The sequence below is a fragment of the Spodoptera frugiperda genome, chromosome 20 (genome assembly GCF_023101765.2).
Source record: "Spodoptera frugiperda isolate SF20-4 chromosome 20, AGI-APGP_CSIRO_Sfru_2.0, whole genome shotgun sequence".
Lineage (NCBI taxonomy): Eukaryota > Metazoa > Arthropoda > Insecta > Lepidoptera > Noctuidae > Spodoptera > Spodoptera frugiperda.
Genome location: NC_064231.1, coordinates 7,667,155 through 7,810,855, shown reverse-complemented (window position 1 = coordinate 7,810,855; position 143,701 = coordinate 7,667,155). Strand labels below are relative to the sequence as shown.

Below are 143,701 nucleotides of genomic sequence, written 5' to 3'. Positions count from 1 at the left end.
TGTAGTTAGTACTTTTACTCTTTGGGGCTTTTCTTCTTTTTGTTCCTCTTGACTAGCAACAGCTGGTTTCTGGGTTGATTCGGAAGAACCTGAAAAAATAAGAAAAGAGAAGATGAAATATCGGAAACTCATAGAAATTTAAAAACATGGTAAATATCCCGATCATCTAAAACTCTAAAAATATTATCTAAAACATAGAATTGTAATATCACGTTGAATACTCTTCGTTTGGATCAGAAAAGTAGTTCATTCATATCCACATTCCTAGGTCGTTTTAATTATGGAGCATTTAGAAACTTATTGGGAAACCTTATAACAATGTTGCATGGCTGTATTAAATACTCACTACTATATTCACCAACAATTTTCTAGTACCTAGCTAACCTAACATCCAACTTAAAAACAACCTTAACCTAAACACACCAAGGTTCAAACTGAAACAAACCTTCATCAGCAGCGCCCTGCACTTCGATGTCAACAAGTGGTTGGCCCACCAGCGCCGTCTGGTCTACATCGTGGTAGAGTTTGGTGACCACGCCGTCGTATCGACTGGTGATCGTTACTGCTGCCTTGTCACTCTGCACCTCGCAGATATTGTCGAACTGCTGCACCTTGTCACCGACCTTCACGAACCTGGAAATATGAGGAAAGGGATCTTCAGTTTAATATATACTTTATAGGTTAGTTAATTTAGGTGTTGTTGTTGCAAACACGATTGACAGATTAACAGTTATTCCATTTTCGAAATTATAAGTACGAAGATGCATATAGCGAAAAGTGAGTGAGTGCAGCAGGAGTAGTAACGAGGTGGTTTTTCGTTAGTAAGAATCTGACACTAGCTCTCATCTCACCCAAGGCGAGTAAAGGAATTAAATGATTTTCCTCCCTTAAAAAAGAGGTAAAAGTCGTCAAACACGAACTGAAAGCATATTTACGCTTGTAAAAATCTGACATAACAGACATGTAATAAATAATTATGTTATCTATTATTAACGAAAGATTACGTTGACAGTAACTAATGAACTTTAGCAGTTTCTAAAACAAGTAAATAAATACTGTTTGTACCTAAATGTATAAGTATGATAAATACAGAATTATTACATCATACGCGAGTTGAGCATAATTCCAAAGATAACGTTTATAATAAGGCATTCAATAGAGAGTTAATACGTTAGTATTTCATTATTTATCTAAACCTTGAATCGGCATTTTAAAGACAGGACAAATAGTTGTTTTAATCACCTACTCAAATTATTATAACTTCAATTCCATGCAGAAAAAGGAGCTTGTGATGCGGTTGATTTATGTTTTTGGTGGTCTTCTTTATAATTCTAAATTATTTTTTTCCGCATTACACCAAAGTTTATGTAGGCCTTAAACTTTTGAAGATTTTCTTACCATTCTTTTATAACAACTTCTCGTATTCCCTCACCGATGTCTGACAGTTTGAATGCGACGACTTTGTTGAAAATTTGACTCGTATGAAACTTCCTGTGTCGAAGATGGACTTCGGATAACAGTATACTGCGTTTCAAAATATTCGCTGAACATCTTGATAGTTGCCTCTCCTGAAATTAGAGATAGGATAAAATAAGGCGTATGTGCATGTGCTGAAACAACTATGAATTAATCGGATTTAGTTTGAAAAAATTGTAGATAAATGATAATTATTTATTTTTGCAAATAGGTTACAATGTAACTCTTATACACGTCAATCTTATAAATAATTAGATGAGGCCGACATTTCCTATCGGACTACTCTGAGAAGAAATGCCGAAACAAACTCATAGGTCTTAGTCTGTTTTAAAGTCCAGACAAAATCAATTAAAGAAAAAGTAGCAGAATGAACGTAGTTAGTTAGGTCCGAAGACTTTATTGCTTTATTGCATATCTTACGTTTTTTTAGGATAGCTGCAATATTTTATATAGTATACAGCAATGGACAGTCTTACCACATTAGGTTATTTGTTCCAGACAACTTCACTTTTATGTACTAAATACCAGTAGGTAGTACTAAGTCCGTCAGTAGCATAAATTAGGTTACTGTATATATTTCGCCGGTGAATATGACTTTATGGAGATTAGCATAGGTTATAAATACATGGTATCAGTATCTACGGAAACATGCTTAAATATGTATTCTTCGTTGAAAAGAAGGTAATGAGGCGCAACGGAAATGTATGGCAGTTCCGTTTTGCCTCATTAACATCTGTTCTCACAAATGTACAAGTAGGAACATTGGACTGAGGAACATAGTTTGGTATTCAGGGGATTATTTTCAATTTCTTTTACACATAAAATATAATAAATATTTGAATTGTTTAATGCAATGCAACTGCCTGAATTTCTTTCATTGTTTTGTTTTATTGTTATTATTCTATTACTAACATAGGCTAAGAACATTGTAACTAACAAATTTTAGAAACAATTCTTAAAATAAATTTGATTTGATTTTGATTAATGTTTTTTTAAGATGAGTTGAAGTACTTTGTATTGAGTTAAAGTATATTATTTTTGTACAAAAAAAAATAATTAATAATAAATTTATTTGAACACTGCAATCCTTAAAACTGTTTGAAGTGACGGTAAATCATTTAAACTCATTGCATTTATCTATGTTTACTTTCGCGAAACTAATGTTACCTTGAGGCTTATCTCTTGAAGCACCTCCCCCTGTTATTTGGCAATTAGTTGATAAGCGTAGCGTCTTTTTATAATGTTGTTATCTTATTGCTATGAAGAAACTACTCTGATTTTTGTATGCCACTGATAAAAATATGTAATGTAGGTAATTAGAATGATTACGTTAGTGATTGGGCAGAAGTGACCATGTTTTGTAATATTATTTTTTACTTTAACATTGACCTTCGCAGCGCATTGTATAACGATGCAAATCCCTTGTTAATTTACTAGCATATTGTAAAATAATGACGGATTGACTCGACTTCGTGACTATTTCTAATTTACGATTATCAATCACGCCGGTAACGACACGTTACGACTAACAATTTTGCTAAATTAATTCACTTGTCTATCATTAAACGGACGATTGTACCTAAAACCGGTTTCTTTGCCTCTTTCGGAACAAAATAAACAACGAAATGAATTATGTCTGGTTAAAATACTCACAGTTTGCAACAAAACACACACAGTTCTACACCTGTTGACATTCTTCAAGTTCACAATACACTGTCTCATGAGGAACGACATTATGACTATATTCGTATAAAATTATAAGTAATAAAACAATTTTTCTAGTTATAAATAACAAAGTTTCATGTCGCGGGCCGGCTCTGTTCCACGCCTTCGCAAACACTACTGAATGTTATCAACTCATTATCAGTGGGCTGGGGCATTGATTACCATTTTAAATAATATTATACACGTTAAGTTGAATATGTTGTCAGTATGACGTAATAGGTAGGGGTCATCGCTCGTCTTAGTGTCAAATTGTTAACAACACTGTTATTGAAACTTGTATCACTCATAACGCGGTTTAAAGGGAACTGGTTGTGCACATTACCTTACTTCGTATCTGTATTGCAGTCGCACTCGCATTATAGTGATTGCAGTATGTTGTCCCACTCTTCCTAACCGGTTGTTGTGTGGTTAAACACATGTCATGTTATGCAAGTTAAGTTGGTCAGTTTAATATGTAGTAGATATTGTGATTTTTAGTTTGTAAGTTAGGTATAAAAACATTGAAATAGCTGTTTAAAAATCAATTTAACTAACGATAAAAATGTTATGCATATTTCAGTTGCAAACCGACACGTTTATCGTGAACGTAATCTTTAAATACGACTTAACTGGAACTGGAAGTCTAATAACAATATATTAGACTGGAAAATAATAATCAGTCCCAACAATGCAAGTATGCAACTACGATGGTAACATTCGTCACTAAAATAAAACGATGTAATAAGCAATTGTTTTATTAAAGACATAATAAACATGTTAATAAAGTGAATAAATACAATAATATAATCAATAACTGTAATGTCATGTATGACGAGACGCAGGAGGCAACCCATATGAGAATAACATCAGATTGCGAGTACATGAATACGAACCGACGACTCCTAGTCTAAATAGCTAACGTGTATCACAGAGGCGCTCTGCAAAGTGTCGCTACCGATCATTGTTTTAGTCCGCAGCAGATACAATACAATACAATACATTATACAATATACATACTATGTAACAACACACAGATAAAATAGCATTTAAGTTGTCATTATCACTATCAACTATTGCTTTTAATCACTGCACGTAATTGAATTAAAACATTTTCTAAAACAATGACTGTGCATACTTCGACTCGCGCCATTCACAAGTTTATGAATATGTCGGTAATTATCACATCGTAACTGCCTACATGTACATATCTAATTATACTGAAGAATATACAACATTATATTATTTAGATGTAGTTATTTAAAATGAATGTGTGTATAAAACTTTAGTTGTGATACTGGAAGAAATTGGGACTCGCGTGTCTTAGTTTGTGTAGACACGGAGAACCACTGGAAGAGCTAGGTATTGCATTGTAACTTTGTACACGAGTGCTTGATCACATTTAGACATACATTACTTCATTCACTTATGATACAGAGCGCATAAAACATATAAATATTGACATCTTTCCTTTGTACATTATGTAGTAGACAGATTATTACAATCCTTTAGTAGCCACAGACTACGTCAGTTAAAAACAATAGTATAAAGTATAAAGCGTTAAATAATGTTGCATTTGCTCCCGATTTTGTACAATTAAATATACATAGCTTTGACAGTAAATTACTTTATCAAATGCTAAGTGACGCTAACAAATGAATACAGTCAAGCGATTACATTATCATTAATTTATGTTTTACTGGGCGCGTTATATTGTAAGCCGCTAAATACACCGTACTAAACTTAGAAATAAATTGAGATTTGATTTATTTAAATTCCTGACTTTAGTAGTAGTAGGTACTGTAGGAAGTAGGACAGAATGCATGAGAAGATTTTTAACAATGCCATTTTAATAATTAGGAAATCAAACATGGCTGTCGCCGCTCCAATTCCTGTGATAACATCGAGTCTCTTGTTCCGAAGTCGTCTTAAGCATGAGGTACACAAACGTTATCAGTCAACTAATGACACACAATTTCAAAAAGCATTTGAACATGAAACACGCTGTGAGTTTATTTATGTTAGTGAATACATAATTAACGTCGTAATGATTTACCTTATCAATTTATAATTTCAAGTCTAGTTGGTATTTAGTTATCAAAATTTCACTAGCCTTTTATAATGTTATTTTATTACACCATAAGAGCAAGGCCAACATTTTTGTAATTTGCATCAAGACGAAGGGAAAGATGCGACATTGTTACCAAAGTTACGTAGGTAAGTGACGCCTGTAAGCGAGTGAATAGTTTTCCTCATTTGATACCAAGTAACAACATCGCAATTTTCCCTGACCGCCTCCTGCCACTAGTTAAATCGTTAACAAAGCGTTTTACTGCTATGATGACAGTGAAAATGTGGTGAATACCTATTTAATGTATAGTCTGTTCGTATAAACTACTGCATTAAAAAATTAGCCCACCGAGAACATTACTACACCATTAGAGAAAGAACTAACAAGACGAGACAAGACGAAGAACGATATGTATTCGTGACAGACACCGTACAATCAGGATGTAACGCCGAGATCATTCATTCATCACAAGACTGCTGTTTGGAAACATCGATACTTTCCTAGACAAGGGGTTCCTGCATCTAGAAATTCAGACCAACAATAGAATACACTGAAATTGGAAGACTCAAAGGGAAGCATTCCCAATAACGCTTTGGGATAACAAATCATTCACTCATCTCAGTAAATATGGAAGATTACAGAACTTTCGAAGGGTTTATAAACAGAATTAATTATAGAAAATAATACTTTATGGGGATGCAATTTAAAATACTCCGGTTAGTATTAAAAATAGATACATTGAAAATAGTAACTTGTCTATCAATTTCTTAATGCGACACTGTTGCCTATTTGTCAATTTTAAATACGTTACAAAACGTAAAAAATACTCTGCAATATTTATATCAGAAAATTTAAGGTTGTATATCTATTTTGTTATATCTTATCATTTAGAAGTTCTCTCTGGTTGCCGTAGACTATCATAATTAGAGTACGTAGCACGTATCACTCATTGTATTAAGATTACCTATCTAATAGTGAAGAGTGATGACTTGATCCTCGTTGTACGGTCTCTTATATTACGTATTAATCGTCGACAGTACAATTCCGACGAATTTTAGAACAGTAAGTAGGTACCGAACTACATGCCCATCTAGTCTGACACCGTACACGTATAGTGAAGCAACAACATCAACTAAACATCGAAGTGAGTAATTATGTACTATGATTGTGATCCAAACATCACAAATATGAAGTCAGAATTCCTTTTCATCAGTGGCGTACTTTTACTGCCAATTATTCCTTCGATTTGTGATATTTGAATCTCTCTATATTCAGATGTGTCATGACACTTATTTAAGTAGAGATTGCGAGTCTCTTGACGCTTACACAATATGAGTAAATACATTTACTAAAAGCTCAGCTCTTAGCATTTAGATGAATTTGAATATTTTTTCTTTGAGTGAGATATTCCAAATGTGCAATTTGAACATTAGAACAGTTCTTAAAGTTATATCTATCTATAAATTCCGTTTTTTGGTGTACTTAAACGAGTCGTTTATAATATCAATTTTCATGTCAAATTAAATATTGCAATGAAAATCTGGGATTAGTTTAAGGACAAAGATTAATTTAAGTAAAAGGGTAGGTTCATATTGACCACACGAATTTCAAAGACTTGCCATGACTTCAACCTTGGCTACCGGAGTTTGATCGATGTAGACAATAAGTAGATAGATAGATAGTGATAAGCAATGCTGTTTTATTTCATTGTGGTCAATGGATTGGTAATAAAAGATTCGTTTATACATATGTACCGAGAAGGTATTATGACTGATAAATCAGCTTTCTAAATTGGACTGAGATAGATAATTACGGGGAGGTTTGGAAGTATTCCCTTATTTTCTGTTTTGGATACAATAAGCACGGACATCGACTACACTAACAGACTAACACAAACCATTGCTTTCGTTGTAATTTTCACAAGTTTTGTAACTATCACGAGTGATTTATAAATTGACCCTTTTTGGTGAAATGAAATTTTAATCGGAACAGAAGCGTTTTTGAAATTGTAAACTAGGATTTAAAAGTTGCAGTGTAAATCATCGAATTAAGTCTTTGTTTTTATTTTAGAATATATTGTAGAAATACAGATACCTTCGGGGTATATGTAAGATTCTAAGAAATATTGAGGCATTGCCACCTTTGTAACACCAGGACTTTTTGTTTATATTTGAAAACGAAGGCAGGCATACATCAGCTAACAATTCCTTTTGCGACAGAAGAAAGAAAAATAGTTTTAAGGTTCATACGCACTTATGTTAAATGTAGAACACGGATTTCGAAAATATGTATGCAGTAAACCTTTGATGAATATTACATAATATAAACTCGCGCAGTAACTTTAATATTTTATCACGAATTTAACACATCTTACCACTAATAAACAATTAATTACTTTAACATTAAAATACTTTTAGAATTCCACATTTGAATTATTGATCTCTAAAAAATTAGGTATAATTACAATTCCTTTATTCTATCAGTATATGGAACTATTCATCGCTCTGTTCGCATTATTTGCAATTATAAAACTTGTCACTTTAGCATAGTGTTCATTTTGGTTAGTACTTGAGCGTTAAGTAATCCTGTACACTGCAATGCATACAGTCAATAGGTACGTCGGCACTAGACTACTTTCTCACACAATAATTACAATATTACACCGGCACTCATTAAAATTATAATATTCAATATACACTAAGCGTCCACTTGCTGCATCAGTGCCACTGTAGGACTTTACATAGTTCCACCGCATAAGTCTTTGTTCGAGCAAACGAGAAAACGTCACAGTACACGCCGAGTTGTTTAACGGGTAATTTTTGTGAACGAACTCAAACCACTAACGTAAACATGTTTCCGTATTTCACTTGTACTTAAACGTTTATTTTCCAATATAAAATACAGCACTGTGTTATAAGGGCACCAAGTATTTGTAGACAACGAAGGCTCGCTAGAAGTCTGTGGTACGAGGCGAGTCCGTTCGCTCGGTTAACGGTCAGGGTGTCTTGAGAGATGGCGACATGTGAGTGGGGGAGAAGGTTTGTGGAGAGACGAGCGGCACCAGCTCGGGCTGGAGCCGCGGCCCGCGTCACACAGCCGGCTCCGTAGCTATCGTCATCTCCGCAAACTTGACCTCCCTGCCGCGGCGGAACGACGTCGTCCGTCGCGGTGGACTCCGTCGCCGAGGTGGCGCTGCTGGCTGTAGGCTCGCTGACGATGCCTGCGCGAGCAACCGCGGTGGTTGGGCCACTCGCCCAAATGGCGATTGTCGCAGGAACTGACGGGCCACCATTGGCTGCCAGTAAGATGTCCCTGCGGAAATGACACGAGTTATCAGTAACTATACTCAGAACTAAATACCCGAGGAAAAAAAAATGACTTAGTACAGAGTAGTTTTCTGCGAATCAGCGACAGAAACAGAGACAGACACATGATAGAGAAATTAGTTAGATATAAATAATTTAACAAATTTTAGAGTTATTTATTATTTTCAAGCAGCATTTACCTTTTGTGACAGTGGTGCGCGCGCGCCACGCATTACTGCGCAGGCGTCCCCGCGTGCCCTCGTGCACAGCATCCACGCTGGCGGAGCGCGTCAGGTGGGAGGGCGGCCCGTCATTGTCGGCTCCTACGCCGGCGCCCAAACCCTCGCTCACTGAGTACAGCTTGTGCGTTATATCCTTGCCTGGAAACATATCAACGAAATGTTACTAAACCATTTTAGATATGTTTAAATGCATTTTTTTTTGCTTAAGTTATCAGTTTTGTTAAGCAAAGATCACAACGTAACTTAACGTAAGTAAGTAAAAACTCACCACGATAAATAAGTAGTCAACTGTGTCAAAGCGTCTTATGCAAATTCTTGTCAGATTGAAAAATTGTCTTGAATAATAATATTTACGTTCTGACAAAGTAACCAATTGAATGGATACTCTGTTTGGTAAAAACAAAAAACCATATCGATACAGTTAATAGAAAGTTGGATTGGATGAATAATTTATTTTGTCGAGTCACTGCATGCTTCATATTGGGGGGAAGTTTGTCGAGGGAGCCCAAATTGGAAATATTTGTGAAGTGAATTGCGCGCATTCACTCCTTAATTCAGTTTAGATAAACAATGGGTCCTGGCACCGACAACAATTTTTTATTTAAGCGATATTAGAAATACAAAGGATATTAACAGACAGAATTGAACTAACACACTAAACAAATAGCCCACAATGAGATGCAGACGGATCTAAACTATTTCCGACGTCTCATTGTAAACTCTCAAACTTTTTACGAAAAACAAAAATCGCTGCTCACACGAATTTTCATACAAAAATTCGGTTCAGTACGTAAGAGTCGTAATGTACTCTTATCTCAAATGCTCCACTTTCGTCGTGAAGGCCCTTACAATCAAGCACACGTTTTAAGGAAAGCGATTTTTTTTTAAGTTGCAACGATAATTCTGAAGGAGGACTGACCTATAAGGCAGTCGAGCACGACCTTGAGTGCCGGGCGGTGACGCAACACACGCTCCAGGCGCATGCGCGGCCAGCACACGCACGTGGACACCTCCTCCGCAATCACGCTCACCTGAGAAACATTGTGTCTGTCACTTCACCTCCATACATTAAAAAAGTTCTATGAAACTTACCTTGGAACAATTATTCAATCAAAGTTACAGAAACTAACAGACAGTAAGACGCTTCTTAACTAAAATCCTGCTCATCTTTCCCAGACAATTGCAACAGAATTGCCGCCATAACAGGTAGTGTATTTTGTTATCATCCAACCAACTTCAAAAGAACATATATTATCGTAAAATTGTAGAAGAAACTCGTAGGTATATAAGTTACATTCCCACCGACCAATGCTCTTAAGCTTTAAAGCAATGTATACTTGTCAGTCGGTAGACTTTAACATGTTGAGACTCCTCCGCGGCTCGGAGAGCACGTAAAACTGTCGGTCCCGGCTGTCATATAAATATCCATCACGGTCTGGGATCTAACCTAGAATGTTCTATCACCCCTTGTGAGTTCTTTAGGGCAGATAGCGTCGGTTCGTACACAGTTAACGATAGTAGGTAAAACATATTTAAGAAACAAGTTCACATTTGAAATTGTGTATGTATTTATGTATGTGAAAAGCATAATAGAAAGTGATGCTATAGTCTTTTAGGCTTGCAATTATAGAAGAAACTCCATTTTCAAAGTGAGAAACAGATAATCTCAACAGAAGCAGATACGTTTCAAAGAAAATAGGGTTACATCACGTATATAGTTCAGTTTGGCGCGAGCACGTGCACTGTATCCGGAGATAAGATCTTTTGCCCAACAAGTATTCGTATAGCTTTGAATAGAGTTGCCTCGAGTTTTCCAATAAACCCACTCACTTTTCCGGTTGATCCGTTGTAGTTTCGATTACTTGTATGCAGCTCTCGGGAACGAGGATACAAATATATGTTATCATAACATCTGTACGGAATGAAATAAAATTCAAATATTCTTTGAATAAAAATACGTCCATTATTTTCATAGTTCACGAGTTTCAGAAAACTCGACTGTTAGCGCTTTACGGAAATATGAAAAATACATTTTCATTTCATTTTTGTGTCGTTACATCGAGAGCTTGATTTACAAAAGGGATATGTCAAACACAGTCGTCACTGCCACGGGTACCTTTGTAGTCAAAGTTCACCCTAAACAAACTAACAACTATAATAGCCAAGAAATGGAATCCACACAAGTCAAATCTGCACGAACAACTAGACTATTGTGTGTAATTAAATTATTGTTTATGAAATGGCTACAATGCTTGCTTTAATCGTAGTGACCTACGATGTGTATTGTGGGTAAAATTATAATTTCTGAATTAGACATTTACTTGACATAGCGAGAGTAATTAAAAAAAATATCCCCTATTCAGATATAACTAATCTAATCTTGAAATTATCTTGATGATGATTTACTAAAGACGTAATTATCTTTGGACCCACCTCTAACGCATAAAGGAATAAGTAGATGAGTCTTTGATTATCGAGCATCTGATCGTATCACGGTGCTCCGTCAAGCGAGATCAAGTAGGACGCCGACGCCCTTACTTTCTAACTCACTTGTTCGTATCATAATTAATCTCAATACCTCGCACAAAACTAAAAATATTTCCACACAATCGCCAAGCAATTTGTGTTAAAAATAAAATAAGTTCGAGCTTGAGCGAGATTCCAATCTTTATGATCATTGTGTAGCAATCGTAAAATACAAAAATATATTGGAAAAACGACAATTTGTGTTAGTTCTCTCATGTCTATATACGCAGTTTAATAAATCCTCAGTCATTAAGATAATGCGTTATTCCGAAGCGCTCCTGAATTATTTAACGTAAGTGTGCGTGGAATTACAATGAGTGTAGTGTCTCGTCCGAACTCGAGTGATACGAGCAAAGATTAACGAATCCAGTCTCATGTTTCATGAATGAAGTTTCTGAGCATCTGTGAATTTTTATGGAGAAATCGACTAAAACATAGGATGACTTCTAAATAGAAATACTTGGTCATGAAGGTATACGTGTGTTGAAAGTTTCGTGGTCGAAACAATTTTTATACTATTTAGAGTTAAAGATAAAGCTATTCATTTTATTACCTGGAAGACGTCGTCTGATTGTTCGCGATTGGCTTCCCATTCTGGAGAATCGACGAACTGGTAGGGCTGTATGTAGTGCAGATGTGTCTCGTCACAGCTAACTCGCATTCTGTTCAAATATAAACGACTTTAGCTATCTACTAACGAAATCTTTCACTCATATTAATTACAGTTCATAAATCGTTGATATGTTGTAGATTAGATTCCATATTGTGGCCCTAATAACTTAGATTGCTGGATAATAGAGCCTATTAGTTCCCCAAGAGTTTCCCACCGGAGTTATCAATGGAAGCGAGGTATAATCGTAGCGATAAATACGCCGATCTGAAGTGACCTACTACGCCATTTAACCGTACAATCATGCAGCGTTTGGTATATAATTAAAATTGATAATTATTATAATTACATAGCACCGAACTTTAGCCATAAATTTGCATATGCCTGGGTAATTGCTGTGCTTGCAACAGTATGTAGTGATAATTTAATTAGTACTATTTGAAAGTGTAGTTAATTTACTGATAAAATATACCATGCACTAATAAGACTCATTTACAAGATGAGCTAGACTAGGTACTTAATTTCGTTATAGCGGCTATAAAATGGCTTACGGGGGAATTGAAACCATTAGCTTATGGGCTACCGTGCATTACCCCGCGTAGCCCAACCCAAACAAAATGTTTTAACAAACACATTCTATTATACATATAGAGTGTGTTTACGAACCACTGATTAGGTCAGTTTCGTTTACGTTAATATGTATGTACAACATTGTCAACACATCCAGTCTTGTTTTTATCCAATATTTACTTTCATAAAAAATATCTTATAAATAAAAGATTCTGCACGACATCGCCGAACCAGTCAATTAGTCACAGAATATAGAATGATGTTTTTGTTGTCTCTTCTTTCAGAGTTCATGGCATACAATACAAGTTCATACAGTGGTAAAACAAAGAAAAATAATTCTACGAGTGAAACAAAAGGAACATGTGTATAGGTATCTTATTTTACATCGCGAGGGTCGTCACTCGTCTTTGAATTGTTTATTTTGTAGCTCTGTACCCTCGATATTTTATCTTCATAAGATTTTTGGGGACACTTATTTGGTATTCAATTTATTCAGTAACAGATGTCGCTCGCTCATCGGTAGAGAAGTTTAATTAATAAGGTGGAGGCTGTTCTTGATTATTTTGATGTTGGAGTGCTATTGAGAACAGTGCTTACTTTCCCTTTAGAAGTATAGACAATCTCTCGTCTGCCGGCGTCACTTCTTCAACCGCGTACGCCTCGCCGGGCTCGAGCCGCACTATCCTAGCTTCTCGTGTCAGTTCCGTGAAGTGCTTCTTGTTCACTTTTAGAGGCTTGAACAGCTTCAAGTATAAATCTGTTAGCTCGAGAGATAGTGCTGGAGGAAGAAACCTGCGACAGACAACTTAAATAAGTAAGTAAATAAAAGCCATTACCAAAGCGAAAAGAATTTGAAACTCATACTACACGTGAAAAGTCAAAAATATCCTGAAACATTTACAGATAGAAATAACGGCGGAGTAAACTTGATTTATAAAGTTACCACTATCGTCAGTTTGCGTGCACGACCCGAACTAAAAGTTTGTCCATCAAGATTTAGTAATGTTAACGTGCTTTAATTTAAGTGGCCAAAGTCCACAAATCAGCCTTTACCGAGTTCGTCCAGTACTTTTTGGTGGAGACTTGTAAACGTGACTTTCAGTTTGTGGAAAATGATTGTGTTTTGTGAAGACTTTATGGTCTCTAGTATTATTAGGTTTCTTTTATTCTATGACTTTTTTATGCATGGTTACAGTTCAAAAACTTTCTTTGTGGTTTACCTTATAATAAGAAATACAGTATGTATAGAGTTGACGAGCACGAGCGCGAGGCTCCAGGCGAGCACGTCTGGCGCGCACACCTCGGCGCCCGCCCACAGCCCCATGAGCACGGCGCCCGCCGCCGCCAGCGCGCGCAGTACTAGGATACTCTGCTTAAAGCTCTTTGGTGCTAGGAATGCGATCGCGAAGCACAAGTTGGCAGCCTAGGAATAATGTCAGAACCTTTAATTTTGAGAACATGAAAAGTAAACAGCTCGTGGTAACAAAAGCGAAAGTATGTACCTGAAAGAGATCTTGCTGTGCGTTGGTCCATTTCGCGCAAAACCAATGATGGTGTTCGTCGGTGGAATTGGAACTGAGCAATTCGTAGTCGGTGTCAAAAGTGGCGTTGAGCCGGGTGGCGTTGTAGACGAGCGTGGCGTTGAGCCAGGGCGCGGTGGACGCCGGCGCGGGCGCGGCCGGCGCCATGCTGGCGTTGCGCTCGCGCCCCGCGCCCCCCGCGCCGCCGCGCCACCGCCCTCCGCACGGGGCGAGCGCTCGCCGCCCCCCGCGCGCCTCTCACCCGACGACACTAGACGATTCAGTTGGGCTCTCGCTCTCAGTATTACCACCTCCATCACCACACCCTGCTGCCCACTTCGCGTTACAGCACACCCTATCTGGGGAAAAATCCAATATTAGATATTAGAAAAGATATCACCCTTTGCAATCCTATGTCATCCAACAGGACCAATAATTTGGACTTCGTTTGAGTAATAATTCAAAATAGAATAGGTCGATAGCACTTTGCTCAGCTCGATAATTTCACCTCTAAATAAAATATATATTTATATATATTTGCGTATTATTAGTATATTATACGAATGAATGTATTCGTATAATTAAAAAGGCCTGTATAATTTTATCTGGCCTTTTACATTGCAAAAATCTATCTAGTGTTCGGACTGCATTCATTCATAAGGATAAGTAATAAAATTGAACATTTTAATTTAAACTTATATTGTTACATGTGTATCTTTGCGTAGGCTCTGTCTACAAAGTTAAGTGCTACGGCGTAGCCATCCGTAGACGCGCCCCTGTCGCGTAGCTAGTTGCTACGCACTGCACGCTTCTCTCGATATTAGTTTTTGTTCATCTTTACAGTTTTCCCGGCTCATATGAGAATATTTCGTTAATCATTGCCTCGACCAGTTTGGTGATATAATGTTTTTGAAACTAATATTAAAAATCTTTTATATTTCGCGGCAAATTTATTATTGCAAGTGACAGTTTATGATTACGAGAAAAGCTTATCATTCATTTATCTGTAAAATTTAAGAACTATGCTTATTATTTTTGCCAAAAAGCTATTAATTATTTTTAAATGCATAACCTATGCTTCTGCATTAAGTAAGTTTTACCATTAACATAAATGTCATGAAATACTTGTGGGAAATTCAAACAAACCAAGTTAAATGCTATTTGAATGTTGGCTGTTCCAGTGAGATGGTTGGTTGGTTTTAGTGATCGTAAGTTAAAGCTAAATATGTGAGCGTACTGCATAACGGAACAGCTACAAACAAAACAATAGAAGTAGTTTATTTCGTGACGGAACTTGAGCTAGTATGCAGCGGTCGGCGCGCGGCGGGCGGCAGGCGTGTAATCCGCGACATTTCCGCACACATTAAGTCATCGGGCAAGTTGCAAAGCGGTATTAAATCGGTTCGATCCGACTTCGGGTCGGCGGCGGTACGACTGCGGCGCGGCCGCGGCTTTACAGCAGCGAGCAATCCGCTAGACGGCCGCCTTATGCACTCGTGGGGCTTGTTATCGCCACATCAACACATTCGCATTAAATTGCATTAGTTACGAGTACCGCCCGACTGATGCATTACGAGGATACGAATGACGAACACTCGCTTGGAAAGTTATACGTACATTCCATTTGAATAAAACTCTACCTGCAAAAGTGCATCACAAGAGATGATTTCCATTTATCATTTTTAGACCATTAACACTATTGTAAATGCAGTGTTAGTTTCTAGACTTGGATCCATGTTTTATAACTTTAACATACATGAGACTGAAACTATTTGCATTTTGGAAGACTTTCAAGACAACGTTTCTGAAATATTTCCCCAACGAATAGCACTGACAACTTCGCTCGCTAAGAAGTCCATACTTTGCGCACACTTCAAGTATATGTAGGATCGTAAACTCTGTAAACGTCCATTTCAAATGTGACATAAAATAATCTAATAAAATATTTAAAGATGTTACAGGCTCATTCATTGTGTCCTTGTGGGACGAAGGCGGAATACTAATCTGCTCCAATGTATTCTAACGTTCGATGGAGAGGTTACTTGCACTGCTTCGTATTCGGGACACAAGAAATTTAATTCAGGCGATCTTGGAGACATGCATACAATTACTACATCGATAACATATGAGTATTAGCATAGATTTTTATGATTATTTTCAGTTCACATCTTAAAATTAAATATTAATTATTTTAAGCTCGTTGTAATTACTTGGTATCTTAATCTGTCTGCTTATTTTATGTATGTGCTCAAAATATAATAGTTTCGAATATGAACAGGTTCAATAACCTATCCCAGTAGAAGTCAAAAACATACAGCTTGAGTCATGAGGAAGGAAATGGGTTGCCTTTTATCTCGAAAATCGAAGTAATTCCTCAGGGATATTGATAACTCGTTATAACCAAAGCCCATGCCGGCGAAAGCCTCAGGCATCAATGAGTTTTCTACCATATATGTTCCAGAAACTGCCATTTTGTTTTTCAGAACTTTGTTTCTTATACATAGTATACTACAGTATGACATATAACCTATATAAACATACCAACAGCAAGAGTACAGGGTATCTTAGAGAACGTCTACTAGAGAAAATGCATAGTCAGCATTGACTTATACACCATTTTTCCGATTGATATAGAACATTAGATATTGTAGTTTACTCAAGAAAAGCTATAGTTAAAGTTGTCTAAGAAAATACAAAAATAAAACAAGAAAAACTATGTTATCTCGTACGGACCTTCGCAAAATACTGAGTTTATTACTGGGACAGCTTGCAGAATGAATATGCGTGTTATCATACGGAAGCAAAATATATTTATTTTACTATGGGTCAATTGTTCATGAATTAAAATGCAGCTGTATCAAAATATATTCACGTTATTGTTCAGTAATTGCCATATTTCCATATCGACCATACGTTAGGTTTTCAGTGTTGGTTTAAAATGTAGGTACGCTGTTTTTACTGAAAAATATTATTTTTAGTACGGTTTTCGAGTAATACTCTGAAGTTAGTTTGGGTAAGTAGGTGACGTAGAAAACTTTTTCGAGTTATCACTACATTCAATATCTACAGCCAGTCACTGTTGGACTTTGGTTTTCCATTACTTAAAAGGCTTTGCCATAATCTGTTTGCCAAAAGCTGTTTATTTTTTAATTAAAATAATTTGATTTCCACCGACTCGAGTCCGCCCTTGTCATACAGTTAGATATAGTTTTACAGTCAATAATACTTATTACAAAGATTTTAAAAATTTGTTACTACTGCCAAAAGCTGTTAAAACCTTCTGCTTAAAACCTCAGGTTCATCATATAGTGCAGCTCCCTGGTCTTTGTCTATGTACATGTTAGACATAACATGTAGACTCAATCAGCTCGTACAACCCACGGAAAGAGTAGGCATGGTGACTTATTAAACTCTATGCCGTCATCGACACAGCCTGTAATGACGTCAATGTCCTTACAAAATACCCATTACATATTCCTACATCACACACTACTACAAAGTGTGCATACATAACTGGTTTCGCTGTAATCTCCAAAGGATTATCTTCAGCTGTATTAGCCTACCTAGAGCACCTATATACGCTGTAAAGGTCGTCAGTGCCGGTAAACCGCACCTCAATATGACACGAGATGAGAATGATAAATGTCATCCGAGTACCGGTTTACGTACGTTACGTGCTTTTCCACTACAGATGTGCTATGCTACGTTACTGTGGATGCGTTTGACTTCCACCAATCATATTCATTAGTGCACTGGTGGGAACGGATTAAGCTAAGCTTTGTTTTTTCTATATGTGCTATGGATGACTTCCCTACTATCGATACATCGCATACTCGAGCAGCGCATATTCTTCACACAGCTACATAGCTTAGTATCAGTGGAAACGGTCACATAGTTTCACAGCTTAGCTATTACATCTTCAAAGCATAGTTACGTAGCACCCTAACAATGGTGATCACCCCTCATTTCAGTGTCATTTCTATTCAGAAATGCCATTTTGAAACGGACTTTAAGGTTTAAGTGGTAAAGTATGTTTTAAATTGTGAGAGAGTGTGTTTTAACTGTTTCTATAATTTGTCTTCATTAATAATTTAGAAAATTTGGGGTTAGTTTAGAATATTGATTTATTATTTCAAGCTGGTTAAGAATGAGATTTATTCTATCCTTCTCATTTAAAATTGATGTAAACTATAATACAGAAACTTTATTTTGAATATCTAAAACGGGTTTACAAAAGGTTATGATGAATGTAATAAACATACACGACTCACTGTAAAACTCAGACATTCAAACTAAACTTCAATAGATGTAATAATAACTTTTGTAACAATGAAAATATGGTCTCTCGGATGAAAGCAAAACATTCTACCTCGGTCGACATTTACGGAAAGGGCATGTCCGTACGGTATGTCGTCTCTTTATTATCTGAGCGCCTATTATAACTATGCTCAGCACGAGAGTTAATTAAAAGCTGGCCAGCTTCACAGTACGTTATTGAAATAGTTGTCCCGTTCACTCCAACAATACTAAAATTTTCCATTGAACAGAAGTTGTACTAGCAAAGTAACGTATACAGAAGGAAATTTACACCCCAGTATGTAGCCATTATGTCGGCCTGCGAACTAACTCACGAGGAAACAAAGTGGTCGTGGCATGCGCTCATAAACCTGAAGATATTATTATTTACTAGCTGCTACTGTACTAGCTACTGTTTCATTTGCTGGTTCAGAGTCAACTTAGAAGACTCTTTCTCTTAGAAGTTTGTGTTGATACGTTGTTTCCTAATACAACATAGTTATCAACAACGTGATATCTCACGTATATATTATCATATCGAACAGTTTCCGCGCGTTACATTAAATAAACATTAGCGGCAAAACAGATACAATATCTGTAACCTTGATAATGATACATATTTAATGTATAATTTGGGTTTTGTATTTTGACTGTAAAAATGTCATGGCAAAAATTTCATCTTATCGCGTCTGGTCCGTAGTTCGTAGCGTGTCGTCTGTAGCGCGATGCAAACTATGTAATTAGTAGTTTTTGAGATTACCGTGATCTTGTGTTACCTACAAAGTCTTAACCCACTCATACTTATTTTCTGTATTAAAAATACACGTGATGTTGGTTGGGGGTGGGGGGGGTTAAAATCTCACCACATATCACCAACGGGGAGGGGGGTCAGAAAATCGTTGAAAATACATCACGTGATTAATGGACCACTAGTCTGACCAGCAAACTATGTAATTGGTAGTTACTCAAATCATTAAATTCTTCATCAAACAATTAAATTCTTTCGTTTTACAATATTAATTTCATCATCATCCCCAGGTATAAAAGTGACCACTGCTAACGAAAGGCCTTACACGGAGATTAATCACCACGCTTGCTCAATGCGGGTTGGCGATTTCAAACTTATAATCAGTAATTTTAATCCTAGGTTTCCATACGATGTTTTTCTTCACCGTTTGTCAGTGGTATCCAACAATATTATAAATTACATATTATAACTCAGAAAACCTCATATTGGCAGATACTTGCCGTTGGCAGGTTTCAAACCCGTACCCTCATGTATGAGAAGCGGGGGTCTTAAACCTTCGGGCCACCACGACGCGATACAAATCAAGTATTAGTATAAGTAGATTAAACGTATCTGTATTAGCGGTACAAATAATTGTGAACGATGATACATAGTAAAGACAACCCTTTTTCATAAACGCACCAAGTAATAAGAAAAAAACATTAAACCGCGCCTTTGATCCGCTAAGTGTACAGAGATTAGGAAGGTTCTCCCTGCAGTGGGAATAAACAGGCTTATAATAATAATGTTTGGCCAGCCAACTGATCCATCAATGTCAAGTTCGTGATTCGAACTGGTATTCATTGAGAATCGATTTCTATCGTTAGTTTCAAATATTTTGAAGAAATATCTAAGAAGAAAATTTTAGGATATTTACAATGCAACTCAAATCGTTTGTACTTGAATGATCCTTACATTGTCACTTGGGACATCACGTTCCTTAAATAAGATTAGAGTGAGACTTAACTCTAATCATTTAACAAGTTTTTGGACACGTGGCTGGAATGAAAAGCTCACGAAATCGTGTAGAAATGCTGAACGAACGTTGTTGTAAAATCTCACGGGTAACGCGATCCGTGATACGGTCACCTTGCTTCGAGCAGTAACATGTTTTATTGGTGTTATTCGCCGTGCATGTAGGTTACGAATACGATACCGACCAAATAAGGCCTTTTATGTCTGAGTAACATGCGGTGTCGTAAAACATAATGCAGTTAAATTACACAGTAGCGACACGTTGCCACAAATATTATGGAATTACCGCCGTTACTGATACGGACACATTTTCTGCGCGCTTGAAATTTCTAGATCGGTTTACGAGAAATATTGTTCCGGTATAGGTAAGATTACTATCAGTGCTGGCAACACCGCCATAGTATGTCATTTTGAGAACCAATACACATTTGAAACGGAATTGGATTTGAAATGTATAGACATTATTTCTATTCTATAAAACGAATTATTTGTAGGTAGCTCAGCTCAAATTGGTCTCCTTTATAGGCGTCTTCTAAATGGCATTTTCTAATCGGCCTCTCCGTTGAGCACACTAAACTAAATAAACAATTGGTACATATGTGAGAGAGTCAGTGTCTAGTTATATTTATAGGCGATGTATTTGTATACATGTTGTATGTGTGAGTGCAGCCTGGCACTGGCATCAGCCATGGCGACGGCTTGTCGCGACCGTCTCGCCGTCTACATTCACAATATCTCCTTACACACAGCATAACAGCCGACCTATACAGAAACAAGATATGCAATTTTATTGCATTTTTGTAAATTAATTGCCTATTAGATTCCTGCTGTGACATTTTTTAAAGATTTAGTACTGACGATCGTTTCCCTGATTTTCTGATATACAGTGGTAGTGTGTAACAGTTTTCAAGAAACTTGGAGACCATGGAAAACTACGTAAATCGATTTAGTAGTTTCCTAGCTCGAAACATGTTCACGGGTAGACACGTCAGTCTTTTCGCAAATCATAAACAATGTTCTTAACTAGTATCTGTAAACATTTGGTGACGAAATACAAAATACTTATGATTACGATAAAAGGATGGAATCAGCAGCAGTAACATTTCTCTGGGTTTCCTTAACACAGATTTAAGATAAGTATTTGAATACGAGCGTATTTCCTTCCAGCTTTAGTTGGCCCTGAATTGGTAGATTCTGTTACGTTGACTGAATAAAACGGCGAAGAAGAAACATAGTTAATGTATTCAATCACCATTACATCGTGTGTACGAGCTGTCGTTTTCGGAGGCTAGAGATTGATGGCGGTCGCTCGAAGCCTTTCCGCCTCCAAGATATGCTGTACCCCCGATATTGCGTGACGACTTACAAGTCACGATTCATCGCCCTCCAACAAATATGGCCCAGGAATTTATTGACTTACAAGCCTCCATGGCATTTAGTAACGTGAGCAATACCCGAACAAAATGAATAAAATCTTGCTTTCAAACGAATGTGCTTTGAACCTTGCTATTTAAACGAAACCGTCAGGAATTAGCTGCCACGCATATCTGAAGACGTCGCTATGAAGTTGTTTATTTACATTTTATTGAACATTCAATGACATCGATAAGTATACGATAGTAGTTGCGTTGCCAAGTTTGGACAAATTACGCGTGTGTCGATGTGTGTACAATTGATTCTTTCGGGTGAATTGAGATGCTATTGTGTCTACCCCAGTTTATTGTTGTGTTTGACAGATTGCGACTCTGTCTCTGTGCTAAAACAATAATGTATGTTGTAAGATACAGAATCCGTTTAATATTACTGCTTTGCTTACTAAAATTTACATTTACAAACACATAGAGAATCAGATTTCCAAGGCGTGTAACTTATCTAAGTTAAAATAAACACATGTAAGATATGATGATTCATGAAAATATATACCGCAAATAAGGCAGGGTTTAAGAATAACCACTATGTAAATTACCATATGGCGCTACGGCTACGTTTCGTCGTGTGTAGCACTGGCTACGCATTTCGTAGCAAAGCAGCTACGTTAAACTTACGATGTACCTTTCATTCGAGTTTAGCTAGCAAAGTGCCTTATCGACCCCGAGATCGCAGCGTCTTTAGCCAGCGTGCAACGGCGTGAGATGCGAAGGGCCGCTCACCTGAGCAGCCTAGGACGCGTCCCGTCTCTCCGCCCACTTGTGGCGGTGGCGAGTTGAGCAGCACGTCTGTCACGGAACGTCCGCATATCTGGCACTCTCATGCCGTACCATCATAAAGCACCACAACACGAGTGAGCGCGACACGCGAGTCGCATAGTAGCGCGCGGGGCGCGTGATGTAGCGCTCTCGGCGCTCGGCGGCGATGGAGCGCGGCGCCGCGCGGCACGACTGACTGGCCGCTCGCTCTCCGACCGCTCCGTGCTCCGCGAGACGGGCGCGGCGCCGCCGCACGCACGCGCCATGCGCCCCGCCGCCCGACACCCGCTTCAACCCTTACTCCCATCTCGCTACTACCTACTTAGATATTATCAATAAAATTATTGTACGACATCAACTCGTCCGATAGCCGCAGCCTGTCAATTGTTTCGTCTATTGACTGTGAAATTGAGTCATTTATAGCCAGGCTTAATAATTATTATTTACGCGAAATATTAGTGCCATTAAATTAAATAAGGTGATCTGAGAGAATCTAATTATTTAGTTTCATTATTTGGTGATGGAATTACAAAAAGCTATGAAGTAGCTCTTGCCACAAATATTCTGGGAAAGATTTATTATTATCACATGTCCACGAAATTGTGTAACTATTTATACGAAGTATTGACACGAGTGGTGAGTTTCGGCATTGGTCCAGACTTTCAGCAAGAAGTAAGATTGTAAATCATAGCTCAGTTAAAAACGTCACGCTCGGAGCGTAAGGAAGAAATTTTGGAAGTTCGTTCAACCCTTAGATGAATGATGTTGTTTCTGCCTACCTACCAATACTTTTATCTGGTTCTGAAAAACAAACGCACAAAAAATAAGTGTCTAGATATTAAACCGTGTAACGTATTTACCTAGAAGGTTTAGTTTTTCTTTAGTCAAATAAAGTTAATTCATTAATTTATGGCTTTCATAAATATTTCAATTATCTAGCGTTATTTATTAAATTATTTTAATGAAACGAATGGAATAGTCGACCCCAGAGATTGAATATATAACCGCGCGACGATTAGTGGCTGGCAGCTCTCCAACGTGGACAAGATGCGGGATCTTGCAGCCACGACGCAGTCTCTCACATCCCCTACATACAATGCCAGTACACCATGGCGACACATTTCATATTTCAACCCAGACATACACGCTGTATGTATGGGTAATAATATAACTGCTTTCATTGAAGCACGTTCCGAGGTTCAGGGTTAAACCATATTCAGCATTTTTTAATACCCTAACTCACTGGCATTGTCGTAAAGTTGTGTTCGTACCTATTATCTGTTTTGGTGCTCGGTACAAGGCCATCGGTAAAAATAAAGTACTCCTAAAAGCCTGCCTCCTGAAATAAAACCTGGCCGAAGTGGAATGAATATCGAATGTTTTGGTATATTGAGATATTTCATATATTATGTACTTACGAGACTTTCGCAGACAGACAGAGAAATATGGAGAAAAAAGGAATTCGATTGCTCGATCCGCCTTCTGAAATACGTATAGCTGTATAGTGTATCCAAAATCTTTAAGTATATGCATTTGCTAAGAATGCGTATATTCCATTAGCGTGAAACATACGCTAGAACCTTTTCTATATTGGATCAGACGGTCAAGCATATCGATCTTACTTCAACCTTATTCAGAGGTCTTTTGTTAGCAACGCCATAGGCCATCAGATAACGTTTGAAATGGTGGGTAATCGCATGTAATGCTCAAGAATAGTGCGGCGTAGCGGTGGTGGATAAGAAAGCATCGCGAGTGCCAGGCCAGGCCAGCCTTGACCACGCCACCGGCCTGCACCTGATCAGATCGTATCTTTCACTATCGCTTTGTTGAGTCACCTTTGTGCTGTAAGGTCGCCTGCTCATTTACTTAGATAAAGGAAGATGGACGAGTCACTACAACACCATTGTCGGTGAACGTTCTGATTAGATTACGTTTATACGAAAACAAACCCATAAATATTGATTAAAACTTCTTCGTTACCAAGTCGTGTGAATTTCCATTCAATTCATTCGCAACGAAATTATTCTTCAGTGTGTTTACTTACCATTCACCAACTCTGGTAGTCCAACTTTCAGAAAAATATGTATTTTCTTTCAAATAAACCATATCTGAATGTACCTATATTTAATGTGAACAAAAAATTGATAACACTATTTTTACTTACCTTTCTTACAGATTTTATATAAAGCTTTTAAAAGTATTTTGATGCGTATATAAACAACTAAACTAGAAAACGTTTTAATATAACTTAACAATGTTTAAAACCGCTCTATAGTTCTTAAAATATCTAGACTGGTATAAATTCCGACAGCTAAAATTAACTGTGCAACTGGCCTTTGGAAATAAGTTATTCTTTTACAAACGAACATTCATACCTACTTATCATATTTCACCACATTCGGAATATATGAAAAAGTTAAATAATAATTTTGTTGTCGACGTTAATTCGTATTACCCACCGTTTAATTTGAAACACTTCTCATTTAATTTAAGTTGTTTGTGTCATGATATGATACTAATAGACACGCGATGTCACATTCGCTATAAACATCAAATTATTCGGGAACATTGTTGAAATAATTAGCTGCTATGTTAGTTATGCTAATAAACCACATAAGTAATGGTGTAGAAACGGTGATGTAAGCATTAATTTAACGGTTCCTTCGCATTTACGACCGCTCCCCAAAGAATGTCCCGAAACGAAAATTACATTTCAGTGTAATTAAAAATTAATCATAGCGTTACTTAGTTCGAAACCAACACGGGCTGTGCGTTTGCCAAGATCTTCACATCTATGAAAGCAACGCCGTAAGGCCTTTAGCAACACACCCAACCGTTCGCACATTCATCAATCATGAAAAGGCCGCCCAAGAACTACACTGGTTGGCATTTTATTTACTTCTGAAAATGTATTACTCATAATGAATAACCACTTATCCAAATCTCTCATTTGGAACGAACTCGAGTTAACAACCATAGGTGGTAAGCGGTAAGTATCGTAATTGGTAAACTTTGATCTAGGCCGTTTATGTGCGAGGTACCTAAAGTTAAATCGATCGTTTTCGAGGGTAAGCCCACGTTTGCACAGCTTTAACAAGTTTACTTTACCTACTTTTCATAAGAATGAACGGCGAATATCGAAATATCGCAATCTTTAGACGTTTGTAGTCCTTGCCAAAGTTTCCGTCAAATTACGGTCGCTGCAAAGCGGTATCAAAGTCGACAACTTGATATAGCTTTAATAGACATGTCAGCTTACACACTCGCAGAGAGCTCAGAACTTTTCCGCAGACATTGCATTTATTGTGGCTGTATTAGATTATGTTAACGTGATATTTTTGTAGAGTTATTGTTCTTGGGGTCGATTTACAAGGATATTTGACCAGATCTGGATCTGGAATCCTAGCTTAATGAAGTAAAACGTAAAATACGTACCAAATAAATACCACAAGATCATTGATAAGATACTTACCTACTCACTAGAAAGATGTACCTAACTTTTGAAACACTATTCTCTTAGCTTGTGTAGGACACCAACAAAACAGAAAAGCTAGGTAGCTGTATGTTTACAAACTGAAAATCATTCCATTTGGTTTTGTAAACATTTACAAATACGATAAAACATAGTTGAATATGTTTTCATGTCACCATTAGTTTAGTCGCTGCAGGTAACTACTCAACACAGTCTGTTGGCTAATTCATCAATCACGTCCTTCAGTCTGTAATTATGCCATAACTTAGCCGTGTAACCGTGCTCCCGATTGTTTAGTAATTAATTTTAATCGCTCCGTAGGTAGGCACGGGTTCTGTAAATGTAAGCTCAACAGTATGTTCAACAAATAGGTACATATGACATCGTTACTGGTCAAGCGGCGGGACGCGTGACTAGCTCTAATATGTTGTATGAACTTGTATGCCAGAATTTATGTCCGCACTACCCTGAAAAATAAAAGAACGCTATTTTTATGTTATCTGCTACTACGAGTACTAACACTTAATACATGAAAATTGTGGTGGTTGAATAATGGGTAAGTATTTATGTTAAATGTAATCTGATGTGGAACGTAATATATACTTGCTTATAATTTACATTTAGTACAAAAAATCTGTAATAACTTTCGATAGCTTTTGGGGCTACATCATCAATATTGTGGAGTGTGTCTCTTTGCGGTTCCGTGGATAAAAATAATAGGCGAGCGCATTCATTTATTTTATGCATCGGCTCATAGCATAACCACAATTTTAATAAAATTAAAAGCATTAATTTAACAGCTCATGCAGGTATCCAAACCGCCGTAAAGGTATGTACAGCACACTATTAAATTAAAAATAATGGGGAAACATAAATTTAACTAGAATCTCTGAAAATCTAAGTAAAGAGTTTTGATATAATCGGAGCGTACAAAGATAATACCTATATTTGTCGTATTCTGGTTTACCTGAATGCGACGCAAATGAAATAACGACTAATCGGACATTCGAGTCATAGACGTTGGAGACAAAGCAAAGTTAATTAGCGTTTGATATGTGTATCGTTCGCCCACGCTAGATGATGCCGCCAAAAAGCAACGCCAACTCGCTTCCAGCACAGTTAGATGAGGTTCATTTGGCTACAAGACCAGCATCTGCGGCTGAGAGTGTTTGGCAGACCGGGACGGATATCTGCTGCTTTGCTGGCATCATGGCACAGGTTGAGAGCCAAACGACTCCAGCATACGTGTTTAATTCCACAGATGGCAAAGGATTAGAAAGCGGTGTACGGCTTTTCCATTTCATATTTTTCTCCTAACGGCCATTGTCATAGTTATTTGTCGAAATAAATTTGAAATAGCGAAGTTTAAAGTGGACTTGGACAATGGAGTCGAAACAACAATTTTATATATCCATCTGTTGCGTGAACTTATACTTCGGAGATAGTTAAAGACCTATTTAGCTCGTTGAGCGAACTTCCCGCTGGTGGACAACACAAGTACACTTTACAAAACTAGTTAGCCGTCTGTGGAGCGCAAAGCTTGCAATATTGATTTCGATATCCTACTAGTTTTATACTGATGCCATCTATTTTGAACATTCAGCCAATTTGTTCTGCCTTGTTGGGTAGTTTGTTACGTATGAACTTAGTTTTGTTTATAGACGTATGTAGTTTAAAACTTTAAAAGTTACTTACCATGTTATGTCATGCCAGAAATGTAATGTGTATTGGTAAAAAGATAAATATTATGGTTTTGTACCGCACCTTCGCCTTTGTTGTCGGGATAAAAAATGGTTATTGTGTTATTAATTTTCGTCCAAATCGTGAGTCCAAATGAGTAGCAAACTTCCATTCAAACTTAACTAATAATATTTATACAAGAAGACCATATGAACGTAAGTTTCCAGTTGTAAAACATATAATGAATTTACTTACATGATTTATTTATTGGTTGGACACGGAATTTACGCTCCACTTCTTCCCCGTAGCGTTGCCGCTGAGAAGTTTATGTGGAAAGGAGTTCCAATTAGTGATTTGGCACAGTGCAGCAGTGTTCGGTTCGAATCATAACTCAAACTTCCTGTCAGTGACCAAGATGTTGTTTTCGCAAAGGCTTTCAATATGATTTCACCAATAATTAAATTATGTACACAATGGATGCGTTGCACTTATTGGACGCAGCCATAAACGTCCTGTTCTCGATATCCGGGTCTGGGAATTGATTTATGTGAGTTCAGCGTCTTTAAACGGATAGGTCAATATCAAATAAAAATTTGGTGCTCATATCAATAGTGCATGGGAGTCATAACATAACTGGTGAAAAGGTGTTGTTACCTTTCAGAAGTGTACCTTTGGTACCTCTTTTTTGAGACGCGAGAGGGAAACTCTTACTAACTAAAAACCACCCCGTTTCTACTCCTGCTCTTCAAACCGGAGCCCTGGTAACTCGCTGGGTAGTCCACAGCTCCATGTACTTTTGGTACCCCTTAGGAGATTAAAAAGCATAGTTTTGTACTATATAATTTACCTTTATCTAAGTTCTTACCTATCTACGTTTAATATATGTAGTAAAGTACTACAATAAGCAAGTTATAGTATTAAAGTCTACGTTTGGTAAGTTAATATAGCGGTGACAAAAGTCGTATAATTCTGTTAACATTCCAATGTCAACGGTCGCTTTAATATCCGTAGAGTTGTGTGCATTGTCGCGATAACTGGATTGGTTCCGTTGATTGATTGTACAAGGGATGGAGCGAGGAAGCGTCGATGTCCACTTATAATGAAGCCATTACTATACCGCTATTCTTATAGCCTTTCCAGGTGTTATTGTTGCGAAATTGTATACTTACAGTTTCGTAGATTGTTAGCCATTTGAAATCTACAGGACGCATGTTAGTTGAGTGTGTGAAAATTAGATTCGTATACTATGCATAAGGGGATATACTATGCATCTAAAATCTATCGTATACTATGCATAATAATTTAAGGGATTGTATCAAACAGTAGGTCATTTCTGGTAGACCCTACGCTTTATAATTTACTACTTAATCAGAATTTAGAATAGATTACATACAAGCTCACTATTTTTAACCTGATGATCGAAACCAGGTCGCCATATTCAACAATCGTACTTAAAACGACATCTGCAGTGGTATTTGTTAACGGACAAATCGAGATTGTTTAAGGCCGCGTTTCCATTGAAGCGGAGCGGGGCGGAGAAGAGCTTAGCGGTGCACGAATTGACCAATCACTATGCTCGAAATCTCCGCTCCGCTTCAATGGAATCAGCATGAGCGGGGCAGAGCAGAGCTGAGCGGATATTCATAAAAATATATAGCGAGACGATGCGGTGCGGAGGGCAGCGGGGCGGTGCTATGCGGAGGACAGCGGGGCGGTGCGGAGCAGTGCGGTGCGGTACTGTACTGTACTTAAGACAAGGATAGTGACACTAACACGACGCCAATGCTAACGTGTGACAGAGACATATAATCGAGTACCGAGTATTGTCGAATAAGCACGAAGATTCACGAAGTAACCAAAAAGGGATGTCCAAGTAGCGTGTGTGAGGGTGTTGTTTATCGATTTTCTTAAAATCGATTTCTACGAAACAAATTACTTATCAAACAAAAATATATTTATTTTCAATGTTATATTGATGTTTTAAATTTTCTTAAACAGTCGTTACTCAAATAGTCGTTAATGATAATTGATATTCAAGTAAATCATAACTTTCAATTGAGAAAATACTTTCTTTTAGTTTTATTTTCATGTCGAAATATCGTTTATAAAATTAACTATATTTGTAAATCTTATTTAGTTTAATATATCATATAAAAAAAAACAATCTCTAAATGAAAATATCGATTGCGATATTTGATCGATAAAGGGTCTATTGTATTTAGACATGGTCAATCTCTCAATATGATTCCAAAAGTATGCTCCGCTCCGCCTCACTCCACTCCGCTGACCATTTTTCACCGCTCTTCTCCGCCCCTCTCCGCCCAGCTCCGCGTCAGTGGAAACACTGACAACTTTTCACCGCTCTTCACCGCTCTTCTCCGCCCCGCTCCGCGTCAATGGAAACGCGGCCTAAGACGGGCAGAACGTTTTTCTTCCCGTCATTTGTTTTTCATAAAAAAACATTACGGAGGAAAAATAACAGTGTCTTGTTTTTCCGGCACCAATTTCCCGGTACTAGTGTTGTATTTGTGGGACGAGAGAAATACACAAAATAAGGAAAACGATTTTTTATTCAACAATGTTTATTTTCTGTTTTAGACAAACATTTAACATGCATTTATGTACGAATATCACGATACATCAAAGACTAACACAATGGAATATTTCCTAATTTACAAATAGTGATGACAAATAAATTAATCTTAACCGATATTTTTATAATATAGGCGATATAAATATTGTAATATTAATAAGTTTATCACATTATCTTCTCTAAAATAAAATTGAGTATTTAACACGAAATACGAATATAAAATAGACCACCGTTTACATACGTTTGACTTCACCATCAGTCTTGGTCTTACGCACCATACACGATACCTTGATGGAGTAAATATATTTTAAACTACCATCAACCTTAATCCATAAACTTTATAGTTGCATTTTGAACAAAACAATTCAAAGATACACGATCAATTGTATGACAGATGATAATTAATTTACAGCACTGCATTTTAGGGTTTTTACTTAACACGCAGGAAACGATAACTGACATTTAAACACACGTTTAAACAAGACCCTGACATTACTTGACGATCTGTTCTTCACATTCCAGAATTTTGATCTTCAAAAACTGTCTATTTGATTTTTGACTTCAAGTATGACTTTGATTACCAATTTGCATTAATGTCGGAGTTCATCGTCAGTTTCGACTGCCTCACAGCTATGGTACTTGGAAGACGTGTCAGGACAACTGTCAGCTACTGACAAATCATCTGATGATGCAGCCGGAGCCTCGTGAGCTGCTAAAGGCATCAACTCCTCATCACCTCCGTTGTACGTAGAGTTGCAATTGCGTTTCACAGCCGTAGTTAAAGGCTCCGTTTCACGCGTCCAACAATCTGTGAAGGAATTTTTCATTATCTTGTTGTCTGTTTTTGTTAAACTTGGTGTAGTGCAGCGGGGACGTACTTCTATCTTATTCTATGTACCTTTCCCGTATTCTTTAATAAAATTGATTTAATTTACGGGTACTAGATATACCACTAACATTCATAATCCTTAATTATGCAAGTATCTAGTCACATTATGGAACTTTAAAATGTCCATTTAGTGCGAACAACCTTATTTCCTTTTCAATAAATAACAAGAAACATAAACCGTAGAGATTCTAAGCGGCTTTTAGCCCGCAGTCCACTTAGCATACATTAAAAACAAATGTATGAAAACTCTTCGAGTGGAAACTGCATTTGCAATCTTGTATCCTGTGATCAGGCGCCGCAATAAAGTATAGACTTAATGCTTTAGAAGCAAGGTGTCATTTAAAATGTATGCAGCCGTAGAGGCTCCTAGCATCGCTCTAGTTTCTTACGAGGGGAACTCATGCAATGTCTAAAACGTTTTACAAAGTTTATTATGAATAATAAATGCCTTTGTAAGACGTGGCTCCACGTGCCTTGAATGACAATATAAAAAGAATACAGCTTTATAGGAACTTTACATTATTCAGTTTTACATACCGCATGCCATTCTTTCGTGGTTTAAGAATGGTATTTCTAAGTTTTGTAACTTGCAACAGTGAATTAGAGGGATTTTATAGAAAAAAATTACATACAAAATTAGGTCATACTCACTGGGTCGTTTTTCAGGAGGTACTGGTTGAACAGTTGTCGGCGGCGGTAGCTTGCTCGCTCCACGGAGTTTCCGTGGACTCCTTGCGAGTGCGTGCGATATACTCGGCAGCCTGATATCGAGGTGCGACCCTCTCTCAGTGACGATCTTATTGTTCATAGCGTACAACTTGGTGGTGATGTCGCGTGCTATCAACGTAGTCACTACGCACGCGAGGTACGGCTCCTTAACGAACAAATATTCCAAAGAACTCCGCTGCCAGTACACGTAGCGGCATGATGACGCAGCTACTATCGACACCTGGGTAAAAATGCCTTTGTTTCAGAATAAAAGAAAGTTATTAAGTAATGCTTTTACATCTTGATATAACAAATAGAGGTAATTATTCGTCGTTGCAAGTAAATAAATTTAACCGATAAACTAAATAATGATGATTGAATAATGCATTCCCCACTTAACGAGAAAATTTACATTTAATTGAGCGAGGTTTATTTTGAAAACTCTCAACTTAGATTAGTGCTACGCCGTAGCACCGTAGCCGGCGTAGTATATTGCAAACGCTACGCTCGTTCAAGCTTTCCTAAATTACAGCGAAGTTATTTTCTACACTTTTCCGATGAAATAGACCGTTTCGATAAATAGACTTTGCAATTATAAAATTTTACACACCCTCAAAACGGTTGAAAAACCTTACTTATACAAAGTGAATATTTAGAAGGAATCTATTAAAATAGACACATAAATCTAATTGAGTTATACCTACTGTTCTTATCACATAAAGCCTAAGAAATAAATAAAATAGATAAATATAATTGAAACGATGTCACATCACGGCATGTCATTTTACTATACGTCTACATAATAATGTCGCCTGTTATCGCGGTTGTGTAAAGAAAGAAAGCTATTACTGGACTTGATGAGTGCCGGTCGCCGCGTTTGGGCGGAGAGCCATTTTAATAAACTAGCCAACTAAACACGTGCTACATTATTATGATGATACGACATTCAGTAAAATGGGAAGCACGCACGCTTCTTCAATATGAATAAATCAACTCATGACATTAATAATTCAATGAAATTCGATTCGACTAATTTCATAATGGTGTAAAATTTTGTTTACCGTCGACGAAGTTCCAATTTTCAATACTGTACGCTGTATTTCAACAACACACTTATGTGAAGCATGCATATATGCATGAAAACAAAACGCGTTCCACAACTGCTGTCCGTAACATGACTCAATATCCAGTTTTCTCGGCAACATGCACGTGGAAAGCCTTTGAGCCTCCATTATTGACATACTTCCAAACTGAAGGCCTCTGCGCTGACATTCAATACGTGTAACAAAATACTAATTATATTGTTAGGAATTTTCCTATAAACCAACGAGATTTCTGTGCAAGTAAAACAGCTACATTAAAAGTGAATGTGATTGATAGCTGAAGAAGCAATTTAGGTAAGTTCCGTACGTCTTTACGAGACTGTTTAGACTTCATCGATATTTAACCCAGTTTCTTGCATTTATAGCCACTTCAGTTGTTATATAGCCATATCGGGCAACAATTAGGTCAACGGAATGGGGTAGGTAATGCCAAAGCACGATCAACGATTGTGTATCACAATCGTGAAAACAATATCAGCCGGTGTTGATAATAATCATTAGGTGAATGGAAATGGAATCATTTAAAAGTTATGTGGAACGTGGATAGTTTGTGGCGGGAAACGAAAAGTAATCACGGGAATTACTGATACATATTTCATTTTAATATATGTAGTTTGTTTATATAATAGTTTCTCATTAAAGTATCAAAATACTAAGCTTCTTATTTTACTGTGACTTCAAAAGTTTTAGGGTGAAACAGATTTTCTTTTCTTTTCTTATAGGTACATAATGGCTTTTGTGCCTGTCCTATATCATTCAACTTTTGAATTCGAGAGAAAACGCCCAACCCTTGTATGTGTGGTTAAAACGATTAGAAATTTGCATTTCCTATTTCCATTGAAGCCCTGACTGCCTACGTTGACCCAGTAAACGGTGCATGAACCGCTCATATCTCCACAGCCGTAATGCCAATGAAGGAAGCTTTTTACTTAATGGCACTGTGGGTTGAGTTAGTAACCGATCCCATCACTTCTTTGTTGTACCTATGACTCAGCTTCGCGGCCCCTAACGCGTAAATGTATCACTTAGCGATACGTGACACAAGCTGCACGGGCACAGACGAACTTTTCAACAATCTTGGTTTATTGATTCAGTCGTAAACATTAAAAGTATCATTTAAAAGCGTTTCTTATACATTTTCTTTCATTCAATTATTTTGTAAATAACTAAGCCATAATAAAAACCGTTCAATGTATGACATCATGTGAACTAAAAGGAGCTAATAAAATAGGTTAATTGCAACACAGATACCCAGTATAGATACGTCATGAGTGACGTCACCTCGAAACTAATTCGCGGAGGTATTATCACAGCAAACATTTTGAGCAGAGTTATTGGCGTGCATCGGTCGGCCAACGAGGTGTTTCGAGTCCGACACACGCGAGAAATTTATGCGATTTAGCTTGCAGTTTGTTTATGACCCGTCCCGGGAAACGAAACTGTCTACTTTATGTAGCAACGACCGTCCGCGTCGGCTTAGTTTTTATTGCTCCAAGGCGAGCGATAAAAGATATAAAACCCAATATCAATCAATCAAAATGGTACCCTCGCCTCAAAAATGGTGTCGATCATAAAATAAAATTATATCCTTTCGTAGATTACATAATTAACAAGTATGACTAAGGAAGAAATTACTAATCATATTTACCTACGTGCCACGTTTAATGAAGCCCACATAAATACAAATAGCTAGATAACAACCCCAAAAAATCTTAAATAATGAAAAGAGCAGCATGATATTAAGGCGACCTTTACCCACACTAAAACCTTTTGTAACATTTATTAAAATAGGTTAGTAGGTTCGGAGCATTGAGTACGGAATACACTATACATTGTCAGGAACTCCACTCCCCTTGAGTAATGAACTCATCAGACCGCCACCCAACCGTGTTAGTTAGCTCCATAGCTTTGGTTAACAAGGTGACGCTCTACCCCAAATCATTATTGCGTGAAATAAGACGCCTTCACATTTACGTTTACATAATTGTACAAATTACGAAAGATGTATATAATTTCTCCTGCTTGAATGAGATACACGAAATTTCTTAATATACTTACTAGAAGAAAATCTTAACAAAATGTTAGAAAGTAAAGTTATTTAGGTACTCACCTTAAACTTTTCATCGATCGTAGCCCGACTTGATTCAAACTCGGGAGAGTCTAAAAACTCGCATGGAAGAATAGGATGTAGGAACTGATGACCGCTCATTACATTTACCTGGACAAAAAATCATTTTTTTGAAAGTGAACTTAATGTTAAGACTATTAAGATATCATTTTGTATAGACGAAAATGTTAAATGACAATCCAAATTAGATCACAATAAACATACGATATTTGTTGAAAATGTTCCCTATCCCACGTGTACAGTTGGGTTGATTAAAGAAACGTCTGTTGGGTTTAACAACGGCTTTCGCAACCAACAACACATTTGTAAGAGGAGATTTGGGTGTATTATCCGGGCCCGGGGTGCGAACCTACAAATAGGCACTCTGCTAACTTCAAAGGAAAAGTACGTGAAAACTAAACTAGCTACTGTTTTGCTTTACGCATTCATTCTAGTATTGGATAAACGTGTGGTGGGATTGTATTTTTACTATGGTATTGCTGAATGTACCAAATTAGGATCGATATATTTTAAATACGTACCTGTTAAGCGTAAGTAAGTTTTAAATTAAACTTAGTATTATGAAAAAACGTAAGTATAATGTCGTGAGTGCAATTGAGGCAATAACAAATCATGTAAAGATTTTATGCCACCAATTTCAGCTTTTGATATGCTAAATCTTATACTAATTTGTAGCCTTCCTAAGTTACTTACAATCGTTGAAGTACTGTACATAAAGAACTTAATCCATATTAATTTATCTAATGACAAAACGTGCTCATTTTACAAACAACTCCCTAACGAGACACATCTAATACAATATTCAGTTCCAAAGCTCAAAACGTACGAGATCACATTTCATTCAATCGCAGAAAGAATTTCACGATCATTTTAACATGGCAGCTTGAGAAATTGGTGTATGGAGAGTGAATATCGATGTAGTTACTCCAATATTATCTAAAGCAGTGCTTCCCAACCGGTGGTTCAGTAAACAGAATATGATCCGCGAAACAAAAAAATTAAGATACACAAGGCAACACTTCTGTGCAATAAATATCACGGTTGAAGCTCTAATTAAACTTAAAGGATATATGTTAAAGGAGACAACTGAGAGGAGCAACTGTTATCAATAATCCAAAAGTCACTATTCCTTTGAGAATGAAACCACATGAAAATATGAATAGTAATAGTGGTTTCTAACGTAACAAAAACCATATATTATAAAAGTGGTCCTAAACCAATAAAAGGTTGGGAACCCCTGATCTCAAGGCATCGTGTAGGCACGTGTCTGTCGTTAGGGCATCGAAAATTCATTCCAAAAACTGCACGTACATAGCTACTGACTAAAAATTGTTTAAACTTTCAAAGGTAGGTACAGGTAGCGTAGCATGCTTTCATTTAAACAGTGTACGTGGACTTCGAAGGTGAAAGCAGTTAAGTATAATTACGTTTTTAAGCGCCTTCTAGAACTTGAAGTGGGAAGGCAGAATTTAATTAAAGTAATAAGTTTAGTTTTATGATATGTATCTATGTTTGCATAGCGTGTAATGCAATAGCTACACGAAGAAAATCGGATATTAGGTATCTAAATAATTTGATTTAAAAAGATACCAGTACTACATCTTTAAACTAAGTGCTTCTTAATTAGTGTTAGAAACTCTTTTCCGTTAATCTCAATATGTGTGAGAAAAATAAAACGGTTTCTCACTTAAATGAATGAATCTAGTTTAAACGTGAATTCTGTTCTCAAATAAGATCTAATCGTGTTAATACCTAATTTTCGGATGTTCTTAAAACTGTTAAACTGCGAGCTAAAAGGAAACGTCTGTAGTTTTCTAATACCTAGGTAATAATGCGATTGAAATGTTAGTCTTAAAGGTACTATTTTGTGCTATGCTTACAAACTATTTAGTACATTGTATGATTTTTTTACTAAAGCAGGTCCTAGTTTTTGAAAACTATTCGAAAGTAATCACCTCTGATAATAATCAAAAGATACAAAAGTCTAACAAATCTAACCAAAACTGTCACGTAACACCAGTACCGGTCTACGTAAAAATTCCAAACCGACCCCCGAAGCTAATGGAAACAGGAAAATGAGTTTTCATTCGGAAAATTCTTAATTCGGTTTTCTTTAACATTTTGGGGGACCCCGAGTGCCTTATAACGATTATAAAGGTATAATGTCGAGTTTAAAAATACAGGCCTTTTTGGTTGAAAGATGACCCAATAAAACCCCGGATACCGCGTACATTCACCCTCGGTACCACAAGAGCTTAAAAAAAGGTTGGAAAGTTAGTTAAGTACTCCTTTCCTTGTTGTTACGTAACACTCATGGAGTGATCCACAAAGTGAGTTTCGAATTTCAATACAAGTACATAAGTATACGAAAGTGCTGAGATAACGACAATGTTTCCTTTGCTAATGAAATTGGAAGAAGTTTAGGTTTTTCTTTTAAATTTTAATAGATTAAACTGTTATGTCATTTGACGTGTGAAAAGTAGTTGCTACCTATGTACTCCTTTGCCTGACATTACGTTATATTGTGTGTAAAGCACGCTACATAATTATCTTACGATGGTCTCTCGTACTATAACTAAATCTTAAACTTTATAGTCCGACTGTACTGACAGTCAAAACTGCAGTTACCTAATAGGGACGGGGTATGAAAATTAAATCCTTATTTAGTCCGTCAATTAAGTAATGAAAAAATATTAGACACGTATTGTTTTATTTTGATATGACAAGACAAGAAAATTTAGATAAAACGAATCGAATTTTAGGAGTGGGAGTAAATATCTACGTCATTTCTACGTATAAAATGTACGCGAATCTACGCGATATTTCAAATTGATATATCTTGGAAAGTACACTTTCCGTAAGAAAATAAAAAAAATACATACCTAATATTTTAAAATAATAAATTAGATATCATACCCTATTCGTAAGGTGTGTGTGTGTAGAGCCTATAATGTTAGGTATTTCTTACCTTCCCAGAGAGCAGCAGTCCCAACCGATCGGTTTTCGTTAGGTTCTGCATTGCATACGCTTCTCCCGCGTGCAAGGACATCACGTGGGCGAAGTCAGGAGATACCATGCGTTTGAACTGTAGTCTTGACACCTGGTTTTGATGTGATAGATTAACTTTAAATGGGCCTAGTATCCAGAAATGCTTCTAAGGAAAATGTGAGTGACGAACACAATTAAATTATAATCGTTCGTTTATCAGAGTCACTCCGGGTCGGAAAAGCGAAGGTCGGTAGCACTCGTAGTCGCTTCTTTAAAGTCACGCAATCGCTTTTTTGTGCGATGATATTTATCACTACTAGTATCTTTGAATTGCCTCATATACATTAGTAAACTCGTTAGAAATCCATGAGATAGGGTGCCGTCATGTTTTTAGATAGTTTCATCTCAGCTCGTTCATGCTCAACAGTATCTACTTTTTCATGACAAATCCTTAACTTAATTAGCCTAATATCAATATGCTATACTCATACCTTGAACGGTTCAAAGAGTGTATGATAGACTTCTTCTAATTCAGGGTCGAATTTAACAGGTCTCATCTCGTAAACCAAGTAGACCACTTGTGCGAGGTTCAGGAACACAAATCCGAAATTCCATGAGAAGGCATCAGGTGAACATATCACGTGCCATGCCCATATTGAATATAGCATGAAGGCTGCGGGAAGGGAAAGGGTATAAGTAGAGAGATTCAGTAAAATTAAGTTTATAAGTGTTAAGCTACGAGAATCTGAAAAGCATTTATATATTCATGGAATAAAATATTTAAGTAGGTACATAAATAATCGAGCATTCAATTCCATGACGAACTTTATTTTTAAATGATCAAGTGATTAAGGAATTACTCCGCCACCTTATTTTAACTTTAACTGATATGCAGATTGTTATGTGTATCTGTAGTATCTAATTGTCTTAACGTAGAAATTTACTGATTTAGGCGGCTACGAAATAATAATTATTTATAATAGTTAGGTATATCTAGAACTTACCAAATATTAAAATCGTGTGCATCCACAATTGACCTTTTTTCGTACTGGGAGCGCAGTACGAAGCCACAAAAAGCATGTTAGATAGCTAAAATAAAATAAAATGTTTATACGATACTGTTATATGGTTATTAGATGGAAGTGGGAATAGGTTAACTTGTAAATAAATTCATAAATAAAGGCACACATCAGTCCATGCGAGAAATGTATTTATTTACTGACCTGAAAAAGTGGATGTTGTGTCGTTCTCCAAAGTGGACACCACGGCCAATACCAGGGTCCTGCAGGTATTTGAAATCTGTATCATTTTGTTCACACACAAAAAAAGAATACCCTATTCCTATATTTACCTGAGGGCATTGTATAATTTACAGAGCCAAAATCATGAAAAGTTCCATTTTCTCCAGGCCACGTAAAATTGTATTCACCGATTTCTAAAAAGTCACTCTTTTTTGCAAACACTCCGTGTGGCATTTTGATATTTTATACTTTGGAATTGCTAATAAATATTATTTTTCATTCGATTCACAATCGTCGTCGTACTGTGCACGGGTTCGCGCCAAATCAATAACATCCGTTTTGAGTTTTGTAAGTCAACCTAACGCCATCTGTAAAATTATTCGCAAAGCTCTTAGGGACAGATTATATTTTATTGCCATATGAAAAAATAAAAAATACTCATTTGTAACGTTTATTTTGCTCATTTGTCTAATAGGGTAATCAATATAAAGCTATCGAAATAAATAAACTATTGGCTATATAAATTGAATAATCTTTATTTAAAACTACATTTTAGTCGAGTTTCTCAATCTTCAACGCCATCAATCGATTCAAGTACATCTCTAAAACCAGAGATAATTTCACCCTGACATTATAAAATCTATGAATGAATCAATTTTTAATTCATCCTCTTCTGTCATTCGTTGCAAAGTGTGATGTGAAGTGGTGCGGATAATTCAACAAAAAAAACCTTAAATAATTTGCGATGAGGTAGCACCGGTTACTCAAAAATAACTAAACAACATCTAAGTAATATGCCTTAACTCTTTTGTGTTATAAACCTTTATAATAATTTTCGCGGGAATGCCGAACATTAATAACACCTGCGCTGCCAATGGTAAGTCTTGTGCACTTGATTAAATATCGTGTGACTCATAAAATATAGAAAAATATCATGTAAAAGACAAAAAAATAGTAGTACATTATTCGGGTAATGATTCTTAGTTCATTACATCACAATATCCAGTAAGCACGGGTAATTAATTACACACGTAGCTGTAGTGTGCCAGGAGAAATTCATTATTCAATTTTGTTCTTTTTTGAGAAGTCTGCCGTCATTTGGGTAGTAGACACTCAATATTTTTTATTAGTTGAACTAGATAAATCTATATTGCAGTTTTATTTAAATACCATGTGCTAACAAACTGTTATGGTGTAGAAGATTCTATGAATGTGCAAGTGTTCTCAGTGACATATCGCCTGAAACTAACCTTGTAGGTGTTAATGCATATTCTGGAAGGCAGATGTTCATCACCATTATTTACAAGAACATCATTTCAAAGCTTACATCAACCATAATTTTCATTTTCATTTATTATATTCATGTTTCTTGCATAATACAATATTTATTCCTCATGTCACACCTGTCACTGTATCACCTCTAGATCATATAATTGCCAATTTAATGTTTGTTTCACAATATTATGAAACATTAGTCATAAACATAACAATTATTATTTTTCTTGTTATTGTAATAAAATACAAGATGAGATACTTTGACAGATGTTATACAAAGCTATGGATAGTTTGTAACAGGCTATTCATTGCTTGCACTAGGCTTCTGGCTGAATACACAAATGTCAATTGTTTTGAAGTAATTGTTTGTACTAATCACTAGATATAGTAGCAACTATAAGACATATAGATTACAATAAAATGGAGTGAATAGAATTCAAGTGGTCAATAAATATTGGGAAAATGTTCTAACATCTATTCACCCCGTTTTACGGTACCTACCGAATAGTATTAGACTGATATAATTATATGTTATCTTACCATTTTCCCTTTACATAATTACTAATGTAATTGTAACCAGTACAAATTAGTTAAAACAGGTGTTTCTAATCACCATTGTGTAACTGTACATTAACTACTTTCTTTCTTAAGAACTACTTTTACTATGTTATAATGACATTTGTGTATTCAAGATTACCATAAAATCGATTGCTTTTATACACCAGCAATGTTGCGAATTCACAGCATTATCATTTAATCCAAATGCTTTGCCGGGGATACTGTTGGAATAAAAATAAAAACACAATAACTAGATAAATGTAACAGTTTAACATTTGCTTAGTAATGTGACCTGTATTGTGTTTTTCTTTTTAAATGTGAGGTGATAGCACTGTGTTTGCACTGTTTTGTTTTTGCATAATGTGGTAATAATTTTACTTGTCCTTTGTATAAGGAATGCTAACATACACATTGTTAACTAGTTATATTTGTTTCATGTTTCATTTGTGTTGACGTCAATATCACTGTAGGTCATCATGCTAATATAATATTATTTATTTAAATAACTATATCTTATTTATCCATTTCATTCATAAGGGCTAAATGTTCCAGTGGTATCATTATCTCTTAATATTTTCCTCAAGCATTAAGTATTCCGTTGACTGCCTTATTACTGCATCTTGCGTTTTAAGGAAACTGATACTGGGTTTTCCCTTATACCTAAGTAAAAGTACCTTATCAGGAAATCAAGGAATATGAAATGACATAGCCTTTCAGTAACATTTGTAACTTATCATCACATTAAAATAATTAGTAGTGGTAATTATCTAATGAAACCTGTTTCAGCTTTGCTTTTCATTTAGAAAATAATAATAATTAAAAAGCCAAGTAATTGTGCCTTCGTACTGAATTAACTACCTACATACATATTTCATTTATTTGGACTACACAAGAGTAACCATTATACATTATACTCATTATTATTCTATGAATAAAAAATAAATAACTATAGCAATGCAGTTCATTCAAGGCAGATAGATTCATTACATTTAGGTTATTGTTTGTAAACACAGATTTTTTTTTCATCTGTGAATATGGCGCTTGCAACGGTGCCTAAATATCGGAAAGTCAAAGAAATTTAAAAACATGGTATCCCTTTGCAAGTTCTAAAGATTGAACTTATCTGTAGCATCAACTGTTAAACATTTAACTTGACTTGCAGAAAAAAACAAACAATTTAAATAATAAAGAGTTTATTATTTTAATTTTGCTACACTGAATGATATTGAGTACAAGAAACTAATAGGCACCTAACAACTAGGATTTAAAAAGCATATAAAAGGAAACATTGAATACCTTCTAGAAAAAAACCTCTCGCTGATAAGACGTAGACGGCAGTCGCACTTTGTACCGTTCAAAAAGTACGACAACTTATTTTCTGACGTACCATAATTTTTCTTCATAAAAATCTGTAAACCTAGGCATTTAATAACAAACATCAACAAATATTTAAATCGTTTCCGTTTTTTTACACACGTAATGTGTCATCGTAAATAATTACGCGTATTTACACAGATGTCTTTTTTATAATCCGATTATCTAATCGATAGAAAGTAATATACGGTTTTAAAATTAATCAAACCGATTAATATGACTCAACATGATAGTACTCATCGTAATTAGTTTTGTTTTGTAGGTATACAGAACTTGTAATTATCCTTATGTGTAAAAATAGTAAACAAGACCTAAATAAGAAATACACGGTAGACGCAGTGACTTGCCGACCCACTGCTGTTTAACGTGTCGTGCATTTAATTTCTGCACGGGAACGGGACATTGTGTGTGTTAACAGTTCTGAATCTGGATGTGTAATATTAAAAAAATAATAATGGTAGGTGTAGGTGTTCTAGATTTAAGCAATTTTAGATTTTGGGTCAATTATTATTAGAGGGCTCACATCTAGCTCTAGCTAAACAAATAAATATTATGATTACGAATAAATATGTAGCAATAAATACATCGAATAAACAATTTTATTCTTAGAAGTTGTAGCTGCAATTTGTCATGATACAAAAATACATTTATTTTAAAGCACGTTTATTTCTTATCTTTAAAGAATTTGCTGGAATACCTATTAGTTCTAATCAAAACGAATTTAACGCAAATTAAAGATGTATGTGTGTACATGTAGGTTGTAGGTAATAAGATTTTTATTTGTATACTATAAAAGTAAGTTAGTTTTTTTTTTATGATACCTAGCAATGGGAACGAAGATACATAATCGGGGACCTTAAATTCAGATGTAACACAACTTTCCTTAAAGGACATTAAATAGGAAAAAAAGTAGCAATAATTACTAAAAGCAAACAAAGTGCCGCCACCTCCACCCAACACGTATCCCCGGTAAGGTATTCAGACCTTTTGTTTTCATTGCAGACGAATATGAAGTCATTGGCGAGACGCAGTGGCAAATAATCGAGAGCAGCGGCGATGAACAAACCATAAACATTCATGGCTTCAAATATTCTAAATTACGCGCTACTTTATTACACACCGTGTGCATATTACTATGTGGCTTACCATATTTTGCATTGGCTTATTACCCGTCCTACAATCGATTCAAATACGTAAAATGCAGTCTGAAAACGGCTAAGGAAATTTGTGGTGAGTTTTGATCAAGTATGGTCCTTTATTTTACATTTTTATTTCGGGCCAATAATACTCTTTTATACGGCTTTAGTTCTATATGTTTATCAATCAATAAATTAATATTTCCCATTACTTTTTAGTTATCGACTCTGATGGAGGATGGACTACAGAGAAAGTGCTTGAAGTCGACCTGAACTTATCAAATCATAGAGATAACAGGTTGCGTTACTTTATGTTCAAACACAACCGGTTCATTTGGCTTAACGACCAAGGAGTTTTTATCAATGTTCTTGCACTCAATGAGAAGCTCACTATCCAACTGCTGATGGAGAATATGTCTGGTATAAACAAACGGCAGCAAAACGAATTGTAAGTGAAGAAATAATGATGTTTTAGCCAATTTTCAGTTCAAAAAGACAGTTTGGTAACCTAATTCAAATCCTATCCATTTATTTATTACAGGATCAAACTGTATGGTACAAACTCAGTAGAAGTGGAAGTAAAGAGTTACTGGACGCTGTTCGTCGAGGAAGTCTTCAATCCTTTCTATTTGTTCCAAGTTTTCTCCATCATTCTTTGGTCTTTGGATGAATATTATCAGTATGCGACCTGCGTTTTCCTGCTGTCCGTTGCTACCTGTATGCTGGCGTTGTATCAAACTAAACAGGTAAATTTAGAAAGAAAAAGATTCTAGTTTCTATTAAGACTTAAATACTCCTATATATAATTCGAAGAGTACCTGAGAAAAATACAAATCATTGTTCTTTTTTTCTTTAGATGAGCATCAATCTCCACAAAATGGCTGGTTCAACTAGTGCATTCACTGTGACCGTGCTACGACCGACCCGCATGGGCCGGGAGGAGTGCGTCGTGAACGCCAGTCGACTGGTACCCGGCGATGTATTAGTTCTTCCACCTGACGGGTGTGTGATGCCCTGCGACGCCATGCTTCTGACCGGAACCTGCATTGTAGATGAGAGTATGCTAACAGGTAAGATAAAAACTCAGATGAAAGACCAACACTTTCGTTAGTTTTAAAAACATCCTTTATAAAGAAAGTAAAACATTATTGTTATTATACTATTGCTGATCAATTTCTCACTGAAATCTTATCTCACTATTATTATAGAAGAATAAACTTCCAGACTTACTGGGCTCCATTGTACAACAGTTGAATTAATACGACAGACATGACCTACACATTTCAATTTAAACCATCTGCACCAATATTGATACACGCATTCCATGTACAGTACATGTTCATAAAATTGACACTTATTAAAAAATGGTATTCCCAATCAAATTGAACGTCTGTAAATCAATCAATAAATGTATCTTGATTTGTATGTACCATGTAATAGAATGTTTACTTGTAGGTAGCCACGTGTTTCAGTTGTATAACAATACTACAGAATAGTATGTATAGTACTAAACTACTATTAATATTATCGTATATGTAATTAGTTATCACATTACTCATTACATAAGCAGTTTACGCAAACTATCTATGCAGTAACTAATCTAATTGCGAACTACGTCATTTATCTTTATTGTTTAGGCAACACGAGCAAAAGTAATAGTCATTTTCTTAGTTTCAATATCTCACACAGTTTTGGTACACATGATATTTCAAAGGGTTATTTTAAACTGCTGTTTAATATCCAATCGCGACAGTCGCCGTGAAAGTGGGTCAGGATGGTTTGCTGTCATTAAAAAATTACTCGAGTGGAATGCCGAGTCAGACGTTATCGTCAAGATTTAATATTCATCAACTACTTTTGAATATTAAATCGTCTTCAAGGGTAACATTTGTATAAGATCTTTGTTTTGGAAACAGAGCCTAGTCTCATAAAAACTGTCACACTAAAAAATAACTTTTGACCATTCGATCGATTATTATTCGCCCGTATAATTAGTTTTAACATGGTGTATTCCATTTCTGTCTCTCATTTGATTTGATATCTTTGATTTTAGGTGAAAGTGTGCCCGTAATGAAAGGTCCTCCTTGCTCGTCACCTGAAATATATTCAACTGAAGGGCACAAACGACATACATTATTTGCTGGCACTCATGTTATGCAAACTCGATTCTATGGCAACAATCAGGTACGAACTTGAAACAATAATAATTAACTATGCATTTATGTGTAAAATCATTTAATTTTAAAATAATATTTTAATATATTTTTTAGGTTCTAGCTAAAGTCGTACGCACAGGTTTCTACACAGCTAAAGGAGAGTTGCTGAAAAGCATTTTGTTCCCAAAACCCTTTGGATTCCAGTTCTATAAAGATGCCGTCAAGTTTGTTATATTCATGTTCTGCATTGCCGCGATTGGAATGGGTTACTCTATCTGGCTGTATGTTGTACGAGGAGTAAGTAGAAATATGTTTTTATATATCTACTTTAGTAATTTATTGCAATTTGCGCATAGCTGTCTTGTGTTGCGCAAATAGTTGTAGACATCACTATTGTTTGCGCATGTTTGACGCAACCTAAGTCAACAACTTGTAGTACGTATACAAACTTAACTCATACGACATTTGTCGTAAATTGTTTTACCATAATTAGTTACGTTTATTTTTACAAGGAAATATACTGTTTGCATAAGTTGACATTCAAAGTTCTTTATTCGGTTGTCTTCTAACTCAAATAGCACACCATTGAGTTGAGCTTGATCTTCCGTTCTTCGCCTTAAATTAATTTCTCATTCTTTTTTTACAGAGTTCGATTGGTACAATAGTTCTCCGCACTCTAGACATCATCACGATCGTAGTACCGCCCGCGTTACCCGCCGCCATGACAGCTGGCATAGTATACAGTCAGAATCGGCTCCGTAAAAACAGGATCTTCTGTGTATCACCACCTAGAATTGTAATATGTGGCAAATTACAAGTTATGTGTTTTGATAAGGTATGTATTGTTGCATTATTTATGTATGTCTTTACGCTTTGTCAAAGAAATTATTACAATGTTAACTGTGCTTTAATTTAGGATTGTAATTATGTAAGCCAAATTTGAAATTTGGTCAACGAAATTATTACAATGTTAACTGTGCTTTAATTTAGGACGGTAATTATGTAAGCCAAATTTGTTCCATTTGTTTTAAACTTACTGTTTAACGGAAAATATGAAAGCACATACATACAGGGTGTCCCTGAAGTCAACAGACGATATTTTTCTAATAACAGTTGGAACCTTGCCGATCGTCTGGTGCCTGTTGGACGTCGATTTCAGGGACAACCTGTATATGGTAATGAAAAATTGTGACCAACAAAACTTACTATATGAATTTTATTTTTAGACTGGCACTCTAACTGAAGACGGATTGGACTTCCATTCAGTGATACCGGTACGTTCAGGGGAGAAGTTTGGAGAGTGTGTGGTGGAAGTGAGCAGTCTGCCTGTGACCAGTCCACTCATACAGGCCCTGGCGTCTTGTCACTCTCTCACCAGCATACAGGGCCAGTTGAAAGGCGACCCTCTTGACTTGAAGATGTTTGAATTCACACAGTGGGTGAGTGAGCTTGACTGTATATTATAACAAAGTCCTATATGCATAAAACGTTTTTCATTAGCGATTAAAGTAAATCGTCAAGTGCAGTGTAAAGATTTAAGCAAGAAGGTTTAAGTAATATATAAATAAAAAGCTAGTTTTAGAATATGAGAAACAGTAATTCACACTATGACCATCTCCTGTGTCACATTCTTATCAACCGTAATTGCCACTATTACAATAGAAAATCAACAAGGTAATATAGATTTACGAAATTAAGACACAGAACTGAAGTAAGTATAGTTCAGGAAAGACTTGTAATGTTATTGTTTTATTTTTGGCCAATACAGTCAAAATAACAGAGATGATGTCATGTTTTCCCTAAACAAATTACTAATGACTATACTCGGAAATGAAGCAGCTGACTATTCCTCGTAGATATGACGTCTACTTATCTGATTTGAGTTGAAAATCTGATAACATTAAACCAGATAGGACAGCCAGGTGTCCGTCATACTGATAAGAGCTATTAGATATTAAAATGTAGGCTAATAAGAGCTTTTAAATAACAATATTACGCTTTTTACGATAAACTTCAAAGCTTAGTTTTAGTATTTTTTCAATTTACCTAAACGACTTCATTTTTATGTAGATAAATGACTGTTTCAAACATTTTTAAGTTTCAAAGAGGCAAAATTATAATGAGTAATAGAATCACCATCATAATACCTTAACTCATTTCTAATACACAAAAACACTGCCTAATGCTTATATAATAAGGCCGATTTTCATTCACAGGTACTCGAAGAACCAGGACCTGAGAACACACGATACGACAACTTGACACCCGTCATTGTGAAGCCCGCTACATCTGCCAATGGATCTATGCAGAATCTGGATGACTTTGATCCCTTTACTATGGAAATACCTTATGAGGTTTGTTTTCTTTACCAAAATTGTATAAAGCCAGTCATAATATTGCCTCATCAAAAATACCCCCTTCCAAATCCCCGATTCCCCAACAAGTCTTAACTCCTAACGCCCATAAGGCCGACAACTCATTTGTAACGCCTCTGGTCTTTCAAGTGTCCATGGGCGGCGGCGATTGCTTACCATCAAGTGATTCATCTGCTAGTTTGCCGGCTTATTCCATAAAAAAATACAGATCACGATCACTGCTATCACGCTGTGTCAAATAAGTATTGCTATGAAATGAAAGAACCTTCAAATTCTACATAGCAACTTTTCTTTCTCCTGACCATCATGTCTGAATGTTTAAAAAAATAATTAAAATAGTACTTTCTTTTGTTATTAGATCGGTTTATTGCGGCGGTTCCACTTCTCGTCGGCACAACAATCAATGGGTGTTATAACCAATGTACTGGGACAGCCACAAATGGTTTACTTCGTCAAAGGTGCTCCTGAAAAGGTAAACCAATATTATACTGTACTAGTGCTTCGTACCAGTGCAGGTTTTATTAAAATCTAATATAATTATCTAAAATAAATATAATTATCTATTTTGTCCAGATGTTCTTGTTGTAGTTTTCGCTTAGCAACACGTTTTATGATTATTATTTTTAATTACGTAGATAAGCAAACACCTGTGTCTGCTCTCATGTAAAAAGTACATGCTACTGTTACATACCTACTTTTATAGTTACCTACGTACAAGTATAAGTATGATATGTATTAAATTATCTTTTATTTTGTAGGTGGCTGGTATGTGCAATCCGGAAACACTCCCAGAGAATTTTAGTTCGGTCCTGAACGAGTATACATCCAACGGTTTCCGTGTAATCGGTCTTGCGCATAAGAAACTCGATCGCAAAATGAAATGGGTCGACGCACAACGGGTCAAGAGGTCGAACCTTGAGTGTGATATGGCGTTCTTAGGCTTTCTAGTCATGCAAAATAGCCTGAAGCCAGAGACAACTCAAGTGATTAGAGAACTCCACGAAGCTTCTATGAGACTGATCATGGTCACCGGTGAGTAGATAAAAAAAGAAAAATAAATTATTTGGTATAGCACCACATTTCAAACACATTTCCTTCACAAAATAAAAGTGACGAAAATTACCTCATAACAAATATCAATGAATGCTGCTCATAATTTTACTAATGCCCACTTAATTAGCAATATTAATTAATGACCTAGCAACAAGCAACACGTCACAATACGCAGTTAATTAACCTAAATGTAAATATTTGTTCCGTTTTCCTCATAATATGACAAAGCTATGAGTAATTTTCCTATTGTTTGTTTACAGGGGATAACATAATGACGGCAATGTCTGTGGCCCGGGGCTGTCTCATGGTGCAGCCTCACCAGAAACTGGTCCTTATCACCACGGAACAACCGCAGACCAACGACTCACGCCCGCCTCTTTGTATGGAAGTAAGTTTCTATGGCAGCTTCCATTAATGAATTGCATGACGTCATGAATTAGGTCATCGGGTATCCTATGGTTGTTTTTGTTGAACTGATAAAATTACATAACTTTTTTTACCTGACGACAGAATATGTAGATGTAATGTTATAAGTCCCTTGTAATAAAGTGATCCTACTTGTATACTGGATTGGTCCATTTGCCGTACTGTTGGTGAACATTTTTAAAAAGTTAAATGATATGATACTAATAATGACGCTGGACTCGAAACTTCTCGCTTAATAGTTGCACTTGAGACTACTAGATCAGTCTATTTTATTTATTTATTTAAAGAGCTTTATGTGCATAAACAAGCACGATGCATCGATGAACTTAAAAATATGGCTATTTACAGGTGGTGGGCGAAGGAGCGCCGCCTAAGTTGGCATTAGATGCCTATGTGTTAGCTCTCGAGGGTAAAACTTGGGCTGTGATACGTACTCATTACCCCGAGCTAATGCCGGCGGTGCTCTCTAGAGGTAAGTTATATTTCTTTTAAAACAAAATATGAAATTTCTCTGTAATTACAATAAGTCTAATTGTTTAAATATACTTCTCTAACAAGTTAATAATTATACAAAAATTCGACTACATTGTATTAACCACAGAAAATCGGAATATTAAGTTTTAATATCATACGTAATAAAGAACATACATAGTTACGGTTATGATAAATCTTATTTTATTAATAAGTCATAAAATATGAATGAAATGACTGTTTTTAATTTCTAACACGAATTCTTCATAGAAAGTATATAGAAATAATAATCAACTTCATATCTACGTGCATTGTTATAGGAATGGTATTCGGTCGTTTCGGTCCGGACCAGAAGACGCAGCTTATAACAGCGTTGCAGGGCGAGGACGTCGTGGTCGGCATGTGCGGGGACGGAGCCAACGACTGCGGCGCGCTCAAGGCCGCCCATGTCGGGATCTCGCTCTCGGAGGCTGATGCATCGGGTAATTATACTACCAATTAATAATTTTAATAGATGGAATGTAATAGAAAATGATGGTTGTCATAAACAAGACTAATTATGTTAATGACTGACGTAACTGTTTAATGAGCTAACTCGACTAATTTCAAGCCACGCTAAGAGCTCATAATCATTCAGCAGAATAACGTAACACACAACACAGCGAAATCAATTGGTCATGAGATGTTCGCCGCTTCGTATGTGGAGACATAGAAAGATATTAACCTTTTATTTTTGTTTTCAGTGGCTGCACCATTCACATCTCAAGAGCAGAACATTAAATGCGTGAAACTCCTCGCCTTGGAAGGGCGTTGTGCTTTGAGCACATCGTTCGCTATCTTCAAATACATGGCGCTCTACTCGCTCATTCAATTCTTCTCAATCCTGATTTTGTATAATGTAAGTATAGTAGTTAAATAATAAAGGTGATATACTATATGCAAACATAAAAATAAATTAAACAGCTATGCAATGTTCTCTAGTACAGTAGTTCTTTAGAGGTAAAGTATATGAAACCTGCGTTCCGTTATACCACGGGTTAATATACCATTTTGTGTAACTATTAAGGTCCCTCCCTTACCCTACACTACAATGAGTCACCCGAACATTCAAACAGATATACATATTTTAAAACTGACATTCTCTCATTACCATTGTTACAGTTCTACTCAATCCTCGGCAACAACCAGTTCCTGTACATCGACCTGGTGCTGACGACCCTGCTGGCCCTGTCGCTGGGCCGCGCGTCCCCCGGCCCGGTCCTGACGCGCCAGTCGCCGCCCGTGTCTCTCGTCGCTCTCTCTAGTATCTTGCCACTCGTCATACAAGTCTCATTGGTGCTGCTAATGCAGATTGCGTCCATTTACCTGCTTTATGCTCAACCTTGGTAAGTGTTTATACGATGATATTGATGATTTTAAGACAATATGTATCATATTTATGTATCTGTCATTAATCTAGACACACGGCAGTGTGTCCGCCAAGTTCGAGCAAAAAAACCGACACACCGGCCGTGGGTTATATTACACGAACCATTTCGGGCCAAGTTCGACCCACCTATAACTCAAAATCTATTTTATCTACGCATATGAAATTTCTAGTATCTGTCGAGATCTACTTACTTATCTAAAATACAAAATTTCATTAATGTACCTATTGTAGGTCTTGAGATATTGACGTCAGAAAATCGCTATTTTTACTATACACTCACTGACTGACTCACTCACTCACTCACTCATCAAAAACCTAGACCACTTCCAATGGTCGTATTGACTTGAAATTTGGCATGGAGGTAAGTCTTTAGGTCAAGGTAAAGGAAAAAATCTGAAAATGGCCAAGTGTGAGTCGGTTTTAAAAATAATGAAGGTGTAAATTCATACCCCTTAGGAACTAAAACAAAAAAGTTATCTATATCTTCCAATGGTCGTACCGACCAAAAATTCGTTACGAAGGTTTGTATTTAGTCAAAGTAAAGTAAAATAAGAAAAAAAGAAAATAAACCTTACAAAAATAAATGAAATCCCACCCAAAACATAAATGTGAAAGGCTGCCAAGTTCGATAATATGGGAATGCTTCGCCTATAAAAGAAGTGAGATCTAAATAAGTACCAAGTTCCATACACAGACCACAGTTAAAAATGATATAACTTGGCAAGTTTTAATAGAAAATTATATACTTGACTCATTGCGTTTAGTAGGTTTATAACAAAGTGTGTGAAAACTTGCCAACTTGTGGGATGTGTTTTACGTTCTACTTATGTAACTGCTTGACGAGGTAACTCGACTAGTTTCAAGTCACTCTAGGGGCTCATAGTTATGAGCAGTAATTCTCGACAAATAACAAACGACGCGTCGAAGGTTCCGCAGTCAAACGACACTTATGGTTCTGATAAAAGTCCCTGTTATTAAAAATATATAAATAAAGTTGTAAAATTTATAGGAATACAATATTTGTAACAGTTTGAATACCCCAAGTGAAGCAGTATATTAAAATCTAGTTGTTACTAACAATTTAACAAACATATTTCAATAACCAACATTGCCAAAAAACCTAGTTATAAAACGTCGTTTTGTCATCACAGGTTCAAACCAGTAGAAGGTGGTCCCGACGTAGAACAAGTGTTGTGCTGGGAGAACACAGTTCTGTTCATAGTTACTGCATTCCAGTACTTAATCATGGCCTGCGTCTATGCCAAAGGCTGGCCTTTCCGACAACCTTTCTGCACAAATTGTAAGTACTGCTTATTGTTCATTCATTCATTATTATTATTACTATTTTATGGCTATGTAAGAGCTACAAAGTTATAAAAATAAAAAAGTACAATGTCAAAAATGTCAAGAAGTACAAGGTAAAGATTATTTACGAGGATCTTGGTTAATCCTAAAACTACTACCGACCATCGCAATAAACGAGCAGTATGCAAAATTTTAGGCAACCTAATTTCTTATAGAAATACATGAAGTCTAGTTATGATGAAATGATCATGTTATATTTTCTTCTAGTTCAAATAGGAATATGTTTATATTTTGTTTATGTTTCTATTTCAGATTATATGATGATAACTTTAGTTACTCAGTCAGTGTTCGTGACGTTACTACTGTTATGCCCGTGGGAGTGGTTGGCACATTTCATGGAAGTTGAGGCCATGTCGTCGGCTGACTCTGAACAAACTATGTTCCGTATTTACCTATTGCTGATACCTGCCCTTCATATTATACTAGCTATAGCTATTGAGGTGAGTTGCGTCAATTATTATTATAGATCTTATTTCCAATAGTCAGTACTTTATAATGTATGTATGTCTTAAGCATTCGTATTATTTAATATCGTCGTTTTTAAAGCCTAATTGTGGCATATATTCACAATTTTTGTCATGAAGTATGCTATGCTATTATTAACACTTGCTAAGAATATAATGATAGTAACGATATTATGTACCATTTTAATTATTTATGTATGTTTCCAGGCGAGTCTGTCGGACTCGGAGAAGTTCTCCCGGCTGGCGCGCGTGATGCGGCGGCGCTGCGACAAGGGGGCCGAGGGCGACGCGGCGCGGCCCCTGTGTGTGCCGCCGCACCTGCAGCTGTGCTGACCGCGCCGCCGCCCCGCCTGCTGGCCGCGGCCGCACTGGGCTGCCTGGACCACGTGGGCTAGCTGACACTACGTACTTCCACTCATACCGAACGTAGCCAACTTGATAAGCTAATGGTGCCACCACCCAGTGTTCCACTCCATTCTCATAGGTTAGTTCACAAAACTACTAACTTCCCGCTCGCAACTTGTTACTGGTGAAAACCATATAAAAATCAGCTCAGCAGTTTTCGAGTCTGTCGCAAACACATACGACTGGGACTTTGTTTTATAATATGTAAGGACAACTTATCCTATGCCATCCAATCGATGATGTTGCCATCAGTTTTTATCAGTTAAGTTGCAATAACTTGACAAGTTAGATCATATTTATTTTTAAGAGAATTTAATGTCAAGTTACTGCATTTCGTTATGAGTTGAGGTGTTTGTTGAGTTCGTGACGCACGCCTCTTGGTGATTCTTCGGAAAAATTATAGCAGAAAGACATCTTATTCTTAACACAATGTTAAGTTGTTTAAACCGAAATAATCAAGGCAAAATGTTTCCGAAGGATCACCTCTCCGGGTCTATCCCGCCTCATAGTTACCTTTTTACTCTGTAGTGATAGTAGAAGACACTGCAACGGTCAGTGTACTTTCCGAATTGTTTGTACTATAATATTTATTTATCAGTCAGCAAATAACCTTACTGGAAGTTAAGGTGGCTGTTACTTAATTTAAGTCCCAATCTAGTAAAATTACTCTACTGCTGTTCAGAGGAACAAGCGCTATTTCATTGGCCGCTGTGCCGTTAGGTTTGAACTAAGACAAGCACTTTGCAATTAAAATTCTTTGAAGGATATGTAGAAGATAACATTTAATGTGTGTGCTAGTTTTAGTAGAATCCTAACACTTCGTCGGATGGTCTTGTTAGCTAAGTGAGAGGCCGTTAATGCTTTGTCATTGCGCAAATTAGGTTCGCCATCAGATCAATAAAAAAGAGCTGGTATGATAGAGTGGTTTACCATTTTTTGTATTGGTTTGTCAACTTGTCTTGATGTATTTGCCCCTTTTTGCGCTACTGCATGTTGACATTGCAGTGTCGTTGTAAACTTAGAGACAAGACAATCATGACTTCTGCTGTGATAAAGGAATTCTCGGATACTTCCAGCGCTGAATATCATTCACGTGTCTATGTAACCTTTCTGTACTATTTTGTTTTAAAAGTAGTTAAAACTCTGATTACAGTACTTCGTACGTATGGCTATAATTAAACTATCGAGAACTATTTAATTAAATTAATCAACTAGATTAATATTTTAATATTTAATTTAACATGGTTTACTTATTTTGTATAGGTTGTGCAAACATTTTTATTTTGTACTTATTTTAAACTAAATTCATCATTTTCATTATTGAGTCTGTCAAGTTATTTTTATCGGTTAGTATAATTATGGTCGCAATTGGAAGTATCAGAATATTACTATGGTCATCATCCTTTCTCCTACACGCGTAAACTATTGAAGAAACTCAGTTTAAAGTTAGAAAAATAGTGAAACTCTAACATTTGTTTGTTGCACTCTGCGCCATAACAATAGTGTCTAATATACTATATCTGGTAAAGAGGGTTGTAATTAATTATCTTCATTAGAGACTTCACGGTCCGCCTAAGTATAAGCCCCCATAACCCAACACATAGATGAGAACATACAACTTACCTCTGTCGATTAAAACATTCGAATCTTCTTAGAGAAATGATATCGCATTAAATGGGCCAATGTTGATCTTTTAATCAATATGTTTATGCTGGCCAATCGTAATGTTTTGTATTAAATGGAGTGCCAAATAACACTTGACAGACTCTTTCCGTATCCTTTAAAATGTCTGTTATCTATTAAATAGAAACCTGCAACAGTACAAAACTTGTTAGCCGGTAAATAAAAATAGTAAATTGAAAACTGGCAGAAGTTTACATTTCACACATTAACATAATCATGTCATATCATACACATTCACTAATGTCTTTTTTTATTTCTTTTCTCATAGGCAATTACCTCTTATACTTAGTCCATTTTCGCAACAGTTCAGTAATGTATTTAAAGTATCGTTCTGTCTTAGTGTAGCCAAAGCAGACAGATAATACGGTTTTAAGTACTTTACTGAATTTTCGTCTAATGGACATTATTTCTTTAGTGAAAAAGTAGTCACAAAATGATTTGATTTTTTGCAATCAAATGAGTTTGTCTTACTTATTTTTTTTATAGTAATATTTTACAGAAATCGATTTATATAGAAAATGTTGATCCTTTTAAATGAAATCATAGAATTAGGAGTATAAGTTGAATCCTACTTATTTTATTATTGTAAATATAGTTAAAATTATGAATTGAAATTACGTATGTTTTGGATATGCGCGATTGGTTTAAGGTGATTTGTGATTTTGCATTTCGCCCGTACTTCACAAATATTAAAGATTTTGCTCATTTTTATCTAAGCCACGCTGATTTGTTAATGGTCAGGTTCATAATAAAACAATAGTAAGTTTTCTGCTGCATTGTATTATTATCGTAAAATACATTAAAACGTGCAAAAACAGTGATTAAACTTATTACTTATTTTATGCTTTAACTTATTTATTGTGCTACTTAAATCGTTTTACAAATTACTTAAAAATGTAATATTAAGTTCTCATTAGTTACTTCATAAATACACTATCAAAAACGCTAACACTTGTGCGTAATACAGATTTTTATATCTATTTTTTATTTAGTAATTTATCTTATTTAATAGCTGCATTTGAATTGCGTATACACATCTTTTATTCGTATTTTACTAATCATGTATATGTTCATACACCATTCCTATTTCAATCTGTCATTTCTTAAATAGATTTTCATCTCTAATGCGTCGCAATAAAGTTGGAAATCTATGAAATAGTCTTTACAGATTGTGGTAGGTTGACGGTAAGTCGAGGCTTCAAGGATCATAAAACACTAGATACGTATTTGAATTAACGTAATACATTTCCAATTGTTACGTTAAACAATAGTATTTTCAATAAACGTAAGATAAAATCCAGTAAGCGAGCAGCATTCTCTTTACTGTATTGTAAAAACCAAAGGAACATATAAGTGTTAATCGAAAATCCATCTTATTTGTACGTATGTAAGTCTATAATTAAGTTGTAACATCTAAGCGATACAAGTTACTCGCTGTACGCTGGACTAGAAGTATTACATCAATATTAAATACTAGGTCGTAGAAATAAGACATTTTTTAATCGGGTTTAAGCGGTATTATGATGCCAAAGCTGCCAAGATTTCTTAAAAGATAATTTGAAATGGCACTGTAGTTAAATCAACCTATTGGATGAATAATGTTTACAGTTTGATGTGTTTATTATAAAAGTACTTATATCTATCTGTAAGTATATTGTGTATGTATAAACGATTTGATATTACGAAGTGTTGCGATAAAAATACAATCAGCAATATTAATATCAGGTATTTGAAAACGAAGCAAGAGTATTATGACTCATTCGTGCGATGGGAATCGCTAATGAGTGAAGTGCGTGAGTAATAGATTGCTAAGTCAATTTATTAATGCAATATTAGTAATATTTATGTGTTTCATTAGTCAGAAATTTCATTCCTAATTGTTTAGTACTTAGACGTTTGGTGCTGCGTATGATTTAGTACCTTTGGTTCGTAGATAACAAATTGTATGATACTTAATATTATATAGAGAAATACATTCACAAACACGAAATATTTCGGAACTTATATTTTTTTGTAAACTTGTTATTTATTGAACTGCATTATTGTGGTTGTTTTTTAGGCTTTACTGCAAGTATGTTTATATTTCTCGTATTTTGGAACTTGTTGACTGTTTTTGTGTCCAATTGTCACAATAATGTAGTTCGATACAGATTTTACTAATTGCGACATTAGATGGAATATGGATGTATGACCAAAAATATTGGAATAAATATTAAAGAAGTATATTTTTGTTTCATTCCTTCAAATATTAACACTATGTGAAAAATTGTAATGTTAACTAAGGTAAGTAGGTGGGATATGAAGGAGGTGGCGAATACTCCGGTGGCTGTACGTTCTTAGCACGCACCACTAGCGGACGAGCGCTCCGCGGCACTGGGGGCTGCTTCCACCTATAAACAAAATTATGTATTACCCGTTGAAATTGATGGAAAAGTTATACGAAATCGAATATGTCGACTAGAGCCTGTTAATATTTTCATCGGCTAAAAAAACCTAGATGTCAGTTACAAATACGATATCACACCACCACTGCTATAGCAATTCATTTACACAACTAAGATTTTTGACTAAAATTGTATAAAAAAGTTACCAAGGCACAAGACTCAGGTCATGTGGAGGTTTAGGCCGAGCCAGTCTCTCAGCTCGCTCCTCTCGCAGCACATCAGCATCTCTAGCGGCTGCACACCACGCTCGCAACGTGAAGTAGTACAATAGCTCCACACCGGACAACAGGGAGAAACCCAGGAACAATCCCGCAATACCACCGAATGACACTGAAATTGTGGTAAGTGACATCAATTATTCACACTATGAGGTTATTTGAGTCATGATACCAGTATGCAATGCAGTATTCCATCAGCCAGCAAGAGATTGATGATCACAGTATCATATTTTAATAGGTAAGTATAACATGGAAGTTATTAGGAATTTATGAAAACGGATATGTATGACATTTCGCACAAATGGGTAAAGAAAGTGCATGGCTGTTAGGTACGGATAAATAAATGAAGATACCAGAAGATAGGTATGGTATAAATCACCTAAATAGGCACCTATTAGAGAGTTATGTACATTCTCCAAATAATAAGCCAATAGGTAAAGTAATGCAATATATTCTATTTAGTTAGAATTCTATTTCTCAGACATTGACTCACCAAGCAAGTCGACCCAACCGAACAGCACCTCGCGTTTGTACCGCACCATAGGCCATGACACAAACTCTGTTTCCAACAAAGTGTTCTCGCTGATCCGTGTTGCACTAAAAATTAATTACTCTTACTAACCAAAAAAATATGTTCAGGGGTGTTGGGTCATTCCCAGTTTATATTTTTATAGTGATCAATTTTGATGCTAACATAGGCACACAGACGCGTGCCAAAGTGATAGGTAGGAAAAGCAGTGTTTTACTATATTCTAAACGTAAATATTACACGTAGAGAATCAATTATGTTACTAATATTTATATTTCATACGTATTTTTGACGTTTGAACTTTAATATAAGCTAATAAAATGTAAGTAAAATGTATTTTCCCGTTTCAATCGCTATTCATCGTTCCATTTTCTAACAACACCCACTATTTTACGTAGATGCGCGACGCGTGCGTTGAAATGACTTGGCCGTTTTGCGTCATATCTATAAGTACCCACTAGAACGGTCTCTATACAATGGCTTAGGATTAATTACGTAAAACTTACTCGACGTCAGAAAGTTTTTCGACTTCGTAAACAGTGTGCGAGCACCCTAGTTCACAGCTGCAACTTGTGACGTCTGTTATTGCGGACGCATGTTTTGCTATACATCCCAACTCTTTTAATGAGCATTGTTTGTAGCCCTCTGTAATCAAATGAAAATGTTGCTACAATAGCTAAACCACTGATGCATTCATTGAGTGGTCGCAGGTGCAACTGTTGAGCAGGTGCTTTCGGGTTGAGCGAAGTCGGATCTGGATTTGTGGCAGGTGAATAAACCTACCTACAAACAATGCCAAAAAGTGTGTTTGGTTAAAGTGAACCAAAATATCACGAAACTTACTCAAAGGCGGATAAAAATGAGGAACACATTTGCAGAAAGCCCGACTCCGATGCATGCGACACTGTCTCATGCAAGCTGAATAAGTGTAAATGTTGGAAGTCTCCAGATGTTGTTCGTCTGCGAACACACAGCGTCGTTGACGAATGGACAGCTGACGAGCGTCTTCAGTGGTATACGTGTGTTTCACGGAGAATGATACTTTCTCCACTCGACGATCCCAAGAGTGCTGAGCGCTTTGCTCCAGACCCGCCATTTCTTCTGTTGAATGTATGAAAATCTGGAATAAACACATCATTTATGAGGATGTTAAGGAACGCATCCTTAAATAAAAGGCTGACTTACATCGAATGTCGTATTCTTCCGATCAGAATTAAACATGAAGGACCATTTGGCGTCGGTCTCATGGATGAACGCTTCATTGAACTGTTCAGATTGAGTCTGCGATTGCCTGGAACGTAAAAGGTCAAATAACGGTCACTTAATATTTACATAAGTATTTTATTTCAATTGTTTAATAAACCTTCATACCATGGCCACACTTTTTCCGCATGTTTGGAGTTAAAGGCGTAACAGAATCCCATTTCAGTGAATACAGGCATTAGTACGTCGCAACATTCCTCGGAATCTCCCTTCCATTCACAGTCGTAGAACAATGACTCACAATGTCGAACTATCTGCAAACAAAAACGTAATGTCTGGGAAACAAACAAACCTACTTACCTACACAGCTTAGCTATAGGCAGCGAGACAAAAACATCTAAGTACTTACCTATTCTTCTTTAACTTTGTTAATTTTTATATTTTTGAACTTACTTGGAATACAGCATCTTTAGGGTTTTTAGCTACTGCAGGTCCATCTTCGTCATCTTTGCCTACAAGGGCTGTGTCTGAGAGGAAATCCGCAGCACGTTCTTCTATAGATCGGTAGGTGAGTGTGGCCAACCATCGCAGCATCTCACCAGCCTTCTCCGGAGGGTTGGCACCCCAGGTGCTAAACAATTGGTAAGTACCTATTAGTAGCTTGCTAAGCAATTTTTTTTTGTTTTCTAACTTTACTGTTTTGTAATAAAGTTCAAAATCTTTTGCAGTGATAGTTTAGAGTATTGTGTTTCTAGGTACAGCTTAAACGTGCAAAATATTGCTTCAATAAAATGTTTCGAATTTCCTACCTCTCAATATAAGTTTCCAATAAATCGTCGTCAACTGGATCCACGTCACATATCGTCACTGCAGGGAATGGAACATCCCAGTTATGAAAGTCTGTATCCAAACCTAAGAAAATAAAGTTGTTAGGAAGACTCTTGTCGTAAATAAAATAATTGTCATTGTGCCAATTGTGTCGACCTTTCGGTTGTTTACCTACTCACCCGTGATAGTTGGGTTAGTTTGAAACTTCTCCCATAAACTGACTATGATAATACAAGTGGTTACTGCTCCTACTGCTGTAAAGCTGAACCACATAAACCTGGAACAGCACCCATTTTTTTTATAGTGTTTTGGTTACGATAATAATTTATAGGTAGTCCATTTCCATTCGATTCATAGGGAGAGAAATATGCTCCATACTTACTTCTCACAAAAAGGCCTGTCCTTCTCAGCGATGTATCGTACACCATGCAATGTTGAGTTATTGAAAAACTCCGTAGTCTGGTGACGTAGGCTAGCAGCCAGCAGCGAAAAACCACTAACATCTGAAGCCGGCCGGGTCTTCTTAGAACCGTCATTTTTAAAGTTTGACTCGGGATACACTCTCATATCACAATGTATTACATTTTCACTACGTTGTACTTTGTATGGCTACACACAAGATCGGCAATAAGCTGACTGAATCACGCTACAATGATAACATCGAAACTATCGATCAACCGTTGCGTGATGTTTTGGTGGACCTATTGCCCACTTTTGTAATATCACTAATTACGTTAATGTGTACAGTGTTTGTACCTACCTCAATCATTGATTTTGAAAGGACACTTTATTACAGCTTTATTTTAAATTCTTACTAAATGCGGCTTTGCTTGCGCGGTGTACGTAGTTACATAAAACAATCATCCGAACATAGAACCTCCTCCTTTTTAAGTCGGTAATAAGGTAAGCGTGGGTATTCTCTGGGCCTCAGGTTCGTACTAAAAAATCTGCAAAGAATAGGAAGAAGCATCCTCCAAATCAGATAGGTACAAATCTAAAGACGCAACCCAAGCCGTCGGGCAAGTGAAGGGGAAAGGCCTTTATTCAACAGTGCATGCATTCTGGACGAACTCATTCCTCAGTTTTCTACCCTAACGTCCGGTTGATCCTGATTAAATATCTGCATAGCTAACTTAACTCAAATAAAAACACTTTCATCAACAAAACTTTACAAATAAGCACCTACCAACCTATTTGCATAATTTTAGGTCAGTGTAAAAGTAATGAGTCTGTAACCGCCCTAATAAAATATTACTTGGCGCGTAGGTGTATCAATTTGTTATAGGTACCTACGGAGCTTCGACTAAAGCTCTTAATAATTCATAGTAGGTATCAATCTAGCAATTAACTATCCAGCATAACAGATAAAAGATAAATACTTGTTTATAATTTACGCATTAAGTACCTACGTGTCGTGACTGCCTCAGTGGTGCGAGTTGTAGGTCAGATTCGATACTTTGGTCGAGCAAAATGGTATTGGGTGTTTCGATTTGAAAATAATTGGATATCAGCAGGTAAGGCAAGTCAATGTTCGGTAGTGGTTGTAGTAATAAGACAGTCCCTAGAACCTTTTATTCAATACTTCAGGGTAGGAATCAATTTATTTATGTTCTGGTAACAAAATAAATCAAACTCAACGAATTATCTCATAAAAATATATTTAAAATTTGTTAACAACCTGAATAGGTATGCTACATAATTGCATGCAAGGTAACAAGGATTTTACTACATAAAAATTACATACTAACATAACATTCTTTTTAACAAAATGTAATTACAAATATTCCTATGAGAAATACCTACGTCAAAACTCATAATTTAAAGAGCACTCATGGGGTTAATAGTATGGGTAGGCGGCGGGTCATGTATTTCGCATTCTGGAGTAATTAGCGGTTCAATTATTATGTCGAGATCCTTCAAAGCGTCGTCCAATATTTTAATTTTCCCCAGTAAATACTCCGCTTGTAAATTATATCCTGGTTCAAGCATTTTACCGGTCGAATTCAGCTTGAATAGGTGTTCCGCCTGATGGATACCAAACAAATATATCACTCAGGAGATATTTAGGACTCTATTAGAAATAACTTAATGAAGCTCGGGCACTAATAGGGTGTGACAATTTTCATTAAGATAATTCAGTAAGTTATAAGTACTGGATTTTGAAAATTAATGATAGAAAAAATGGTTTTGTGACGTTACGGAGGAGGGTCTGTCATAGCCTCTACAGTCTCTTATAAAATGTTTGTATACAGTCAACGAGTCCTATTTGGAGAACGAAGAGTAAGTATAAGTATAGATAGGTATTATAAAGTTAATCAAATGGTAGGTAACATTGATTAGGTAAATAAAGCAATTTTATTTAACATTAAACAAAATAAATATTTAGTAACATAAAAATAATTAAATTAAACAATCAATAGACAAAACAAAACTGGCACAACCCCAACTAACATAATAATTTAGAAGTCAGGTAGTCTTCTACCTGACGCATAAAAAAATACATATAATTTCAATTTAACAAAATAAAGCCTTTTGTAATACAGATAAAGGCGATTTTTAATTAATAAAAATATTTATAGCCGCCTAGATTGTCAACATATTGGCGATCAAGACTCTCTTCAACAGACTCTTCGTTTACGGCTGCCTCGGCTTTATTTTGTAAAGTGGCCTCCTTGGGCCTTTCGTCAGTACATTCGTTCTCCAATCTCGTCCTTTCATCGTGTAATTCACATTTTTCTTCCAACGCCATACCAAGTGGGTTTAACTTGAAAGTTTTTTCCGCCTGACGATTTCCAAAGTATTTTGTTATGATTTAAAAAATTTAAAATAAAGTAGGTACAAATAAGCATTTTCCTAACCGTTTTAATTTTTGAAGCATAAAACATTCTCTAATGTTACCTGCCTGATCATTAACATACGTAAAATTACTTTTAATGCACAATTTACTCACTAGGAAATCGATAGGATCATCAGGGCGTAATTTGGCGACTTCAAGCAAAGCAGGAGTGAGGGTTGGGAAGATGTGATGAACCAAGTAATTGCGCATAGGTTCGCCAGCAGCCGCCAATGCTGCTTCTTCTTCTTCACGCATCATTGCGTATAACTCCGTCTACAGACGAGGACAAAATGCCAATGATGTTTTACTATCAATAAATGGCAAAACTAAGGGCGGCCGTACTTCAAGCAGTTATAACCGACTGCTTGAAGCCGCGACAGCACGATGAACTATAGCCATTCATTCGCTGCCGTACACACGACTGCTCGAGCAGTCGCAAACACTTCAAGCCGTCAACAGCTTCAAGCAGTCGACGCCGACCGCTCGAGCAGTCCGTGTACGGCCGCTCTAAGACTTATTTAAGGAAGGTATAAAAATATTTTTCACCCAGTATTCCATTTTCTCTTCGCGTTCGGTTCTCAGTTTTTCCTCCCTTTCCTTCAAAGCTTTCGCTTCTTTACTTTTCAAACTTTCTTGTTCACATTTTTCTTTCTTCTCAGCAGCTTCAATAATTTCTGTTAAATTAGGTAATTATTAGTTTGTAAAAGTTTTAATTAGGTAAGATTTAAAGTAAGTTAGTAAGCATTTAACCGACCTAGAAGTCTTCCATAGCGGCAAGGTCGACCCATTCGCAGTGAGACGGCTGTGTATGAGCCCTGCATACCGTAATCTGTAGGGTCTCTCACAGGAACTACTAATGGGTGTATGTCCAATTCGTCAAAGAAATTAAGCGGAGTATTTTCTCGAGTATCACCAGCTCGGAATTCACTTAATCTTTTTAGTATAGTCTCTTCGTCCAGACGAGAGTACCCTTCCGGCTGTCTCATAGCTTTCTCACAAATGAAGTCATCGGTAGCCTCCAACGATACTACAATATCTGCAATAACATCATCACGTGTAAATTCTTGGGATAGAAAGAGTTAGTACCGATTTAATGTACCAAAGAAAGTAACTTAACTTACCTGGTAATATCTTCTTTAGCACACTGCTATACAAATCAACGTCTTCGTCAAACGGTTCTTCACGAGTTTCTTCTCCGGCTTCAGAATCCTGCTCATCTCCTTTTTCAAATACTACAAGTGTACATAGATTATGGTTAAGGTTAAATAAGTATCCACGTGTAAGGTTTAACAGGTAGTTCGAATCTCATCACGGTGATGAATCATACTTTGGTATCTATACTTAACAATTTTATCAGCTTAAGTACTAACTTACTTGTTTGACATTGCGCTAGGGTCATGGGAAATCCATCAAGTACCCATCCTCTGTTGACAGCCTCACGACTTAACAACTTTTGACGAAGGAACCTAGGAACAAACGAAATAAAATAATAATGGTGTGCAGTTTGGACAACACATGTAAAAAGTAAGAAGGAAAGTACTTACTTAGATAAATACACATGCATTATTTTTTATTCAACAGAGCAAGATCATAAAGTATAAAATTAAGATTAAAACCCCAGTGGGGACATTTCTAAAAGAACCTATAATCCAAAGTAGAAAAAGGCCACGTTGAGTCGTGAGGCAACGTGGACGCCTAATAAGAAGGCATTATCCTACTTCAAAAAGGTCGGCGACCCACTTAGAGGTCCTCTAGTGCTGCGAGTGTTCGTGGGCGATGTTGATTGCTTACCACCAGGGTATCCGGTGACCCGTCTGCTCATTTGCCGCACTATATCATAAAAAAACAGTAATATTACATCATAATTTCTTCATCGGTAAGCGGACGACCGGATTGGAGTAAAGCCAAGGTTTGCCTGGCTTGTTCCTGTATTCCTTCATCTTCACCCTGGTCTTCATCATCCATTCCCATGTCTTCTTCCTCAGGATTTGGTTCAGATATTGCTGCGGTTTCACCAATATCCCAATGGTTAACGCGCCATGTCTAAGATTCGAGCAGGTAAATGATATAGGTATACATATATATAAGTGACTACATTACCAAGTTACTAAAGTACCTACCTAGTGAATATTACATAGATAATTTAATAGTAACGTGTACCGAGTCTATAAAAAGCAATGGGCGGGCACTGCGGCATAGGGGCACGTAGGTACATGTAGATATCTACTTATTGCACGCATATTGATAATTTTACTGAATTAGATAGTAGGTATTAATAACAGCTATTATATTTCATTTCAAGTTCTGTTATGTGAATGACGCATGGAAATTATGTAAAAATAAGGTAGGTAAATATGAAAGAGTTACTAAATCTTCCAGCAAATCTTGAGCCACAGTTTCAGGAGAAACGTAAATAAGACCGTAAGTATCACAAAGACTTCTTGACAAAGTTGTTTTCCCACATATAGGCGGACCATACACGAGAATCTGTGAGAATGAACAATATGTAAGTGTAGCGGTTCACCTTGTAACAATAAACAACTGTTAGTCAAACCTTTTCATATCACGTAAGCACCTTAAATGGTTTCAATCCTCTCTCTTTCTTAAATTGCTTCATAAGAACGGGTATGTTATCAGCGAAGGTCCCTTCGGAAGTCCATTGCAGTCCCATTGTCTCAACGATAAAAGTTGGCTCCATGTTTAAATTGAGAGTCATCAAATCGTAAATTCTTTGCTGATGAATGAAATTCGTAACCAGTTAATTTAAAGACAGGTGGGTAGTCCATTGCAAATGTAGAGTAAAATAAAAGTTCCTTACATCGATTTCTGGAATTAAAAAGGCATCTTCTGGTGGAATGCATTTGAACATTCCAGAACCAATTTGTCGTCCGAGTGGTTTCACTATCTGTAACGAGAATGTTTTATCTTACGCTCCAGTTGAAGAGATAACAAACTGCATTGTTACTTACATCTCTTTGTTTCGAAACGTTCTGTTCTACTGCCAATATGTATAACTTCTTCGGGAAATCCACTATTAAGTTGTGGACAATTCTGAAAGTAGGTATGATCAATAGGAAAATTTATTGTTACTTACTTACAGAAGTTTGTTATTCACTACTTTGAAGATTTATTTACCTCATACACAAGTAAGTAAATACCTAACTACTTAGTCATGGACCTAACGAATAGACAAATACCTTAACTGTAGGTAGGTACGAAACATTTAGTGTGCAGAAAAGAAAGTTTTTATACGCAGAAATAATTTGCTCAAATGTAACGGACCGACGACGACTGCATCAACTGCCTCTACCATCATTGAAACATGGCTTAAGGCTTATATTTATATCTATACGAGAAGAAAAATAGACAACAGTTGGTGCCTACTAAGTAATCTAGAAGAATACGAGAAAAATACCTCATCGATAGAACATTCGAGTATTGGACCTCGGTTTTGATTTTCTGATCGGGTCTAATATTAGCTACAAATAAAATGAGTACAATACTTCCTAACAGTTTAAAAAAATACCTAGATAAATTCGAATGTAGGTAGGTACTTAATACTTACGACCCCAAGTCCAGTATATTTATCAAAGGCACTGAATTGTTTCCTCGACCTAGGATAGGGAGAATCGGTTCACACTCCCAAGACTTTTGAAACCAATAGAAGAGCACGTCTTCCTTGCCTCCGTAGGTCACTCCTGTAGCTACCACTAGTGCTCTGCGTAAAAACATGTAGGTAGGTAATGTGATAGGATGGTAGGTATAGTCATTCTGGCTGAACAATTTTACAGTCTGCTGGTTAAGTATTCTTTAAGAAATACCTAAACTTAGATCTATTATTGGTTACCTACAGACCGGTTTAGCTTTAGAAGCACTAAATGTTTATTAACGAATATGATTTCCAAGTTCTACAACAACAGAGTTACTAACCCAATAAGTTTTCTGTATTTTCTAGCTATGCCAATCACTTCATTTTCTACGTCGTAATGCATTTTATAATTAGGATGCGGTTTTCTTTTCCGGAAATCTGTTTCTACGAAAGGTACCTCTGTATTATCCTGAAACCATAGTAAAATTTAAAACACTAAAATCATCCAATGACTTCTCTCGCCTTGGGCAATGCGAGAGGGAGTGTCAGACTCTTACTGACTAAAAATCACCCCGTTTCTACTTCTGCTTTTCGAGCCGGAGCCCCGATAAACCCGCTAGGTAGTCCGCAGCTCCGGATCAGGCATCAGCACTACTGGGATCTTAGTAGGTGCTTATATACCTACTTAGCTACTAGCCAGCTAATAAGAAGATACTAGGAACTTATATAGTGCCTGCCAATCGGTATTAAGTATCAGATGGTACCAATCAGAATAAATTGAATAAATAAATAATTATTTTTTGTTTTAGAAGTTCGTCCCGTACTTATACTACCTACTCCTCCTTTCTAAGATAGATTAATTTCCATACCGGATCTAATGGTCTGGTGGAAGCCCAAGTCATAACGGTGGATATTAAAATTAAGTAGCGTTTTTTGAAGTCAGGGCTGGTAACGACGCTAGGTTCACCAGCATCGTCGTCTACGGGTGCTTGTGCTTCTAGCAACTCCTTCAGTACTGAAAATTTTCAATTTTCAGAAAGTAGGTTAAACGTTTTCTCTTTGTTCCACCGATTTTGCGTCTACTGACTTTAGTAGCAGGAAAATTGGTTACCGCAGCCCGGGATGGTTTTATTGAAGTTAAAATTACCGAAAGCTAAAAAGCTCTTCTTTTTAGGATTTACTACCTATGTTAAAATAGCAAACAAATAGGCCCCTGTTACTTTTATGTTCAGCAGTGGATGTCTTGTGGCTAGTATGATGATGATGATCTGTAAACGGTTTCCTGCAGATATAGAACAGCTTACGTCCTCACCTGTCAAATATTCCATTGCCAATTTAAGTTCTTCTCTATCCACACTGATATCAAATACGACCGTGCCACATGTCAGCATTTCTCGTATGCTATCTTCTTTCTTTACGATCCTCGTTAGTTTTTCCATACGCTTTGTACTTTCATTAGCATAGGTTCCTATGCAGATTTTAAAAGGATTAAGTTTTATAATAAACTTGTTTGAATTTTCGATTTCAATCACTAGGCAAGTCGTACCTAACTATTAAAAAATACCTATTAGGGCCAATTGTTTAGGTAGGTCCTAGTATGTAAGTGGGTAAATTAAATGCATATCATATCCATCCACAATATACGTATCCAGATACCTCTTTGGGTAATAATAAAAGGTCACGTAGTATGTCTAGGCTTTTTAGGCTTTAAACTGCCTCGTTGTTCCCGACTTGGTAAGTAGGTACACTTTTTGTGTGTGTGTTACAAGTGTTGGAGTTGAAAATATTTTTTTTCTTAATTTAAGAGGTAATTTCGGTTTCGATTCCCGGGTCCAAAGTACCTACCAAGAATTGGGCTTTGTTATCCAGTTTCAGGCAATAGGCACACTCAGTAAAACAAGGGATTCATAACTGGTGAGAAGTGGTGGCTACATTTAATTCATGCACCTGGAAATCCTATACAAACTTATAACGTTGGAAAGTAGAATGTAGAGAACTCATTTGTAGAATACTAAAAAATTGTTGGTGGCCTACCAATAATTTCGTAGGGCAGTTCAGGCGGAGGGGGTTCTGTAACTACCATATCTTCCCCAAGCATCGATTGTGAGGTGTTTCGTGATGACGATGGGGGTAGTGCAATATCTTTTTCGAACACCTTTGCCACTTCTTTCAAGAAAAACTCTCCATGGTACGAATCGACGTTATTTATAAAATATCTCTTGTGAGAATACAGGGTAGTTAAGTCTACCGACGACTTGTCTGAAGACAATTTCTCTGTCGATTTGTTCATGATTGTTTAGATATTCGATTCAATCACAATTCACAAACGATGTAGGTACTTATTTTCGTTCTTCAGCGATACATTTGTGACATTATGACATAATCATTGACGTATTGACAATCATAAAAAAAAAGATTCGAGTTTAGGTTGGTACCTTGAGCTTTACAACCTTTATGGTGAAATTACTAATAGGGATAGAAGAATGGAAGTCAGTCAGAGTCAGAGGCAATAAGTTCTAGTTTGAGGGTAGGATACTCCAATAAAAATACGCACATGAAGTAAAAATAAATATATTATTATAATCCAATATATTGTATTGTAGACGATGTAAAATAATACGAACAATTAACACAAATATAATGTAGCTACAAGTATACGTAAATTTTGTCTTACATTTAAAATATAACCAGTATATAACTTAACAAAAATCGCTAAAATATAATAATAATATGTCATTAAAATTCAAAGGACGATTAAAATTGCGGTGTACCTAAATTAAAACAGGTACCTAATGAAGGCACCTGTGTTACCTCTCACTAAAATTAATCAATTCATCGAAAGAACTTATTAGTTCTAGGACTAAAATAGCAGAACTTAAATGTTCCAGTTGTAATTAACATTGTAGCAATTAAGCACTCGTTGAATAAAGGCAAATTTCGCGAGTTACTCGCTACAAATCCTACATTGATTTAAAATCCAAGCATAATTAAGTACTTTAAGTTACATTTTAAGTACTGAGCTTAATCTCTACATTGAATTAATATCTACATTTCGATATATTGTCTGACTTATTTGATAAATGTTAATAAAATGAAATGCGTCACAATACAAGTACCGCATAATAGACACTTTCAATAATATAATTATATACCAATAAAATCAAGTATTGTAGACTTTTATATTATACTGAGAGGTACAATTATTATATTATAATACTCATATTAAAAATATATCGTTGGTCATAGGGTTGTGGCTGCGTTTGCAGACATAACAGTACCTAACACTGTTCGTCCCCAACATCGCAAAATGGCGAACCTCATACAATTTATTTGAGGTTCGCCCTTTTGCGGTTTTGGCGACGTGTTATGTACAGTGTCATATTGTTACTATTATTCGCCGAGATTCTATACATACTAATCAGTAATTATTAATTGTTCCCAAGCACCTTGTTATATCCGTTAATTGGCACGTTATTTGTATTATGTTTTTTTTTTTTGTAATAACGATCACCGTTCTATACTGCTATATCAACGTAAGTACTTATTTGATAAACAAAAATATACTATGTAACATAAAGCTTAAAATATATGAACTTATTATAATGTATCTAGATTGAACTTCATATTGTATGTAGGTGACGAATACATTAAAATTAAACAAATCAATTCCATAAATTATGTTGTTATGTCATGAATAAAACAGCGTTTCTCGAACGTTCGAATATAAAGCAGAATAGAAGACTTGTTGGCACATACATAAATTGTTATTATGGTACTTTTATCATTGCCATATTTTAAAATCTAGTCAAATCCATACAGAATAAATGTTATTATTTCGAATACAGGCATATATAATATGTTACATGATAGAAAATTAAACATGAATCTATAACTTTAAATGGGTGACAGAAAATTTGATGCAATATGATTTTGAGAGTATCATTGAATGGCAATTAATTAGACTATGGCACCTCCTCCAAGTTCTTTCATTCGTTTTGTAATACTGATATGTTGTACTTATGCTAAAAGGCGTTACAGACTTACAGAATGATTGTTTATAAGGACGGCATCATAAATACTATCATTAAAATATTACAATTGAATACATATTTCAAATTGATATCCGTGCTGTTTGAACAGCGATAGATAAAAGTACACTCACTACCTATAAAAAGATATATGATATTGAAAATAATTATATGTATAAATGTAGTCTGGGACACGACAACTGATATGGGGAAAACACTTGCGTATAAAAATGTACATACAATAGTACACAGCTTACCACTACAGCGAATATTTTGAATAGGATCATTCAAACGTAATATATTTAATATTATTCTTCTGGAAGAATATAAATAATATATTTTCAATACAAGAGAGCTGCCTAATCGATGTATTTGTCACGTTCTAACCTTGAACAACCTCATCTCCATTTTAGATCTCTTTCTGGATCGACTTTCGCGTCGTGTCAGACTTAGTTATAGGAATGTTCAAAAAATTCATATTTATTTAAGTAGTTACAAAAATAAATTCTATTACAATGTGAGCTCAGACACATTTTTAAGAGAATAGAAGCACTCATATTTCCCTATTTTGTCGAGTGCGACAGTTATGCGTGGAAAAATACAAGGACATAATAAAAGTATCGATATCTACTTAGTACACCCAAGCGGAATGAAACCAGATGACCCATTATTATTTATCATATCGTGGTAATAAAGGCATCATCTCGCTTTAGGTTTCCGTCGAAACTTTGAAAGCGAAAATTTATACTAAGCAAGGAATGTTTAATCTCAAGTGCTTTGGACGGTTTTAATATAGTCGGACGAACTAGTTTAGCTTACGACAAAACTAGTTTTCCGAAAATCAGTTGCACTTAAGTTGGCATAATATCTAATGCTGTGTCAATAAATTCTGTAGAAAAACATTAGAGATCACTGCTATAAATAACTAAATACATTTTTATTAATGTTCTTTTTTTTTCGATTAACTACACCGACTATTTATTCAATACTAAATCTACGAATAGGCGATTTTAAGGCACTAAATAATAATTTCATTATTTTAATTTTAAAAGCAACACATGCAATTTTATTCTATATTGTCATTTTTTTTAAGAATATTGTCAGTAAAATTTGACTCAATACAACTACCTACAATTGAGTAGTGATAACGGACTTACGGTGGATTATTGTTATTTCCTTCTCTCCAATCCCAGATGGTGAGCTCGGTTCAGAAGACACAAGCCAGGGAGAGAGGGATGATATAGGTTGCACCTTGGGAGTTACATCTTCCTTTTTCTCAACTGGTTTCGGTGACGCTAATTTTGGTTGATTATGAGGAGGTTCCACTACCACAATTGACACATATTGAGAGTTGATGGGATTTGTAGGCTCATTCAATATTTTCGGAGACGGGGTAGATGGTATAGCCAAGTTAATGTTAGTGGACTCATTAATGACCTTCACCTCATTTTCTCTGGCTTTCAAAATATTATTACACTTTAGCTGCCCTGGTGGCAGAGCCTTAGTAGAAGAGAGGTAGCATTTTGTCTGATTGTTAGGTACTTCCTTGTCACTTGCTGAATCCAACTGATCTCTCTTTGCTTCATTTTTAGAATCATCATTATTGAGTTTTTCTTTAACCAAACTCATAAGGAGATCATTGAGTGGGTTTGATTCATTAACAGGAGAACAACTGCAGGCTGGCTTATTGATTACAAGTTGAGTTAAATTGTTCTTCTTTTCTTCATTTAGAGATTTGTCCATTTTGAATAGCACCTTGTTGCTTATAGCGTCGTCTTTCGACATCAACACTTCTTCAGCTGGTTCTTCATTGAGAAGGTTCTTGGTAGATGGCTCACCAATTTCTGGTTTAATCTCAGCATCCATAAGAGACGATTTTTGAGATTTAGCACTGCTTTTTCTAGATAATGTATCAACATCAGGCAACAAGACTGCTGTGTCAGATGATGTGCTAGGAATTTCGTTAGCTGGTTCTGGTTGGGCAGTCTCTGGTTTGACCACATTCTGTTTTTCTCTTTCCCTCAGTACATGACTTTGTCGTCGAGCAAACCTTTGACTTGGTCGCCTTTCAAATTGTACAGTGCGTCGGGCGCGGTTTTGCTGTGTAGTCTGGTACTCCGTTTTTCCCGAATATTGGAATCGAGAACCCATTCGGAAGAAGTTTTGTCGAGCTGAAGGACCTTTTACTGGTGCTCTGAGGCGGAAGAAGGTGTGGTGTTCAACAGCACATTTCCAAAGGTGTTTACATGCTTTTTCATTATGCAATCTGAACACGAATGTATGCTCTTGTTCCCGACCTTGGTCATCATCTTCCACCACAACAAGTGTTAGTTTCTTTTTCTTAAAATCAAGCTTGCTTATTTTAGGCCAGAAGAATAAACCAATTTTTTGAGGTCCTTCAAAGACGAGTATGCCTGTAGGTGTCAATCCCAAGTGATATTCACAGCCATCTTTGCCCAAAACAATGTGCATGTCAACACCATACATTTCAAGCCATTTGGCTTTGTTCAAATAATTGACTTCAGCTTGTGCTGGTGTTAGTCCTTTACATTTTTTATACTCTTCTAATATTTCAATTTCCATCTCTTCCGTTTGGTTGGGCACAAACCTAAACTCTGACACAGTTGCAGGAGTGTGAACATTTTCATCAAAGTCTCCAAGCTCTGATTGCAAAGCTAATGCTGCTAGTTCAACTGCAGTGGAATGTGGACACTCAAGTTTGCTTTCCAAGATGTCTTTTTTCAATTGCAAAAAGAACTGATATCTAGTTAGTTCTTCTCTCAAGTTGTTGGGCTCAGAAGAATAAAACTTCACTTTCAGTCGTAGAGTGTAAGGCGGTCCTATTTTCACTTGTTTTTTAATAGTTTTAGTGGGATCCAACCAATGTTTAACATTATGGGTATCAGTGAATTGTAATCCAAAGTAATCTTTTTCTATCAAATCTAGAGAATAAAATACTTGTTCATAAAGGTCATTGGCACTGGCCTTCTTAGATAAGTTTATAGACAAATCTGTGTCATCAAGTAATAGCACTTTGCATTGTATTAAATTTTTGTTGCTTGATGCCTTCTGGGTTTGTTTATTGCGATTTTGGCTCGATGAACGCCCCCTTCGGCTCAGAAAGCGCAACATCCTTGACTGGATGAGATCTGAAAATATAAACACTAAACTTTAATACTCTAGTAAAGGAGATTGCAAAATTAACGCTTTGTAAACTTGCTTTACCAGATGTAACTGTCCAATAGTTCAACTCATTTGCAAACTTAATTAAATTAGGAAACAATGTGTATTATGTCAATACAGCTTTACGCTACTTTCAAAGCTAGTTTACTGAAGTAAGAGAAAGATATGCTACCTACTTGTATGTACCTATAGAATGATCTCAAAAGTTGCAAACAAGTTTATCAGTTGATTTTGACATCATTTCAATAAAAGTTTTAAAGTAAAAGCAACTTACGGAAATCAAAACTTCTGTCTTCAAGAATTCAAAAAGAACACGCACCCACTAAAACACGGTATTTTATTTATTTTTTTCGATAAATCACGAATTATAGTATTCAACAAGTGAACAAATCCAGCACGCCTACAAACTATGTTTTTAACAGATACAGATAATAACTAGGTACTTCGTGAAACAACACGCCAGCCAGCGCCACCCAGTCGTCATTTCGTAAAATAAAAGTCACAAATTAACCAAACTGGCAACACTAACATAAAGCAATGTACTCATTCATGGTTTTATTTCTACCACGATTTTTCGCGATTAAGAAAAGATCTTTCAAGTGAGGTTTTATTAAAAATATAGAATGCGCTAATTTGTATGTATGAAATTGACTGTATTTTAAATTTTGGGATTTTATAGTAAAAATAAGAAACATCACAAAATATTTTGAACATAGACTTGTGAATGAGTTGTATTAAAAAATTTACAATATGGCAACACTTACGATACATTGTGATTGTGAACGGGGGGAAGGGAGAAACATTTTTGACGGGAATCAAGATTTGTCGTAGAATCCTTCTGTCATTATAGAGCAGGCTGAAACATTATAGTGGGTACGAAATTATCCAGAAAGTTATTAAAAAACCAAGAAATAAAACGTAAGTACATGTTATTGCATTTATAAACAACCGTTTTACCAAGATATATGTGTTCACGTTTTATAACCAACAAAAAGTTTTATGACAGGTTTTAAGATTTCGCTTCGGCAGGCTGCTGTCGTCATTACACTATTTTCATTATCTATCCTACCAGCATAATTACCTTTTTTTCGTTACTGGTATTTTTCGTTTGTATAGTCATCGACAAAGCAAGTAAATATCAAAAAACAATAAAATACTCTTACATTGTAATCATCTATGCATTCTTCCTAACTCCTAACACAATTCCCCATGGTGGTTATAAATGTGTATGCAAAATTGGTCAGGAGGAAATTCCAAAGTAAATAATTCATTGAATTGCAAGCAATGTTGTGATCGTAATATTTCTAGAAATATCATGATCATGATATATTGTTTTTGATATTATCTTTTGAATAGACTCATTTCTCTATATTACTGAATTTGTTTACTATTTCATTAATTATACAGATGAATTCACACCACTGCAATTGGGGATGTGTTTATTTAAAATAGTAGTGTATAAACAAATACAAGCACCTTAAATTTGTAAACATGCAGTATCAGATTCTTTGTTGACTTGCAGATGCCTGTTGCTGATGAAATCCAGTCCTCATGGGCTGATGAGGTAGAGATCGATCAGGGAGCGCTGCCTCCTCCATCCGAAGTTGTTGAAAATGGATTGAAAATTGTAACAGAATATAAATATGACAATGACAACAAGAAGGTTAAGATTGTCCGTACTTACAAAATTGAGAAACGTGTGGTATCTAAGGTAAGTGATGTTTACAGAAATATTTTTAAAACTTAAGACTGCTGTTAACTGTCCTGGATCTTTATCATTCAAATATGCAATGGGGTCATTTGAGCACAAGAACTTTTATTTGAAATGGAATGTGATTGTAACCTGTACAACATAAATTATCATGTATGTTATGATATTTGTAGTCTGCTGTGATATTAAATGCGTTAGGTTTTTTTATATTGTATATGCAATTAAATAAGACATGCTTCAATACTGTGCTTCTCAATTTATTGTTCTGAACTATGTATTTCTGATACTTGTATCCAATTAAGTCTTTGACTGCCAATAGAAAACTGTTGAAGGCAAGGCAAATCATCCGCTATTGTTGGTCACCGATGACCACCACAGCGTTCAATGTGTTAAAGAATTACATAGCTAGAGTATTAAATGCTGTTCTTATTTTTAATACTTTTTACATTAAATATTATATATGGAATTAATAATGTTGTTTGTTTTAGGACATTGCTAAGCGTAAAACTTGGAGCAAATTTGGCGACTCTGCCAATGACAAACCAGGCCCAAACCCTGCTACTACTAATGTAGCTGAAGATGTCTACATGCAGTTCATTACCAGCAAAGAGGAAAGCCAGCGCCCTGATGATGGTGAACTTGACGGTCTCAAGGTATGCCTAATGTAGCTTAAAAAGCTATTACGTAGATGTGTCTGTTTACACTACACATTGTCTTTTATTCTTGTAATATATTTCAATGGATTAATCTTTTCTTTCAGCCTCAAAGCAGCAGTGTGATCTTCAAGTGCAGAACCTGTCAAGGAGACCACTGGACCTTGAGCTGTCCCTTCAAGCATACCCAACTGGCTCAGGCTAAAGCAAATGAAGCCGCTAAAGCTGCAGGTAACTTACATCATTATTCATATTACAAAGAAAATTCTTGGCTATTTCTTAAAGATTTAATTAAATTGATTATATTTATAACTGGCTGAATTTAAGAAAGTTATGCTCATCTGTCATGCATATTGTTATTGTCACAGGGGTCAGGATCTAGATTACGGCATCAACAATGCTTGTGATGTTTAGTTAGGATACAAATATTGGTGTAGTTTGACAAACAACACCAATATTTTTGTATTAGTGATTATGATGTATTCATAACATGGAATCTATTCATTAATATTTTGGTACTTTATTGAGCATTATCATCATCATATTTACAGCCAAGATATCCATTCAACAGAGGCATTATTTGTAATATATTGTATGTATTTTCAGACTCAAAAACCACCCCAACCAACAAATACGTGGCGCCGTTCATGCGCGAGGGTGGTGCTGGCCGTGGTACCGGACGCGAGCCGCCAGGTGCTCGCCGCGATGACGTCGCTGCTATCCGTATTTCCAACCTTAGTAACTTCGCGGTCGAAGCCGATCTTGACGACCTTGTCAAGGGTTTCGGTCCCGTACAGAAGCTGTATCTCGCCAAGGAGAAGGTAACAATTAGTTATAGATATTATGAATTAGTAGAATGTGTTAATTGCTAGTTGCAAAATACAAATACCTAGTTTTTTTTAACTATGTTTATTACACAATCTCATAGATATTACGCCATAAATAGACATTGATCATAATAATATTTATTCAGCCTTATAATAAAACCATGGCTTGACAATTTTTAATTTTTCTCTTTCAGAGCACTGGACATTGCAAAGGTTTTGCCTATGTACACTTCAGGTTCCGTGCTGATGCTGCTAAGGCTATCCAGACACTTAATGGTCACGGTTATGATCACTTGATCCTCAATGTAGAATGGTCGAAGCCTCCTCAGAACAATTAATCAACATCAAAATTTCCATATTGTATTGTATACTTGTAATAAATTTCTAAAAAGATACATGATTGTTTCATTTGTTATCTGTATGTCTTTTCATTATTAAAAATATTATTTAGAAAGGGAAGACCATGCCATGTTAGATGTACAAAAACCTATACAGAATGTTAGATTTCTGTACAGTAGGTATTGATGGACACTAAAAATGACTAATACGGTTCAGATGGATAAAGTAGGGGATTGTGCTTGGCTTGGCATATGGCAATAAGCTTCCTCCCTTGTGTATAAGACAGATATATCGCCCATAGTTTTATCAGTAGGGATTTTAGCTCACTTTCTATTAGTTCTATAATATGTACTTAGGATACTAAACATGTGTATAAGAGAAAGTGAGTGTACTATACATAGGTATACTTTGTTCTACTTTGATGGATAATAAAATTTCAGTAGCTATCCTACACACTTCAGAGGCTGATTGTCATCAGCTGGTTGAGTCTCTTCTCATAGAGAAGGAAGATACATTAATCACCTTACTTTCTCAAGGTGAAGTGACAATTTCAATCTAATTGTAATTTTATTAGTCTGCTGGTTTCAAATCCAGGAGAAATATTTACATTTTAAATTGATTGGTTAACAATAAATAGTTTTAAATAACACACTCAAGACATGAAAATAAAATGCAGAATTGAAGTTATTCAATATTTATTCAAAGCACTTAGTGAGAGACTAGACAGACTTTGAAAGACACAACATCAACATGCTAGAAGGTGCATCAAATAACATAATACAGTAAGACTTAACCACTACCAAATATGCATAAAAGTAAATATACAATGTATTAATTTTATAATCAGAAGAGCAATAACACAAATAATTTAAATATCAATATCATACTTTTCATCATCACTGTTGGGACTGTATGTCTCATCAGGGAGCTGCACTTCACCACAAAACATGAGTTCTACATAATGAAAATAATCTAAAGCAATATTAGTAAGCATTGCTCCTGTAGTAACACCTAACACAGTGCCTATGACTGGTCTTTGACCTACTGAACTTCTGAGTATGGCCCATAAGAAAATGGACCCAAGAGGCCACAAACAACCACCTAAAAATGCCCAAGAGAAACGCCTTGCTGGTGCCGCTGCTGCCATATGCGGTCTTGCCCAGAGCCAGAGTCCTGCACCACCACCCGCAGTTAAAAATAAAACATCTGTTACATCTCTTTGTGGAAACAACCTGTAACAAACAAATTATCACTTAAAAGTTCCTTGAATTAAATCATAATGCAAAATGACGTCATTATTTTTATGTTTACATACCTGACCATTAGGTGAGGGTTCATTACACTTACTGACAATGTTGTGTAACTAACCAGACCTTGTAATGGTAAATAATAGTACAGCACATTGTCCTTCGTAAAAGGTGGCAACCTCACATTCGATACTGATTTGTTCAGAATATCAACAGATTTCGGTAGTGATCCTGACCAATTTATAACGTGCTGTCGAACGTTCCGGTAAACCTTCTCCAGAATATCCATTTTGATACAAAACGAACTATGAGATCAAAACAACTCGCACTCTATCTATACTAATGCAACGTTAATAAGGTTACGTCGCTGCACATTATTTGGCAACAGTTAAGGTTTGTGGAGTTATTTATACTATAATTTTATTCATTATAGACTTGCACCGCAAAGAAAAGTGATTGCAAAATGCAAACACAGATTAGGTACAATGGAAATGAAAGCTAACATCAATAATGACATGTGACAGATGTCAATAGTGTTGTACTGATATAAAACTAAAAGTCTTTAGTAATCGGGTGAGCATTTTATTGTTAATCATCAGAAGTGCATAATAAACTTTTAACAATTTAACCAAGTTATAGATTAGTGTAAAAATATAGTAATGATATAATATTGTTTATAGTATTAGGAGAAGCTTGGGCTTGTTGAAAGAAGCCCAAATAGATATTTAAACAAGGTTACATTGCGTTTTTATTGAATATTGAAAACAGAATCGAACAATTTTACATCACCATTTATCACATGATTTTGTGATTATCTCGTTGGTTAAGCGCGAATTTTGAGTAACGCGTCGGTTAAAGTTGGACCAGCCAGCGATAAGCAAAGATATGGATGAGAAGAGGTTTATGTAACATGGATTGGTGCATAATTTTATTAAATGCATCAAATCAACAACACATGAAAGTCACATTGTGAGACTATTTAAAAAAAAGTATATCATCTTGATGAAGGATATTAAAATTTCTTGTAAGGGTTTATAATTAAAATAATACTCAGATTTGCTTAATTGCTTGCTTTTATTTTAATTAATTTGGTGGAAATTTTTGCTTCTTTAACTTTATCTATTAAACTTTCTCCAATAGGACTAGTTGCCTCTATATCTAAAGTGCTGAAATCAGTTGTGATATCCAGACCTTTCTTCCACTTTTCTAAGCCATTCCAAGCTATCATAACACCATTATCTGTACATAATTTTGGAAATGGTCTATAAATGTTATAATTAGTTTCATTACATAACATTTGTAAAGCACTGAAAATATAATTATTACATGCTACACCACCAGACACAACAAGCTGTTTACTATCTTCTGGTATTAAATTATTATCTTTACAAAATTCCATAGCTCTCTGTGTTCTGTGGATAAGATGTCTGGTGGTAGCCATCAGCATAGCTGCACATAGGTCATTCACCTCAGGTATCAGTTCATGAGCTACAATCTTGTGTTCCTGTTCTTTTTTGTACAAATGGTACATAACTGATGTTTTAAGACCATTAAAACTAAAATTACAATCCTTGTATTCAGCTAAAGGTAAGGCTATTTTGAACATGTTAGGATTTGTAGCTTTTGCTGCAGCTGCCTCAACAGCTTGGCCTCCACATATTTGAGAATATTCAGGTACATTTCTCAATTTCATACTTCTAGCTACTTTATCAAAAACTTCTCCAGGAGCACAATCCATGCTTTCTCCAAGTAACTGAAAGTGATCAACATCTTGCACTACAGCGAGTAGGCAGTGCCCTCCTGATATTAGAAGTACCAAAAACGGGAATTTTATATCATGATGCATTCTCGCTACAAGTGCATGTGCCTGCATGTGGTGTATGGGTATAATAGGTTTCTTAAATCGCCGACCCAAGTGTTTAGCATACTTCATTCCTATGACTAGACTTAGAGGTAGTCCTGGTTTTAAAGTTACTGCAATAGCTGAAATATCTTCCATTGATAGTTTTGCTTGCTCCAATGTTCTAGCAACAGTGGGTTCAATATGCATTCTATGTAAATCTTGTGCAATATCTGGTATGATTCCTCCATTTCTTAAATGCATTAGATTTTGTGAGTGACAAACTTCAGATAATATTTTACCATTTCTATTAATAATTGCACAGCCGGTGTCGTCACACGATGTTTCAATACCCAGTATATTTATATTTGCGCTCTGGCGATTGTTAAAAGCTCTTGGTTTAAATAAATATTGTTTACTTAATTTATTTACAAATTGTGAACACACTAAACGCTTTAAAGTATTCATGATAGATAGTATTTTTTGTACTTGCTCTGTCTAAAATTAGATTCTTTATATTCCATTCACTTTATCTAAAATAAGAAGTTATTACAGTAAGCACTTCTATAAACCAGTTAGATAACATAAAATAAATGTATTGAACATAATTCTATGTATTGTATTACCTCTCTAACACAGAGTTTCTTTAATTACATTTAAAAAGATAGAAATAATATCTATTTTGATTCAACATAACCTCAATTACACAATTTTGGTTGACATTGACATACTTGACATTTTAAGACAAATTGACAACCATGACACATTTGTTGTTTCTGTTCTCAACTTTTAAAATCATAGACACACAATAACTAGAGGTGTTCCCTTACCCTGGCCAGAAATTCTTTTAGTATCGATATTTGCAGACGACATGTGATTTGTTGTGATGTTGCGACGTTACGTTAGTAAAGCAGATAAAATTAAATCAAGAATTAAAAAAGAAATAGTAACATGACTTCTTGAGTTTGCTGACATAGCGACCAAATCGAGATATTAAATTGGATTCTATACGCAACGTGTCGCGGGTTCGATTCCTGCCTGCCCGAAATAGTTTTTTGCGCCAAATTTGTGTGATCTACAAATTATTGTTATGGGTCTAGTTGAGGTCGAGGTGTGTATGTGAATTTGTATGTTTATAAAGGCTCCCACGATATAGAAAAAGCTAATGGAGCGGCAGAGCTGGCATAAATGGTTTGGTTTTAATTTCTTAATTTATTAAATCTTCATAGGTCTCATTAACAAAATATAACTTACCTAACCAAATGCTCTGCACAGATGCTGCAGACGCTTGGTCCAGTGGCTGGGGTAATCAGCTGTTGCGTCATGGGTTCGATTCCCGCACAGATTATTTTTGTGTGATTCGCAATTTTAGTTTCGGTCCTCACCGTTTTCACCTTAGTAGTAAGGGATCTTGGAAGACATTGAATCAAGGAAAACATTTAGTAAGTTTCTATTTATATCAAGTTTTTAGTAGTAGAACGAAACCCGATCTATATTTACTGATGTGAATGACAATAGGTAATTTCATTCTTATTCACCATATACCTACCTATTACCTATTCAATCAACCACACGACGTCTATATTATTTACGCCTTTGCTGGATAACAGTCACAATGTTATCTTAGTAGGTACCTAATTTTATGCGTATTAATTACACTAAAAGGCATATTAAATCCCAAATACATTTGATTGTTGATTGATTCATAACGTCATACATAAGTTAATTTTAAACGCCATTAGTTACCTTTTGCATTTGCTGTCTTGCTATTTACCTACAAATAGGTAGCTACGTACGTACATAGTTGTAGGTACGTGTAGTATCCTTATCCCAGGTACAGGTAGGCAGCATGTGCCGAGTAGCGAGCTTGTTTTGTTTATGTTATGTGCATAATTTCGTGGGGACGGGATCGTTTGTAATTCGATGATTCCGTTCCGTGGCGTCTTGCGATCTGGTTGCACGATACGGAGAATTATAGAAAAATGTTCAAGTCATCTAAAATTATTTCTAATCGTTTGAAATATGTGAATTTAGTGTCGAACGTAGCGAGGTACGGGAGTGACAAGGTGCAGATCTGTGATGTAAAGAGTTTTGAAGAAATCCCAGGACCTAGGAGTTATCCTATTATAGGGACGCTTCATAAATATGCACCTTTTATTGGTACGTGTCGATTTTGTTTCTATTTTTCTATTTATGATACTTGATCTAAACAAAAACATAATATGTTTATAAGAAAGTGATAAATAACCCGTAGGTCCCTATACAGCTAGGCAAGTATTTTGAATATTTTATAATACTTATTTATTCTGAATACTAAAATTAAATTCTTACCACGTCATCATGTTATTTTACTAATGTTACCTAATTATTATGTGTGTAATTGGTACAGGGTACGGAGTAGGTACAGGGTACTTTTATATTTTGCTATGCTGTATTATACTCAGTACATACACACAGTTTTTAACTTAACCGTAGTTACCTATTTCAGTAAGGTCTTCTTATTATTTCTCAGGTGATTACGATGTCGAAAAGCTAGACCAAAATGCTTGGCTGAACTATCGCCGTTATGGCAGCCTCGTTCGAGAAACTCCAGGCGTCAACGTCCTGCATGTTTATGACCCAGAAGATATAGAAACAGTATTCCGTCAAGATCATCGGTTCCCAGCAAGGAGAAGCCATATTGCGATGTATCATTATCGTATGAACAAACCTGATGTGTACAAAACAGGCGGATTGCTATCCACGTACGTACAGTATCTTATTTAGCATACCTAAGTTGAATTTGTTAGTCAAAATCTTTCGTCAAAAGTACAGTTTCAAAATTTCCATTATCAGCTTCTTTTGTACGAATAAGAGCTAGAAAAAACGAAATGCCCATAGTTACTTGAACAAGTACCTATCAAAACTCCTAATCTAACTTAATATGTTGTTAGTGCATTCTAAAAGAGTACGTCGGCATTATCGCTGACAACGATATCTTTAAATAAACCTTTGGACTTGTGCAATTAGAACATTAGAAATTCTTTCTAATTGAATAACAAACATAACTATAATATTATCTATTACATTATATATGTATATCGTCACGCCTTTTATCCCTGAAGGGGTAGGCAGCGGTTCACATTAAAGCACTGTACAATGTACAATTGTACACCCCCTATTCACAATTTATGTTGTAAGTCCCGTGTAATAGGGGTGAGCCTGTTGCCATATACCGGGCACATGTCCAGACTCCGTGCTACTACTGAAAATTTACTTTGCCCGACCCGGAAATCGAACCCGAGACCCTTTGCCCGGCAGTCGCACTTACGACTACTCGGCCAACGAGGCAGTCATATTATATTTTATTAAGTTTGCTATTGTTGTTTCTTATTATTAGGATCACCACTACCTATGAGATGTAAATTGTAACATCATACATAACAGACGAAAGTGGGTGTAACATTAATATGTGCATGTTTGCTCAAACTAGCGACAATCTACAGGAGCATGTCACCTATGTTTTTGTTTCTTGTTATTATTTTATTTAGAAATCTCAAAACATCTGAATTTTAGTAAAAAATAATACTCTATTTTTAAATTATATCCTCCATTTATAAGTGATGGGCGGCATCGGTCGCTTAGCATTAGGCTCTCCGTTTACTCGTTGTTCCATATACCAGAAAAAAAAACTAATTTTCATTGCAATATATTTTCAGAAATGGTGAAGAATGGTGGAGACTAAGAAGCACATTTCAAAAGAATTTCACTAGCCCGAAGAGTGTTAAAAGTCACATAGAAAGTACTGAGACTGTGATAAGAGAATTTATTAACTGGATAAAAGAAAGAAATGTATCGCACAATGAAGATTTTTTACCGTATTTGAATAGATGGAACTTGGAAGGTAATGACAATAAATATTTAATAAAACTATCGAATTATGTTTTTCTATATTTGGAACCCTTAAAGAAAAGCAAGTGTGTGTGTGTGTATAATAAATATACGTATTTATATTTTTATTTTCCAGTCATTGGTGTTGTAGCATTCAATGAGCGTTTTCGAAGCTTTTCTCCAGAAGAACAAGATCCAACTTCAAGAAGTAGCAAAACTATTGATGCGGCATTTGGCTCCAATAGTGGAATAATGAAACTCGATAAAGGATTTATGTGGAAGATCTTCGAAACTCCTGTTTATAAGAGACTTGCTGATTCACAAACGTATTTAGAAAAGTAAGTAGATAGATATTTCAAGTGAAATTATAAAAATATCGAATATCTATCTTATTCGAATGCTCTTCGATCAAATATCAGGCTATCAGGCATGCAGAGTTATTTTTTTTAATTCTTCCTTTGGTAATTAACTAGTTTAGTATTAACGACAGAGTCCGAGTTTGCTTTTCTGCTCATCATACGTAGTTTATCGATCATGTTATGTTCATTGCAATTGTTAAATTCTTCATTAATCTTTTTCAGGGTATCTAAAGATATCTTATACAACCGAATTCATTATTTTGAACAACCTGAAGACGGCGACGTTTCTCTGTTGGGATCTTTCCTGAAGCAGCCCAATGTGGATTTAAAGGACGTAATCGGAGTGATGGTTGATATTCTTATGGCTGCTATAGACACGGTAAATATCAATAATGCTTATACTACTACATACCTATGCATGCGACGAAAACTTAGTACAGGTAGTTCGGTACAATTATTCACACAAACACATTTATTTAAATTTACACCGCCACTGAACGGAATGGAAGGGATTTTTCGCAACGAAACTGTAAATAACATATGATAATTATTTTTATATAAACTCTGTCTGGTCTGGGTGTCATGTGTATGTGAAATTCTATGTTTGTAAACGCACCCATGATACAGTAGAATATTTTAGAGTGGGGCAAAATTTTAAATAAAGATGTAAAGTGTATATTTAAATAAATTGAATTCTGTGGCGTTGTAAATTGAAATTTCCACAGAAGTATCTTACTAAATACTAACTAAATCATTGACAATTTTATTCTCACTTTTCATTTTAACATTGCAGACGGCGTATTCAACCAGCTTTGCATTGTACCATATTGGTAGAAATCCTGAAGTACAGCAGAAAATGTTTGAAGAAATCTCCACTCTTCTACCTACGAAAGATACGAACATAACTGCTGATATTTTATCAAAAGCAACATACGTACGAGCTTGTATTAAAGAAAGTTTGCGACTTAACCCTGTGTCGGTTGGCATTGGTCGTTTAACTCAAAAAGATTTCGTTTTGAGAGGTTATCTAATTCCAAAAGGGGTAAGTATCAAAAGGATTGGTTACAAACACTTACTTTTAATTAACTACTGAATAATAATTTTGTCCTATTTTCAGACAGTCATTGTAACTCAAAACTTCGTGGCCTCTCGAATGCCGCAGTATGTAAAGGATCCATTAAAATTCAAACCTGAACGATGGATAAGAGATTCAGAGAGTTATGAAAATATTCATCCATTTCTGAGTTTGCCATTTGGTTTTGGGCCACGGTCTTGTATAGCAAGAAGATTAGCAGAACAAAATATATGCCTTTTCTTAATGCGGGTAAATGTTTTGTTAACATTGCTAATATATTATTAATTTTTGAATTAGTTTTTTCATGCCTAATTTATATATTTTTGCTTTCAGCTGATTCGTGAATTTAACGTAACATGGATGGGTGAAGAACTTGGTATAAAAACTTTACTTATAAATAAACCAGATAAACCAGTGTCTTTGTCATTTACTTCAAGAATCGAGTGAATAGAAGAAAATATTTCGATGAATTTGTATCAATATGTATCGTATTGTTCATAATGATTATGCGTATGTATTTATTTTGATTGATGATGTGAGGTGAATAAAATATTTAAAAGAAATATTCAGTCGTTTTTATATTTTTTATTACCTTATAATCAATATACAATGTTTAAATAATATATTTACAAATTACAGTTAACTGGGTATTTTTGGAGTATTACACAAGATTTGTAAACGGTTTTTCAAGTTCGGGAGCAGGGTACGAAGTAGAATGTTTTTTCAGTGATAGATTGGGGTACGGATTTGTGCGAAATCTATATGGACGGCCTTTAACCAACTTACTTTTCACAGATTTAACTTTAGGCATTAATGAGCTTTCTGCTTTAGGGATGGACAGTTTGGATATAATTGGTCCGTAATTAAATACTTCCTGATTATTTGCTGGCATGGGAATATTACTTTGTTGTTCCATATTTTGGTAAGAATTACCTCGAGAAACCTCGTCTAAGGCAGATGAATTTGCAGCATTTGGTTCTTTGTTGAATTTTAGTTCTGTTTCTTCTTCGTTAGGAAACATTTCTGTAGCGTCAACCATAATTACATCTTCATTGACTTCTTCTCCATTAATTACAGGAAATTGTTCTGATATAAAATATACTGCCTTGTCGGATTCGAGAACTGGTTCTGTTATAATTGTTGGTTCATGTGAATCCATGAACTCTATCTTTGTATTTTCCACAAGAGCACAAGGTGCTCCACTAAACGACAGCTTCGGAGGTCCTGGAATGATCAAAGGTTCTGAGGTTTTTGACATGTAATAAGCTGGTTCTTTCAAACCTATACATGGATCAATTACTATTTCTTCCTCAACCGGCAGATGTTCATCAAGTATAATAGTTTCTGGAACGATTATATCAACTTTTGGATCAGACGCTAACACATCTGCGTACTCCTCTAAAACAATAGTGTCATTTGAATCAACTTCTCCAATTGATAAAGGTGTCAAAGTTGATGCTTCCGTAATGTCTCCATCAATTTCTGGAAATATTTTTATGAGTTCCTCCAAAATGTCTGGTTGTTTTAATAAAACGTCTTTAATAAAAAGATCGACACTTTCTATTGATATAGGCGATAACGTCGGTGCGTCGGGAATTATTTGTTCGATTTCTGTAATCGGAGAAAACACGTCTTTCGATTCTTCCAATATTACCGGTTCTACTAGTTCAACTTCTTCGTATGCGGGCAAGAGTTCTTCAATTGCCGGTAAAGTTGGTGTTTCAAGAATAACAGTTTCCTCTAATATTTCTGGTTTCACTAATTCAACTTCTTCTACAAAAGTGGGTGCATTTGGAACTATTTCTTTGATTTCTGTAGCTGCAGATAATGCACCTACAGTTTCCACTAATGCTATTGGTTCTACTAACTCAATTTCTTCGATTGATTGAGGTGGTAAAGTGGATGGTTCCAGGATTATTTCGTCTATCTCTGTGATCAAAGACCATTCATCTGCAGGTCTCTCTTCTAACATTACCGGTTCTACTAGTTCAACTTCTTCGCATGGCATGAGTTCTTCAATTGCTGGTATAGTAGGTGTTTCGGGAATAACACCAACAGTTTCCTCTAATATTATCGGTTCCATCATTTCAACATCTTCAACAACAGACACAATATCTTCATTTAAGGCAGGTGGTAAAGTTGGTGTTTCAGGCATAACACCAACAGTTTCCTCTAATATTACTGGTTCCAATATTTCGACATCTTCAAGTACAGGCACGATATCTTCCATTGACGGAGGCGGTAAAGTTGGTGCTTCAGGAATAACATCACCAATGTTTGTACTTGGAGATAAAACACCTACAGCCTCCTCTAATATTACTGGTTCCAATACTTCAACTTCTTCAACCACTGGCACGATATCTTCAATTGATGGAGGTGGTAAAGTTGGTGCTTCGGGGATAACATTATCAATGTTTGTATTTGGAGATGCTACACTCACGGTTTCCTTTAATATTACTGGTTCTAATACTTCGACATCTTCAACTACTGGCACGACCTCTTCAACTAAAAGAGGTGGTAAAGTTGGTGCTTCGGGGATATTTTCTGCAGTCGAAGATAACATACCTACAGATTCCTCTACTAAAACTGGTTGGATTAATTCAAATTCTTCCACAGTTGGCATGATTTCTTCTTCAATTGATAAATTTGGTTCTTCTGGAACTAGAACTTCAATTTCTGCAATAGGAGATAACACACCCACTGATTCTTCTAGTATTACCGGTTTATCTAATTTGCTTTCTTCAACAACTGGTACGATTTCCTCAATTACCATAGGTGGTAATGTTGGTGCTTCCGGAATTATTACCGCTGGGTTTGGTGATATTACACCTGTAACCTCTTCTAATATTATCGGTTCTTCTGATTTAACTTCTTCAACAACGGGCACAATTTTTTGCATTAAAAGTAGTATTTCATCTTTGATTGCCGCTGGAACAGAAAGAGATGACAGTAGTTTCAGTATATCTTCTCTTTTTTCAACTTTTGCACCTGAGATCCTCGGAAGTGACTTTAAAATTTCAATAAGTTTTTCTGTTTCTGTCACTCGGTTTGGTATAAAATCCTGTTGCACCAGTGCAGTCAAAGCTTCAATGTGATCTGGTGGTATATTAATTTGTGGCTTGAAGTAAAAATTGGCGCCTTGATGTAATATACCAGATCTTGCAGGAAGCGGAGCTCCAGAACCTGATTGTGAATTGAAATTTTCGTTGACGGTTATTTGAATAGGTTCGTAATCAATCGATGCTGGAACCACCCGCTGGGTTAGAAGGGCAATCAAAACGAAAACAGCAGTTGACCAAACCTTAAAGAACAAAAACAAACTGCGGTAAGTGACAATAGTATTTGAGAAGCAAGCAAAATATAATATGTATGTATAATCAATAAGTAAGACTTACCATTTTGAGTAGATCAAATTCGGAATAATGACAAAGAAGTGAGGTGACTACGTTTTATACTATCCAGAACTCTTTAAGGAACTACTTAGGACATAATTAGCTAATGTGTAGTTTACGTAATAACCACCATTAGTGAACCTAACGACACTAAATGAATTAAATGCCATTATTTTTGCATTACTATACCTAATTATGTTGCAAAATATCAAGTTTTAATTATTCTAATTAGGTTAAGCTCTAATATATAAAGAGCACTTTTTTAAAATACCATCATCATAATTTCAGTTGCTTCTTGGTAAACATCAATACATCGAAATTAAAACATTCACTATGAACAAGGTAAGTTTAATTTATTTTAAAAGAATTTTAAATATTGCATTATTTTGTTTGACCAGTCCCAATGTTTAATTTTACATTGTGTGGCATTGTGAATAATAAATATTCTAATTTGTTTCGGTTTCTTTCACAGCTGGTGGTTGTCGTTGCCCTTTGCTTCTTGGCATCGGTTTTGGCTGCTCCCTTGGAAGGAAGTTCGACTAGATCTCTACCACCTTTGGACCATGAAGAGATTCACGATGAGTTTGGTCAGTTTGCCTTGCGGTACGTGACCGCGGAAGGTACCGTGGTGTCGGAGCGCGGCCATCTCATCCCCACGCCTGATGGTGCCAGCTACGTGATGGTGTATGAAGGAGAAGTATCCTACATCGGCGACGATGGCAAGAGATACGTCACGAAGTACACCGCGGGACTGGACGGGTACCACGCAGAGGGTGATCATTTACCAGTCGCCCCTGAGGTTCCCGAGGTTCCGAAGGTTCCAGAGGTTCCTGAATCAGCACCCGCCAGTTGAATATCATCTCAAATTGTTCCAGTGATTAATTATACGGGTGCCTAATTCTAACAATTACTTTAAATAAATATAATTTCAAAGATAACTTACATATTTTATTATAATATGGTATTATATATTACGTATGTGTCATCATCACCATCAACTGCCTATATATTTTGAAATTGCTGACAATAACTACTCAAGCTGATGTTGTACCTAATATTACACTAATCTGGGAGCATAGAAGTACACTCGCCAAGACGAGTCAAAGAAAGCACATAGGCTTCCTCCATTACTTACCTTCTCTTTAACTGCATTTTCGTATTTTTGAACTTGCGTTTAGATTATTATTACAAAATTTTCGAGATTAAGATGCAATGTCAGTGGTAAAATTACTAAGTTAACCTGTATAATTTCAATTGCGTCACTGATTCACACACTGACGAATCTGATGATTATCACAATTCTTAAGATACTTTCCGAAGTCCTACAAAACTGGTGGCAATTTTTAAGGCGAATATTGCGAATATGACCGTTATAAAAAAAGTTTTCCACTACAGAAAGGTAAATTCAATAGAAGAGTAGGTGTTCATTCCTTTTATATTTTTATTACAAAAACCAATTTTCCGATCAAACTGTCTTACAATCGTAGTACTGTAATTTAAGGTGATTATTTGGTACAGTGAGTAATTAACTTTTCTTTATTATTCACCAAATTAAGAAAAATGAGAAAATGTTAAATTCGCACAGAAAATCTTACTAAAAAAATTTATTTTCTTATACTTTTATCAGTCTTTCAAGTCTGATCAAATTTTGGCGATTTCCGCCACTTCACCATTAAGAATAAAGTGTCAAAGGCCCTACAAATCCCATCGGTAATATAATAATGTTTGAAAGTTCAACATTTCAAGATTTTTGGAATTTTCGCATTTTTGAGAAAAATCCAACAACCTTGAACATTTGGTTCTTTCTCTAATATTTAGTCTTTGAAAAAAATCCTAAAACTTACCTAATATAAAAAGGTGCCGTGTTTGACTGATGCAGTGGAAGCTTGGAAAATGGCCTGTCCACTTACTGATTTACCTGTTCACCCTTCTTCTCAGAGACAATGGGACGTGCCGCTGTGCAGTATTATTCGTGAGTCATTAATCAACTCTTCTTCTAATGCTGCAGAGCGAGCTCGCTTATTGGCTGTGGGAGAGTGGGAATCAGGTTTGTGGCTTCAGGCGCTCCCGTCACCCTACATAGGAACTATGTTGGATGACATTACGTTCCGGCTAGCTGTGTGCTTACGGTTGGGTGCTCCCTGTGTCTCTCCGCATTGTTGTCACTGTGGAGAAAGAGTCGATGGCTCGGGACACCATGGTCTTTCATGTCGTAGAAGTGCAGGCCGCATAAGTCGTCATGCCAGCATCAACGACATTATTCGTCGTACTCTCGCCTCGGCCGGCGTACCAGCCGTATTAGAACCTAATGGTTTGGTACGTGATGATGGCAAGAGACCAGATGGTATGTCGTTGCTGCCTTGGAAGATGGGTAGGCCTTTGGTGTGGGACGCTACGTGTGTAGACACCCTTGCGCCATCTCACCTTCTAAGTACTGCTGCATGCGCTGGTGCGGCTGCTTCCGCGGCAGAGGACCTCAAGCGGCGCAAATATTCTAACTTAGTTGGCAATTATTGTTTTGAGCCGTTTGGGGTCGAAACACTTGGGCCATGGGGTCCTGGTGCACATTCTTTATATAAAGAAATTGCACATAAGCTATTCGACTCTACGCGTGACCAGAAGGCTGGCTATTTCTTCGGTCAAAAGATAAGCATTGCCATACAACGTGGCAATGCGGCCAGTCTTCTGGGAACGTTCCCCAATGACAGCGATGCGGACGAGTACTTCGACGCCTAACCACACCTAACCACGCCTATTGCCTTTATTTTAGTTTTAAGTTAGTTTTTATTCCTTATTTTTTTTTGGTATTTTTAAGTTGTAAATAATGTGTTAGTTTAGATTAATACTTTCTCAGTTTTAGTTAACTTCTAGTTCCAACTATTATTCTATTATTCACTATGGTTTTAAATAATATTCCGTGATCGTTTTTGGTAGGCAATAAATAGAAATAGGTATTAATTTATTATATAATTATAACATTACATTATCTTACCATATAAAAAGCAATTTGATCGAAATTACTTTGTGGACTAGAAGAATTTATGGGGACTGTCAATATATAAAGTCATAGAAAAATTGGTCTAAATTCTTAGGTCAATATTCGCATTCGCATTGAGGCCCTTGTAATAATAAGATGTCAGGATAAAATTATACAATGTGAATCAAAATCTATGCAGTCTATTACATTAATTATTTTAATATTATAAATTAACTAGCAAACGCCGGCGAACTCCGTTTCACCACAAGATATCTGTCTGTAGATGTCTTATAACACAAAATGGTGAAATGTGAGTGTACATTGTATAGCGCCATGCCATAATGCCCTTCTGGGTTTAAAGCGTGACGTATAACATATAAATTAAAACTTTTGTGAGTTTATATGCTTGTGGGTATGTGTTACTCAATCACGTCAAAACGGCTGAAGGTATCTGAATGATATTTGAAAAAGGGGTAGATTATGGTATTCTGACGCAACTTAGGTGTAAAAAGTTAAACACAAGTAAGGGGCCCGTCTATTTTTGGGATTTACATTATTAAAATTAAGAAGTTATGTCATAGCATATATGAATTGTATTTATTAACATTTCAAGACAGTTTTATATATTTTTGCACCATTAAACCAGATTTAGTACGTAAATTAAACAAAATAATGTTTTATTTTAAAATATCTGCAAATGCCTGGTAGACGTATGTTTCTCGTGACCAGAGCTGGTCTGTTCCTCGGATATAAATCGGAGATTGTAAGTAGGTCGGAGGAGTAGGTGCCATACAACGTACAATTGTAAATAGTAAATAATTTTTAGTATTCCTTTATTTTTGAGTAGTTGTAAATATTATATTGCAGAATTATTTTAATGTAAATATTCTGAATAAATCCAATTAATCAAACCTTAAGTCGCACAAAAAAGTAATATGAATAATGTTTTTTAAGGAATTAATATATTTTTTATATTGAATTTATTACTTTTAAATCTATAGTTAAGTAATAATTGTTATGTTTCGGCTTCTGTTTGTTTTTAGTTTTAAATTGAAGTTAGTTTATGAAGCCGTTTTTTAATTTATTCTTTACCACAAGGTATTTTTGAAGCTATTGATTTTAAGATATTTCGAATACATGATTTACTGATACCATGCTAACATGTATCCATTGATGGATTTTGATACTAAAGATAGTTTTCACAAAATTTTAATACAAAACCAAATAGAAATTACACGATAAGACTGAGATGAGCAAAGATATTTTCAGGATTAAATAATAAAATTAAAATTAAAGGATTTGTAGGGTACATTCGTTATGAAAGAGTAGTACACAAAAAACATTGCTGTTTGTATAATTCATATTTTATTGTTTTTACACAGTGTTCACATAATACATTTAAAACTGGATGTTTTACATTAACACAAAAATAAATTAATAAACACTACTAAGTACTAAACCTATTTAAATTAAATTATAATGATATACTTTAAATTGTCCTTTTATCTCGTTGCCACGAAGATTGGAGCGCTACCTGACCAATCTATAGGCAAATGTTTCCTGGGCCCTTTCTCATTCTGGTCTGATTGTTACGTTACACAAATAATATATTTATTTATTTTTTTGGATATGGGAAATCAGAAAGTGATAGAGGAGGTAGAATTGGTGCATCTGGTAGGGTTTTAAGTTTCGGGTAGTGTGAGACCCTTAGTAGGTGTGGTAACTCCTCGTTTAACTTCTTTTTTTGTTCTGGGATCTCATGTTCTTCAGAGACATATTTTGGAACGGCCTCAATTTTCGAAACGAAATGATATTCTGGGACGTGAGGAAGAAAATCTTCCAATCTCTCGTTTTCTTTGTGTAGTAGTAAATCTCTAAGTGACAGAGGAGGTAAATCGGGAGATTCTGCATGATTATACATCTTATCTTTCGGCTTGTCGTTCTTTTTAACAGCAGAAACATCTGTACGTTTTGGAGCAGGTAAAACAGGAGCTTCTAGAATGCCTTCATTTTCAAGACGTTTGGGCTCAAAATGGTTTGGCTTTTCTGTTGACTTGGCCTCAACAACATATACGTCTTCTGGATTCTGTTTTGTTACTGATTGTCTTAAGCTGATGGATTCTTGTTCTTCAATTTGTTTTTCAACGGTAGATATGTCTTTAAGTGAATTTTCGTGTAATACCGGATATTCTGGAACTACCAAAGAACTTAAATGTAGAGTATTTTTTGTCCCTTCAGATACTTTTGGTTCCTCTACTTTAACTTCTTCAAAAACTGCTGAGTTATTATTAACAAGTACAGGGGGCAACGTAGGAGCTTCTGGTATCACAGCAATGCTCTCTTTGTATACTTCTTCTTTCCTTTCATTAGATAATGGTGGTAACATTGGAGCTTCTGGAATTTTTACAGAGCTCAGATATATTTCATTCTCGGGTTCCTTAGATACTTCTGCTTCTTCAACCTTTCCTTCTTCGCCATCTGCAGAATAGTGGTTAATCGAGAAAGGTGGTGAAATTGGTATTTCTGGAACTACAACAGAGCTCAAATGTAGCACATTTTCTGATTCTTCAGATATTTTTGGTTCTTCTATTTTAACCTCTTCAATAACTGAAGGACTATTTTCAACCAAAACAGGTTCTGATACCACTAGAATATTTTCCTTATTAATCTTTGGTTCTTCTATTTCAATATGTTCCAGAGTTGCAGGATTATTGTCAATTGATAGAAGAGGTAACACTGGAGCTTCTGGGACTTCTATGATACTTTCTTCGTATACATGTGGTTCTATTACTTTCACTTCTTCAACAACTGCAGGGTTATAATGAACTGCTTCATGAAACAGTGGAGCTTCTGAAACTACGTCAACTCTGTGTTCATGCAAAGTTGGTTCATTTACATTTACTTGTTCAATAACTATATCATAGTTGTTCACAGGTAAAGGTAGCAATTCTGAAGGTTCTGACCTCAGATACATTGTACTCTCAGGTTCTGCAAATACTTTTAGTTCTTCGAACTTTATATTTTCGTCATCTGTAGGATAATTGTTAATCGAGAAAGGTGATGATGAAATCTGTATTTCTGGAACTACAACAGAGCTCAACTGTAGCACATTTTCTGAGTTCTCAGATATTTTTGGTTCTTCTATTTTGACCTCTTCAATCACTGCAGGACTATTATCAACCAACAAAGGTTCTGAAACCACTATAATATTTTCCTTATTAATCATTGGTTCTTCTATTTCAATGTGTTCCAGAGTTACAGGATTATTGTCAATTGATAGAAGAGGCAACACTGGAGCTTCTGGGACTTCTATGATACTTTCTTGGTATACACGTGGTTCTTCTATTTTCACTTCTTCAGCAACTGTAGGGTTATTATGGACTGGTGTAAGAAACAGAGGAGTTTCTGAAACTATTTCAACTCTGTGTTCATGCAAAGTTGGTTCTTCTACATTTACTTGTTCAATAGCTATATCATAGTTGTTAACAGGTAAAGGTAGCAATTCTGAAGGTTCTGACCTCAGATACATTGTATCCTCAGGTTCCTCAGATACTTTTGGTTCTTCGACCTTTCTATTTTCGCCATCAGTAGTATAACTGTTAATCGAGAAAGGTGGTAAAATCGGTATTTCTGGAATTACAACAGAGTGCAGATGTATCACATTTTCTGATATCTCAGATATTTTTGGTTCTTCAATTTTAACCTCTTCAATAATTGCAGGACTATTTTCAACCAATACAGGTTCTGAAACCACTATCATATCTTCCTTAATATTCTCTGGTTCTTCTATTTCAATTTGTTCCAGTGTTTCAGGATTATTGTCAATTGATAGAAGAGGCAACACTGGAGCTTCTGGAACCTCTATGATACTTTCTTTGTATACATGTGGTTCTACTACTTTCACTTCTTTAGCAACTGCCGGGTTATTATGGACTGGTCCAGGAAACAGAGGAGTTTCTGAAACTGTTTCAACCCTGGGTGCATGTAATTTTGGTTCTTTTCCATACTCTTGTTCCGCAGCTATATTGTAGTTGTTGACCGGTAAAGGTGGTAATACTGGAGCCTCTGGAACTATTACAGTCCTTAGATACATTGTATCCTCAGGTTCCTCAGATACTTTTGGTTCTTCGTCCTTTCCTTTTTCGCCATCTGTAGTATAACTGTTAATCGACGAAGGTGGTGGTAAAATCGGTATTTTTGGAACTACAACAGAGTTCACATGTAGCAAATTTTCTGATTTCTCAGATATTTTTGGTTCTTCAATTTTGACCTCTTCAATAACTGTAGGACTATTTTCAACCAACACGGGTTCTGAAACCACTATAATATTTTCCTTATTGATCTTTGGTTCCTCTATTTCAATTTGTTTCAGTGTTTCAGGATTATTGTCAATTGATAGAAGAGGCAACACTGGAGCTTCTGGAACTTCTATGATACTTTCTTTGTATACATGTGGTTCTTCTACTTTAACTTCTTCAGCAACTGCAGGGTTATTATGGACTGGTCCAGGAAATAGCGGAGTTTCTGAAACTGTTTCAACGCTGAGTGCATGTAGTTTTAGTTCCTTTCCATACTCTTGTTCAGCAGCCATGTTGTAGTTGCTAACCGGTAAAGGTGGCAATACTGGAGCTTCAGGAATTATCAAAGAACTCAGATATAATGTATTGTCTGGTTCCTTAGATACTTCTATTTCATTGACCTTTAAATCTTCACCGTCTGCAAGATAATCGTTGTTAATTGATACAAGTGGTGATAAAGTCGATGGTTCTGGTATAATTACGGGGCTTAAGTGCATCAAATTTTGCGATTCCTCAATTATTTTTGGTTCTTCATATTTAATTTCTTCAATGACTGCAGAGTTATTTTGAACCAACAGAGGTGAATAAACAGGTGCTTCTGAAACCACTATAATATTATCCTTGTTGAATTCTGGTTCTTCTATTTCTATTTCATCAACAACTGTAGGACTATTATTAAATGGTTCAGGTATCACAGGAGTTTCTAAAATTGCTGCACCACTGTCATCGTGTACTTTTGGTTCTTTTGCGTTTACTTGTTCAACAGATACAGCATAGCCATTAGTTGATAAATGTGATAATACTGGATTTTCTGGAATTATTACAGAGCTCAGGTACAGCGTATTTTGGACTTTCTCTGAAACTTTTGGAGCATCTGGCTTCACTTCTTCAACGAATACAGGGTCAACAACTGATATCTGCGTAACTGCTTCTGGAACCACTAAAATGTTTTCTTTCTCTATTTTTTGATCTTCTAGTTTGACTTCTTCCATTATTACAGGGTTATCTATTGTTCCAAGTGTCAATACAGTAACCTCTGGAACCACTATGTTCTCTTCCAGTCCTTCCATTTTTACGTCGCTAAAATCTTCTTCTGGGATAATTACAGAGTTTTCTTTGTTTTCATCTGGTCCTTCTAGACTTATCTCTTCAATAACTGCAGGCATGTCGATTATCTGTGGTGATATCGATTCCACTGAAATTTGTTGTTGGTTTGATATGATGAGTTCAGGTTCCTTATCTTCCAAGATTACTGGGACTGGCAGAGGAGATGGTTTTGGAAGTGGCTGAACTTTTGAAACTCGATCTTTTGATTTTGTTTCATGACGTATGAATGGTTTTAAAATTTTCTGGAGTTCTTCGGTTTCTTCTTCGAGTCTCGACGCATCTTGTTGTATCAATGACATTATGGCCTCGAAATGCGATGATGGGGAGTTCACATAATGTTTGAAGTAAAAGTTTTCTCCTTGATGAACGATATCTGTTAGTGCATCAGGACTCTCTCTGACAATGATTTTAACGGGTCCATAGTCGATTGCCGATAAGTTTGCAGGCTTAAACAGAAAGCCACAAACTACGGCGAAAATCACAGACGAAATAACCTGCAAGGAAAAAATGTCTTAGCAAAAGTTCAGCAGAATATTCGTAAGTATTTCACATTTTAACTCAAATAGAACATATTAAATGGTATTACATATTATTACTTTAAAATAAATAGATGAAAGAAACTTACCATGTTTCTCTTATGGGGATATCTCAGTATAATAATTTCCAAATGCCGTAGTACTATACTTATTATTTTAAAATAAATAGATAAAAGAAACTTCCTATGTTTCTCTTATGGGATATCTTAATATAATAATTTCCAAAATGCCGAAGTACTATACTTATACCCTTACTCATTGCTAATTGAAGAAATTATTGCGTGTATTAATTTATTAATAGGTACTAACCTAACTATACAATTAGTACCTGACATTGCATAATATTACCGTTAATATAGCGATTAAGTTAATTGTGTATTAACTGGCATTATACTAATGAATAATAAATTACTTACAGTGTGCAATACTTCAATCCAGTTTTAGATGACTATCATTAAATTTGCTTTCTAATATAAACGCCTTTCAGATTCAAACTGCTATCAATCGTGGCTGAAGTTCCCTCTAGACAACAAATAGTATTAACTACTACAAGACATTTATATTCCGAAATCATCATGAACAAAGTAAGTGAAGAATGTTCATAGCTTGCCACTTCGATGTATGCAATGTAATCCAGAACTAGTATAAATTGTAACTTTGTTTTGAATGTTTCACAGATGATAGCTTTTTTCGTCTTGTGCGCCCTGTCATCGGTTTTGGCTGCTCCCCTGGAAGGAAGTTCGACTAGATCTCTACCACCTTTGGACCATGAAGAGATTCACGATGAGTTTGGCCAGTTTGCCTTGCGGTATGTGACCGCGGAGGGTACCGTGGTGTCGGAGCGCGGTCATCTCATCCCCACGCCTGATGGTGCCAGCTACGTGATGGTGTATGAAGGAGAAGTATCCTACATCGGCGACGATGGCAAGAGATACGTCACGAAGTACACCGCGGGACTGGACGGGTACCACGCAGAGGGTGATCATTTACCAGTCGCCCCTGAGGTTCCCGAAGTTCCTAAACCTGAACCTATCAAATGATTTTCTGTATTTACCCAGTGACTGAAATAAATGTAGTAAAAAGCATTTTTTTTTGTTTTATATTATCTTGTACCTTTTTTCATTGTTATCATATACCCAAAACATAAACAACTTATTTAGTATTTAAAAACTAATGATCGTTCTATATTTTTACCCATATTTTCAAATGAATAAATTATAAACTCCACGCCTTTTATCCCCGAAGGGGTAGGCAGAGGTGCACATTACGGCACGTAATGCCGCTATACAATGTACGCCCACTTTTCACCATTTGTGTTGTAAGTCCCATGTAATAGGGGGTGAGCCTCTTGCCATATACTGGACACAATTCCAGACTCCGTGCTACTACTGAGAAATTTTCGAAAAAATGATGATGAATAAATTATTTAAGATAATAAACCTTTTTCTGCCTGTTAATATGATATTTTATATTTATGAAGTGAATCTTTAACGCTGCGTCCTTTAATACAAAATTTATTCATATGTTTATTAGGAAAGTTTTGGTTTTGTGGAAATTTAATCATGATGTTTCCAGAATTTAATATGTCTACTAACCACAATACAATTTCAATCTTAGTTAAAATGTTATTAATGAGTTTTTAATTTTTTTGGTCATCAATTGTGTGGATATTCTTTATATAAAGGCAAGCCGTGGTCTTTAAAGCAGTAATTTCAATTGATCAGATAGAAAAGGTGAGTGGGTTATTGTATTGTTAAAAGTAATCGTGAGTATTCATTATTATTATAAAACAATTTAGTGATAAGAATTTTATCCCTTTCCTGACGCCAGATCAATTTGATTTTTTATTTACACTTGTAAATACCTCTATTATATTTTAAATACATTTTTCATATATTTTTTAGGTATTGCATGTAAATTAGAAATTTTGATTTCAGATGTATTTCATTGGAGTTTTATGCTTGCTGTTGGCAGTGGAAGCATTGCCGACACCCGAGCAGCTACATACTAACGTACCAGCTGTTCCATCATCATCAGAGCTCAAACCAGATGAGAAAGATAAAATTGAAGAACCTTTAGTTGATCCAGTACCACCCGTAGTTGAAGAACCTAGTTACTTGGATCAAGAAAACAAGGAAAAGTTTGAGGAGCCTAAAAAGGAACCGGAGGCTGAGGAGAAACCTAAAGAAGAAGAAGAAAAGGAAAAAGAGAAAGTGGAAAACAAAGAAGTAGAAAAGGAAAAAGAAGAAGAGAAAGAGGTAAAAGACAAATTTGAAGACGTTGTTGTAGTAGAAGAGTCTAATGATGCCAAGGATAAACCAAAAGAAGAGGAACCTAAGGAAGAAAAGAAAGATGACGAAGCAAAGGACGATGAAGAGGAAGGCCCTATTATAGTGCAAATATTAAAACCAAAACCATTTTTGGCTGATCTTTTTTCGCAATTCTTTCCTGGTTTCCAGTGGCCGCACTTTTCGTTGCCCGATTTTCTCCGTCCAAAGAGCGCTGATCCGTTAGAATTGGACGAGCCTGTGTACATTGTTAAGGAGTCTGATTTTAGCTGGCCCTACAAAAAATAATTGATGACACCTTGCCGGTGGAATATTGTCCAATATTCTGTACCTGTATGTACTAGCAGACTTTGAAATCGTATTTACTTACTCCAATAAATATATTTATGAATTTCATTGACTTGTTCTTTTATTTTTGGTCAAGGTACGATCAAGGTTTCAAGAATTACTTCTTTTAAATATAAACTCTAAAGGTTATAAATAAACAAATGAAAGTAATTTTATTTGATACTTTATTTCACTTTAAGGTTAGTACATCATCTGGGTTTGAACATGTAATATTGTATTTATCTTTATTTACCATAACCGTCATACCAGGGTGATAGTGTAGGAACAGGTGGGATTGGGTGATAGGTTGGAAGATGAACCGTCTCTAGGTTCGGATGATGGGTCGTTTGATGATGTTCATAGTTTGTATTCACTTTTAGTTCCAATGTTTTCAGTGGACTTGGTTTATGCATATCATTGACATCATCCCAGCTGAATTTGTAACTGCCACGATAAACGGGTTTTAGAGACTTCTTCATTTCTTGAGAAGATTTATACTTATTACTATCTGATTCTGGTATAACGTCGATTACTATTTCGTCATTCTTGCTGATCGGTAGTTTCAGATTATCCTTTGCAATGGGAGCAAGAGTTGTATCAGTTGTATGTTCTTTTTCTTCCATGGGACTTTCGGTTGTCGTTGGCGAGGTATATAGACGATGTTTATATGAGTAAGATTTATGAATCGGGATATGTAAACTTGCAGGATCACTTATTGGTGTTTTTTCAATTTTTTCCCATTTTAGTGCTACAGGAATGTTGTCTAAACTTTCGTATAGTATGTCCTTTGCCCAGCTTTGTGTGATGACTGATGCACACAGTAATATCACAATCATGATTTTGCAAAAAAATAACTATTTGGTTTAAGTAAAAATGTTGTGGTTGACCAATTATTTCGTAATGGGTTTTCAAAATACAAGTTCTAAAAACCTCGTGGTATTTTCTATGTGACGATGGCACTGTACTAGCCTTATTAGTGATCTTTCATTTATATATTACGCAAGAACAGTTATGTTTAATGACATTTAGTAATCACGATGCAATACCTCAGGTAATTTGTTAAACTGTTTTTAATATGCATGCTAAAAATCTTGTAATTCCCGTTTCTGCAGTTATTTTAAATGTTACTCAATTCAGAAATAAAACCAGAATTTGTTAACAAATTATTTATATGTATAGGTACGAACTTACATTATTAAAACAATAAAATTAGTATAAATACATGCTGTGCAAGTTTTACAGAACAATACAATTAGAAGTAATACAATAATTAAATAGTAGGCATTAAATTAAGAATTTTCATTAGACATACATTTTTTTTAATATAAATATTACCCACAGCACTATAACTTTGTCATTGCAACAAGTTGTCATTAATTCTGATATAGCATCTGAACAATGACAGATTATTCGTAATGACATTTAGACATACACCCAGCCTAGTATACTTTATTAGGTACGTGTGTCTCTAGTAAGAGTTACATTTTTGTTTATTAATGTAAACTAAAAAAAAAATAGACCCCGAAATAAATGTATGACACAGGCAGAATGTAACACATTACATGGCTAACATGCAGTTAGGCTCGTAATTCTTGATCCTGGCTACTGATACCTTTTAGTTACATACTCTAAAAGGTTATACAGAATCATTTATTCGTTCAGATGCGCCTACGCTTGTCCATTTGCAAGAAAATCCATTTAGATGAAGATCAAGATGAGTTCAAAGACCTTACGACTATTATAGACATAATGACCAGGGTCTGTCCTTCTTTAATACTTTGATGACAGATTTAAATAAATTAACGGTATTTTTCGTATTATTTTAATTTTTAGTAATATTAAGTATGTCGATGCAAATAACACAAGGTATCGTCACACTGACATGAATTTCATTAAATATGTTAACTGTACTATAATCAAAAGTAAGTTATTTACAAATATGACAGCTGTAGACTTTTACATAGAATAATATGGATATTTATAACGGTTATCTTGTACCTATAATATGTAGTATAATGGCACTGAAATATAAGAAAGTAATGGTTTTTGATTGTGAAACGCACAGTCACACATAAAAACCATTTAAGCTATTTGACTTCAAGTGTGTTTACATTACCCAAAATACTTATGTGAACAACAATTTACACTTACTTACATTTATCAAATTAATGGCTAAGACTTGTTCGCTTCGTTCGATTAGATCGTTTTGTCTCCTTTATTACATAAATAGTTCATGGGAACTAACAATACTGATGAATAAATAATTAGGTAACTTCAAATTCTCACATGTATGTACACACATTTGCTACATCAATTCACGGGCCTAGGGTCATACGGGGTCGCATCATGACCCACATACCTATTGTTTTTGCGTATTTGGAAGCCTTCGCCAGGCGCTGTATTATAGTAAATCACTCGACGAATACCGAACGGATCGACGTAGCCGAAACTTCCAGTCCTCTCGTTTGCCTGGCTGTTCTCTTCCTCGTGATATTGTTTGGGAAGATAGTAACGGAAACCATTTCTTTGGAAGGCTGATCCGTCGTATGTGGAGAATTGAGGAGTATAACCGTCACCAATTTTTGCTCCAGATTGTTGGTGTCGTTGGAGTTGTTGCTGTCGCTTTAGCCAGGCGTCAGCATGTCTGTAGGAATTAGGATTGAACACGTCGTAACGTTGACTGTCACTCGGTTGGTATTCGTCTTCTAATGTATTGGTGTTAGATGAATCGTAGTCGTAGGGACTGCTTGTAGTAGCAGCTTCACTAGCTGTGATCGGTGTCACTGTTGGTCTAAAATCATAAGTTGTTGTTGACGAGTCGATTGAATTGGGTGAAACGTAAACTTGTGGTGTTGGCGTTGGATGCGAGTAAGTCCGTGGAGGAGGCGTCACTGATACTTCTGCTGGGAAGGAGGGAGGTCCGTATGATGACGAGGGCGGTGGGGCTTGAGTCGTGGACTTGAAGCGCGGTGGGCCGCGATATCGGGGCACTGGAGCTGGTGCAGGTGTAACTCCAAAACCAGAATCAGTTGGAGCAGTCTTGGCTATTTGTAAAGATTCCTGAAATAAAAAACAAATCATATTAATCACAAGAAATGGTAAAATTGTATAGGTAATGTTCATCTATCGCTTAATAAATACGTACTGAAATTGGTCGATTTTCTCCAACGTAGACTGTTTTTGATTTGTAGATTCTGTATCCCTGATTATCAGCGATATAATCTTGAAGCCGCAAATATCCATCAGCACCCACCCAGCCAGTTGTACCTGAAATGTAAAATGACGTCATCATTGTCTGAGCATTCACTTGAAACTGCACATGATACCCAAAAGGAGAACAATGCTGTTCATTATTCACGAAGCAGATAGGTTCTTCAAAAAGGGTTCTTTAAATAATTTATCTTTCAAAATATACAGGTATTATGATAGTATATCTCAACGTTCTTTCTCAGTTGAATTAATTAAGATCTTTTAAGTAGTAATCAAGAAAAAAAATGAGTGACTGTAACCAAAATTGATCACCGGAAACAAAACAACAACAAAACAACAACAAAAAGTAGAAATTACGTTCATAGTTCCAATATGGATTGGCAAAAATTCTGTTTTAGTAAATGGAGATTTAAATATTTTTTTTGTGAGCCTTAGTACCTTAGATGGCGATTGCTATGTTACATATTCAGATGTCCCACCTACATAGATCAGTGTTGGGACAATGAACTGTAAAGCATGTGTAGGTCGACAGCATTTTATCTTGACAATGGAACTTTGCTATACAAGTTTGCTCTACTTTACATTTATAGTGAACTTGAAGTCTATATCAATAGACATGTATGATTGTCTGAATAGTGAATACCAACATTTCTTCTTTAACTGCTTCGGTGGTCTGTCTTTAGATTCTCTCCTTTTCTACATTCAGAGTAACTAAAAAATACTTCAAATTTTGAACATCATTCATCATCATCATTTTACTAGTTTTGTAAATGGTCATGTCTATTTAATTCGTTTTACCATGAATTTATGTATGAAAAAAATCAAAATTGTCAATTTAATTGATTATCAATTTTGAAAAAAAGCATTTTAATTTTGATGTTTATGGAACTAGTTTTATTGATGTATAATATAAACAGAATGGGCTTGTAGTACTCGTGGTCTTAAGCGTGACCATGTTAAGCAAATGTACCTACTTGTGCTTGAGTTTAATCGAGAACCTCAGTCTAATTGATTAACTTTACCTTACTTATTTTAAATTATATTTTGACTTTATTATTAACTGAAAGAGCAATCGGAGCAAAGTATGAGGTCAGCATATTGCAAGTATTGTACTGGCCGGAATTTCATACCAGGTATTATTGTTGAGAAATGTAATGTCATAAATTCAATTTAACACTTTGCCTGAACTTGAAAGGAATTGAAATTTTACAGCCTTCTTTCTCCAAGAAAGTACCCCCCACATAGGGCCAATGATATTGTACGAGGTCATAAAAGATATAATACAGTCATACCAAAAGTAAAATTAGGCATGAAATCATTTGGATGAACATAAATCTGCTATTTATTATTCTGTATATCTAAGTAAGGCAAAGCTTAGGCTTTCTATAAAGATGATCTCACTGGCTGATTGAAAGTCGTCTAGCAAGACATCATGACTTTATTATTTGCATTTTTCGATTTCTTGGTGTGTCGTAGCCGCAACAAAAACAAAAAAACATCTAAAAAATTCTATCACGCCGGTCGCTAGACCAATGCTGAAGAATAAACAGATCTTTTAGTAGAGGTTAAAGAATATTAGATAGCTTTAAATTATAATTTTCTCCTTGATATTGTAATTTGAACCTTACCGACAACAGATCCGTCCTTCAGTCTTCTTTCTTTCCTATACTGTCCATTGTGGGTCTGGTATAAGAAGTAGCGCTCGTCGTCTTCATCTGTCTGTATGTGGAACTGATCTGGGTCCTGTTGAGGACTGTACCCGTCCAACGCAGCTAGTACACTGCACGCACACACCTGTAAAACAAATACCAATAAAATATACCAATTCACGCTTTTGTTTCTTAAAGGGTTCAGAAAGATAGAGCATACTAGTTTTTCAACGATTGTAATGGGGTTACTAAATGAGTCTTCGAGGCATGTTTCTACGATTGAAGGCTAAGTACAGAAAAAAATCGGGAGATGGCTGATAAAAATTGTATTTAACGTATTTTTACTTTTTTTTTTCGTAATTTTGGAGGATGAGATAGTTGATTGTAGTTGCATTTATTGATTGATACTTCTTCTATCCTACCCTTCATATAGTTTAATAATGTTCTGTCCAAAAATATCAAGGTTTAATATTGTTAATTCATATTTTATGTTTAGTGTACATATCTATTATCTTAAAATAGTACAGGCATGTGTTGCAAGGAACAATTAATCTTCCACATCCTACACACTCAAAACGAGTTGCATTCAACACCCCACTGTATATACAATCTCATGTAATTATAATATAATCATTTTGGCATTAGGATTAGATGATTGCTTAGGCGGTTACCTCCTTGATCGAGTTGTTTCAAATGCAACTGTTGAACACTAGATTTATTGTACTCATAACATATAGCGAAAAAATGCTGTGTGTGCTGTGTTTTAAAAAAACCGCATAGAAGTCTGTTTTTTTTTAAATCAGCCTAATACAGGAACAACAGAGAGGATTATATATATTGTACTACACAGTAGTGATGTGATTACTAGGTAAGATAACGATGATACGACTGAAATTGTGTTACGTATGAAAAATGTAGTGAAAAGTCTGCATATAAAATTTCTAATTCCCGAATTTAAATCCCAAATCTCAAACCTTGCCTCACAAAGACAAACATGACCAAGATACTCATTTATCTTGTGAAACAATAAATCTTGGGTTACACTTTTTCGTTACATCATTAACTATTATTGTTTTATCAGGTAACGTGGTTCTGTCTGTATTATTATAACAATAAACTGTAAGGCTTGCTTATTGTGGGTTAAGACAAGGTCTGCAGCTGATTACTGATTAGCGTACAGATTCTGACGCAGGTTAGACGAGCGTGGGATTAGGGATTGTTAGTAATAGCTGTTTATTAAGTGGTGTCAAGGACCATCTGAATAAACTGATATTATTGTTGAATGGTTATGTTATTATCTTTTGTGCGTAATTGAGCATTGTCACACATTGCTGCTTAAATATGGGTTGTTTTTATAGTGATTGAGATAAGAATGACTAACGTGGGCCTTGTTAACAGAATAACAACAAAATGTTGTGTACATACAGGAAATTTGAAAAGTTGTGACTTTTACACAGATAACGAAATAAAGATTTCAAATAAATAAATCAGTCCTAATTTATTTAAGATTCTTCGTAGTAAACCAGAAATCATTTGAAAATGCACAAAATGGAAATCGAATACACGTTACTAGGTTAATGTTATGCGGGAAAATCCTTAAGCGCTAAGCAGTTACCACGCTCAGTAATTAGCTGTAACCGATATGACGTAACAGCGCTTGTATTCTCCACGCGATGTTTTTCCTAACCAGGTAGATCTGTGTGTTCCTCCTCTCATGATGTGCATTACCCGTAAAATCGGGCAACTGAGAGACAATGGCTCTGCCACGAATTAGAGACGGAATCAGTAATTTGTTCAACAATAGATGTTAACTCAGCCCCGAAGGTCGCTATGAAGCAACGAAATATACAGAACTCCTATTAATATGGACAAAATACTATGAAAGTAAAATAAGTTTCGGAAACTGCTTTACATGGTGTTGAAATGCTAAAAACTGTCGTGAATCTGAATACTTGTGTGTAAAGTGTGATTTGAAACTTTTATTTGCATCGAGTTACAAATAACAAAGACTGAAAATACGTCACGTGAGAAAAAGAGAGGTGCTCATAAAATAATACATTCCTATATAGTATCATATATCAATGTTAGGTCTGACATCTTCCGCACAAGGAAATGTAACTGATGTCGTAGTTAGAAGGACTAACTGAGTAACCATGTCAGCCTTACTCACGGCTAGTCTCATGGAATATCAATTTGTTTGTCAGTTGCCTACTTGTGGTGCCTACCACAACAACCTCGGCTCATACGTGGGCGGGAAACTAAGGACCTACACGGAAACGTTTACGTGCATGACTAAATAATGGAATGTACTAAACAAAAAAAAAAAGAAACAACACACTAGGCACTCCATCCACGAATGTTCTTATTTGTTTCGCTATAATTGACTAGGAACAATTTCCGCCTATACCTATTCGTAACTTTAATCGTGCAATTTTATTGTGAAAAAATTTACAATTAAATAATTATTTTGATGCATCGACTCGCCCCTTGCGGCATTTAAGTGTGGGTGAGCCATGCTTCAGCACGAATGGGCCGGCTCGACCGGAGTGATACCACGGCCTCACAGAAAACCGACGTGAAACAACGCTTGCGTTGTGTTTCGTTGTGTGAGTAAGGTTACCGGAGGCCCAATTCCCCCTTCCCAATCTTCCCCATCCCCGATTCCCGAACAACAACCTTAAATTCCTAACTCCCAAAAAGCCGGCAACGCACTTGTAACGCCTCTGGTGTTTCAAGTGTCCATGGGCGGCGGCGATTGCTTGCCATCAGGTAATACGTCTGCTCGGTTACCGGCTTGTTTCATAAAAAAAAATCCCTTTGAAATTTTTGAAGTTTTATTGAAGAAGAGAGAGTTTTATAAGAAGCATTATTGAAGTTTTAAGAAAAAATATTCATTTAAATATTTTATAAACTTAGAGTATGCTGCTGCTGCAGCTGACAGTACTTTTAACTAACCAACAATCGGGGGCGAGTTGGAGTATCTAATAATTTAAGGGGCGAGTTGATGCACTTAGGCAATCAGGGGCGAGATCCAAGGGCGAGCTGAGCCTACACCTATTTTATCATAGTTGGTGGCCATATTGTTGCTTTAATTGAGTAAAAAAATTACTAGTGACCGCGTACTACCTTTATTTATTAAAGTTAATATTTTACAATACTTACCTAAACAGCAAGTTATGCTTATTTTACAATCGACACGCTTCATGATTTCAATGTAGGTACCAAAGTTTTCTTTTCTTTTTGTTCAAATGCTTAGTCACAGTCGACCTAACGCAGTTAGTCTTAATAATTGGTTTTTCCCATACATAATTTATGTGTGAAAAACAGTCAGTGTTTCAGTGGAATTTAAGTTTTTATGATTTTCAGTTTTACAGAGATTCTTTGCAAGATATTATACTTAAGTACAAAAAAACATTAATAGTACCTCATTGAGTATGTTTTTTGTCAAAGAATGAACTAATGTTTAAGGAAATAGGAATGCACAAAAACAGTTTTAATTAGAAAATCATTAATTTTGACGTACACCCGGAACATTAAAATAATTAAATTATACAAACGTACAGACAACAGATGCATCGCGTTGACATCATCTCTTAGTTAATTATGTAGGAGTGTTATTGTTATATGTTAATGTAGGTACTGACACATTATAATTAAACAATGTAACAAAAAGAGGAATGCGGAGGAACAAAATACAACAAAAAGGTTTAATTAATTTGAAGTTTCCATCGTGTTGATTTTTAGCGTAAAAATCATAAAAACCTAAAAGTTTATTTATATACATTTTGTACAGTTTAAAATAGAGTCGTGGTTAGCAACGGTACTTGCATTGCAAAAAGATGGCATTTTTTGTTCAGGTGAATACCTATACAGTTTTAGATTGAAATTATTTCCTTTTAATACCACGTGCCCAACTTTTGCAATTTGAAGGAATGACCACTTTTCGAAATTGTTAGCTAATTTGCTAGTTTAGCTAATCAACTTGTATCATTTATTAATCATTCACTTGGTAACATTTTTATTATATTGCACAATAGATGAACCTAAACAAAAAAATATAATTATATTATTAAGCAATACAAATTAACATTTGAAATAAGATATTAATTCAACATGCAATTCGTGACTATTATTCTATCATAGTTTGACAATACTAAGTGCATTCCTTTCTATACATTGGAATTGTTGATATTCATGACATATCTCTTTTTAGTCAGTGGTATTTTTGGCTCTCGTCTCAGTGGTTGATGAATCTCGTCAGAGACTAAGAGTTTTGGATGATGTAGATATGATTCATGATGAGTATGGTCAGTTTGGCTTACGGTATGTGATCGCTGAAGGTACTGTTGTACCGGACTGTGATTGGCTCGTGCCAAACCGAGACGGTACTAGTTTCGTCATGATTATCGAAGGACAAGTCTCATACATTGGTGATGACGGCAAGATCTACGTCACCAAGTACTCCGCTGGCCTTGGCGGTCGTCGTCGGCGGCCACGTCGCAGGCAACCATTTCCCACTCCCAGTAATGTCTGAACCAGTCCCCGAAACCCTTGTCATTGAAGAACCAGTTACTGTTGAAGGGCCTATTGTTGAGAGTGTTGCTGAACCTTACAAGCGTTAAAGCGAGGTTTTTCTATTCATTTACCCTACGCTAGGTTATCTTTGACATGCATTTAATTGAGTAGGCACACTGAGTCACCATTTCGTTGAACTGGTATACTAAAACTACTGGAAATATTACAACTACCGACCGGACTGTGTTGGCGTCACTGGCGCCGGGAACAAACGCCCACTTGTGTTTGGAGTCAATGATCATATTTTGTTAGGTTACAATAGTAATCAAACTAAGCACCAATGTTCCCTCGCATAAGGAATTGTCAAGCTTTGGAAGACCCTGATATGGATTCGTCTCAGTGCAAAAAACATACAGATGGATTACAATAATTATAGACTTCCGCAATGGATATGTTTTTGCTCTATGTTTTTGCGCACGATTCACGCTTATCAATTTACAATTAAAATATCAATCAAGAGAATAATTTGTGACAGATCTACGAGATATGAGATCAGCCTGCTTTAATACTGAGCAATGAGTGTGTGGGCGACTAGTTATTTATCCACGTGTAATTGGTAAGCTGAAGGCGGTGGCACTACGCACTTGTGCATGCTGGGGGTCTAGCGCGTCTGGTCGGATGGTGGTGACCGTACAAGTCGTGGGTGTCACCAAAGGCGTCGTGTGGGCTCAGAGGGCGCGCAAATCCGCATTCAACGAAATACTGGTAACCTTGTTAATCACAGGTAATTTACATTCCTTATAAGACCTTCATTAGTCGCCTACAAAACCAAACTTATTTCATTCCTTATAAGAGCATAAGGTGACGTATCAGCCAGTAGGTGTGTCTCATAGTCATTAGAGCATTAGTTTAATTATATTTCTTCAGTGCAGCCAGAATCATTTGACTAGTTTTTTCCTGGTTACGATTGCTAAACCCTGCATCATCTAGGTTAGTGGGTTCGTATTAATTTGATGTTCTTGATGTATTACAATATTAAGAGAAGGTAGGATTGCTGCAATTTGGCTACTGGTTATATTAAGTAGGCTGCTAAATTATTTTGGAATCATGAATTATTACATATTGCATCATTAAATGTGGACTTTGCTGGTGAGAGTCGGATATGAGTTGTAAATAATTTCGTTATGTCTAAAGGTTAATTTAGGTTGACGAACTTAACCTGGCTTTGATTTGAATTCATAGCGGCATTCAAATGGTCACTTTAAGTGTTTACTTAAAATTTCAATTGTGAGTAGGGCTATGGAAAGATTAACTGGAGGAAGTTTGCATTTAGGTTAGAGTAAAGACGTTAAAAAGCTCATTAGACACTATCCATTAGAGCTGTGTGCAATATGATGTACCGTCGGACGCCATTCTGTCGCCGGCCCAAGCGCATTCCTTACCGTATACTGCTAATGCTTATTATAACTGTAACGTAGTGCTGCAAGTACTGCATATGAACGAACGCTATAATCTCGCCTCCTAGATTTAAAATAAAGGTTTCCTGTAAAGCAGGTGATATAGTTGCATACTGAGGAGAGATTTGCATTCGGTGTTGTTAGACGCTTGGATTTAAATTGAGCTTAGAATCATGTTTAGAATTTAGATAACCAGTAAGATGAGTCTGTGGGTGTTGTGGTTAGGCCAATTAAGTATTGGTTGCAGTCGTTGAGTTGTCTCTTTGCATTCAAGCGTGAAGGTTGTATCAAAGTTCAATTACCGCATGTAATAAAAACGTAGATTATGTTACGCTCTTCATTAGCTATGTATGTGGGTAAAAATGAGTGAGTGAGTTATCTTCCGCACGTCTGTCTGTCCGTTTCGTGCGCGGAGTTCCGTATAAACAATGAAAGTGATGCGCGAGCTTCAGTCGCGAGCCACAATGCGCGAAGGTTCTCACGCGACGAAAGTTAGTGACGTAATCACGCGACAACGTGACGGCGTGCGTCCGCGCAGCATAAATCTACATTATCATTTTTGATAGATAAATTGCACCAAATTGATGGGTCAGGACTACCGGAGATGAATTCAGCTGTTGTCCCTTTTTTAAGATCTAATCTCGACGCGATATTGATTCTTTAGGTCCTCTACAAAAACTCAGGTAGTTTTCGGTTCAGTTTAACACAGAGTCGAGATTATTTCGTCGTTTCATTTAAATCAAGTGATTAAATTTTAACTATAGTCTGACATTCTATTTAACGTACTATTGTGTCTAAGTTTGTGGTACCTCCGCTACGTTCAAAAAAACGATGATGGAGCCATTTAACAAAAAACCCAAAAATGTTTTTGACCATTGAATTTTAGATATACTCTGTTAAAACTGGCTTTTAATTACCATTGTAAATGTTACTTTTTGCAGGTTTAATTATTGTATTTTATTGTATAATTTTGTGCCTAAGAATTATTACAATTCGTGCGAAAATCTAAAATTAGGCACAATCCCAGTCACAGTACACATTTATTCTCACAATTACAATTTTAAAGTTTTTAACTTTTTTGTAATTATTATCCTTACTTAAAATAACACACCTTTTTGAAATGAAAAACAAGTTATTTTTTAAGAAAATGTCCGTGGGATTTGTTCCATAGAATGTTATTAAATCATTAATAAAGTTAGCAGTAAATATCGTGTCACGAGAAACAGCTATTTGACCACTAATTAAATATTGAAACATTCGTATTATGTGGACATAGCTCGCATTCATTTTTCGGCATATTTTTATATAGTATTTTATGATTGCAGTACTAGAATATTTCTGGAGTTATGCTTTACGAATTAATCTGTGTAGGTATTGGGTAAGTATGTTACAGCCGCTCGCCGGCCGGCCCTCACTCGCTCACATGAATCAGTTCATTTCGTTCCAATTTGCTAATTTCTGGTTCCGCACCTCAGTAATTTTATATAACGAGCGCAAAAACTTGTATCTTAATAGCCATAAATAATATAAGACATATGTATGTGATTGGATAGATATATGCCTCACAATATATAGATTTATAAATCTGACCCAGTTTGTACCGGATTTTAATTGATATTTTTGTAATGTCCTTTTAATTTTTTTGGCAAAACATCATGAGGTATTCAGGTCAATGAGTTCTAGATATTCTGAAATTAAGGCAAAATTGTGTTGATACAATTAAGTAATGTAATTACGCCAAATATGTAAAAGTTTAAGCAAGACGGAAATGTGAAATACATTTCATTACAACAATATTAAATTCTTGTACAAAGCAACTCAATATTTCAAGAACGCGGCAAGATTTGCGTGATTGGGGGCGCGCAGGCGTAGAACGCTAAATAAATTGACATGTCCGTTCGGAAGTCTAATTCATTAGCATATATTGCATCGTCGTTACACAATACATTGTATTGCACAACTTTCCGAGACACTTTGGCATGTGCTGAAATATTATCTGCTTTCTAATTGTAATCCTTCACTTGTACACAAACAAAAATCTCAAGTAGTCGCCATGAATTTAAAGTACTTGATTAGTTTTGGTCTAGTTTATCTGCGTGAGTCATCGTTGTCTAATTATATCCGTTGGCTGATTACCTAGATGTTTCGCAGTCGGAATACTGTTTGACTGAAATTATAAGAAATGTAATCATTCCTCAGATTTCAAGAGAAATATTCATCTACATATGTTTCAAAAATGTAGACGGCTATGAACGATAACTGGAGCATAATGAAAACTGTGGATCAAAATGATTATGTCGGTTTTCGGTACATTTGATATTTTAATTTCAGAGAAATATAGCTTATTAAAACATAGCTCGTAGTAAAAAGTTAATTACACTATAACAATAATATAGGGCAAGGCAAGTAATGAAATAACTTATACGTATTATCCCCACACATGTTTAATTTAATCGTTTAAAAGATCTTTTATTTATTGGTCAATAATATTTCTAGTCACCTCAATACCATTATACATAGTTAATAGACAATGTATTATTAATACAACCCATTAATTTTGTCAATATGACATTACGCCCATTGTATCGATTAACTGAATAAAATGTTGTAATATATCAAATTGCTGGTTTAACTGTGTCAGTGCTGTTTATTGGTCAAACATTTCACTGTTTGTAATATGACCCTTTGATCAGGAAACGATTATATGTATTGTGTTTATTTCGGATATGAAGAATAGGTGCTAATAAAATTGTCATTTGAAGTCAATTACTATGTTTTTTAGACTTATCAGTCAGTTTATTACCAGGTTAATTTAACTTTTGTAAAGTCGGAGAAATTCCCTCAGAAAACAAATTACTTTTTCTGTTTTCCATTAAGATATTATTATCTTGACAGATATGCTTAACATATTAATACAATTTACATTATCATAGCTATTCATGTGAGAACATGGCAGACATCCAAGTTACTGATTATTCGCGGGGATCGTGCGGTCCATGGCCCTCTACGGAGCCCCTGTGTGGGCGCCGAACCTGATGCGGCGGCCAGCCCGGGCGCTGCTCACGTCCCAGAGGGTCATGGCCATTCGAGTGATCCGCGGATATCGCACGATCTCCGGAGAGGCGGCTAACCTCCTTGCCGGACTCCCGCCGTGGGATTTGGAGGCGAAGGTGCTCGCGCGCGTCTTTAGTTTGCGCGCCGACGCGCGTCGCCGGGGCGAAACTCCACTGCCGCGCCAGATTAGTGCGTGGCGGGACGAGCTCCGGCGCGATCTTATGGCGGAATGGCAACAGCGACTGTCGCAACCGAGGGCTGGGCTCGCTGTCATTGCAGCGGTAAGTCCCCTCTTTGAGGAGTGGCTAGAGAGGCGCCACGGCGTCCTCACCTACCGCCTGACGCAGGTGCTTACCGGACATGGAAGCTTCGGTAGGTTCCTGTTTCTGATTGGGCGGGAGGAAACGCCCGGGTGTCATCACTGCGAAGACCGCCCGGAGGACACGGTGGAACATACGCTTGCGGTCTGCCCTGCGTGGGCTGAGCACCGCCGTGTCCTCAGGGATGTGGTCGGCGACGGCGCCCTCTCGCGTCCGGCACTGATACAAGCCATGGTGCGGAGCGAGGGGGACTGGGATACCGTCTCCTCCTTCTGCGAAGCAGTCATGCTAGCTAAGGAGGAGGCGGGGCGCGTGAGAGAAAGAACCTCTTCACGCCCCAGCCGTCACGAGAGACACTCCGGGCGTCGGGGATCGCGCGACGATCTCCGGCCACCGTAAGTGCGGGTCTGCGGACGACGAGCAAGGGTAGCTCGCCGCCCGACCAGAACCAGACCCGTGCGTGCGGCGCGTCGCGTTCTGCGCGCGCCTCAAAGAGCCATCAGACCACCACAGATGGGGCCCAGTAGGGCTGATGCCTAATCCGGAGCTGCGGACAACCTAGCGGGTTTACCGGGGCTCCGGCTCGACGGGCAGGAGTAGGAACGGGGTGGTTTTTAGTCAGTAAGAGTCTGACACTCCCTCTCGCCTCGCCCAAGGCGGGAGAAGTCATTGGATGATTTTCCACCCTAAAAAAAAAAAAAAAAAAAAGTTACTGATTATTACATTGTTTCCCACCTTTCTCCTAAAGCAATTATGTATGCCTTACGTTTGCACTGCATAACAATGCTGCTCGATTTGACGTAAAGTTTCAAACGGCCCGTCAAACGTAGTATGAGTACGGCTGCGTCTCACTAAATATTCTAATGTAGTTATATAATTCTTTGTCTATACTGTATTGTAGGGGGTTGCGGCATCAGCCCGTGTAAGGGCAACAGGATTGAAGAAACAAAATATTCACTTTCACCTAGTCACGTTTGTTTGTTTGGTCCCAAATGTTTTGTAAGATGTAACCTTGCTCTCAGATGCCTTTGATAAGTAACTCGACTAGAAATGTCTGTCTGATTATGAAGATAAGTAGGTGAGGTCATGAAATAGTTGCGTTTCTGGCTGGAACAAATTAAATTAAGCATTTTGTAGTTCATTCATTGTTGATTTGAGGTTGTATTGTGTATTTCGAGCTCGAAACTGAAACTGAGGAAAATGTACGCAGCTTGAAAACACGCGCATCGTCTTTTTTGTAGGTTGGTAGGTGGTCTCATAATTTATGGCTGAGCACGATAAAAGTTATGAAAACTAGGTATAATTTACACCTCAGCGGAAACTAGGCGCGATATCATACATAAACATAACGAATATTGCATACATAATTCAGTTGACACAAGACATCGTGATCGACCCATAGTTCCTGGCTGTATCACCTACATACACCGATACATATAAGGTAGACCAGTACCACAATTTACTAACTGCGCCACGAGATTGCAATCTACACAGCACGGTTGGTTAATAAATCAAATGGTTGGTGGAGTAACTCGCACAGTTTCGGCTTTTATTGACGCCAGTTGCCAGTGACAAATGATTTCGAATGCTTAATTTAATACCGATGGTGTAATGGTGAACTTCGTAAGATAAGATATACGGATCATGCATTATAGATGTTAATGAAGCTGATGTTATCGGTGGCAATCCTACACGCGATGCATAAGTATCTGTTGAGCGTGTGGCAAAGCCAGTGGCTTAAGAGGAAACAATGTCTTGGTGATCTTTTTAAAGTTGTTCTTATTATGATAGTACATTCGAATGCCAGTTTCGTTTTGCTGAAATTGATTTACAAAACTCTGCTTTGACTGGTTTATATCATAAATTGTTGAGATCTATTTTTTTTTGTATGTTTGTAACTCAGTCCTTATATCCAGTTAACAGCGTTGTAAAATCTTCGGTCTTCACAATCATGATTGTAACTATAATGCTTTAGAACAACATGTAAGTAAATATGTAGCTATAATAATGTATAATTTTCACCAAGGATAAAATAAAGTTAAACCATCTGGAAAATTAGTCAATTATTGACTTAATACGTTGTTTTGCTTAAGCATGTAGTGGTGACCTCGACCTCAAATAATGCATTTGTTGTCACCGACGCGTACAGTTACGTCTTAATTCAACAATAGGAAGTTAAGTGTGGCTTACGCGCATGATATATGCACGCGATTTGTCTCAGCGTGCCGTAATCAGTCGTTCTTTCTATCTGACATTGAGCAACGTTCACACTTGTGAATGAAGCCTTGAGAGCTTGATGGGTGAATTTTGTGAACAAGGCTCTATATTGTTTGTTCTACCAGTGACCTATACTCTGATAACATTGTTTTGTACCAGATATGAATATTTCCCATTACACCGCATGGTCTGTTTGTTTTTATATCTCTGCTAGAAACCAAATACGTGTGATTGTTGGCTTCATGAATGCGGACAGTAATTATAATTGTAAACAAATGGTGTTGTTAATTTACTTAACTTCGCGTATTACATTACAGGGTGTTGATTACTAGATAACTGTTGCGAAACAAAGCTAAATGATTTATGGAAAATATTGTGTGAATACAATTGTTTATTAATTGTTCTATATAGCAGTTGGTTATTAAAAGGGAGACAAGCAAGGTTTTAAGGATGTCGGCATTTTGATGTGCAGCTATATTTTATATCACCTGTCAAAACAAACGAATATTTTCATAAATTCAAATGGAAATGAAACAAAACGTGTTTGATATAAGTTACAAAATCTGAATGCCACCCACGATTAAAAAAAAAACGAGTAAAAAACGGATACTATTATTTTTGAATTCACGGATATTCATCAAAGGTATTTCGTTTAACGTCATTACAATAAATAGAATTGACATTTGAATAGCGGTATTTTTGATAAATTTTCGAAATATTCTGACCGAATCTGGCGATAAATTAATATGAAAAAACAACAAAAACTATTAATAATCCTATAAATATCAATTTAGTTTGTCTGTAAAAAGAGTGACGAGCAAATTAATATCGATAAAGTCTCAATCAATATGTAGATTGAGTTCATCAAAATGAGAAAAGGTTTTTTGTCCAATCATTTTGAGAGTGATTAGATCGTTACGATATGAGACTGTTTTTATTGATCTTAATTATTAATTAATAGCTTATTTAAATAGAGTATTAATTTACGCTGTGTCTTGTTGGCAAAAAATGGGGAACCTATTTGAATGTTTGTCTACTGCCATGTTATTTTTTCGACACGTATTGTAAAGGTGTGTCCAGACCTAATATAGACGCACCGTAATAGCCATCAGACCACCACAGATGTGGCCCAGTGGGGCTGATGCCTAATCCGGAGCTGTGGTCTACCTAGCGGGTTTACCGGGGCTCCAGCTCGAAAAGCAGGAGAAGGAACGGGGTGGTTTTTAGTCAGTAAGAGTCTGACACTCCCTCTCGCCTCGCCCCAGGCAGGAGAAGCCATTGGATGATTTTCCCTCCTTAAAAAAAAAGACGCACCGTAATAATGGAAAGGTGTAATTGAGGTTAAGCAAGTATTACTATTGTTTTTCAAAGCAAAATCAACATCTGAATGTGTATGTTATTACACAACTTAGTCCTTTATAACACAAAAATTTGGTCAAGAGGACAATATTTACTTAGCAGTAAGTACATAACTTCATATAATTTGATATTGTAAGTAGGTTGTCAGCTAAGTTAGGCTTTATGTACTTTTCACACTAGCGGAAATTGAAAGTTACAAAAGGCAATACATATTTACTAAAGTATTTGTCACATGTCTAGAGCAGCTTCCTTCTTGTATACCTGTGCGTTATCACTTATACTACTACTCTATATTGTAAAATAGATAAGATAACAAAACAGCATGTTCTATAATTATACTCCTGCAGCACTGCAAATGATGCTTTTTGATAGTCATATTGTTATTTATGTCATGGGGTAGAAGCAAATATAAACTGATTAATTCTTCGAAATAGAGAACTGAGATCACGGCGGTCACGTCCGTAAAATTTGAATTCTGCATTAAGGTAGTTGTAAATTATCTAGTTTAGTCTTATTCTTTAACTTAATTTCAAAACATTAAGCTTGGTTATCTTATTAAGACAATTGATAGATTGGGGTAGTTAAATCAGCTGGCGTCTGTACGAAACGCAGCTGTGTGGTGGGCGCAAACAAATCGCAGCCATCATGTGGTACGCTTATTCGATAGAACGTGGGTACTTTTGGCGAGGACCTTGTGATAATCTATTGTGTGGTCTCCTTGACAACCGTTTGCGTTCAGCCAAGAGCCATCGAGGCAAATGTGGTATTATTTGTCTTGTTCTTATCATTTAAATAAGCCACAGAGATGTTAACGACACAGTGAGCCACGACAATTGCAGTTACATTTGTTTTGTGGACTTTAACCTTCGTTCTGACAGATACTGTTACTTCACTATTTTCGACAACATCTTTTTATTGCCATTCATTAAAATATGGAAACTTGAGGCCTTTAAGATATCTTTGTTGTAAGCCTACGGAGATCGATTTATTCGTCTTATGGATGCAATCACGACCGTTTACTGTAGAGGTCTTAGGTTAAATTTTTTTTTTATGAAAATATTCGAAATAGTGACCAACTGTGACACGTCTCATTACAAACTGTGTAAGCTGAAATATTTTGGTGCATGGTTGTAGGTATCTAAATCATGTATTCAAGTATTTTACAATTCTTTTCATAAACCAATATTACAACCCTTAGTTTATTACATAAACAGTCACAAAAAACTAAGAGCTAGAACATCTTTTTACGTTCATTATGTGAGCAGTTGGTACGTCAGTGCTGCTTAGTACCGTGTCTACACGTAATTAGTGTTATGAACACTTTAATACGAGTTCTTCAAACAGTTGCGTGCCCCACGATGTGCAATATGGCCGTCCAGTGCCCCCTTGACAGCAGACCTTGACTTCACTGCTAATAAAAAACATAATTTTCTGTCCTATTTGTTACAACAGTCTTAAATGAAATGCTTCATTTGATTGAAGAATATAAAAAAGTGTTCTCTGAGTAAATTTTCGTTTACGTTGAGGTCAACGTCAAACCTTTATTTAGCGATAGTTTATTCATCTTTTTTTGTTTACAGAGTTACGGGTTGTTGAATACAGTTCACAATAGCGGCTTTTAAAACGACATTGATTGACTACTTTGTAAAATAAAAGGCACTTCCGATGCAGGAGGATTGCGTTCATAGCAGGTCTTAATCAACAAGTTTAATATATTTAAAAACTAATTTCTTCAATGTACACCAAGCCTTCACATGTTACACTAAGCGTTTAACCATATGTTTATTCAATGAGCTTTCTTTGAGCTTATGTCTAATGTTAAAGGTATGCGAACCGAATCAATAGCAGTTTGACACCCAGGCGACCTTGCCTGCATTCTTTTTGGGTCCCTAACTTGTTCACACATTACCAGTTGTCGATGCGATACTGTTTGCCAAAGTCGATCGGATGCAAGTTATAAGAGAAATGCAAATATAGAAAAAAATATTGGACAAAGAATATCACTTTATTGACTTATTCTTTGAATACAAGAACCAATTTATGATAAAAAATATAGACAAAACAAATATACCTATAATAAAAAACTTCAGTGCAAATACGAGTAGGTGGATATAAAAACACCATGAAATAAATTAGATACAATTGAATAATCAGCTAATCATGTCACATATTCTTATTATACATGACCTTGTTTACACATTGAAAATGACTAATAAATATAATTAATTCAGTAATTCATAAAATTATACGTACAGAGACCGCAAAGATCGTCTATAGAATATATAAAATTATATTGTGATGATATATTTTTATAGTTTTTCCCGCTAGCGTTCATGGCTTGCATTATTTGAATGACCTAGACCGATATGCGACGGTCATCGTTTGAAATTAAGTATAGAGTCGGTAGGTATATATGTTCCAAGCTCAGCTTTGTTAGTTCACTAGCAAACGATAAAATTTACGTTTATTCTTGTAGTTATCGTAAGAATTCTAATTTTTTGAATAGACGATTGTGTATTAGAATTTGTTTGAATTCCTTTTTTCATTTGTAATTCTAATTTAGTTCGAGGTGTAAGGAAAATTGTATTAAGAATTGGTAGGTACGAAAAATGAGATTTTAATGAGTCTAAAAAGTAAATGACATTATAATTGTTAGTTTGGATTTTATGTTTGGATATTTTAAACAAAATTAGTCTTTCCTCCATTTTGAGTTCGTGCTAAAGTTTATCTATTCTATATTTACCCCGTATGTATACATAATATGTAACTCTGCATTACAGATTGTAACATTTTATTGTATGTTAACAATACTATTATTTGATAGTAAACATTAATGACTGAGCAATGAAATATTAATCTGTTGCAAGAAATACAATGAAATATTATGTAAAATAATTAACACATCGATGAATAATTTTGTGGAACTGTTAAAATTGGATATTGACTATGAATACATTTTTTATGGGAAGTTAACAAGGTGTAATATTATAAAATCCTTCTTATTTGAGGCTATGCCGTTCTCATTTCTTGCAGATTTAGTCGAGACAAGGGATATTGGTTTTTTTATGCCATGCTTGATTTGTGAAGTCTATCCTAAAACCTAATTAACTCCAATTCTTTTTTTAATATGCACATGCATGTGTGTGCATGCATGCACGAAATCAACATTGGTTTCGTAAAGGATAAACATTACATTTATCTTCAGAGAACTTGAGCTTGTGACAAAGTAATTTAATTTTTACTAAAAAAGAGCTAAGGTTGACGTTTAAGTGACGCACTGTAATAACTTAATAGTTTTTATATATGGCCATGGCGCTCTTAAACAATGGCATCACGGACCATAGTCAGAGCTATGTTAATTGTACGTATGTGTAATCTGACTTTGCAACCCATATAAAGTGATCTGCATTTAAATCTTTGATATACATATATAGAAGATACATAAATATATCTACATAATATATATACAGGTAGAAGTACATTTATAAATAACGCATTAGTGGAACCTTCTGATGGAAGTGTAATAAGTTAATCTATTCGTGTATTGAATACAATTTATTCCGGATAAGTGGAGACACGTGTTCTCAAGTAAAGTCACTTGAACTACAGATTTATGGGATTTGATGATTTATATAATCGATTTTTAAGACATGTTTTCAGGTTATTCATTTGAGAGAACCTAAGAATATTTTCAAAGGCTTCATCTTATTGAATGCACATTAAAAAAAAAACATTATAATGACTAAATGTTTGGGCAATCAACCTCGGAGTCCGTTTGCGTAAGTAATCAAATCAGTCAACAACTTTACTATATTGGGAGTCGATTTCTAATCAAGTTTGGTGTTCCATCTAGGAAGCACTTAACGCAAAACACATGAGACATAAGGAACTTCACATGGCGACGGTTTTACCTTAACTTAATGTTCCTGCTTTCTCTACGAGTTTGTCTGTGATTTACATTTATGTTCTACCATATTGTTATTCTCAATAAATGACGATATATATATTAACGATATATTACTGTTCTCAATAAATGAATAATAATCTCCTAGTTTAATTATCTATAAATTCTATTATTTTAGTAGCCTATTACATATGATTTTCTTTCAAAATTAAGTGTAACATTATGTAGTACTAAATACAAATAAATTTAATTCTGTTTTTTTTTTCTCTCATTCATTTCTATCACTTGCAATATTGTGAAATAATATTACGAAGTTATCGTCTTCACTATATTTTGTTAACTTAACCAAATAAGAGCGTGTAAAATGTGTCTCTAGTAACAATTGTTTTTTTTTCTGTGACGTAGGTAATCGTCTTTTGCCGCATCATAGTAGTAGCTACGTGCATAATTAGAAGAATTTGTTCAACAATAAATTATGTTAATTGTCTGATGACTGCGATAAATCCAACATAACTACCTATTATAGTTGGTTTCTCAAAAAAAAGTAGCCATGAGAACATTTGTCTATTCCATTGCAATTGACGTTTCACTTCATTTTTTGTATAAAAACCTTAAACCGTGAACATTCGTTGTCTTGTAATTGATAAACGTAAGAAAAACTTCGTTGAAATGAGTTAATTAAAGATGGCTTTTGTTATCTTGTTGGGTGCGTGTTAATGACAGGAATTATATAATGACGTAGGCATTAGGTACATCAAACTATTCTGAGGTAATATCTCATGTTAACATAGCTATTTTGGGATCAGTGCTTTACCTAATATACACATAAATCAGTGTGCATTATAATAATAATTCAGCCAGCTTATAAAGTTTGCTTAGTAATTAACGTATACCGACTATTAATTGATCAGCTTCTAAAATCGCTTGTATTTACCATCGATTTTGTATGTAAACAACATAGAAATTAAGCAATGATGGTAGCTCGAAAATATTGTTGATATTCAACTTGATATGAATGAGTGTTTCGTCAAAGTATACTTAATTCACGATTATATAAGTGGTAGCGCAATGATACACATAAAATGATAGTAGCAGAAGAGTAACCTGTATATTTCCAACTATGATGTCATTAATGTTAAGCACAGTGTGAAGAAATGTTTATGATATTGTTGGGTGTATACTCAAGGTTGTTTAGAAGATATTAGAAAAATAAAGAAAACAGTTTTATGGTAACTATTCTAAATAGTTTGAAGTTATAAATATGAGTTTTGTGCGAGTAATGGTTTTTGCATTGTATTAAAAATCTAGTAAAAATGCTTCTTTTTATGGATTCAGGAAGACCTTTATTTTCAAAAACGTCTTCGATTAAGCTACATTAGTCAAACAAAACCTCCTTTTGTTTGACAAAGGACGCACATTTTTTGTGACAGACATGATAATATGAGCACGTAGCAACGTTGCATGTAGCTATGGTGCAATATGTAACAAACAGATCTATATCTTATGACCTTGGGTAATAAGATTTATTTTCCAAACACGGGATATTAGAGGTTTTGCAACTGGGTCAGAATACCAGATACCCATAGATATTCACTTTATGTTAAGTCAGTGGGTGTATCCTAATGGTCAGCGTGAGAGTTGTAGCGAGCGGAGTAAACGACTACTTCAAATGGCCAGGGTTACTACTGCAATAAAATCGAGAATCGTGTGACTGAATCGTATCACTTGGTTATGCTTATCGAGGATCAAGATATGTAGAGGCATATTAATAGGTTATTTATAGCTTAGGCAATATGACGAGGAAGGTTTTAACAATAAAGCCGGTACTGGAAGGTTTTGGCCCTGTACATGGTCACGAATTGTGGTTTGAACTTGTATTCTGTTTTGTACCTACTATTCATGTAAGTGTTGGTAATAGAAGATGCTAAAAATACATACATAGAGTTGCTAATTCAATATCACCTTGAAATACAATTTCTTTTCTAAGTCGTTTGTGGCCTACATACTATACGGCGTCGTAGTCTTAGTGGGCAAATGTTGTCATAGAAATTGTTTCGCACATACATGTACCTTCATATTTGCATTCAACGGAATTGTCCAGTGTCGAGGGCAATATCTTGACATTGATAAATACTATCATCATATAACGAGTAACATGTAACAAGAGGAGTGGTTGGACAGTTATAGTGTCACTAATATTTATGACATAATATTCGACTTACGAGTACATTAGGTATGTGTATGATTTTCCCTGAAGTTGTTTGTACAGACTTTAAGTAAAACCACTTGTTTGTGTTGTTAGCTGACTTATATTATAAGCTTCATGTATAATAAAATAGAGCGAAGTTTGTTCGTCATAATATATTGTAAGTTCTATTACACTCATCCACGGGATCCAGGTAGTTTGATGGGGTATTCAGATCAATACTCTCTTTACAGGTTAAAAGAAGTTAATCTTATCGTAGGGACTTATAACCTCAAATTATATGAGGTCAACAAAATAAACTTTGAGGACGGAACTAGCCATGGCGATTACAAATTGAAAAGTCATTGCTTGTACTTCACAATAACAACATTTTTGAATGACATAATACAGAGAGCAGCACTTTTAATACAAGTGATAGCGACCGCAGTAACTTCGACAACCCTGCAGTCGTGTGTTACGCAACCATCAGTTAGTGGCTCGATAACTTGCTCCACATTCGCTCTTTGTTCTTGGAGCCTCAAGTACCTGGCTTGACCAACCTGTATATTTGTGTAATAACCAATCTTATACCATAATGTTACCTTACTTTGCTTTTAACTTACGGAAACCTTACAATATCACTTTCTTACGTAAATGATTGTTGCCGGTATCAACTCTTATCATATCACATTTTAACGCGTTTCGATTATTGGATGGCAAATTAATTTTATATGGTTAAGTATGAACAACCGTGACTGCAGTGGGTATGGAAACCGCTCTTTAAGTTGTGGAATAAATGCTATTAAAGTTAAATTACCATGGAATGTCAAAGTACGTTTCACACCTCGTATGATTGTTCTCCGGTGCGCGTTTGTTCTAATGTAGTACGAGTAGTTCGACGCAAGTATTTTCACTAAGATTGCGTTGTCGCATCAATGTTTTCTTTTTTGCAAGTTTTAGCAGATTCGCCACCCACCGCAAAGTTATCTAACGCATGGCTTCTTCTTATGGTAACAAAGGTCTTTTAATTACGCAATAGGTAATCTTATAATACAAAGTTCGCGTAATCGTAAAAGTGTGTCACATAACTATTTAATTTGGACTTAACACTATTTTAATGTCACTTATGGGAAAAGAAACGGAATTGTAAAGGTAGTAAAGTTTTGGGAACATTCATCTTTTGGTGTGTTGCGATATCTAAGCTGTATCAGGCTTTTTAAAAAATAACTATTATGAGATTCAATTATGATTTTTATATCAACCGATACGAAATCATGTTATTTTCCCATGATGTTTTTTACTTAGAAAAATATTAATTCTGAACTGCGCTTTTTCATAAATTACATTAAAATTCTGTTTCATAAGAAAACTACAGACGAAAACTAATCAAAATCACATTAGATAAAGAAAAAATCTGATAAGAAAAGCCCTTGGCTGCATTCTGACGTAATGGTTGACTCACTGATATAAATGTTTTTGTAAAAACTCTCCCACTTTATAAGGAATGCTGTTTCTGTGGGTTGGTTTGACCTGGACTGGGTCACAAACAAGCAAAACTAATTTTAAATCAAAAGTAAATCACGTCATTACTATTTCAAAATACTCAAAAAACTATTGACATTTTAAAGAAAATAACAGACTAAAAAGTCTAATAATCTAATTAACTGCGTTAGTTTAGGACCTGTTTTACGAAGTAGATGATCTTTAAAGTTCAGATGCTTCTCTCTTTGGCGATGGCTCACAAAAAAGTAAGATATTTAGTACGAGTGAATAATTACCTACTAAAAGAGCTCAGAGGTCATTAGTTCGCGTCTGATGGTCAATTTGAAACACTAATTATGTACTTAGCGACTGTAGCAGCTCACGCTTAGTTATACAAAAACTAGTTAAAAGATTTACCGTTTTATTTAGACGGAGTCAATCAACACATTTTATTTATGGTTCAAATTAAGAAAAATAGAATGAAATTTGGATGAAGAGCTAGCTAGTGTGTGGTAAAATTATTGATATTTTATTACCGTGTCTAAGTTGGCCAGAGGTTTTTAATAGTTCTGCTTACTCAAAAAGTATAAGGATAATGCATTTCTGATCTGGTTTTGTTTATTATTAATCCTTGAACTTACATGTGGGTTTATTTCGGGTCCTTATTTGGCTTTGCTAACGTGGAACAAAATGTGTCATGATATGTTTACCGTGACACATTTTACTGACAATTTCGACTTCCCTATGATTCATTCATTTCATTCACTAAACTTAAAAGGTACTGAGTGATTCAGTGAAAAGTCAATCAAAGAAACCGAAATGAAACTTGACTTAAATAAAGGAAAAACTTGTCACTATTAACGCATATACGTTCCTGACTTTTCCTTAACCACATGTTATCCGGAAAAACTGGAATGCTGACTGACAAATGGATGTAGTGAAACTTACGCATGGGTTTTTGCTCATACTTATCATCCGGCATCTAAACGAACATAGGTATTCAGGTTTATCTAACAACAATATCAGTGCGTAACCACCGTGAGTGTAAACAATCTTAAAAGAATGCGCATTGTGTCGGCAACTTAGAACACTGACTTCCGAATGCGCGTCGGGAGCAACTCTGTGCGAAAAGTTCTTTTGCGCTATTGTTGGGGAGTGTACATGTCTACGTAGTTTACGTATAGGTACGCATGGAGATATACAAATCCAGTTTATCATGGCCTCGCTTTATATGATCTTTTCGCACATTCGATGGTCAGTTTATACTGGTTTTTTATAGGTTGATGTGTAGCCATGTCTACTGGGTGTTGTTAATTAGACGTGGGTACTGAATCGTGTACCTGTGTATTATATTGTATGTTGTATGCCGCTGACTGTTACATCTCCTTTTGTGTTCGAGTGAAGGCTAGGACGGTGTTCTCGGAAAAAGAAACGCTTGCAATTTGAAAATGACTAATGAAAAAGTGTACAATGTGACATAACAATCCTTGCTTTGACTGCATTTGGTTAAGTGGATGTCTGACGTGCAGGTAAATAGGTAGTTGTTTCGTGTTTTGGTATGACTAATGCGTATATGAAATTCGTGTTTGGAAAACCTCACCCATAACGCAGCAAAACAGGAAAAAGTAATAAATATTGCCTGGGATTACTAATCAAGAGGTCAGCAGTCTAGTCCAGTATTTATATGCACGTAGATACCTATTTTCGTTGAACACGTAACCAAGATTAATTTCTTCGTCAGACGTCAATGATTTATGGCACAAAATATTTTGGTTCAATTTTATGATACCTATTCAAAGAAACTTAGGATTTACGCTGTAATCCATATACGGTAATAGGTAAGGCTGATGTAGGTATATTTCTCGGAAACACTCTTTGATTATCTAGTGCGAAAAAGCGTTGGCGTGAATTTTGGGTCTGTGTGAGTAGATTTGCAGGTCAAAAGTATGAACAAAGTAGTTACCTAATCATTATGTTAAAAAATCCAATGAGCATATAAAGCTTACTTAACTAGGTACAACAAAAATATTTCAGCAGCTGTTCAAGTCATACAAATAAAATTAGTAACTAGATTGCATTTCAATCAACGATGAAATGTAAATGACAGCACAATGTTATCTTCATGCAAAAGTAATTACATCGACCCATCCTTATATGTATTAAACTTATTAACATTTAGTACAGGAAATACCAATTGTATAACAGTTGCATAATAATAATAACGAAATCAAGTTCCATTACGTGGAACTGGGTCCTGTATGTTGGTAATTGGAAGTAGATATAGTGATCATTGGAACACCGTCACTTTCACTCATACTGTGTGTGACAAGAAAGTAAAGTTGCTAGAAGCGTTCCGTGCTATGTGTGTCTCAAGCTCAATTATAAAGTAAAGGGCTAGATTGAGTAGTGGCGATTGTATGGTTGAAATTACAGGTTATATCTTTGTAACTTTTATATAGGTATGTTTTATAACCGTTGGTATTTACTTCAAATTAAATAAGTGGTGCGGAGACAGAACGCGACATATACCTACAGAAATAATAACTACAAACTGATGATGATGATATATACTGATGTAATATATTTCATGTTAGGTAGGGACACAATGGTTAGGCCTTTTCAATACTACTACTTATAATTTTGTAATAAAATTAACATTTTAATTACTAAGTAAACAAGATTGCTGAGCATTCCAACTTATTAAATTAAACCTATTTATAGCTGTTGCAAAACTATCACATAGATTATTTACTTGTACAAGGCATTTGCATTCCAATTCTATCTTGCATTGCATCGGACTACACGGAGGACATGTCCCAACTTCCAACGGACTTGTACTGAGATTTCCTACAAGCAAACTAATTCTGACACCATTTCGCCAGTTAAGCAAATAATCTAAAATCAGATTTATAGAAATAGAAGCAGAGTTTAGTTTTCATTACCAAAGATATTGATAATACTTATTAATGGAATATTTTAAGGGTTATTGCAGTATCAAATAAGTAAATGACGTGTATTGAAACAATAAGATTTATTGTTCCAACAATACTGTATGTACTTCGATCCTAATTAAGAATCGAAGACAGTAAGATTGTTAATTCTATTGTTCACTTTGTATTCGGAATGTTATTCAATGTCCTACCTACCTTATTTGTGTTGCTGTGACACAGTATCTAAGAATATGGTCAAGCGTAAGAATTTTAAGTCAAGTTACAGTTAGTTGTTATGGGTAAGATGGAAGATTTTATATAAGAGGGAATTGGAAAGAAAACGATTGTTGATAATAAGTTAATACTCAAAATAATAATGAAGTTAAGTGGGACTTTTTTATGGAAACGTGCAGACGGATCACTTAATCGTAAGCGATCAGTGCTACCCATGGATGGACAGTTGCGTTCCCGGCCAAACCTTACAATCCTTCTAATAATAGACCCCGAATTTTAAGTACTACAGGACACAACATATTTGTGTTGAATACATAATAGTAATTATATTCGAAAATAACCTTATCTTTGGGTGTACATTTTGCGATCTATATTTTATTACAGACTTACATCACATTGATCATGTATGTAGATCACATTAAAGTAAAGCTACGTCATAATTCAATTAAAGTCACCTGCTTTAAAACCGACACTACTACGAAACAGTGTCGAAAGAACACTTGACAGATGAAATCACAAGTTAGTGCAACTAACAGATAATGTGTACTAGGCAATAAAACTTCGCGCGGTAAATTACGTTTCGTAACTTTATAGATAAAATATCGTAACTTAATAAACGTTTCTTAAATACCAGTGACGAAGATTGAATTCTTATTTTTTTTTCTTCATAAAATAGTTATTAGTTAAGTATTTTAGTTTTAAGGCCAACTTACCAGTAATATGAATTCTTGTCGAATCATTTTTCATCACAGCTTTAGCGGTTCCTGTAAAAAATAACAGAATTAGTTTTTACGAGTAGCTCATTGATGACCAAGTTGTAATCAGTTCGTTTCAGTTATTACTGAATCTTTTTATAAACTGTCTAATTTTATTTATAAATCTAAAAGCCAAATCAAATCTTGTTCAATTTCGAATTACATTACTGTTAAAGAACATTGTGTTATCACTAAAACAATCTGATCGTTTAAAAAATTCTTATGTAAGACAGTTCTTAAGGACATTTATGGAGTACTGTATGAAATAAACTCGATAGCGATTCAATACTTTATGGTTTCGTTATAAAATGTAACATTGTCTACCAAATTGCGATAACGATGACGATTGACCATGTGACTTAACGCAGCTCCATACGTTTTAGTATTTTCTAACATCGTTATCGTTTTTAAATTGTTACTTTGTCTAAGCCCCCAGTAGTACACTCGCAAAGAAAAGGCTAGTACACTCTAATCACTCTTAAAGGTCGAGGTCCTAGTCAAACATATGTTACATAGATAAGTCATTCATCTTCATTGCCGGCAAGCAGTGACAAACTTCTTGGTCAAATTGCGTATCACGTGCTCCAGATATAGCAAGGCTGTACGTGGGTTGATGGTACGGATGACATTGAGACGGCACTCGCGGCAATTGTCGGCACTCGCTCTAATGCCTCGGCAATTAATTACGCCACTCAGATTGTTCGTTTGTTTGTTTAGCTATTTTCTCACGCGTCGCGTCGCATTGTGCCGGTCTGCTGATTTGGTAGAAGTTTTGATGTTTAGGTTTCCTGGTTTTTCGGTAGTTTTTCGATTTTTTTTTATGATGATTGATGTTTTTGATTTTCGTAATACATACAAAGTTTATGAATAAAAAAAATATATAAGTAAATAGATATGCACCCGGCCTAGGGTTTACCTTTAGGGCACATAATTATGACTACGAATACGTAGGTACGTATTGTGAGGAAGTAATGTAAAGTATCAATATTTTTTTAGTTACATTTCAGAATGCCATTATAAGGATAAAATATTCATACTGTTTAATGCATTAAATGCTACTGATTTTAGCTCTAGTAGCATAAGTCATAACAATAGTTTTATTTCTGAAAGCGCTGCGCCGGACTAACTAGTCTGTTGAATAACACGAATGAACTCCTAATTAATTGATAATGACCGATAAAAGTGTATTAATTGTTTGATAATTAAAATCAAACAATTTTTTAGGTTACATTACCTACTCGTACATAGCCACTTGTAACTAACATGACTAAACAAGTTGTTTTGTTTGTCATGTTCCAATTATTCCTCACCCACATAACATATAACCTGACAAAGAAATAGACATGTGTCTGTCTTTAAATTATACAGTACTGACTAATACTATTTTTTTATGATTACTTATGATTCAATTCTATATAGTACTGATTAAGTCACAATTTTGCATAACCAATGACAATGTTAATACGTAATTATTTATAAATTCCTTCTGATATGGCGTTGTTTACTATAGAAAGTGTGAGTACAATGGGACATTGAACGATAGTGAAAATGCTCACCTCCTGCGCATATCAATCAAGTGGCCATTTCGTGTGTTTTGTGTGATTGGTCATGATCGACGTCGGAACTAAGGTAAGTTGCAGTTTCGCAAATATGGTGTAGAAACTGCACCGTTTTATAATACATACATAGTTTATCACTATGCCCGTTAGCTCATTTGTAAATACTAAAATATGCAAATATTTTGATAGTAATAAATTAGTGTTCATGATGATGTCTAGCTAATAAATATTAAAATAAAGGTTTTTATATGAATCTCTTGATTGGATTCTATTTCTGATTTATCGACATATCGATTAGGTCCTACAATCGTGAAAGTTTCTATCGATAAACAGGTTGCTCTAATGAAATCTATTTTTTATTGAATATAATTTTTGTATATAGATTCCTATATAATCTAGTCTCATATAATACTTTTAAACATTTGACGAACTAAACGAGAAACAATGCAGTCAATGTATCAGCACTTTCCGACCGCTTCCTAAATGAAGGTACAGAACAATTACATAACACATAAATACACATTTTAATTATAATGCTACTTCGTAATTATCTCATAATCACAATACATCTGAATTAATGGAAACATGAGACATTTCATAACAATTAACAAATAAGAACTATTTGAATCAGATCATTTAATTAAACAAAATAATGATTTGTTCTTTCTTTGTTTATTTAATGGGTGAGAATAATTCGGTTAAATTATAGTGAAGTGGCGATTAATATAATTACTTGATTGTATTACGATAAACAGGAAATGTTGGGAAGTAAAATGATATTGTAAGGCAAGCGTGCAGCCGCGGTTACCTCGTAATGCCGATCTATTTGTTTTATTTTATTGCATTAACACTTTATGACAGAGCAATTCCTTTTTTATTAATTGGGGAAGAATTTTCCTTATATTATATTGTCGATGTAACGGTAGATCAGTTTTCTAAGTACTAATAACTTATGTAATTCAATTGTAAAGCACATCATTAGGTATTAATTTAGGAAGTTTAATTAAAAATTATATACGGAATTCTTCTGTAAAAATTGCAAATTCGCGAGTAATTTTTTGTTCGAACGATTATTTAATAAGTCGCTCAATGTTTACCTATACTCAAAATTAATAATAGAGAGAACGAGTTTCCACCCGAATGATCTCATTTCAGAATTCATCACAATAAAGACAAATTTATAAAACCACACAAAATACGCAGACTTGTTTTGCAAATTGTTGCTATAGGTGATCTATTTGTGGGTCAACTATAAAAAAAGGTTAAACAAAAATATTAATGTCGACATAAATACATAATGCAAGAAATAAAATTAAAAAAAGTTTTATTCTAGCGGTGACGGGTATTATTAGGAAGAATTTGGCATTTGAGACTATCGGCGATGACTCATATTCTGCAGTCCTCTCACATGTTACAGTTTACATGCGAAATAAAGGAAATAATTTTCTTCTATTTTTTACATAGTCATAATTCTTCTTTGGGCCACCAAGATACTGGCTGTGTCTAATTTGGGGCCTACGGTTACGTCGATCGCATTTGTACTTTATTTAACATTACCTACTTAATTCCATGTCAGCATGTGATGTAATTTGTGTGTTAAATAAATAAAAAATTAAAATCTTTCATTGTATGTATGCGATATGTACTTACGTATGTTTGAGTTTTACTTTTACCTTATTTATTATTATGAATATGGAAGTATGTTTATGATTTTTGTATCTGGAGATAGTCAGGAGGCTGAGGAGTCTGTTGTTGTGTTTATAAGTTTTACTATACCTATATCCTGTATGTATGTATCGATGACTGAATTCATACATTATAGAAATTAAATAGAAACACTGTTATAGTAAAAAGAGTCAGTAATCAAACTTTTACAGTGACAATATTAAAATGAATGAAGAATAAACTAGTTTATATAAATAAAAACAGTAAATTAAGAGAGTGTCAACGATTTTTAATTTTTATGCGTCCGTAACCTGTTCGATATAGCACGTTTTATGATATGAAGTTCTAATTTATTCACGGACTTAATAAGAACAGGCCAATATGACACGTAGAGAATTTAATATACCTAAACTTGAGAATGTACCTATTGTTTTGTAAACAAACCATTTATACAATACTTATAAGGACAATCTTTGAAACCTGGATTTCAATTTCGCAAACTGAGAGAAATGTGACTTTTTCCGAGTTATATTGACGAACAATGAAAACATCATGAGCTAACCTGGGCTTATAATTTCTAGTTATAAGTTTGAAATCGCCAACCCGCATTGAGCGACCGCGGTTATTAATGCTCAAATCTTCTCCATGCGAGAAGAGGCTTTGGTCAGCAGAGGCGACTAATAGGCTGTTGATGTTGATGTTGATTATGATATTTATATTTAGTTACTAAAAGAATTAAATCGTTTGAGATGATATACAAATATAAGTGTATAAATATACACTTTCCTCATTATCATTATTAATGAGGTGTAATTTAGCGGTAAAATTAGAAAAACTGTACTTCCTATACGTCGGTATCGGATACGTGTGATGTAAGCAAGACCGCGGATGTTCACACGTAGTAGTGGCGCAATTGCATACATTATGTTTATGGTCCATAAGGTTCAAATTGGAATAGACATAATTATTTGTTTACTGTCGCACGGAGAAAATTACTCAAAACAGTTTTTGAGTCCCATATATGTAATACGGGAGTGAGATTAATTTTTACTTTGTCATTGTATATAAGATAAATAAAATCAATGCATTTACATGACCTGTCCCCGATACCGGTAGATTAGTAGCTGAAGGAGAAAGTAATATATTTTTTTCAGGACTAAGCAATAAGAAGACACTACATTCTGCACTTTGAAAGCTAAACATGGAATGTTTTTTAAATTCTGGAAACGCAGAATTTAAGGTTCCTTTTTAATCTGGATAAGAAAATTACAATTATGTAAGTATCTCGTTTCAAATGAACTTCAAAGGATGTAGTGAAATGTGGGTGTGGGACATATAAAATAATTTATTTAATACTCAAAAATATCATGGTGAAACTAGTTAAGTTAATATGATTTATTGGTCAACTATCGTACCAATTTATTAAATGAATCAAGGCAATATACTAATGCACATTACATGTCTATCGCTGTTTGAGATATAACCTAATTACACAGCTAGTTCCGTGATTTACTGATCGAGTAAGAAAGCAAAACTTTAATGGACCGTGGTAATGTAAATTATGTAGAGTAAGTTCAGACTAAAATGCTAATTCATCATCATCATCAGCCGAGAGACGTCCACTGCTGAACAAAGGCCTACCCCTTGGTCCTTCACGAAATGCTAATTGAATACTTGAAACTATTTTTTGAGTGGTTGACACAATATATTTTGATTTTGATAGAAAATTGTTGATAGGCGTAGCCGCATAATTAGCAAATCCTTATAAAATTATACACCAAAGATTTCATTGCAATAATGCAATATAATTTAATGCAATATAACCTATAATTATTACCTAATACTCTGCACAGTCTTAACACTGCATCAACTCAACCATATCGTGCAAACGAGCAATTTTAAAAACTTAATAATGTGCACAAGTAAGTGTTACCCGCCTCTTGCACAGAGCTAAAGAAATTACTTCCTACTTATAGCTTGCACAGATATGCAGGTACTTTGTAGTTTGCTTTGACATAATTATCAGCTGTTTACGATATTGTAACATACAATATTCATTGCAGTTCATTAAGTAATATAGGAATTATGCGTGACTTGTTAAGATTATGCAGATTTATATTCGGAAAAGTATGTCAAATCCGGTTTTATAGCCTTCTGAATTATTTTAAAATTGTGATTTGATTAGGTGAGATACATTTGCAATAGTCTTTACTCTTTTTATTTCTCTTTAAAAAGTTAAACAATAACTTTTTCGTTTCCTAATTTATTCTTAACACTTTAGAAAAGTGAAATTTCGCCTAGCACCCATATTGTTGGTACTTTAAACAAAAGATTTTCTTACTTAGAAAGTTCAAGGTTTGCATAAATGTCACAATAAGTTATCCGAGTCCGTTACCCTACCTAGTTTCTGCCTTTGGCTATCTCACTTGGCTTTCCAACTGCGAAAATCCGAGATATGTTAATTTTAAACTAGATTTGCCTTACTTAGACTTGACGTCATTCCCTTTTCAAAGGTGTTATCTATACCCACAGTTAAGTAGTGTAGTGACATGTCTGTTTTCTTGATAGAGGTGTATTTATTACTCACACTTTTAGTCATCCATGTTATTTGTAACATAGATGAGCCCTTTTTCATTTACTGAGAAACATGATGTGACTGATATTTAAACCTTATCTTTACAAATATTAAACATGCGAAAATGTTCTTTATATTTCCTTCATGTTATGAGTTTCATGTTTGTTTATAGTTAAGAAGCTGGAGAGTGATTTATGTTTTTTTTTATTTGATTTTAGCCACTTAACCTAATAAATACATTGTAATATATGTACATCGGAAAATTTGTGACGATTTCATTTTCTTGCATATTAATTAATATCTAATTAAATTCAGAATATTAATTTATTATGTAACTTTCGGTGGCTAATCTATGGTATTGAGGACGCAGCGGAAAATTGAGAAAATACAAGTTATTGATAGAGTCGCATCTTGCGATTACTCTAGATCAAATATTAGGTAGGCACTTAGAACATACACAAAAAATATAATAAACCGTATGTTCTATACTAAAACTGCACTTCCTATTTTATCGTCGTCAATCTAAAAAAATATGCGACATAACATTCTTTCTAATACAAGTGAAGGTCATTGCACCGCCAAACTTGGCTAATTACCCAATTTTCATGCTTCTCACCGCTAATACTTTTGTACAACGTCGATGCAATATTCTTGTTCAACTAGTACCTACAACGAGATTCTCTTCCGGAAAATTCTTACTTCATAAACCAAAGAGATTTCTTGCCTTACAACTCGTGAACTTTCCATTAAATCTTAACAAAGCATACTTCCTCAACTTCTGTGATCAGTTCTGCAAGAAGTAATTAAACTTATTGCTTTTCTGGTATTTGTCGATTTACACAGTTTTTTTTATACGTTTGCGATTCGACATTGACCCGAGTGACGTATTGTGGCAAAAATATAATGTAATACACATTTTTTCTTATTATTATTTATTGTTTAGTCTAATCAGACAAAGATGTTATTTTTGTTACAACTGATCAGCGGAATGACATGACTTTTGTTGGAATTATATTTTTTGTGGTTAATGAAATAATGATTGATGATGCGGTATTTGAACGAAGGAATTTTTAGGTGTCGAGTACTCTTGTTCAGCAATAACGTTCCTTTTGTAAATAGCGTTGGTATAATGTAATTTATATTGTAACCTTGCGTGTTACCTGTAATTGGCAGATATGCGCCTACGCCAAAAATTGTTGTATCATTACATTGGTTTGACGTAGTCAGTCAGATTTTCCTTTATCTTAATCGTTATTAGTAACTAATTCCGTGTGGTATGTGTAAATAGGAAATGGTTTGTGTGTTCGATAAATGGTATGCTTTTACCTAATTGCAAGTATGATACAAGGCTTCTATCAATTGTCATTCGTCGGTCATAAATACTAAAACGTGTTAATACTTAGAAATTGGAGAAACCTATGTAATAAAATTTTGATCAAGTTCGGCATATTTAAACATTGAAGTTTATTACGATGATGACTTTTTTATGGAGGGAAAATCATTCAATTATTTTTCCAACTTGGCGAGGCGACAAGGAGGTCAGAATGTTACTGACTAAAAATAATCCGTTCCTATTCCAGATTTTCGAACCGGAGCACCAGTAACCCGCTAGGCAGCCCGAAGCTAACCGTCCGTTATTTTGATGATAATATTATTTAGGTACCAGTGATGACTGTTATTTTTATGTTTTAGTATTGCTTACAGTTATACTTACCTAGCGGGTTTAAAGCTCGAAAAGCAGGAAAAGGTACGGGATAGTTTTTAGTCAATAAGAGTCTGACACTCCCTCTCGTCTCGCCCAAGACGGGAGAAGTCATAGGATGATTTTCCCCCATAAAAAAAAGTATTGCTTACAGTTAATACATTTTGCATTTATAAAATATCATATTACAAATGCTAAATAATCTATCAATATTATTGACGGTAATATTGACTGACAAGTGCACTCGCTTCTGATTACGATGTAATAGATAATCTCTTCTAATTACCTGTATAAGTAAACTGAGGCGGAAATTGCCATAACAACTAAGCTATGAAGAAATTAATTGGCGATTGTAGTTGGTTTTTTACAAAGTAGAAAGTGATATTATTAAAATTAATTGATTGTAATTAAGATCATAATACCGACCATTCACGAAAGAAATAGAGGTGCTTGAGGTGATAGTTATGAAATTCATCGTAATATCACGAGTTAGGGGTGCATTAAACACAATGCAACCTCCTTTTTTTTACCAATTATTTTATGTTCAATTTTTTCATGTATAGGGTGAGCCTCATATGAAACTTAAATCCAATATTCAACAGCTATGTTATGAATCTGGTATCTAAATCTGGTGGAAGTAAATATATTAATGTATAATATATTAAGGTATAATAAATTCATGCTCGGTGCATTTTACAGGTTTTGTTGGTCACATATTCAAATATGAAATATTTACATTTAAATATTATTGTTCATTTTTAAACGATGACATAATAATGACAATAGTTCAGTAGATATACTTTAATTGATTATTAAGGAGTGGTGAGCACAGTGCCTTGAACAGGTCAGATATTATATATACCTAAGTGTAAAGATTGCAAAGGTGAGATAAATTAGCACTGGTCAGTATCGTCACGAGTCAACTGATATTTTGTTTATGATATTATTAATATTTTTTTACTCTATTAGACCTGTTATTTAAGGTCAGGTAATTCTTATCTCCTATTGTTAAATAAGCTGGGTTAGTCGGACGTTAGATACTGCATCTTATAATCATGTTATTTTATGAAATGTAAGCCAACTACTTACTTCTACTAATGAACGTCTTTCACTTAATTATGTCCAACATCAAATATTCAATTAGGATATGTTTTGTTTAAAGTTTAAGAAAGTAGAACTAACACTTCTTTTATGGTTTAACAAAGCATATTCACACCATTTTAAATAGAATCGCTACAATAGGAAATGAGGTGTGTCCTCAATACTTCCATTTACAAAAATTAAACAAAAAGACTAGGAGACGAAACGTCGCGTTCGCGATCGCATTGAGCTTGAAAATTTGAATAACGAACGCGTGTTGCGCACGCGCCGGCTTTGGTACGACTGGCAAAGGCTTCCCGCCAAAAGCACGTAGAGATAGTGGTTGCAAGTAGCTGCAAAGATTCATTCATGAATGCGAATCTTATGCAATGCTCTTATTACTGAAGTTATAACAGGGACCATTGAATCATTTCTTGATCACGATCCCCGCCGGGGCATAAGCGGGTCATTTATTGTCCGATTGTTGTAGAAAACAGCTGCATTGTTATATTATTATAACAGTACAACTGTATTATACTTGTTTAAACAGCAGTTGCAACTTAAGTTATTGTGGTCTAATTAATTAAGATCGACGTCTTCTTTTGTGCTACTGATGATGACTAGTGATGATAATGTTTATATTTAATAGGAGTTCCAGATTAGGTTTTCTGTTTGCAGTTTCCACCTTCAGATTATTAAGAACTTCTGATGGAAGAGGTCGCGGTCCTGCAAGAATAAGTAGTAGTTTTAGATATGAAAATGAAAATTTGTAGGTAATCGTTCAGTCGTTTTTACAGCTTATTTACTTAACGCAAGCAGACAAGTTTTCCTTTTTCAATATTGGTCATGATCTTAATGTAATGACTCATTAAATGCATAGGTACTTACGGACTGTAAGCATTATGTTTTGACATTAATTAAGGTTTTATTAATATAACTTTTTGTTGTATAAAAAAACCCATATACAAAAAGTACCTATGTATTAACTATTGTCCATTTTACCTTTGCAAGTACTCGTCAACCTTTTTGACTTTAAAATGTAAATAGTGCGTCATCAATATATTTCCACCTACCTATAGATACAAGTTATAACAAATCCCACGCTTGTGAATATAATTGGTGAATTAATTTCATAATTATTTTTAATTAAAAGGAAATAGGACGTTATTTTTTTTTAACTAACGGTGAACCACTTTTTGCAGGATATGTCTACTAATAAAATTATTGTAGTTTAGACTAATTGAAAATAAAAATAAAAAAAATAGCCAGGGTTATTGTTATGTCGATGTCGAACCCAAAAATGTAATTAACTTTTTTTTGTCTGTTTGTCTGTTTGTCTATGCGCGCTAATCTCAGAAACGGCTGATCCGAGTTGGATGCGGTTTTCACGAATATATTGTGGTATGCTTCAATTTACATTTAGTGTTTATTTCATGTCAATCGGTTCATAAATAAAAAAGTTATGTCAAATTAAGAATCACGTCGAACACTATTCTATGCTTATACCAATAATCTCCGCAACTATTTGACGGATTTGGTTGAAATTTGGTACAGATATAGTTTAGAACCTTAGAAAGGACATAGTATAATATGAATTTAATTTTTTATGTGTAGAAATGTATGTTGCCGTACCCTGGCCGAGTTTCATGTTGAGACAAATGCTCCTAATTATGTATCATCTAAATGTACACATGAATGCAATAAATGATTTGAGTTTGAATTTGAATGTTCATAAGATACATACATACACCAAAATCACATTTTTAAAATGTTTGCATGTGTGTCTGTTTGTTTCGGCTAATCTCAGAAACGGCTGGACGGATTTTGACGGAACTTTTATCTTTAATTTATTCCAACTTATATTCTTTTCAAAAGTAAGTTTGTTTGTTTGATACATCTTTGCAATTAATCTACACCATTCACCGTCTTGAAATGTTGTATTTCTGTAGTAGATAGTTATTGGATACGTACAGCTAAAGATTGAGCTCAGTGAGGTGCCATAGAGGCTTATATCCGCAGTTTACGAAATAATGGGCAGATGATGCCGATTTTACACAGAACACAGAAGGATATACGCTAAATTCACTCGGACAAAGTCGTGGGTAAAAGCTAGTATTATTAGTATTCTTTACGAGACTATGTAAAGTGATTAAGGAAATGAGAAACGTAAAAACTGTGAATTATGATATATTATATGTTAATAACTTAATCCCATATTATTTGGTTATAAAAAATGTGAAAGCCTTTGAATTACTTCCGGATATTTGTTACCTAATCGTTCCTTTAAATGTTGAATTAATTTGAATTATTAATCTTCGGCATATAAAGTAGGTTAGGCCTATATCGAAATGTTTCTTCGTAATCTTCGTTTTAGATAATATATAAACAATTTATCATTCTCACTATTGTTTGGTTTTTCTCCTGTGTCGTGGATGCGTTCACAAACATACAATTTTCCATGCACATGAAACTCAGACCCGAAACAAAAATTTGTGGAACCTACTACACGTTGCGCGGCAGTTAGTTGCCCAACCACTGTGCCAATCGTGCAGTCAAATTCTGTAATCCAAATGTAATATTAACGACATATTGATTTGATTACACATCATGTCAGTTTATTTGTTAAACACGGATCTTGTACATCAGTGAGTACATTACACTTTGGTAAAATCCCCATACCCTATCTGGTTTGAAGGTGAGTACTTAGTTTCCTTAATCAATAATATATCGAATAAAATAATATCTTTCAAATTCGTATCGATCACGATTGAAGATCAAAATGATCACGAGCGCATTTTTTTTCGAAGATAGAAGGAATATTGTATATTGTGTACCTAATGGTTAATACATTTGACGGTGTTCTTTATTTTAGACAGAGGTAGGTAATGAGTCATATTAAGTACAAAAACTACCTAAGTTAATATTGAACTGTTTAAAAACAAGTGAGTCAATACAGGATAATTAGTGACAATGCTCTTCATGTTAAAATATAGTATGAAAAGAAACTTAGAGAAGTACACTTACGTCATTTAACTTAGTAATTCAATTTTGAGTTGCTTGGCTACCTACCTATTGACAGGCAGTTTGTAAAAAGAGCCATCATACCATCACAGATGGGGCTCAGTAGGGATGATGACTGATCTGGAACTGCGGACTACATTTTACGGATTACCGGGGCTCCGGCTCGTAGGACAGGAATAGGAACGGTGTGGTTTTTAAGTCAGTAAGAGTCTAACACTCCCTGTTTCCTCGCCTAAGGTGGCAGCAGTCATTGGATGATTTTCCCTCCTTAAAAAAACTTATAACTAACTGGAATGGAAGAACATCATCAAACCATTTTGTTCTGCGCAGGGAAAAGAGAGACATATACGTATGTTAAAAGTACTGCTTACATTTCACCCGTTATGAAATGTTTAAGGAGTCAAACCTATTATTGAATTTACTGACTTGACTTCATTCTAGACTCCATGATTTCACTGAGACTGTTAAAAGACCAAGCATCGCATACCTAATATATTATTGGAATGGGGATCAAACAAGAGGCCAATGACCCTTAGGCTTTCCTTGGTCTTAGGTAAAAAGTCTTGGTGACACAACAAAATTATTTTTTTAAAGATATTTTTATAGCATTTTTTATTCATTATATTTCTGCTATAAATCTGAAAAAATTATAAACCACAGATATATCAGTCATTTCGTGAAACCAGGAAGGTTCGATTTAAATCCTTGACTTGGGTTTAACATCTTCTTAAACTTTTCTTTATAATGATAAGGCCGAATAATATCAACAAGAATAATAATAGGTACGTGTTACAAGTACTGACATCTATCGTCAGCTAGTGAAAACATTAAGTAGAGATCAATAAGTCTATATAACAACATATTGTTGCTTAATGTATTGAATCATTCTGTTTTCGGTGCGCCAAGCATAAGATAGATGGCATTAGTGAGCTAGCTTGTGTAAAACCGTATACTGGTAAAGTTGAGGTAAAGAAAGCAAATGCTTAGCTTTGCAAAGATTTGAATTTTGTTCTTTGAAGTAAGATTAAGTATCTTATTGGCATTATAGAGGCAAGTGTAACATCTAGGTACTTTTATGATTTTCAAGTTTGCCCCGTAATAATTCGGGTTTTCAATTTTCGTGATTTGCCTTCACTTTGTTGTTAACATTTCATAATGAAACCATGACTATGAAAAAGGTTTTTTTTTAACAAAGGAGATGCATCAATATTCCCCTGCCTTCTTTAACAACGTGACATATCTCAAAATAGACAACATTTTATAAAAAATATGGCATACTTCCTAACTTCCATTATTTCTTCTTTCATGAAAACATTCATATGATAACCTTCATATGAAAAATCTGCTATGAAAATATTTTATTTTTAATTTTTTTTATGAGACATTTTTATGAGTAATCGAGCAGCGTATTACCTGATTGTAAGCAATCGCCACCGCCCATGGACACTTGAAACACCAGAGGCTTTACAAGTGCGTTACCGGCTTTTTGGGAGTTAGGAATTTAAGGGTTGTTGTTCGGGAATGGGGATGGGGAAGATTGGGAAGGGGGGAATTGGGCCTCCGGTAACCTCACTCACACAACGAAACACAACGCAAGCGTTGTTTCACGACGGTTTTGTAATTCAGGAGCTGTTATGAAAAGATCGATCAAATGAGTATTTATTTTAAAAATTCTATTTTTGAAAGGGTATCCCTTAGGTAGTCCCACGGCCAAAAAGTCAAGTCTCCAATCTGTATCCAGGAGAAATAAAACTAAGTAAATATGAGTAAGTAAAAGTGAGTATCTATAATCTTTGATTCTGAAGCGGTAGCAAGACTAGACTTTGTTCTCTCTGTCATGCAGGCTGTAATCGACGTGGCTTACAGGAAAATAAATGCCTACCACTC

At 35.5% G+C, this 143,701-nt stretch overlaps 17 protein-coding genes across 21 annotated transcripts in view; 6 read left to right on the top strand and 11 right to left on the bottom strand.

Annotated features, from left to right (window-relative positions):
* Positions 1 to 3,494, bottom strand: part of LOC118281624 (lipoamide acyltransferase component of branched-chain alpha-keto acid dehydrogenase complex, mitochondrial) — a 5,646-nt gene extending 2,152 nt beyond the window's left edge. Inside the window, exons 1-4 of the mRNA XM_035602251.2 lie at positions 3,130 to 3,494; positions 1,399 to 1,568; positions 446 to 633; positions 1 to 89 (exon numbers count right to left, since the gene is read on the bottom strand). The exon at positions 1 to 89 is cut by the window's left edge and continues 33 nt beyond it. Of these exons, the coding sequence (XP_035458144.2) occupies positions 1 to 89; positions 446 to 633; positions 1,399 to 1,568; positions 3,130 to 3,210 (528 nt within the window). The 5' untranslated portion in view covers positions 3,211 to 3,494. The remainder of the gene's footprint in view (positions 90 to 445; positions 634 to 1,398; positions 1,569 to 3,129) is intronic.
* A 425-nt stretch (positions 3,495 to 3,919) lies between these two features.
* Positions 3,920 to 22,501, bottom strand: LOC118281620 (blood vessel epicardial substance). The gene is given in 9 exon segments (XM_035602245.2): positions 3,920 to 8,560; positions 8,754 to 8,933; positions 9,715 to 9,826; positions 11,875 to 11,983; positions 13,099 to 13,293; positions 13,722 to 13,924; positions 14,004 to 14,221; positions 14,224 to 14,376; positions 22,230 to 22,501. Coding segments are annotated over 8 exon segments (1,356 nt in total). The 5' UTR covers positions 14,339 to 14,376; positions 22,230 to 22,501; the 3' UTR covers positions 3,920 to 8,336.
* A 7,480-nt stretch (positions 22,502 to 29,981) lies between these two features.
* LOC118281632 (popeye domain-containing protein 3-like) lies at positions 29,982 to 39,414 on the bottom strand. The gene is made up of 8 exons (XM_035602258.2): positions 39,178 to 39,414; positions 39,050 to 39,108; positions 38,831 to 38,915; positions 38,318 to 38,499; positions 37,807 to 37,938; positions 34,821 to 34,928; positions 31,551 to 31,848; positions 29,982 to 30,818 (listed from the first exon to the last, which is right to left on the bottom strand). Exons 1-8 carry the CDS (start codon positions 39,299 to 39,301, stop codon positions 30,601 to 30,603), a joined length of 1,206 nt encoding a protein of 401 aa, XP_035458151.1. The 5' UTR covers positions 39,302 to 39,414; the 3' UTR covers positions 29,982 to 30,600.
* Positions 39,415 to 39,728: 314 nt separating this feature from the next.
* On the top strand, positions 39,729 to 57,460 carry LOC118281616 (polyamine-transporting ATPase 13A3). Of its 2 annotated transcripts, none has more exons than XM_035602238.2 (20): positions 39,729 to 39,944; positions 43,289 to 43,504; positions 43,630 to 43,858; positions 43,952 to 44,156; positions 44,267 to 44,480; positions 45,464 to 45,594; positions 45,681 to 45,863; positions 46,213 to 46,401; positions 46,793 to 47,005; positions 47,783 to 47,920; positions 48,300 to 48,413; positions 48,700 to 48,973; positions 49,255 to 49,382; positions 49,769 to 49,892; positions 50,212 to 50,373; positions 50,635 to 50,789; positions 51,053 to 51,276; positions 52,472 to 52,620; positions 52,938 to 53,125; positions 53,357 to 57,460. In XM_035602238.2, exons 1-20 carry the CDS (start codon positions 39,911 to 39,913, stop codon positions 53,480 to 53,482), a joined length of 3,396 nt encoding a protein of 1,131 aa, XP_035458131.1. In that variant the 5' UTR covers positions 39,729 to 39,910; the 3' UTR covers positions 53,483 to 57,460. The 2 variants fall into 2 exon arrangements, with proteins under 2 accessions (XP_035458131.1, XP_035458129.1); XM_035602236.2 differs by having other exon boundaries at positions 43,277 to 43,504.
* Positions 56,525 to 61,240, bottom strand: LOC118281617 (sodium channel protein Nach-like). The gene is made up of 11 exons (XM_035602239.2): positions 60,842 to 61,240; positions 60,639 to 60,736; positions 60,441 to 60,543; positions 60,085 to 60,262; positions 59,800 to 59,945; positions 59,614 to 59,719; positions 59,272 to 59,548; positions 58,935 to 59,073; positions 58,393 to 58,496; positions 57,828 to 58,011; positions 56,525 to 57,627 (listed from the first exon to the last, which is right to left on the bottom strand). Exons 1-11 carry the CDS (start codon positions 61,024 to 61,026, stop codon positions 57,516 to 57,518), a joined length of 1,632 nt encoding a protein of 543 aa, XP_035458132.2. The 5' UTR covers positions 61,027 to 61,240; the 3' UTR covers positions 56,525 to 57,515.
* Positions 61,241 to 62,100: 860 nt separating this feature from the next.
* Positions 62,101 to 69,274, bottom strand: LOC118281638 (adenylate kinase 7). 2 transcript variants are annotated; one of them, XM_035602268.2, is made up of 16 exons: positions 68,919 to 69,273; positions 68,197 to 68,352; positions 67,754 to 67,899; positions 67,226 to 67,353; positions 66,861 to 67,013; positions 66,265 to 66,346; positions 66,114 to 66,200; positions 65,871 to 66,029; positions 65,663 to 65,782; positions 65,154 to 65,338; positions 64,670 to 64,761; positions 64,417 to 64,527; positions 64,050 to 64,331; positions 63,842 to 63,969; positions 63,410 to 63,568; positions 62,101 to 62,484 (listed from the first exon to the last, which is right to left on the bottom strand). In XM_035602268.2, exons 1-16 carry the CDS (start codon positions 69,172 to 69,174, stop codon positions 62,278 to 62,280), a joined length of 2,451 nt encoding a protein of 816 aa, XP_035458161.2. In that variant the 5' UTR covers positions 69,175 to 69,273; the 3' UTR covers positions 62,101 to 62,277. The 2 variants fall into 2 exon arrangements, with proteins under 2 accessions (XP_035458161.2, XP_050557049.1); XM_050701092.1 differs by having other exon boundaries at positions 62,342 to 63,241; positions 68,919 to 69,274.
* A 165-nt stretch (positions 69,275 to 69,439) lies between these two features.
* On the bottom strand, positions 69,440 to 74,593 carry LOC118281618 (band 4.1-like protein 5). Of its 3 annotated transcripts, none has more exons than XM_035602240.2 (2): positions 74,370 to 74,593; positions 69,440 to 74,061 (listed from the first exon to the last, which is right to left on the bottom strand). In XM_035602240.2, exon 2 carries the CDS (start codon positions 74,042 to 74,044, stop codon positions 72,041 to 72,043), a length of 2,004 nt encoding a protein of 667 aa, XP_035458133.2. In that variant the 5' UTR covers positions 74,045 to 74,061; positions 74,370 to 74,593; the 3' UTR covers positions 69,440 to 72,040. The 3 variants fall into 3 exon arrangements, with proteins under 3 accessions (XP_035458133.2, XP_050557050.1, XP_035458134.2); XM_050701093.1 differs by having other exon boundaries at positions 74,415 to 74,561; XM_035602241.2 differs by lacking the exon at positions 74,370 to 74,593 and adding an exon at positions 74,138 to 74,267.
* A 252-nt stretch (positions 74,594 to 74,845) lies between these two features.
* LOC118281627 (eukaryotic translation initiation factor 3 subunit G) lies at positions 74,846 to 77,681 on the top strand. Its single transcript, XM_035602254.2, has 6 exons — positions 74,846 to 75,013; positions 75,618 to 75,806; positions 76,295 to 76,459; positions 76,567 to 76,690; positions 77,066 to 77,280; positions 77,481 to 77,681. The coding sequence occupies exons 2-6, from the start codon at positions 75,618 to 75,620 to the stop codon at positions 77,622 to 77,624; spliced, it is 837 nt and encodes a 278-aa protein (XP_035458147.1). The 5' UTR covers positions 74,846 to 75,013; the 3' UTR covers positions 77,625 to 77,681.
* A 622-nt stretch (positions 77,682 to 78,303) lies between these two features.
* LOC118281626 (uncharacterized) lies at positions 78,304 to 79,375 on the bottom strand. Its single transcript, XM_035602253.2, has 2 exons — positions 78,941 to 79,375; positions 78,304 to 78,857 (listed from the first exon to the last, which is right to left on the bottom strand). Exons 1-2 carry the CDS (start codon positions 79,159 to 79,161, stop codon positions 78,494 to 78,496), a joined length of 585 nt encoding a protein of 194 aa, XP_035458146.2. The 5' UTR covers positions 79,162 to 79,375; the 3' UTR covers positions 78,304 to 78,493.
* Positions 79,376 to 79,922: 547 nt separating this feature from the next.
* LOC118281628 (tRNA N6-adenosine threonylcarbamoyltransferase, mitochondrial) lies at positions 79,923 to 81,478 on the bottom strand. The gene is made up of 2 exons (XM_050701143.1): positions 81,339 to 81,478; positions 79,923 to 81,245 (listed from the first exon to the last, which is right to left on the bottom strand). The coding sequence occupies exon 2, from the start codon at positions 81,178 to 81,180 to the stop codon at positions 79,933 to 79,935; it is 1,248 nt and encodes a 415-aa protein (XP_050557100.1). The 5' UTR covers positions 81,181 to 81,245; positions 81,339 to 81,478; the 3' UTR covers positions 79,923 to 79,932.
* A 1,035-nt stretch (positions 81,479 to 82,513) lies between these two features.
* LOC118281625 (cytochrome P450 302a1, mitochondrial) lies at positions 82,514 to 86,577 on the top strand. Its single transcript, XM_050701142.1, has 8 exons — positions 82,514 to 82,872; positions 83,225 to 83,456; positions 84,411 to 84,595; positions 84,719 to 84,920; positions 85,164 to 85,320; positions 85,735 to 85,983; positions 86,059 to 86,265; positions 86,350 to 86,577. Exons 1-8 carry the CDS (start codon positions 82,695 to 82,697, stop codon positions 86,461 to 86,463), a joined length of 1,524 nt encoding a protein of 507 aa, XP_050557099.1. The 5' UTR covers positions 82,514 to 82,694; the 3' UTR covers positions 86,464 to 86,577.
* Positions 86,578 to 86,677: 100 nt separating this feature from the next.
* Positions 86,678 to 88,915, bottom strand: LOC126911961 (calphotin-like). The gene has a single exon (XM_050701521.1). It carries the CDS (start codon positions 88,913 to 88,915, stop codon positions 86,678 to 86,680), a length of 2,238 nt encoding a protein of 745 aa, XP_050557478.1.
* An 896-nt stretch (positions 88,916 to 89,811) lies between these two features.
* LOC126911960 (flexible cuticle protein 12-like) lies at positions 89,812 to 90,274 on the top strand. The gene has a single exon (XM_050701520.1). It carries the CDS (start codon positions 89,812 to 89,814, stop codon positions 90,259 to 90,261), a length of 450 nt encoding a protein of 149 aa, XP_050557477.1. The 3' UTR covers positions 90,262 to 90,274.
* A 3,726-nt stretch (positions 90,275 to 94,000) lies between these two features.
* LOC126911959 (titin-like) lies at positions 94,001 to 98,302 on the bottom strand (the record flags this gene model as incomplete). The annotated part of the gene is made up of 1 exon (XM_050701519.1): positions 94,001 to 98,302. A coding segment is annotated over one exon (4,302 nt), but the record flags the coding sequence as incomplete, so codon positions are not given.
* A 439-nt stretch (positions 98,303 to 98,741) lies between these two features.
* On the top strand, positions 98,742 to 99,384 carry LOC126911923 (flexible cuticle protein 12-like). Its single transcript, XM_050701160.1, has 2 exons — positions 98,742 to 98,910; positions 99,004 to 99,384. Exons 1-2 carry the CDS (start codon positions 98,902 to 98,904, stop codon positions 99,364 to 99,366), a joined length of 372 nt encoding a protein of 123 aa, XP_050557117.1. The 5' UTR covers positions 98,742 to 98,901; the 3' UTR covers positions 99,367 to 99,384.
* An 871-nt stretch (positions 99,385 to 100,255) lies between these two features.
* On the top strand, positions 100,256 to 100,922 carry LOC126911922 (ribosomal biogenesis protein LAS1L-like). The gene has a single exon (XM_050701158.1). The coding sequence runs from the start codon at positions 100,264 to 100,266 to the stop codon at positions 100,900 to 100,902; it is 639 nt and encodes a 212-aa protein (XP_050557115.1). The 5' UTR covers positions 100,256 to 100,263; the 3' UTR covers positions 100,903 to 100,922.
* A 1,170-nt stretch (positions 100,923 to 102,092) lies between these two features.
* On the bottom strand, positions 102,093 to 139,110 carry LOC118282268 (uncharacterized). The gene is made up of 5 exons (XM_050701119.1): positions 138,803 to 139,110; positions 130,171 to 130,221; positions 105,780 to 105,945; positions 104,087 to 104,208; positions 102,093 to 104,001 (listed from the first exon to the last, which is right to left on the bottom strand). Exons 2-5 carry the CDS (start codon positions 130,195 to 130,197, stop codon positions 103,252 to 103,254), a joined length of 1,065 nt encoding a protein of 354 aa, XP_050557076.1. The 5' UTR covers positions 130,198 to 130,221; positions 138,803 to 139,110; the 3' UTR covers positions 102,093 to 103,251.
* Between the last annotated feature and the right edge of the window lie 4,591 nt (positions 139,111 to 143,701).

Coding starts and splice junctions, on each gene's coding strand:
- LOC118281618 (XM_035602240.2), bottom strand. CDS start 74,044: ATGTTGCGCTTTCTGAGCCGAAGGGGGCGTTCATCGAGCCAAAATCGC.
- LOC118281626 (XM_035602253.2), bottom strand. CDS start 79,161: ATGGATATTCTGGAGAAGGTTTACCGGAACGTTCGACAGCACGTTATA. Junction 78,858..78,940: donor AACCCTCACCTAATGGTCAG/GTATGTAAACAT, acceptor TGTTTGTTACAG/GTTGTTTCCACAAAGAGATG.
- LOC118281638 (XM_050701092.1), bottom strand. CDS start 69,174: ATGAACAAATCGACAGAGAAATTGTCTTCAGACAAGTCGTCGGTAGAC. Junction 66,347..66,860: donor AATATACTGGACTTGGGGTC/GTAAGTATTAAG, acceptor ACCTACTTTCAG/AATTGTCCACAACTTAATAG. Junction 63,970..64,049: donor CCGCTATGGAAGACTTCTAG/GTCGGTTAAATG, acceptor CTAATTTAACAG/AAATTATTGAAGCTGCTGAG.
- LOC126911922 (XM_050701158.1), top strand. CDS start 100,264: ATGTATTTCATTGGAGTTTTATGCTTGCTGTTGGCAGTGGAAGCATTG.
- LOC118281628 (XM_050701143.1), bottom strand. CDS start 81,180: ATGAATACTTTAAAGCGTTTAGTGTGTTCACAATTTGTAAATAAATTA.
- LOC118282268 (XM_050701119.1), bottom strand. CDS start 130,197: ATGATTCGACAAGAATTCATATTACTG. Junction 104,209..105,779: donor GAAGGACGGATCTGTTGTCG/GTAAGGTTCAAA, acceptor TTTACATTTCAG/GTACAACTGGCTGGGTGGGT. Junction 104,002..104,086: donor GAGAAAATCGACCAATTTCA/GTACGTATTTAT, acceptor TTTTTATTTCAG/GAATCTTTACAAATAGCCAA.
- LOC118281625 (XM_050701142.1), top strand. CDS start 82,695: ATGTTCAAGTCATCTAAAATTATTTCTAATCGTTTGAAATATGTGAAT. Junction 84,596..84,718: donor GAATAGATGGAACTTGGAAG/GTAATGACAATA, acceptor TTTATTTTCCAG/TCATTGGTGTTGTAGCATTC. Junction 85,321..85,734: donor TTATGGCTGCTATAGACACG/GTAAATATCAAT, acceptor TTAACATTGCAG/ACGGCGTATTCAACCAGCTT.
- LOC118281616 (XM_035602236.2), top strand. CDS start 39,911: ATGCCGAACATTAATAACACCTGCGCTGCCAATG. Junction 43,859..43,951: donor AAACGGCAGCAAAACGAATT/GTAAGTGAAGAA, acceptor TATTTATTACAG/GATCAAACTGTATGGTACAA. Junction 51,277..52,471: donor CTGCTTTATGCTCAACCTTG/GTAAGTGTTTAT, acceptor TTGTCATCACAG/GTTCAAACCAGTAGAAGGTG.
- LOC118281627 (XM_035602254.2), top strand. CDS start 75,618: ATGCCTGTTGCTGATGAAATCCAGTCCTCATGGGCTGATGAGGTAGAG. Junction 75,807..76,294: donor AGAAACGTGTGGTATCTAAG/GTAAGTGATGTT, acceptor TGTTTGTTTTAG/GACATTGCTAAGCGTAAAAC. Junction 76,460..76,566: donor GTGAACTTGACGGTCTCAAG/GTATGCCTAATG, acceptor CTTTTCTTTCAG/CCTCAAAGCAGCAGTGTGAT.
- LOC126911960 (XM_050701520.1), top strand. CDS start 89,812: ATGTTTAATTTTACATTGTGTGGCATTGTGAATAATAAATATTCTAAT.
- LOC126911961 (XM_050701521.1), bottom strand. CDS start 88,915: ATGCAAAAAATTGTGCCCGTTGTTGAAGAAGTTAAATCAGAAGAACCG.
- LOC118281632 (XM_035602258.2), bottom strand. CDS start 39,301: ATGCCACACGGAGTGTTTGCAAAAAAGAGTGACTTTTTAGAAATCGGT. Junction 37,939..38,317: donor CACTCTTTGAACCGTTCAAG/GTATGAGTATAG, acceptor CATCAAAACCAG/GTGTCAAGACTACAGTTCAA. Junction 30,819..31,550: donor ACCTCCTGAAAAACGACCCA/GTGAGTATGACC, acceptor ATTCCTTCACAG/ATTGTTGGACGCGTGAAACG.
- LOC118281617 (XM_035602239.2), bottom strand. CDS start 61,026: ATGAGAGTGTATCCCGAGTCAAACTTTAAAAATGACGGTTCTAAGAAG. Junction 59,946..60,084: donor CTAAAGATGCTGTATTCCAA/GTAAGTTCAAAA, acceptor TTTTGTTTGCAG/ATAGTTCGACATTGTGAGTC. Junction 57,628..57,827: donor GACCTGAGTCTTGTGCCTTG/GTAACTTTTTTA, acceptor TTTTGTTTATAG/GTGGAAGCAGCCCCCAGTGC.